Genomic DNA, 121,896 nt, shown 5'->3' on the forward strand with positions numbered 1-121,896 from the left:
AAAAAGCAGCAGCTCAGTCTGGATACACAAGCTATAAGAACATTTGGGATCGGGTGAATAGAGATTTCTGAAGGGTTGTACAGCAGACCTGCAGAAGAGATAAATTTACATACTAGATATTGTGAGTAACGAACTGACTACCCAACAGTCAAGACTACACTTATCTTCATATACACCAGTTACTTACTTTAGTTTCTTTACTCACCATCTCACTCCAATTTTTAGGAGAAAGAGGAGGTTCTTTGATATCTGTATACCTGGCGTGAGATTAAGAAACAACAGATCAAATGTTGGTCTGACCAGTTTATTACAAATCTTAATTAGGGAGATAGGGAAGGATGGTGATTATTATGAATTAGGCTAATGGGGAAGGTAAGGGTGAGTGATAGAAAAGATAGGAAAGACGGAAGAATTGCATAAAGTGGGGACAGTCACCACCAGATCCAGCAGCAGTCCTGTTGCATGCTGTTCCAGTGGTCCAAGGCAAAAGCGCAGGGGGAAAGCAGCAGCAGTGTGGCCAGCCTTGGGCAGCAAGCAGGTAGCAGGAAGAAGTGGCTGGGAAAGTCCAGGAGGGAGCAGCAGGTGGCAGGCCAAGAAGGGAGTCTGTCAGCATGCAGGATCAGCTCATGAGGCTTCTGATGGCATACTCTTTTGTTCTTCAGCATGCAGGCATCATGTCACAAGGAATCTATTGTCAGAAACCTTTCGGGGGAGAGCAGCAGCAGCATGGCCGGGCTTAGGCAGCAAGCAGTTAGAGTGCAGAGCAAGTCCAGGAAGGAGAGAGGCAGGTTGTGAGGCTTCTCATGTCAGAATCTCCTCTTCTTCTTCATGAGGAATCTGTTGCCAGAAGCCTAATCTCATGGTTATAAGTTCCTTATTTATCCTTCTTCTGCCAACATGGCCTTCCTGGGTGCTTGGGTAAAAGTCATGTGCAGCAGCTCCTGAGAGGGCCATCTTCCTTGAGATAAGCCCACACAAAAGACTGCTTCCTGGCCATTTATCTGAGGCTTCTCTCATTGCCCCTGGCATTGTCCATCTGTGTCCCTAAGGAAAAGGGTTTTGCAACCTTTGCCCAGGACTTGTCCATCTGTGTTCTCCAGACAAAGGATTTCTCAACCCTGGTCAAGAACTTGCTTGCACTTGCTCATCTGCAAGACAATGGCATAAAAGAATAATCTCTTACACTCACTCCATTTCTGTTCATCTTAATATTCGTATACACCATTTGCAGTCAAATTGCCAGGTTTGCTTTTTCTCCTCTGTTGTCCTCTATTGCTCCAAAGCATTTGTATCCCAGTAGAAGTCACCGTCGTTGCCTTCTTTTGCTGCTTTAAAAGCTTAGACATATCGACACAAGTCCATTTGTAAACCAAGTAGTAGTTTATGTGACAAGGCTTCCACGCTGTACATCAAGCAGTTCCTCTAAGTGACAGATCCAGCACCAACACAGCGGCATATCACCTGGCACCTGTATAAATTGGTGAAGGAAGATACAAGTACGTTATGGAGCATGATATTGAGGAAGCTAAATGATTTATGTGTATGTGCACAATTACCTGCATTAGTTGTATGGATAAACCAATGTAAGATTAAATCATTTGTAGTTGTATTCTGATCACTGGTTGTCAGCAGGAACTTGAATTTAATCTTTTCCTTGCAAGGATACTCTAGAAGTTTGTTTCTTGTTTTTTTTTTTTTACCATGACTCCAACAGAGCATGTAATCCATTAGTGCTGGGAAATAATTATTAGTGCTTGTGACAGCCATAATTCATACATTCTGTTAGGTTCCCAAACAGCTTCTCTAGACATCCTGTTTACTCAGTAAACATATCATAAATAAATATTTATGTTCATACACTGCTTCTCTGACATTTATTCAACAGAAAAACATTTGAAATACCAGAAATTAAATAGAAAAGAAGAGGGATGTATGACTACACAAGACCAAGGACCGGTAACTTGACATACTCTCTCAACCACGGTAATGTTCTGCCTGTGATGATAAAAACTAAACCCTTGTCACTGAACCTGAAAGGAATAGAATGCACAACCCTAAATTTGTACTCTATGTGCAAAATACCTCTTAGAGCTTCTTGGAACTAACTAGCTATTGGTAATTTCACTTCTTAAAGTCAATATAGTAAATCTGACATTGTTCAACTATTTGGCATAGCTTGCATTCCTGCCTGGCACAGTGCTGGTTATATGTGTAAATTCTGTGATCTAATTTAGTCCGTTGTGTTTGTTTTCTTCCTTTTTCACTGGAGTTTGATCATTTTCCGCACAGCTTTCTCATTTTCCTTGCTAATGCTCCAACTCATGATGTCATGGTATCTTTTTTTTGTTGTTGTTGCCATTTGAGATCTAGCCTTTCCATTTCCCTCTGGTACTGAGGAGTGTAAACAACAGGTCCTATCACCAGGATCTTCTGGAACCCACAGCAGTGAAAGCAGCTGACTATAGCAGCAAATTTCAAGGAGAGGCAAAAAAAAATAGAGTAGAACAATGATGTAGAGAAGATAACACAACCCAATCAATGGCAATCACCAGGAAGAGTAAAAATATAAAAGCTGTAGGGGAGTGGTAGGAAAAATTCCATCTGTGCACAAAGGACGTGCCTTTGTGTTGCACTAGTTTTCTTTTGTTTACAAAACATAGGGGAACTGTTAGGTCACAGCTTGAACTTGTGTTTGAGCACCTGATGAAGGGGTGTGACTGCTTTAGGTGTAAAGGCAAATTGTTTGCACCTTTGCTCCCCACATGACCAGAGGGGATGGACCCAGGGAGAAGCCAGCCTGGGCTCATATAAGGGTCAGCTGTTAGAGGAAGAGAATCTCTTGGGCTTCAGCTGTTTCCTGTGTTCTATATCTCCAGGGTTTTCCTTCAACTGTTGGGTGAGGTGGGTTTTTTTTGTTTTTGTTTTTTGTTTGTTTTTGTTTTTTTTTTGATGGGGGGGGGGGGGGGGGGGGGGTATAACTATTGGTCTACCTTTGAATACCTGATATCACCAAGAACACGATAAAAGCAATTTTGTTTCTTCGTAAGCAGGACATAAGCTTATTTTTAATGTTAAGCTCTATTAATTAGACTTGCAAAACAAGAGTATTCATTAAATAGGTTTCTATAGCTACCTGTTTTTAACCCTTTATTTTGGCTGCCATTGCCATATATCTGGCTCAGAAAAGGAAGATCAAATAGTGCATCATCTGAACACAGTTTGAGTGGGATAAAGGTCATGTTTTGAAACTGTTCTAGAAATGCATGCTCTGCTTCATTTTAAACCTAAACCAATTCTGAGGCCAGATCTTTAAAGGTCAAAATAATCCTGATTTTTTCAGATTATGCCTTTTTAAATGGGTACTGAGAAATGACAAACAAGGGGTGACTTATGAGTTATGCTATGTCCTAATGCAGGTAGTAGCTGAGGCATGAAGTACTTTCAGAAGCTGATCCTGAGTGCCTAAATGGAATCGTTGTTCCATCTATGAGTTCTGTTATCTAAAGATAACTATAATTAAGCTTATTGCCCATTCCATGGAGCTAAGTCCCATTTGTTAAAGCCCTGAACCTGCTCAGTGATGATGCACTTAAATAATGCTTCTGAAAAGTGGACTCCTGATGTTTTTATAGATATGAAGACCCTATGTTATCCACATGTGGAGGGGAAAAAAAAAATCAGTGTGATTAATTACAAAAGAGAGAGATAAGCAGTAATGGAAAAGAGGGAAGGTTTTAATCTTCAGCTTCTTCACAATCTGATTTCTTTGGCACACTGATCAAAATAGATTATTCTTCTATATCAAGTAAAATATCACTTTCTCTCAGGAGGAATGCTGTATTGACTGAGATGTATCACTCTACTTCAATGACATCACAGACAGGAATCCTCATTGCTATATGAATTTGATGTTACTGAATGAAATCCAGTGAAATGTATTGAGAATAGCAGTACCTCAGTATGTTTCGCTATTAGAGAATGGGTCCTATATACACCCATATCCATATACATGCAGGATGAGATCTGAAGTGGTTTCAACTAGGTCTATTTACTATTCCACTCATAAGCCTGAGCTTTAATGGTTTTGAATATATTGTTCAGTTTTAGTTGTAGCTTTGCAAGATATTTCAGCAATTAGAGCTAAATGCTGTATTAAATTTGCTTGCCTTCCTTGGAAATATTCTGATATTGGTATTTGTAGGAGACTCTATGCAATTAACTCTTATTTTCTTGAAAATCCCAGTGGGTACATATCTGCATATTCTGGTACTTCAGTAACTGTATGAGCCTGTATAATAATTGAATTTTATTAAGTTGAAGGAACTTGATTTGGGTAGACTATGAGTCTCAAGTGCTCAGCATGAATCACTAATAACTTTTATTAGTTGACTAGATGTTACATTCTTTTCTGTCTTCCAGCCCAGGTTTATAAAATTGAAAGATTGGAAGTGGGTACTGCTGAAACGATATCAACTAGTATGTTACAATCCTTTAGCAGATTTCACTGTGAATTACTGGGGAAGATTAATGTTATGCATATTCACTTATGTAAGAGGTAACTAGTAAGTCCCTGCAATAGTTACAAAAGAAGATATTTACACATTATGATAGTTGTGAATATTGGTTCTGGATCCTCGTAAATGTCTTCTATTTGTTGAATTAAGCTAAACTTACTCTGGTCTAGTATCTAAAAGGTTCTTCTGCAAAAACTTTTCCAGTACTTGGGAGTAACAAAATGAGACTGAATAAGGAGGAGTTACCAATCTTGATTCTCCAATTATAGGGTAACCAGAGCTGGATTTCAAGAGCATCTTCATGGTGTTTATAGTTAACTGGCCAGCTGAGATCTCTGGAGCATTACAAATGATAAACACAGCATGAAATGGTTTTAATTGGCATATTCTTTTACTTAAACGTATTCAGTTAGATGTGAACATGACAGAGTTTCTAAGACACACTGTTTAACTGTAGGTTTGTAGGTTGTAGAAATTGTAGGTTTGGCATTAAATTTTAGTCACAAATAGTGAGAAACTAGGAGGCCATGTTTTTCTGTAACAATTCTTGATGTCCATGGATATGTTGTGTTGCACAGTTTAGTAATTATGCGTGTTTTGTTAAATGCCTGACTCAGTCTTAGTTTTATTTTATTTTTTCCAGATAAAATCTGATGTCTTTACTTTTCAACAAATTTTGAGTCATTTCTTTGACTAAATGTTTCAGTTAGAGAATTATGCTGTCGTTTTCACAATTCTGATAGATTATCTTCTTGCAAGAATTGATTTTTAGAAAGCAGCTTGATATTTTACTGATTTTTATGTATTTGTTTAGATCTCACTTTGTGGAGAACCACACTCACTCTCTGTGGAAAACCAACAAAACAAAAACCTGGAAATAGAATAATTTCTTTAGTTTTCTGTTAAGAGGCTTATAATAACTACTGTCACTTTGAGTCCTATGAGAAAATACATATTTCCAAATCTTCAAGAGCCTTAACAGCCTGAAATTCTACACTTTTCTAAGATTTGGAACAAAAATAATACTGTGCTAATACTTGGAATGTGTAAATAGAAATGAGGCACTTAGTGATAGTTCTATCAGTCTGTTTTTGTTCCTAAGAAAAATAGTGGAGTGGTTCAATATGGGCATAGTTTAGTCAAGGGAGGTCATAAAAAAATAAGTAAACGAAAGAAAATTACAAGTTTTATTATACCAGTGGATGGCAATTGTAAGTATATGGAGATTGCTTTGAAAGTAATGCTTCCTATTTATTTCTCTTGAAACTGTAACAGATATAAAGAGCAAATAACGCTATCAGATAGGGAAAAATTCTCAGCTGCAAAACATAATTTTTCAACATAATTACTACTAGTAACTATGCATTTTTACCAGGAATGAACAAGAGCCTGCATGCCGTGCTTGTAGAAATATGTGTGGCTGTCAAGAATGTGGCTTGTCTTTAACGTTGTTGTCACTGCTGAAACGCACCACGTGCTTCCTCTCTGTGCTCACATCCACTGTTTAGCCTCCATCAATGTTCAACAAGAGTCACTGAATGTCAATGGCTGCAATTCTGCATTTTTTTTTTTCACATTGAGGAATTCAGTTCCACACTGTTGCTTCATCCACACTTCTATGTCAGATGCCATTTGACAAACTGCCCCTCTTTTGCCATCTGTCACATGGTGTGCACTGTTACACGAAGTGTAACAATATTTGTGGGAAAGATCCACTTCTACTGCTGTACCACCAACATCTGCCTCTGATGTCATGGGCCAACATAATAAAATGGGAGGCATTACGTTTGGAGTTTCTCGTATTTCAATTTTAGGGAGATATTTTATTAAACTAATTTGGTCTGTTAAATACTGAAAACATTTAATTCGTTAAAATTGATGGGTTTACTGTTTTCTTTTAAGATATGTTTGTAGATCATCACCTCTGGAAAAGTAGATGATTATCACCTCTTCTGGAAGGACTAGACCTTGATCTTAAAGAGGTAAGCATTTCTACTTCTGAACTGATAGAACAGAGATATTACTAATTAACTGTGCAACTGAAATCAGTGGTGTAGTGAATTCCAAGCTAAGAGTGAGCTAAACTGTCTGGGAAAGTTGCAGAACGGGAGTAGTATGAAAAGGAGATGGATAGATTGGATGGATAGACAGGGGGGGAAAAAAGGCAATTATGTTGAAGTACTGCTGGAGAAACTCTATTAGACTGCCACATCAAAACCCCATCGCCCACTCCAAATGTTGAAATCTCTGAGTTGCTTCCTCTCCCTTCCCGTGGGCTGGGGAGCTCAGACATGATTCCTGGTTCTGCTGGGTGGTCTAAGCTCCCTGAGCTGACATGGCAGCCTGGACGGTCAGCAAGCACTGGACCAGGTGTCTGGCTGGCCTCTGGCATCACATCGACAAAAAAAAGTCCGTTGCCCTCTCCTTGCTAAACTTTCTCCTTCATCTGAGGATTTGTTTATTTCCAAGGAGAATGAAGGGCGTTTTCTGAAGTTATGCTTTACAGATCTTTTTCTTAACTGTATTTTTCATGTGAATTCCACTGTAGGTTTAAAATATGTTTCAGTGAATTTTGGAGAAAAGGAGACAAAAGTATAAAAGATATTCAGTCTGCATTTAGCAATGAAGTGGCTGCAATACAGATGTTGTGCTTACTTTCAAGTCACAGTGCAAGGAAAGAATCTTTAGTAAAAACTTACAGAAAAATTCACAAGGGTGATTAAAAGACTGTAAAATAAATACTTCCATCAAGCTTTAGGAAGAGATTCATTAGGACATGCAATATTATCACAAAGTAATATTACCTATCAGTATTTGATAATATTGGCTTAAATACTTCTGGCAATAAACATTTTCAAAAGCAGAAGGTGGTATAAAAAAAACTTCTGAGGATGAAAGAGAGATATTCAGAAATATGAAAAATGCTGATAAAGAGATTACAACTGTTGAGAGATTCCTTTAAGTTATAGTCATGTTTTAATTTATATCTTTTTACCTTTGTACACTCAGTCTTTATATATACAGTCATAGAAACGCAGAGAAGGACTTATTTAGGTTGGCAAAGGCCTTCAGGATCACCAAGTACAACCACCGACCTGAACTACTGAGTCCTGTCACTAGACCTTGTGCAGTGGGAGCTCTGATGTCTGCTCCGTTTTAGACCCTGAAAATAGTCATCGGAAAACAGCAGGTAACTATTCAGTTGAATTTCTTGAATGACTCATTTGGCAAAATGGATGAATATAAATTTCATGAATAAGCTATCCACCTGCACAGCAGTCATATTTATTCTGAAGTTGTATGGGCCAATTCACTAACTTTAATAACTTGTTTTCTAATATCCTCCAAGTTGTTCTCTAAATCTCAAAGGAATTTAAGTCTAACAGTTCTTAATATGGTAGGGGTGAAATAGAATAATTTTGATTGGTAAATGAATTACCTTATATCACTGTAGAAAATAGCACTTAGCCACTTAGGCAATACCAAGCATATGCAAATAATGATCTTAAATTCTGTTCTGCAGCAGTCTGAATCCAATAAACTGCATAAGGTGCAAAATTGTAGAGAGCTGAATTTGTATGAGTGGGCTGAAGGTTCTTCTATTAGTTACCAGTATACCACTACCTATTCTTTCCACTCCACTTTAGGAGAGTGCCAGCCATCACAGATTGAGTGCATCTTTGCTTTCTCACACATCACATGACAACATGCATTGCACTTCAGGCTGCTCTGTAAAAAGTCTGTTTCCACCAAGTTTAATTTTTGTTCCAAAGGCAGGCATGCAAACTCTCTTAGCGGAGATGTTAAAATTTCCCTAGCAAACCCTGCTCATCCGAACACCAGTACACGTAAATTGAAAATTAACCTGCATTAAATATTTGAGTGCATTTCTTAGTGTTAGTAACTCATATTCTACCTTTAATCCTTAGGTTATAATAAAAAGGGATTCTTTTTAAATCACGAGGAAATTATAATTAATAATAACTGGAAATGCTAGATGACTGAAGGGGAGAAAATATTCCGCATTCTACTGGAAGATATACTCCCACTCCTGACCATTGCTGCAAAAAAAAACATGCCAAATGGCATAGAAGACATGCGTTTTGCTAGGATTTTCTCTTTAAAATATTTGGTTAAGTAGAAACGCTTGTGGGTGTTTATGTCAGGAAAAATGTATAACTTGGATAGCTGCACAACCTGAATTTAATTTCCTTGGCTTTGAAAATTCCATGCCAGAAATATTAATTATATAATAATATCATATAAATGAGTGAAACATTCCATCAAAAACATTTCTTCAACAGAAATTTCAGATAGAAGAGAATTGCAACATTTGTATGCATTAGAAGTTGTCTACCATGGCTTTATGAAGAAAGAGTTGAAAATACAAGAAACTTGACACCAGAGTTCTTTTCTAAGCAAACAATTTAAAATGTATTTCTTAAAGTATTTCTTTACTAGTTGCTCAAGTTTACTCATATCTCTACTTACTTGCAGTTATTCCTATATGTTTAAGTAATGCTTCCAGATTGCATCCATTTTAAACTTTCTCACTGTAAATTCAAAAGTAATTGTTTTCAGTCTAATGGCAAACTTTTGAAACGGAAGATTATCTACATTATCTTCAGTAACAGTACTTTTGTCATTAATCTATTTGTCAAACTACATAAAAGTTTTTATGTCGTTTAAAAAACAGCTTTTTAAAGCTTGAGAACTTTATTTACTGAAGCTTTAGGATATGATTCAAGCCTGATGTGATGCAGAGCCATACTTTCTACTTGTCTATAAGGGACCAGGGTTCACAAACCTAAACTCAAGTTTCCTATTAGGCAGACATACACTGTGATATTCCTGTTCCTATCATCTAGGAGTGAAACCCACTTACAAATAAGTTGTTGATTGTCTTAGTTTCACTTCCAAATAACAAAAGAGCGAAGAGCTGAAGTCTGCTCTTTGGATTTGGTTAGTCAGTAGACTAACCAAAATTTAAGTACGTGTTATAGTATTGCATGGGGAAAAAAAAAGTGCAATAGTCTTTGTCATTAAATACCTCATTAAAAGTCATATTTTCTGGTGGATAGGAAAATAATTAAAAAAAAAAATAAAAAAAAAGGAATAAATGAAGAAGTCATGGTCACTGTAGATTGGTTTACCAGAGTTATTTGAAACATGTTCAGAGAAAATAGCGTTGCCAAAAGAGAAGCTGTTTTATTGGCAATAGTCTTATGATCTTACATTGTTAGCATCGCTCTACAGTACGGGTCTATTTCATCCATTGTGCTTCACCAGAAATCTGTCTGATAAAGCAATTATCCAGAGAAAGTGAACTTCATGTGCAGCTGCACTGTTTCAGTACAGATAGAAACTTGCTGTACTCAGGTAATTTCTGTCCTTAATTCCATCATCTCCCACACAGGTTTTAGGAGACCACTCAGTCCAGTAATGATGTTTTGGCATAATATGATGAGTGGGGCCCTTACAGCAACATTTTTGCAGTATGTGTGTAATGTGTTTTTTTCACAATTTAAAAATAACAGCAAATGCTGATAATCTGTACCTCATTTTTTTTAATCACTAATTTATTTTACAAGTATGATTGCTGAAGCATACATATGCATATTCAGTATAAACAGAGATAGTTGAATGCATCTGCCAATATACATATATATTAATTGTTGTAATAATGTGGTAAATTAGTAAAAATTCGATTTAAAAGAAAGAAATATACAAAAATATTTAAAATGCTTGTGCCAGAACAAAATGACCTGCCAAAAAAGCTTAGTCTCACAGCAAGTGAAAAGTAAATTTCTTCTGAATTTTGTGTTGTCACTGGATCAATATTAATGCTTGCTGACTAAAAATTATTTTTCCTATCCTAAGTAATGCCATTACAACAAAATTTTCTATTGCATTTGTAAAACATTAATAGCAAGTTGGTAATTTTCCAAGCTTTTCTGATCATTTATAAAAGAACATATGATCAACCTTTGTACTGAACTAATCAGAAATTCATAATATAAATGATTAGATTTTAATAAGTTCATTCAACAATCTATTTCTGAAGTTTGTTACAGATAATCTGTTGCTATATTAATGTAGCCTAGCAATAATTAACATTCAGCTTTCTGGCACTAATCACCGGAACCATGGATTCCTAGCATTTAAGGCAGCCCTTAGAAATAATGCGATAAAGCACTCAAGAGCGTTCAACCAATTAATGTGCTTGGATGAGTGAGCTTTCCAAGCCATTCAATTTTAAAAGCAAGTGCCTCACATCATGGAATTTTCTCCATGTGGAATTCCCTAGAATTCTGTCCCACTAAATGATGGAGAAGAAAACTGTAATCAGGATGTGTTAAACTGAGAGGATATTCTGCTGATCAAAGACAATGGCTGCTGCTCCTAACAGTCAAAATGTCTCAGAGAAAGAGTATAGCTCTTGCTGTGAGTCTTTCTTTCTACGTGTTGATTACCATTAAGATGCCAACAAATGTAATGTGTAGATACTATCATTAGGCGGCAAGCCTTACTAATCTTTGAGTGCTTTGTGATGTGAAGGGACTTTCAAAACTTTAATTATACAATTATATATTACCTTTGTGTGAGGTGGAGTGGAAGATGCTTATGCTATCTTGCTTTCCTTATTTTTTCTTTAAGAGGGTCAGAATTTCCTGAAATGTCACGTTCTTCCAAAAAATTACTGTAAAATATTCATGTTTCGTTGAGAAAAATATCCATAAGACTTAGGGATAAAAATGAAATGTGACAAGATGCAAAGAGGAAAGAAAATTGCTGTTGGTTTCATGCAGTAAATACATGAATATGTTTTTTCAGTGTCAGTTAAATTTGCTCAATTTTTTCTATGAAAATCTATTTTTTCAAAATCTTGATGCTAAGCACAACCTCCAAATGATAATATTTCTATACTAAAGCAGATTTTACTGTCTGACTTTATGACTGTCTCTACTGATTTATAAACTTGCTCTCTTTTAAACACTGACTGTATTGATATAAAATTAAGAAAATATTTTGCTATGTATTTAAATTCTAGGAAGTGCATAATACTAAGTAGAAAGTCTAGATTAAAATGGTATTTTTGATTTTTTTTTTTATAAGATACTCAAAATAATTAATCTAGATTTAAAATTTTCTTTTTTTTCTAACATATTTGAAAATCATTAATCTGCACTTGTATTACAGGACCAATTTTTCCTATTCCTGATTAAAAGCGAATGAATAGTTTTAATGTAGATGATGAAACATCTTTGTTTATGCTTTGTATTGTTTTCTTAAAAATATTTATGTATGTATAAGCTGCTTAGATAGTGTTTATTCTAATTTTTGTATGAAATGCTTTGCAAGATGCTTTTTACAATGAAATTGATGTATGCGAAAAATGTTGACTTTCTTATATGTTTTAGTGTTTCTTAATTCTTTCTGTTCATTTATAGGATTCATGAAACTTTCCTGTTGTTCCTTTAAGAGTTCAGAAAGCATGAGGTCATATTCATATGAGCTTCTGATCCTCAACTGAAATGTAGCTATATATCATAAATTTCTAATCTGCAAGGCCACATTCATCTCACTATATCCAGAATTTACTCTCGTGTCCCAGATGCAGAATTCTTGGCTTTATCAGATGTTGGAGCAAGATTTGGGTCTCATTAAGTTCCACTCATTCTCACATACATTCACTGTCATTAAAAAAATAAAAAAAAAAAGGGGGGAGGGTATTTGCAGGGGATAGGAGTTGATGAATAGGAAAACTTACATCTGGAAACTTACATCTAAACACAGCCTATAAGCCTATATGTCCACTTGTGGCATATAGTATATCAAGGGGAAAAAGGAGAGAGCAACACTGTAGGAAAGAGCAGAATGCCTCTTTTGCACTCAGTGACTGATTGGGCACTGGTGGTTTTCACTCTGATCACTTTGACTGCAACTGATGTGAGATAACTCCAAATATTTTCTTAAAGATAATGTAGTTGTGAAAGAAATGCCTGAATGGAGTGAGAATATAAGATGCTGACATACAATAGACCTCTTGCCTTTTCAGAGGTAAGTTTAGTGATGGGAAGATAGGAAAGGTTACTTTCAGCTCCTGAAAACTGCAGTCTCCGTTAACCATAATACAAGAAGCTATCTGAGATCTAGGATGTCAAGAAAAATTTGTAGCATGTTTTCTCCTCTCCTGGTACTGAATCTCTGAAGAAGCCATCATACAACAGAAGGTAGGCAACCATGTGAAGAAACACATTTTTTCTTTTTAAGAAAAAAAGAGCTTCCTTCCAAATATTACAGAAAAAATACATTAGGGCATTCATAATGCTAAATTTCTATTTCATCACTAATTCTATCTACCTGAAAGACATTGAGCACGCACCACCTCATTCCAATAGTATTCCTACCTGGATTCCTGGAGGTATATCAGTCCTCTTGCCTTCCACATGATCCGTTTAGCAAGCCTGTTTCTGCATCTGATAATAGCCCTGAATGGCATAAGACATATTATTTTTCAAAAATATTTTCAGTATATGTCTTGTAGACCAGAAGGAGCATGTGGTACAAGGCTTATTCAGCTACTGACATTGTTTTGATTAATTTCTGTCCCTTTTTTCTCTTTTGCACAAGAGCACACACATGGATCTGCTTTCCTACTTTAACCATCCCAATCAAAGCAATCCCTTTGATCAGCAACACAAATTACAGTACATTGCATATTCTACAATTGAAAAGTCCAGTGTGCACTGTAGTTTGATATCCAAAGGGCATGTAAAATATTTCGAGTACAGATGAAAAGGAATGTTGTTTTTTGGCTGATTGGTAGTCTGGTGCTGTAGCATATTACTCCTCTACGTCTTTGGCTAATGTGGCTTCTGTAAACAGGCTGACTCATTGAGCTCCTGTAGGAAAACTCAACCTTTTTTTCCACATTAGTTTCATTTGTTGGCTACTTAGAAATCTATCTTTATTTTCTTTATTTTCTAAATCACAAAATGGCTGTCGAGAAATTAAAATATGAACCCATACAAGGAACAAAGGAAGCCTTCATTGTGTCTTGGGTTACAGAACCTCATTTCTCGTTCCACTAGTTGCTTCTAGAGGCTTTCATTGCTGTGGTGCTTAAGACAGAGATGTAGACATCCTCACAATCTAGCACTAATCCCTCTGGTGAGACAGGGAAGTTATGCTGTTTCCTTCACAGATGGGAAATCTGAGGATGTAAAGTGTAAGATCAGCATGAAGCTTCTTTTAGCTCTTTTTCTCTCTATGAGGTGTGCTGTGCTATGCAGGGGTGCCATATTAACTCCTGTTTGGAACTCTAATTACTGATGTATCTGCAAGCCAGTTTTTCACTGCCCTGGAGCTGTTCAAGGCCAGGCTGAATGGGGCCTTGATCTGCCTCCTCTAAAGGGAGGCGTTTCTGCCTATGGCAGAGGGATTGGAACTAGATGAACTTAATGATCCCTACCAACACAAACTATTCCGTGATTCTATAAGTTCATTCCTACTCAGCTGTCAAGTAGCAATTAATCCTTTCGTGGGTCTTCTGAAAATCAAGGAAATGGTTCTCATATTCTGTTCAGTTTTCTCCCAGTCATTTGAAGCTTCCTTTTATGCTGGTATTTTGTATTTTAATTATCATTTGGTGAGGATTTTTGGCTTTAACTTTCTGTTTGTGTTTAATAATCCTGTGCTTTATTTCTCTTTCTCTTTCACACATTTTAAACTTTACAGTCACAGATGGTCCCCTCATACATAAAGTTAAACACAGAAAACAGTCTACTTGAATAAAGGACATATATAATTGTTTGCAGGATCAGGGCTCAGTGAGCACATCATAAATCCAAGCAGGCACTTGCCAATGGAACCTGATGGGCAGTCACATAAGTTGGCACATAAGGAGCCCTCAGAAACTCCCTTCTTACTTCTTGGGAGTTGTTCCACATCCCAAGGCACACACCTGTTTCCTTTAAAAAAAAAATAAAAAGAAAACAGACATTACTTCCTATGTTTGTATTTCTCATACTGGGCTGGAGAGTGAATTCAGAGGCACAAATGACAGAAGCCAGATACACAGAGGTTATTTTAGTCGTGGGCATCAGCATGCAAAGCAAGACTGGACACTGACTCTCAGAATTAAATACTTTCCTTTTCTTTTCCCAGGAAACAAACAGGACAGGAAAAAATGGCCACAAATTGTGCCAGAGTAGATTTAGATTATACATAAGGAAGAAGTTCTTCTCTCAGAGCATAGTCAGGCACTGGAATGGCCTGCCTAGGGAGGTGGTGGAGTTGCCGTCCCTGGTGTCTGGATGAGGAGCTACAAGATATGGTTTAGTGCTTGTGGTAGCAATGGTAGCGGGAGGGCAGTTGGACTAGATCATCTTGTAGTTCCTTTCCAACTTTATGATTCTATGATTGTTGGGGTACTTAAAAGAGAATAAATAGGGAAATAATACTGTCAGTGTAAATACTTTTGGAGTTGTTGTTTCATTCATCTGGGAAGGATTAGGATAAAACACAGCACAAAAAAAGGCCTAACGCTTTTTCTTTTTTTTTTCTGTTTTCCTAATCTGTTTCTAACCCTTGAGCTCTTACATGGGGCCTGCTGGCACATCTGAATGCCATTGCCTGGTTAGCTTTAGGAGTGTGATTTCATGAGGGCACTGAGGTTCACAGAGACCTTGCATACTGGCAGCAGGATGTGTCCTTATTGGGCTTTATATTTGCTCATGATTGAGGAATAAACAACTGTGAAGATAAAATGTCGGCATATTCACCTTTTACTGAACATATTTTCATGTTTCACCAAGCCTTCATAAGCATTTTGGTACAGAAACAGCTCTGTTTATTGGAGGTGCTTGTTCTCCAAGCTCTTGGGACTGTGCCCAGTTGCAATCACAGCAGTGTTATTGCAGTTCCTTCCTGTCCCTTTGATGTAGCATTCGCTTTTTAAATTCCTGCTGCTTTCACTCATTTTTCTCTGTGTGCTTTTTGGCTGAGTTTCTGAAGGTACTGGGCCTCTGTTAGGGACAAAGCTTTAACAGGGAGGGCATGTTTCTCCCACCTCACTTTTTCACTAACTCTTAAATGGCTGATTAATTTATTAGCATGCACAACCTCTGGATGCACAGTGTGGACTATATCTCATACAGTCTCCCATATTTAATGCTTAAATAAATCAACTTTAATAAGACAGTGAACTTTTTTTTTCCCACCTTCTCTGCTTTCTCCCCTCAAATTGCTGCAGGAGTTTAAGGAGTTGACTGCTGTAGAGGAGGGATTTGGTGCCTTGCAGGACCAAGCTACTAAATGTCAAATACCTTGCAGCAAATACCGTAAAAATACAACTATTAGCAAAACTGTAGGGAATATTCATATTCAGTTTCATGGTCCAAGGAGAAAAAGATGTGAATGGCAAACCTGACACCAGCACTGAACTTACATGGGTGATTCAAAACTCTTTGACTTATTTCATCCAATGCAGTCATCGTGATTTGTTTTTTAAAAATATTTTATTGTAAAGTTTCAGAGTTTGCACAGGGATGTTAAGATCATTACCATGTCAGAGAACAATTGGCATTTCTCCATAGAAGGAGGGAGGATAAGGGTAGAAAAAAATGATCTTAAAAGGATATCAGATCTATTATTTTTCTCCTAAAGTTACCATAGTTAAATTTAGCTGAAGATGTACTCTAGACCTGCTCTAAGTACCATATTTTGATACATGTTTTTCTTTTAAGCCATATTTTTTTCTCTTTTTTTTTCATAAATACAATATATAGGAACTTGGGATTTCAAAATTTAATTGAAACTTATTGAAAACTAAGTAGAATTGAAGGAAAGGTGTAAAAGTTGTGGTGTAATGGACTGAATATGCCTCTTGATCTGAGGTGTGTTCTTCAGCAAGCAACTTACCTTCAAGGTTTGTAAAATGGAAACAGCACTAATTTCCTTGCATTTTATCCTATAAGGTCCTATTCCACATTCTTACTTCAGTCAGGTCCAGCAAGAGGAATATCAAAGTTCATTTCAGGAAAGACTGGACAAATTTTGCCCTCAAATCTTATGCATTTCTGTGAGAGGAGGAAGGTGGCACAAGACGCATCATTAGTCTGTCCTTTATATTCATGCTGAGCTAATCATCATAGTATCAGAGCACTTTCTCTAATTAAGGTGTAAACAAAGAATATAGATGTCTGTCATGAAATTTCCTTTCTGTTCCTCTCCCACAGAGAAAAGATATGTGAATGATACGTGGGAAGGATGTTGTGATATTCACATAAAAAAGTAAAGCAGACAGTCTATTGGGAAAGAAAAGGTTAAATAAATTAGCTTTATAGTTGCACTGTAAAAGCTTCTGGTTTGTTGACACACTGTTCCTTCAGACAGATTTTTCAAACCTTACACACGATTTTTATTCACTGAACTTTCAGGAATGAACACTGGAGTCTAAATGAGATAAGATGTGCAAATGTCAGTGAAAAGTATCATTAATATATGCAGAAGAGGAAAAAAATGGTTATGAAGGACATCTTTGAAAAAAATTGTATTATTTACTAGGATTTATAGCAATAATATTTTTCATTAAGGACAAGTAATAATCAATAATGGATTGGGGGGACACTGGAGCATCAGTTAATTTTTTTGGTCATCAATACAAACACAAATCCTAGCAATTGTGATTCTTGTTATTCGTCCCAGTACTTACACTTGCACATTCTAAGGTCCAAATCTTCTGCAGATGTAAATTTCTCTAAGTCTTCTGATTTCAAAATCCCAGTGCTGGAGTGGAGGAGGGACACAACTAAATAATATATTTGTTTGGGAATGTTGTTAAGAAAATGCTCAGGTTGATAGATGTTAAGCCACTTTAGATATATTCCTCAATGTTTTTCTCCTCTACTTCTTTCTTTCTTATTTTGAAAAATTGTTTCACTCCTACAGTTGCATTTATTGTATGTTGGTCATGTTGCTATTCTCCTAAATTGGATGTTCTCAACTGTTCCCTTGTTATTTACTTTGAAATGCAAACCTCATTTCCAATTTTGACACAATAGCTCTCTATAGCAAAGGTGAAGGGAGCTTTTAGTGGATAAGGAATGAAAGACTGGAGTAACTTAATGGCAAAATTACTACTGTGCTTTCCATATAAATGTTATTTAAAAATCATATCCAATAGCTGTTGTTCTGCTATCAGGATTTTCTGGTATTACTCAACATTTGGACTTGGGATCACAGCATATTGATAGATGGGCCAGGTAATTAAAAACTTCCCTGCCATTTTCTGCATGCACAAGCAGAGTATCTGGTGCTGCAGATTTGCTGCATAGACAAATGCTATTCTAGCTACCAGCATCACCAGAAAAGTTAGACGCGCCTCCTTGCATTAACTTGCAAAATAGTATGTGGCCTATCAGCCTGTAAAAGATGCCATCAAGCAAGATCAAGCTTGTTCGTAGCTGAGGAGATGGTACTCATCAAAGAACAGAAGAGCCTTGGAATGCAGCTCAACTTCCAACTTGAATAGATCTTACTGTGCTCTCAGGAGAAAAAGCATAATGAAAACTGGGCTTTCCCAGTTCCAGTGGGCTAAACTGCAACTTCATCTATTCTGCTGTGAGCCAGAAATTTGCTCGATGAGCACCTTTGAAAATGAAGTTTTGTTAGCTTGTATAATTTTAAGGAGAGCTTTACCCAAGATTTTAATTTGTAAAGGGCTACTAAAAGAATGGCCTGATCACTTGTGTGAGTCATTTATATCATCTTTCTCAGATCACGTCATCTTCTACTGAAGGATTTATACAAAAAAGATATATTTTCAAATTTCCACCTACAGGATCTGAAATGTCCTGCAAACTCTGTCCTTATGCAAATTATAATAGTCCAGCTGCTCAATCAATTATATTAAAATTGGTGTGAGCTTTTTGAATTCATAGCATTGCAACTGAAATACAACTTTAAACAATTTTTTTAAAAAATGATGAATGAGTTGGTGGCCAATTTAACATGTTACGAGAAGGCTGGCCTTTCCAAAACTCACGAGCAAACTATTACCTTTTCTGTAAAAATTAGAGGCTTGATGTATCTCAGTTGAGAAAAATGAGTCATTTCTGAAAAGTGATTTCGTTTAACATTGGTAACCTTGTCTACCTGCCTCTGACAACACATGGATCATAAGCATTGCCTGAATCTTGTACATAGCAATTGGTTAGCATAAAAGAGTTTATTTAAGATACTTTGATGTTACTTCATTTTAAGCCCTTTGATTTTGATTCATAAAGTAGTTTCTAGGAATTCTTTGTAGTTTTCCTTAGTGTGATTAAATTTCCAGATGCTTTCCCACCACTACAGCTCTGATTATATCTGAGAAACAGACCTTTTTGGTTAGAGAGTGCAATTTTTAAACATTCATTTTTCAGACTAAGCTTGCTGTTCAAGTTCTGGTCTGCTGCTTTCTGGATTGTGACAGGCATTAAAAAACTCTTGAAACAATGATATCATTCTTCTCAAAAAGACTCTGTTTCATCTTGTTTATTGGGCCCTAGTATTTTACAAGGTAATATTAGTTACAAGCCATTTACTGAATTATGAGGCTTTGGACAGGTTTAGCTAACATGCAACTAATCTTAAAAAGCTGGGCTTTTAAATACGCAGTTATTATGTTGTTCATAATGCTACCTTTCTTAGTTTTGAGACAAACTAATCTTGACAAGGTGTTGTGTTTCATGGAGGGAAAGGAAAAGAAACTGATGGGTAGATTATGAGTTCACATGAACATAAATTTCCTTAAGATTGTCACTTATCTTTTATTATGTAGTATCATCAAACTGAAATGACCACTGAAATGTGTTAAGTAGAATAACTCAGGACTTACAGTAGTGTACCCTAGGGTCTATTCTAGCCAACAGTTTCAAAAGGGAAAGAAGCTTTTGGCTGATTTTATTTCAAGCGCTCACTGTGGTTTCTCCAGAACAAAGAGTACCAGTTCACATTTCTCTGTACAATATTATTGTAGCTGTGTTTATGGACTGTATCTTTCAGACCATGCAATATTAAATGATATGACATCAACAATGGTGGGCAATTTCCCTTTAGTGACATAGACATATGTTGTACTTCAGAAAATAAAGACAAGAGTCTTGCTTGAAAGAGCGGATGGCAATTTAACACAAAAGCTACAGAAGAAGATAATAAATATAGGAAAAATTTTGAGGGGGAGACTAAGGATGGTGAGCTTAGGTGACTGCCTCGGTATAATTTGAGAATTGCTTTACCATGTTTAAATAAATTTAGACTAATCTAAAAGTCTTCAAATAAATAAAGGCTAATCTAGGAGTCTACTCAGAGAAGTGAATTTTGACAGGTACATAATCACCATATACGAATAGTAGCTACACACAGCATCTCAGATTCCAGTCGTGCTCAGCCCATTAAATCACACTGCCTAGCTGAGTGACAAATTCACAGATCTTAAAATTTGTACTGATGGCACAATTGTGGCATACTCAAATATTAACGTTTTCCATTGTGAAAAAAAAAAAAGCAGAAATTTTCCTCTTATTCTCTTCTAAATGAACTGTAAGTTTAGGATGTGAGGTTGCCCTACAAATGTAGAATGGAAACAGAAAGCAAAGGAGCCAACTTCCACACTTTTCTGCTCGGTCCTGACGCAGCTGTCATGGCCGAAATGCCTGAATAGGGTTGTTGATACACCTGTGATTCAGGACTTGGCTACATTTAAAATCATACATAGTTAAAATAAATTACCACCACTCTCTCTTGTTAGTTAGACTGTAGGAGCCATAAAGTCAGAAAACAGTAAAACTGTGAGAGATAATAGCAGAAACAAAAAACTAAGCAAGTCCAAATGGAGCTATAAAAGAGCCATTTTGCACCAAACAGCATATTTTCAAGTCAGTGTTTTGCAAATCATCAGACCTGCACAGACTTTCTTTTCCCTGTCTCAAAGCCTCAGTGGCTTTTCTGAACTGGGACTAATGCAACCTACATCTGTGAGTGGAGCTTATGTACATCCATGCTTCTCAGCCTGGGGATGCTTCAAAAAGGACTTCAAGGAAAAGGAAGATCCTACAAACCCGGACACCTGCAAATGAGAAAAGGAACAGAAATGGGGAAATGCAAGCTAGCAAGAGAATTCAGAATTTATGCTGAGAATTTATGTTGATTCTGAGCTGAGTGTAGTAACATTGTACAGGCAGCCACTGGAGTGTTATCAGAAATTTTCAGATGATGTATCTGGTAGGGGGTTGAGCAGCACTGTAATAAAGAAGTGGAAGTCGCAGACATCCTCATCTCCCATTGTTTGTATCCAGCTACTTGTTTGCAGAAATTATTTGTAGATGAGCTTATCAGACAAAGAACGAAGTTTACGTTTCTATTTATTATCCATTTGAAAATAGATACAGAAAAATAATTTGTTGCAGAATATTTGAGGCATCTTTCACAAAGAAAATTTAGCCACTCTTTGAGACATCTGCTACTGATTACCTACCTCAGTCACCCTGTGTTTCTACTCTGTGACTACATACAAGCTTCATTTCAGAAAGTTTCTGTTTATTACATTGCAAAGAGGAATAGCAAATACCAACAAGAGAATAGTGCTGTCTACATGCAAATATAAATGCTGGTGGAGAGACTAGACATCCTCCAAACAGGAGTGTGTTTGTGAATGCTGAGTAATTAGCCATGCCAAATGGCATCACCAAAAGATTTCCCCACCTGAAGTGCTCTGAGTGGCACAGGTAAAGTTCTGACACCAGAGAGGGAGTACTCTGCTTCCATCTGTTGGCTAACGAGAGGAAAGGCAGCCAGCTCAAATTTGATTTTCATCCAGAGGAACAGATGTCTCAGAGGACAGCTGTGCTATGGCAGGCAGGGGGAACAGGCAAAGGCAATCTGTTCACATCAGCTTCTCTCACAGTGTCCCTACCACTGCCTTGAGACTCACCACTACCACAGGTACCTGTGAACTGTACAGCTTGTAGAGATGATCCAAGAAAAAGAATCCTAGAATCACAGAATGGCTTGGAAGGGACCTTAAAGCTCATCTAATTCTAACCCCATTGTCCCCCACCAGATCAGGCTTCCGAAGGCGTCATCCAACCTGACCCTGAATGCCTCCAGGGATGGGGCATCCACAGCTTCTCTGGGCAAAAGAGGAAAAAGGTATCTAGTTTGTGGTGAGGAATCTATCCAAATAGCTATCACATGCTGATTTCTAGACAAGAAAATCCAACTTTGAGGGCATTCTTCAATATGAAATGACAAACAGTGAAACAAGAATACTGATGTGTTCTCTCTGGGGTTTGTGATGCTGACAGCCAAAGTCAACAAGATCAGCAGGAAAAGAATCAAAGTTGAGTTGCTATTGGTGGGCTGTGGTGCAGCCATGGGTCTCAAACATGCAGAACTACCTTCCTGTCCAAGACCTCTGCATATGCATTGGGTCTGTAGAAATATACAAACCATGAAGACCAGCCTGTGCTGATGTTTCCTGAGGCAGGAAACTTGGGCTTTGGGCTGAGTTAGTAAATTCCTGCAAGATGTAGTGGGGATGGATGAGAAGGCCACATTTAAGTTAAGCAACTTTACAAGAGACAGTATCACCCTCTATTTCCAGATACATGATAGTACTTTTCTTGGTTGGTTTTATTTGAAAAAAAGTTCTCCCCAGTCTTCTCAGGAACTCTGAGAATGTGTCTCTAATTCCAGCTCTGGTTGATGATAAGAACTCTAAAGGAGTACTATGTATGCTAGAAAAGAAATGAACAAATTTAATTACTGGACACAACATTAACTTTATCATCTTCTATTATATACATTGCTTCAACCTTATGATGTGTAACAGATACTATACAGACCTATCCATGAAATAAAATACTCAGTTTTATTCTAGCACTTTTACTTCATTCTATATTCATGTATATATTGCCACCTAAAACATTTACCTATTTGAAGATTTCTGCTTACATTCACTCATATCACTCATATTTTCTGGTTTCAAATGCGTGGAGGATTTAAGTCTAACAATAGTTTTTTTTATCTTTTTTTTTTAATAATTTCCAAAGTACAAACACATATAATTGCTGTTGTGTTATGATGTGGAGGGACTGTTTTTTCACCAAATGTTAGTTGCACTCTTACCTTTTACTTCATTTTAATTATAATTTCCATGGAATTATGAAATAAACTAAGTAAAAACAATGTACAAAGCAGAAGTCTTTGTGCTTTCATTTTACTTAATTAAGATATATGAAATTATAAACTATGTACAGCACAACTGAAAGCACAAATTCTCATTTGAGAAAAAAATGAAATATTTTTAATACTTCTCAACCTCTTAATTATGGAATTATCTTAAATTGTATATTTAAGTCTCACATACTATTTGTTCAAAGAATTTCTTGACTCAGGATAAAATTATAAAGTTTGATTCTCTCTTTTCATTGATACAAAACAAAGGTTTAGGATTACATCACAATAGAGGAACACAGTCGGTGGATCAGCAAGCCAAGTAAGAATCAGTACTTAATGAGCTGTGCCTTCTTGATCTTGACGATCAACTTTGCACCTATCAAAACTCATAACTCTGGGCTTAACATTTGCTAAAAACAGATAGATTCAAAATAGTATATAACTCTTGCCACCCAAGTGTTATTTCTTGGGAGATAAAGTGACTTTGTGACTATTAGCATTAAAAAAATTACTTACTGTCTCTTGGTCCTTTCTGTTCACTTCCCTTTAAAAAGCAGAACTGTTTCACCGTAAACTGCTCAGATCATTTGATTACTGATATAAATCTCTATCTCCCACTTCTGTGCAAAGCAACCTTTTAAAATCCATTCACTCTAGCACATGCAGAAGGGGGATAAAATGCATTTTTCTCAAGGAATAGCGCAAGGAGTCTTTGTCTAGCTTGTAATGGAGGAATATATTTGGTGAAGGGGCCACCATGACAGGTCATGCCCACAGGAAGCGATCTAAGACACGAGAGCTGTAGTTCAGTCGGGTTTCTTCGGTTCAGTGCCAGTGACATTTTTTTTCCCATTTGAGTCAACAGACTTTAGGGGCTTGGTGGCTGTTGGCACATAATACCAGCCTTTGAAATACTGATTGCTCAGCCAAAGTTAACAGAAACAGCTGCAAAACAAGATGTCATTATCTCTGGGTTTTGCACGGAGAGCTACAAGTGCACTGCCATCTGCAAAGAGCGGTTCTTTAATAAGGGGAATTCTGAAGCCTTTGTTTCTGTATACGAAAAGACAAATTATAGGCATTGCTTGGGGAAATCTGGAACTGGACTCTCAAAAACAGGCTCCAAGTTTGTTCCGTTTATTACTGCTGCAAAAATGAATCTAACACTAAAATGCTGCAGTTCTACCCACCTTTGCAATCCATCTTTTATCCAAACAATCAACTTCTTCAACTTAGGTGCTTGTGGCAAGAAGGAGAACTGGGACTATTTAATTCTTTGAACTTGAATAGTATCAAAAAGCATTAGAAACCATGGTGGTGGTGGTTCATGGCTGTAAAAAATCATGGTGTTGCATGGGCATGCATAAGAAAGATCCAAGGTAGTATTTTGCATGTGGCAATCCATAAATATCCAGTCACCTCTGTCATTACAACGCATTTTTCCAGTTCATTGCCTAGCTAACAGGACCCATGTAAGCTGTTGTAATACTGCTTTTTACAGAGAAAAAAAATATATACTATCAGAGGCTCTGACACATTTTAAATAATACATTTTGTGTCACATTGAACCTATGCTGAGGAAATGAAATAAGGTCATGAATTTCTGATTAATTTTAAGCTTTGAATAATGATTTAATTACAGCCAGTGATTTTTCTTAAGTTGAAGAGGTGCAGAGACTACAGAATGTAATCTTGAAGAGTTCACAACCATGACAAATAATAAATATTCTGTATTGTACAGGTAAAACATGAAATTCACTGAAGGTATACTGTCAACCAATAATCATCAGGATTTCCATTAAAGTAATAAGAGTCTTGATGTCAAGGATCACAAAGCTGGTGTATTTTACTAACTTTATACTTTTTATTTACATGCAAACTTTGTACTAGAAAGCCTTCTTGTGTACACAGTGTTCTACAATTTTAGAAGTTCTTCTATAATGCACTGCTCCACTCATCCCATTTGTCTAAAAAGTCAGTGACAATTCACTGGAAAATCAACAACAGATTTTAAATAAAAAAGCAGTGAATAGATGGTAATTGGAAAATTGTTTGGGTTAAGAAATGCAAAGAAGCATGCAACTAGAGACAGGAGCTAGGGAGAAAAAATAGACAGGCCTGGAAAAAAAAGTCACTGAACACATGGGTCTACAATAGGCACAAGGATTAGCCAGTGGTCTGAACAGAGCGGCTGAACAGCTTTTGAAGTTAAGTGTTTTCATAAACAGGAGTTTAAAGAACAACAAGGAATGGGTTCAGGGCAGGAAACTATAGCAAATTGGAATGGCTATGGAGAATATATTAAAAGAGTTACAGAAAGCTGAAGTCTTTTATTCATTTAAATAATTGAAACATGGGTTTTCTAATATGAAATTTTAAAATTGAGATACTTATTTTTTTCTGGTATGTGGATAAAATTATTTCATTTATTTATATGCATTACTCACTCACCCTTTAGGTTGAGTTTCTGAATTTCCTATGAATGAAAATCTATAGGAGAAGACACCTGCTTTGAATTGAAAGAATTTGAAAGAATTTCATAGCTTTTGTCAGAACAAAACTGTTGTCCCAACATTAAGCAGGCTCTGAAGGCTTACCACCTTCAATATGAAGTCAACAAGCTTCAGTATATGAGCTGTAAGTTAAACAAGGCTCAGGAATATTTCCTAAAAACGTGGCTTTTCTGAACAGTGTTTCCTAGCACTGGGCAGCACATCTATCTGTGATGCTCTGAATTTTTGACAGCAAGGCATGCTCTTTTCTGAATGTCTCCCAGGGTCTGTATTCTCTTCAGCCCACAGCAGAAGAGGCTGAAGGGCCTACAGCTTCTCTCAGGGCAGTGCTGAGCTCTGCTCTCTGTGACAGCAACAGGACTGGAGGGAATGGCATGGAGCTGTGTCAGGGGAGGGACGGCTGGGGGTAAGGGAAAGGGTTCTTCACCAGAGGGAGTGGGCATGGAACAGGCTGCCCAGAGCAGTGCGCATGTCCCTAAGTGCCAGAGTTCAAGAAGTCTTTGACACCACCCTCAGATTTGGATTTTGGATGGTCCTATGTGGAGCCAGGAGATAGACTCAATAATCATTATGGATCCCTTTCACCTTGGGATATTCTATGATTTTTTCTGAAAGATCAGAAAACCAAATCTACATTTGCTATATTCTAGACAGGTGGGATAACCTACTTTGACCTGGGGTGTGAACTGCCTAAAGTTCACACTAAACTTTCGTTTAACTCTCTGTGAACAGTGAAGATGAGTTAGAAGCACATTCAAAACATTTAACACTTCCTAATTCTTATTATTTTTTTTTTTAAAAAGAAGACTCTTCACAGCACTACTTCTAAGAAAACAGAATGTGAGAAAAATTTCCACAAACACTTCCAAATTGCCATTCACTTGGTTGTTTATTGTCAAGTTACACCAACATCCTTATATGGAGTGGTCTGATTATCCAAGGGCAAGACTCTATGTGCAGGCAGAATTTTATCAAGACAATTGGCACAGTTGGGAAAAAAAAATCAGGCCCTAAAGGTCTTCTTCAAGCAATAAACAAAAACTTAAAAGCAAAACTAAATATCCATTGCTCTTACTTCTGTTATTTTTAATTGGCTGAACAACTCAAGAGAAGGCTGTAGATAGACCAGGCACAGAGGGGTCTATTTGCCAGGAGACAAGCTATGAGCACCTGTAAGCTACAGAAGAGACAGAATGAAAAAAATTAACTCTGGGAACTTAAAGAGATGGAAACATAAGGTAAGTGTCTTCACTTAACAAACTTAACCACCTTTGGTATCAAGCGGAGTTATCCCTTCCAGTTCTTGGACCTCACTACCATGAGAATCAGGATAGAAGCAAATAGAAGTGATGGTTTCCCTTCTGGACTGCTCCCAGTCCTTCTAATTTCAGCCCTACCATACATGCAGTTCTGGGCTCAGGTCTTGAAGCAATCTGTTTTGAGATCTCGATGGGATACACATTTGTCTAGATCAGTGCTGTAAAGAGAATTAATAGGGGTTGACAGCAAGGTGTGTTACCACCTTAATCCATCCCTTAGCCTTCCTGTAGCACCTTGCAAGATTGCTTTGGCCAGGTGGTAAACGCAGCAATGCATTATCTCTTGAGATATTAACATTTCTGGATTTGTATCGTGATTTGACAGGATCCAGATGCCAAATAAAAACCCAATGCTGTTGCCTTGAGGCGTATCAGGCTCCAGATTTCTAAGGCGTAGAAGGGAGGCTAAATCACGCTGTTGAGCAAAAATTTGGTAAGCTGATTTTGGAAAGCCAGGAAAAAAATAAGTGGCAATGTCTGGCAGGATTCGGGATTTGCAGCCGGATTTTCACAACAACCTGCTCTTGATTCGTGCGGTCGCCACTGACAGATCCATGCCGGTTCTTTAATCAGGCGTTGTGCTTCAGGTGCCTGACATCCAAAAGTTACTCAGGCACTACAGCGCTGCATTCTTCTCGCCTATACTACAAGACTTGGACAGCATTCTATAAACCTCTGTCCATATTTGTTTTTCCCCCTGTTTGGACACATCAACCGTGGGACAAGAGCTAAGACTGAGCGGGAGCGCAGAGGGACCGGGCCGTGACTCACCCTCCGGGGCCGAGCGGGGAAACTCCCGCTGCCGCCGGGCTGCGGTGGCAGAGCGCATGTGCGGAGGTTCCCAGCCTCCGCTCCTCGCACCCTCCCCTGCCTGCCTGCCTCTCTCCCGCCCTTCCTCCCTCCAGCCGCCCTCCTCCCCGCCCGCCGCCGTCTCCGCTCCGTGCCGGCTGTGGGTGCTGAAGTTGGGCGGATGGCAACAGCCCTGCTCCGCTAGAGACGAATCGCCGCAGCCCTTCTCGGGATCGCTGAGCGCCAACTGCACGCAGCCGGGCGGGGGTGGGTAAGGCGCTCCGCTTGTGTTTGAGCCCGCACCGCGTTGAAATGGCATCAAAATGTCTGCTTTGGAGTGATGCGCGGAGCGGGGGGAAAAGAAAAAAGAGGAAAGAAAAGAAAACAAGACAACAAAACGCGGGGGGGGGGGAGTTAATAGGAAGAGAAGGGAGGGAGGCGAGAGAGAGGGAGGGAAAGAGGATGGATGGAGGGCGGCGGAGTGCAGCCGAAAATGCGTTCAGCGAGGGGACCGGCTGTATGTCAGTGTGAGTGTGCGTATGTGTGTGCAACAACGGGCGGCTGCAGCGCTGAGGCTGCAAGGTGGTGTTTGTGTGTGTGTGCGTGTGTGTGCGCGGCTCCGTGCCCGCGGTGCACAAAGGGGTGGGGAACCGTACCCGCCGGCTCTGCCCGCTCCATCCTCCGCAGCCCCCTGCCTGTGTCCGGGGTGCCGCGGGGATCTGCCGGGCGATGCCGCGGGGATGCGCCGCGCCGGGCGATGCCGCCCAGTCCCGGGCGGGGGGAGCGGGCCGCCCCCGGGAAAGCCGTGGGCACGCGCTGGCGGGGTGACAGCCGCCGGCTCGCGGTGAGGCAGCGCTCCTCCTGCCTTTCCTCTTGCTTGACCTTCCCTCTTGTAAAGCGGGTCTACTTGGCGGGAGGAGGGAGGGGAAGGAGGGAATGATTATTTCTGTTAGTGCAATTAATATTTCAATCCGAGGAGCCGGTGTGAGGCTGCTCTGAACACAAGAGCTTGCTTTCCTACCCCTCCTCCCCAGTCTCGCACTGGGGAGCCCCCGCCGCCGCCCTTCGGGGCCGCACCGCCCTCCGCGGCACCCGGGCGGCACCCGCCGCCCCCGCCCGCTCTGCCCTGCGGCATCGCCATCCGCCGGCCCCGGCCTCCTTCCTCCCCGGGAAATGTCGGAGGGCGGGGGCGGCACGGCGGCAGGAGCAGGTGGCGGGCGCGGCCGGCGGGGCAGGAGCTGCTCCCGGTGCTGGCACCGGCACAGCGCACGGCGGCGCGGGGCTTCCCTGCGCCCGGGGAAACACCGGCTGCCGGCGGGGCGGGGGATGCTGCCGCCCTTCTAGCCGCCGAAAGCTGCTGTGTGCTGCTGCTGCCGCTGCTCCCGCGGCTCCTCACTTCTCCCCGGGATGAAAGCACCCGCAGTTAAGAAGGCTGAGGTTACCTCGCTTGCTCGTCTGTCAAGGCTGTGTTGCACAATTCATAGCTGCCTCTTGTTGATTCCTAGGGAAACCCTACCCACACTGCCTGACTGAGAACTGTCAGAGGCATTTAGGATTTTCAATATTTGGGGTCCTTGATTCTGTATCACTGATGCATGGTATAGGTTTGCAGCTTTTGCAAAATGGATGAAATCTCAAACACCCTGCTAGGTAAATGTTAATGAGCTGTATATCGTTTGGCAATGCTATTGTAGGTAACAGGTGATAAATAGCTTTCCACAAATGTAATATATACATGCATTGCAAATTTTGGGAGTTCTTTAAAGGAAAATAATCCCCATTCAAATCAGTGGATGCGAGTGTCACCGTCCTTACGTAAATCACTGGAGAATCTTCCTGAGTCCCAAGCCAGTTAGGCAAACAAATTATTTGACCTTTATAAAGAGATGGTATTACACACTGTTATCCCCGTTATCAAATATTTATTTTAATTTGATTCTGTACTCATAATAAGCAGAGTCCTAATAAAAGATGCACATGCTCCACCCCAGTAAGTTTGCATAGCTGAAGGCTATGAGAGGTGCAAGTATTTACCTCTGTAAAATACGTGAGAGTCAGACAGTGAATGCCTTTCTCAATCAAGGCCTTAGATCCTTCCAAGTAGCCAAAATAGGAAAATAATTTGATTAAAAGCGTACGATCAAATGAATTGCAGTAGTGAGTTGGACATTCAGTCCAATATCCTGGCTCTGACTGTGGTCATTAGCAGATACCGAAGGGAGAAAAGCATAAGAAACAGAACTGGTATGCAGTGGTTCTTTTTCCTACTATGCTTTCAAGTTCAAGCAAACTGTAGTGCAGGGATTTCTTAAACTGGAGCTTGCTTCCAGGCCGTCATATTTAATAAGCCCCTGACTTTCTCTACTCCCTTTTCTTAATCCATTTATACTTTGGTCTCAACCACATTCTGTGGCAGTGTGCGCCACAATTGAATTATGATTTGTGTGAAAAAGTACTTCCTTTTGTTTGCCATGAACCTGCCGTCAGATAATTTCATTAGGTGCTCCTTAGCCTTCATATGTGACAAAGGCACGCCCTGTGCCTGAGCAGGTGCTGGCAGTGTCCTCACAGCAGTGCAGGTCCTGCACTGGCAGTTTGGGTCCCTTCACTTTGTCTAAAACTAATTGAGAAGAGCTGCCTGGGACTCTAAGGCCATCTCAAACCCTTGGTCTTTCTGTTGAAATATATAGACAAGAATAGTCTTTCTTCTTATTCCAGGTGGACATTTACAAACAAAAAATTGTCCCAAACCCATGAACTCATTTCAAAGAGGCACTGAAAAGCAGTCTGCTGAAAATTAACTCCCTCACTATCGATTGAAAACGAAGTCTGATTAACAGCAAAAATTTCCATCCTAATCGTCTCTCCTTACCATGAACAGAAGATAAAATGTTTTATTTTCAAACTACAGCATTTTTCAAGAAGTATATACTGAACATAAAATGGAAGCTGCATGTGAAGGGATATGTATCCATGAACTCTGCACACTGGGATTAGCATCACTAGTAATTCCTTTTTATAAAGTTCATTTTATGTGAGTGTGTGTATTGAACGGTGGGCATAGTTTCAAAAGTAAAGTTTAAATCTCCCATAAAGTTGAATTGATTTGGAACAGTTGGATTGATGTGGCACAAGGATTGCTTCTGAGGTTGAATCATGCCTGGGGAGCATCGGTATTGATGAAATTGTTGTAGTAGAGAGTTTCCCTGACCTCACTGCCAGGCCACACTTGAGTCCATCACAAGAGTAATATAAGAGACTAGAGAGTTACAGAAGCACAACTTGGACCCAAAGATCCAGAAACCAGCCATGGGCACAACTTGGAACAATCCACAGCAAACTGTGGTCAGGTGGAGAACAGTAGAAACACATAATTTGAGAAATCTTTCACGAGCAAAAACAAAAACAAAAAACACTGGTGGCCTCAGGTGCTGTAATCCCAACAGTTTGAAGGAAGAAGGGACCAGGTGGCATTGTTACAAAGACAGTATAGAAGGGATGTCAGTCTGACTCTAGCCAATCTTAAATGATGTATGAGAATGGTTTTCCACTAATAAATGGCGTATAGGTGTTTGTACCTTTATGCATGCATATATAAGCAGCAAACATATATATGTATATAAACTTTCTATCGTTAAAAAATGCATAAGCTTGAAAAAAGATTGCAGCAAGATTAACGAGATTAGACCTTTTTCTACTCCTGTATTGAGTGAATGAAACCACTTTCTTGTATGCTTCACACACGTCTTTAAAAACTTAGCATATGGGGATTCCTGTGGGTACTCACAAGGTCTAGTATATAAAGATGTATCAGCTCTTACAGAGGTATTGGTTGCAGTTCCATTAGCTCTCTTCTGATCACATCTCCATGCTGTCAGCTATGGATTTATTTTGCACTCATACCAGTGTCTCAAGTTTGGTGTTCTTAATGAAAAATACATCCTCACCGTATTTTGTAGCGCTTGCTCTGTGAATATATAAAAAATTCTCCAAGAACATAAAATTAATGTGACAATTAGCTTGGCTTAAAATTAGTTGAAAATGAAATTTAGCATTTCTATTGACCTCTTGTTTGTCCTAAGTAGTCCTGGTAATGAAATAATGTGATCAGACTTTCCATATTGTTAATTAATTAAAAGCTTGTGCATAGGGTATAAAAACAAATGAATAGATTAAGTCGTAATTAAGTTTATCTATTTATGGTTATAGCTAATGGCTATAATGATGCAGGCTGTAAGCAGGCCTGTGTGAGTGGCTTTGCAGGCTCCTGAGGGGTGCTACCCCTCTCCCAAGGTATGGAGCCTGTCAGCTCTGCACTGCAGCAGGTGCTGCCAAGTGGGACTGAGCCATGGGGCTGTGTGAAAGCCAATCCCATGGGCAGGCTATTGCTTCAGAGACCTCTTGCCTGATAAAAGTGGGTGTCTCTACCTGAAGTTGAATATCTGCTTTCAGAAGGTTTCCCTTGGCACTGCTGCTGCTTCTAATGTGCACAGAGGAAGCAGCCATGCAGTGTAACTGTGGCAGGGACCTACGAGAACACTTAAAGTACACAACCAATGATCTCATGGTCTGGACTGCTGCTCCTGCCCAACCACCACAAACCCAGGCCGTGGCTAACAGGGGTCCCCTAAGCCAAAGCAGGGGCTGGGCATGCTGTTGTGCTTCAGCATCTTTGCACTGCTCTGGTGATGCAAAATAGATGAAAATCCAATTTAAATGACTGATGTGCTTTGAGTAATTTGTGCTCTTCTACTATATTAATTAATCTCAGCTTAATTTTTTTTAAATGTAGGATAAATCAAAGTGACACAAACTGATTTAATACTGAATCTATAATATCTTTACATTTTTAGTGCTAGCTTTGTCTTTAGTCTCCTTGTTTATAAAATGTGGGTGAAATGCTTCATATTTTTCATACAATCTCAATTTTCATACATTATTTATTTTGTAAGCAAATGGCAATGAGTTCTTAGAAATCATAAAATTTCTGGACAAAATGTATGTAGGGAATTTGCAGGTAGGGAAGTGGAATAGAAATAAAATGTTAAGAAAATCTTAAATCCTAACGCCAAGCATTAGATACTGCAAATTACACTTAAAGACACTCAGACATTTTAAAGATGACTGCTGCATAATCCTCCATACAGAAATACAAAATAACTTGCCTAGTTTCATCAGTGAGAAAGAAAGTAAATTAGAGAGTGATGCATTAACAAAGCTATGCAGCTTCTGCTACCAAAGCAGCTTCCTGTAAAGAAAAGCCTGCCTCGTGTTTGCTGAAATATAAGGGAGTACTCACAAGCTAGACGACACTATAGAGCCCCAACTCTGTATGTGCTGCCTGGGAGAGAACGAAACTAAGAAAATACAGTCTGTGAGAAGAGACTACTACTCTATCATGGCTTCCTGCTTTAACAGTCAGTTGAATATGCCACTTTGCTTTGTAATTTTAGCTCAGTGCAAGTCCAAGCAAGACTTTCTGTTAGTCTGTTTTGGGAAGGTCGAATATCATTTGGGCTGTTTTGCTGTGTTATGTTTTGCTATGTTATGCTTTACTGTGATGTGGTATGCTGTAACAACGTCTTTGTTTATCAGCAGCTCCTGACAGTTGCAGTAAAATAATCCCTTGTGTTCATAGATAAAGTAATTAGACCACAGGAATCACAGATGAAGGCTGTCAGGTTATCCTTAGCACAACATTCTTACGCCTATTACAATTCAGACAGCTTTGAAATGAGAGAGCTCAAAATGCAGGGCACTCCATGAGGCAAGAGTTCTGCCAGTTGTAGATGCATTATGGCTAAGGCAAAGAGCTTAAGTCCTTGTGTTGCTCACAGTACCAACCAGTGTCACAGTATACACAATGATCTCCAAAAAGCCTAAATAAGAGGGAAATATGCAAAATATATTTTAATAGTGTGGTTATTATACAATGAGAGTGATGTTCTGAAATTAGAAATTTGGCAGTCAATCTACTTTATTATGGTGCTCTTACCCAGTACTGCAAGCAGCTCCCAGTCTCCATCGTTCATACTGCACCACACCTTTGGGTGGTGTAAATGAGCCTCTCTCGATTGTTTGCATTGTATGAAAATCAAGAGCAGTGAGTAATAACTTCCTTTACAAGGGCTTCACAAGAAGCCCCAATTTAATGAACGTAGGTGGGAAGTGTGTTCCTGATTACTCAGTATCCAAAAGGTAGCTTTGTTTCCAAGTCTTAATGTCTTAAGAAATGAAAAAAGCTCTAAAATATTAATGAGATTCTTTCACGGCTTTCAAGATGAGTTTGAGAAGAGAGGAGTGAGATGTGTAACCTATTTTTTTTGTCATTCATTTACAGTGGCTTAAAAGTATACCCATGAACTATTTTCATGCTTAGCTTTACTTCATTGGAATGCAGTTGTCATATAATGATCTGATAGTCTAACTCATTTGACTTGATGTATCTCATAATCTGGTAACAAGTGTTTAATTTGTACTGTTTTTTTTTTCACTGTTGTATTTATTGTGTTCAAAGATTTTTATCAACTCTTACAGTCTCATACAATGTGAAAAAAATGATAGCAATATTCAGATCTTAGCTGCATGACAAGCATCATGCTGACCAGTTTCAGATTCAGTATCTGATTAGTACATATGTAAAAATGGTTCATAGAGCTACTATAAAAAAGTCAAGACAGTACTGGTGGAGTGAGGGTATAGAAAAGAATAAACGGAACACCTTTGCCCAGTGAATGTAGCAACTTCATAAATTAGAAAGTTATGAATATAGCAGCTTTGAGTGATCAGCACCTTTACAATTAGGCATTGGTCAGTGATTTAGTATACAAAGATTGACTGTAAAGAAGTCTGACTGTTTATGGGATTTGTTCTGTGCTCTGTCTGCAAAAAAACCATCCTGTATCAAATATCTGTCTTAAAGTGCATGTCTGTACTGCAAATAGCAGTGTAGGGCAGAGAGATCTGACATAAGTTGAACACTGGAAAAATCTAGTTAAAGCAGCACTTGTATCCTGTGTAAGAAAATGTCCTTATTTTACCTCTACTATCTGCATGTTATCTCACATCCTGCAGCGCTCAGAAACTGAAAAATCCACTCCTGAACTTTTTTATTTTTAAAACAAAATGACTCCTCAGAGCATTTACCATGAAATATGTTTCATACTCTTTCAGCCATTGTCTTAGCTCTTCTTCAACCTGCCTCAATTGATCAATATCCCTCTTCATCTGAGGACTTCCCAACTGTGTTTCAGGAGCAGTCAGTGAAAAATACTGTAGTAACGCGGCTTTCACATGGCAAAGATTTCAGTTTTTTATAGGTAAGGAAGAGCAGCTCTTCTGGGTACAGGACTGCATTTAGCACTTCTTTTACTTGCCATAACTTTCAATTCTTGTTAGATTCCCAAGTTATGACCCTGCAAAAGCAAACAAAACAAAACAAACAAACAAAAACCAACAAGAAAAACAGAAGTTTGAGCTTGTGCACCTGAACCTGACCTGACCTTCTATGTATGGCATGGTTAGAGTGGTCCCAGATCCAGAGACTGTTCCCAATAAAATGCCTGAATGAAGCTGTCCTGTTATTCAGATCAGGGCAGCCTAATTACAGGAATATAACTAAATTGTTGATTTAGCCTCTAAGCCAGAGAAGAAGCCCTGGAATTGCTTAGCTTTCCAAAATACATATATCACATCTTTTCAGGATAAAACTTCCAGCCTCTGGCTTTGGCCTGCAGCCTATCTTCTCTGGTTTACATTAGATTCAACCAAAGTAAACTCCTGTTTGCTGTGACTTAGTTACAAATGGGTCTAGATCACCTTAAGTTGATGATTTGTCCTTGTTGGCCTGCATTACTCCTTCAATATTTGCCTACAAACGTCATCATTAGCAATTTGTATAGTTCCTTCTGTTTTGTTCATAATTTGGGGAAGGTAGTCAAGTTGCATATAAGAATGTATTTCTGAAGTATCCAATTAGAAACACACCTTTTGCACACACCATTTTTAATTTCTGTCCAAGATTTTTCAGTTTTTAGTGCATATAATTTTTACCAAGTTCATTTTCATTACATTTATTCTACAATCATAGTGTTATGTAAACTAACAGAAGTCAACTAGTTTATGTTGAAAATGTAGGCATCAACTTCAGCCATCAAATTGGTAACCCTATGTAAAATACTAATATAAATACATTTCATTAATCTAGAACATATCTATGTAGCCTCATAGACTATATTTACCATAGCTCATATAGAATGCTTTTAATTATATGAAGTTTGCTCTAGTCCCTCAAATTAATATTACTATCAATATTCTACCAAATCTGTGGGATGTGGTGGGCATGGTTTTATATTCAATATTCATTTCTTTCAAACATATCACAGGGAAGAATTCTTCAAGCATATTCAGTAAAAAAGTGTAAAGTTTGGGAAAGGAGAGAAAGGGGACTGGCTCATATCTGTGCATGATATAATGGAAAAGTTAGATATACTTTCTGTAATTGAATTCTGATGAGCTTTTTTCTTGACTGGACTTATAATGCTCAGACCTGGGTTCATATAATTTGTAAGAGCAGGTGACATTTCAGAATTTTTTAACAAAATAGAGTTCAGAAATCTCCAAAAAGTAAAAGAGAGTTCTATCCTTCATATCATGATCTTGAGAATCTAGACAATCTAATGAACTCTGAGAACGTATATAGAACACATCATGAAAAGGCTGTCCTTACTAAGGAAGTGTTTTAAAATAATAGTCTCATCATGTCATTTTTTTTTTCTGCAAGCTTATTGTTGTAAGATCCGTGTTGCTTCTGCATTATAGGACATAGTAAGCAGCACTGCTATTTCATGGAAAAGAAATACAAATGGCAATTAATTAAGTGATTCCTCAGGATGATACAGTAAAATACTGGCAGATGCAGAAATTGAATATAAAAGGAAAAATTAGTTTTCTTGTTAATTTAAAGAGTCAAAATTTAACACCAAGAATCTTGACTCACACTTCACATGACGGCTTTACTTTTACCAAAGTAATGCGGGTATGTAAAATATCAGGGAGAGCTTAAGCTACAGAAAATCTCCTGGACAAAACTGGAAATTTGCATTTGACTCAGAAGTTAGTCTTTCTAATCAAATGACCAGACCAAAGACTATGTATTTCCATCCTGTATCATTACACTGATGCTTTGCATGTGTAACCTGATTATCAGCGCTAAAAGCATTAGTTACGGCCCTATTAGAAAAACATCCTTCAATAGGAAGCATAGGTTTGAAAGGTTGAGCAATGTAGCCCTATATCTTGTAAATGAGAAAGAGAAAAGGGAAACATAACATGATACTTCTTGCACAAATCTTCTGATATTTGGTTCATCAGTTCTTTTTTGTTTTGATTTTGTTTAGTTGGTTTGTTGTTTGTGGGTTTTTTTGTTTTGTTTTGTTTTGGTTTAATTTTATTTTATTTTATCATTTTGTGTGTGTGTGATCCATTAAACTTATAGCTTTGTCTTAGATAACTCTCCATACACAGAGCGTATGGGAAATACTGAATCACGGACTGAACCTCTGATAGACCACCTGAGGCGAGCAGTGAGTCAGCCCTGGGAGCACAGGTGAAAGTAGTTCACCTGTACTAGTGGAAGGGAAGGAGCCTGGCTCCACCTCTCTTAGACTCCCATTTAAGAGCTGACTACCACTAGGGAAGGTTCTCTTTTGGAGATCAATCCTCTTGAAGTCTTCTCAGTGAGCCTAGGACAACGGTAATCTTTCTGTCCATTCTTCTTTAGCGTGGTAACCTGTTTAGCCTAACTTTCTTGTATGTTTCTTAATTATAACATTCACTGATTATGCATAGAGTCAGTGAGATAATACCTGTTCTAGCTTTGTTAAGTGAAATAGGAAATAATTTTATACACTTACCTGCTGGTAGCTTTTCTGATAAAAGATCCTGTGTGATCATGGTTATAATGCACACCATTTATTTTATTTTTTATTGCTCATAACAGGAGGGCTGAGAGTGAATTAACTAGTCAACTCATGGTTAATTCTATTAAAAAATGCACAATACGTTTTCTAATCCTAAATTACTCTCAACATTAACAACAGTGTAGGTTCTTCAACTTGATCAAATCTTGGCTTAGGTGAGATGCTTTAATCAATCTATATCAGCATATGTATTTTTAATTTAGCTTCAAATATTTTGAATAAATTGCCTTGCGCTGAGTGCAGAACACATCCATGGATAGTGGCATAAGTCAGTTTTTCCAAGATGTTTGCTGTGGAGTATTCTGATAGCCCAAGTAAATATAAAGTAGTTTATTTGTTAATGAAAAGAAATAAGTTACTCCATGCCCCTTTAAAGATGGGGAAGGAGGGGGGAAGTTTCATTGAATTCATGTAAAAATGATTTAAAATGATTTTAATATAGGAAGACTACACTTGTTTGAGAGAGTAACTTCTTGCAGACTGAGCTGTAGCTGGAATTCGGTTGGTGTAAGAGTTTTAAGAGTCCAGATACTTCAATTGCTGTTAACATATAAGGCATTTTTCCATTAACTTTAATGGAGTTCTGTGTCAGAAACTTTTCTTACATGCAACGCTGTCAGTCATTTCAAACATGCGAAGAGCTGTTAAGTAGAAACTATTCTGCTGGGCAGTGAGATCATATGCAGCAAAGGGACTGAATACTGGAGACATCCTGATTTTGACCTTATGCTGTGAGATATTAACTGGAATCACCTGAAGACAGCATTTGATGTTTTAAAATGAAGCTAGAAGTATTAATACAGTAAACTTTTTCTTTTAAATATGTTAGACCTCAATCCACGTAGGTAAGAGACTGCTTTAAATTGTGCTAGAGTCTTATCCTCTGAGGTGAAGAGCATATACAGCAGGGTGCCAAGGAAATCGACTGCTATTGAACCAGACTGGAAGCATGTGCTTGGCAGCTCTCTGGTTTAGGCTGCTTTTTATTAGTATGGCCAATTCCAGCAGGTGGCTTAAGAATAGTTAAAGGAGCACTGGAAAATAAGAGCAGAGACTGGAGGGAATGCCTTGGCTAATTGCATCCAAATCCCCAGCTGCTTCCAACCACCAGTTCTTACCTTTTTGTTCTTTTTTCAGGATCAATTTAATGTTAGAAGCAGGAAGGGTTTTATGTCTATTCTTATTCTAAGAGTGTTCCAGATATCCACTTGATAACCTTTTTCTTCTTTCCTGTTGTATTTATCCAAAGACAGCTTATTCCCCATTTGTTCCTTTGCAGTCATCCATGTTAAACTGGTCTCCCACCCTTCCATTTGTCCACCTGACATAATCATCTTCCTCCCCTTTAATATTTATGTCCTTATATTGCTTTTAAGATCAAGTAGACCACAAGATGGAGGGAATCCTCAGAATGTGAAATCTCTGTATTTTGTGAAGGAGGAAGACTCAAATGCAATGAGAACAGTTCTCCTTCCATTCATGGAAAAACCTCCTCCAGCCTTTTCTCCTCCTGATTTTTATCTATGGAGTTCAGTGTAGTAGGAATGTGATAGACTGTATGACTACTCCATAAACATCCGCTCACTCTTTTATTTAAAGGCGATCCCATGGAAGGTACAGCTAACATCAGAAGGAAGCTTAGAATTGTGTCACTTGAGTTTCAGCACTGGCACAGAGCCTTCCTTGCTGTGAATAATGGCCTGCGCTTTGGCCACAGTAACAGTATGCAGTGCTATACATTTGGGGCTGAGTGGCTGGATGACTGTGAATAGGGAAGGGACCTGGGGGTGTTGGTTGATGCTCGGCTGAACATGAGCCAACAGCATGTCCATGTCATCCTGGTCTGCATTAGAAATGGTGTGGCCAGCAGGAGTAGGGAGGTCAGCATCCCCATGTACTCAGCACTGGTGAGACTGCACCTTGAATATTGCGTTCAGTTTTGGGCCCCTCACTACAAGAAAGACATTGAGGCCCTGGAATGTGCCCAGAGAAGGGCAATGGAGCTGTTGAGGGGTCTGGAGTACAGGCCTTACGAAGAGCAGCTGAGGGAGCTGGGATTGTTTAGTCTGAAGAAGAGGAGGCTCAGAGGAGTCCTTATTGTGCTCTATAACTTCCTGAAGGGAGGTTGTGATGAGGAGGGGTTTGGCCCCTTCTCCCAGGAAACAAACAGGACAGGAGAAAATGGCCACATGTTGTGCCAGAGGAGATTTAGGTTAGGCATAAGAAGGAACTTTTTCTCTGAGAGTGGTCAGACACTGGGATGGTCTGCCCAGGGAGGTTTAGTAAATTATGGTAGCAATGGTTATGGGAGGATGGTTGGATTAGATGATCTTGTAGGTCCTCTCCAAACTTGTGATTCTGTGATTCTAAGAGTTGTCTTTACACCTAAGCAAAGGTTTGAACTGAGAGTAAGCATGACATTTCCTTTATTCTGCTTACTGTAGTTTAGCTGAGTACTGAGAAATACTCAGCTCTGTCTTAGGGCAGGGACCTCACTGCAAAATGAGATTTGGCCAGGCTTAAACTTATGAAGGCTGAACAATGATCAAATGTCTGATGTGATTAACAGGCACCAATGCCTTCAGCAAATGCAATTATAACTCAGCCTCAGTTTATTTTTAATAGTTTTTTAAAAAAAATTGTATTGTTCAAACAAACACTAAAGCCTTTCAGAAATCATCTAAATTTGGCTTCTAGACTGTTTCAGACTTTGAATGTTTTTCACTGCTTCTGAGTAATGCTCAAGGTTGGTGCTATTAACACATTTGAAAACACTTTCATCCACATCTCCTTCCTAAGATGTTGCATGGGTGCCAAAGTAAAGGGCATGCGTCGTGAGTATTATCTACATGTGTCAGAAGAGAGCTACCCCAAGGTTGCAGATACGCACACACAATTTGTTAAAGGCCAGTCTGGAAGTTAGGCATCCTAAATAAATATTTGGAGACAGCGCTGTGTTGGTCTCAGTGATCAAGCAATGAGCACTGATCTTTTGTGTGTCCGGTGACTGTCTACTCCATGAGGCTCAGTGGCTGAGCCTGCCAGGCCCTCTTCTACAGGAAAAAAAATCTAGTCTTGTTCTCAACACAGTGATGTGAATGGAACATGGGATCCTCTCACCCATACAACTGAGTGGAACACTTGATTTTTGTCCCCTCATAAGCAAAGCTTCTTAAAGGCGAAAGTAAGCCACCACAGCACCTGTTTATTCTGTCTACAAATATAATCTGCAACTTCCCAAAATCAAAAGTCAGGTGTGAACTTGTACAAAATATTGTCGTCAGAAATATCTAATCTTTGTCAATCTCTATCCAGAAGTCATCAGTCATAGTATAATTATAACAACAATGTTGTAAGTTAGGATGAAGATGGGAAAACAAAATTCAGGAAGTTTTGAGACCTTTTGATTGTCTTTGAGAAGTGTCCATAACCTCTTCGAAGTAGTAATGGGAATGGTAAGATTAGAAGTAGATCTGTAGAGACATGATGATCAGTGGCCAGAGATAGTTGCTGACAATTAAAGTAGTCATATACTTTTTTTTTTTTTAAGGTGTTTGATGCTCCTGCATCCTGAAAAATGAAATTAAAAGTATTTTCAACAAAAATATCACACAATCACAGAATGGCCTGGGTTGGAAGGGACCTCAAGGATCATGAATCTCCAACCCTCCCCCCCACAACGTGCAGGGCCACCAACCTCCCCATTTAACACTAGACCAAGTTGCCCAGGGCCCCATCCAGTCTGGCCTTGAACACCTCCAGGGGTGGGGCATTCACAACCTCCCTGGGCAGCCTGTTCTAGCTCACCACTCTTGTAGTAAAGACCTTCCCCCTGACGTTCAACCTAAATCTTCCCTCCCTCAACTTAAAACCATTTTTCCTTGTCCTGCTCCTATCTACCCTTTCAAAGAATTGACTTCCTTCCTGTTTATAGTCTCTTAGGTACTGAAAGGCTGCAATGAGGTCACCCTGCAGCCTTCTTTTCCCCAGGCTGAACAAGCCCATCTCGCTCAGTCTGTCTTCATATATCATAGTGCTTTCCCACAAGTCTATTCCAGTGAGAAGACGTGTTATTCCAAATCAATAACTGCAAGGTTAACCTATCAGTGTTTTGAATATAGAACAATGGGCATGAACATAGGCCACCAGCCTAGCAGAAAAATCTGCAAAACTTACTTTATGACGAAACATGTGGAATGAAATAGAGTTAAATTGAATTGTCCACAAAACTACAAAATAATTTTCTTTCTGGAAGAGGAAGTGCTTGAATCAACTTCAGATAAACAGAAGTTTATCCTATTCAATAAGTGGAATTAAACTTCTATTGAGATGCTAACTACTGTTATGTTGTCTGGCGTACAGCCCTTTATATGATCTGAAAAACTTCTTATTCCACAGTCTCACACATCCACTGAGAACCTTTTGCCTCTGGGTCTCCAGCTGTTTCTCTGCCTGCGTCTTAAGGCAAGAACTTGAAAAGCAGGAAAACTAATTATTGATATAGACAGTCTACTGAAAGATTTAGGCTGTATGTATACTTTTGAACTGTCTATCCGGGTTTTCCAGGTAAAGAAACAATTCAAGAGTGGAAATAATCTGCAGAACCTGAGAGATTGACAAAATGTTAGAAGAAATGCAGAGGTGGCTATGTTGATGCAAAAGCATGGAATAGGAGAGTAAAGAAGTAAAAGTAAAGAGCATAAAGCTGGGAGGACAATAGTAAAGCTGAGTGTGAAGAAAAGACCTTTTGCTATAGAGATAGGAAGGAGAGATTTCAGATTTCTGGAAAAAATGAAATATTTCGACAGATGAAATGATGGAGAGAGGAATCAGTGATTTAAGTTTAAAAGGTTGGAAACAGAATGATTTGAAAGATTATGGTACAGAACAAACTGGAAAATCTGGAGAGGGATTAAAGACAGTTTCTTTTATCCAATGAACTAAATTAACCAATGCAATCTCAAGGAGAAGGTCATAGGTAGATGAGAGGCTGAACAGAGCAAGATCTCACCAACAATAAGCCGACTACATAGATAACAGTGTAGACATAAGGCAGTAGAGAAACATACTGTAGGGAAAAGAAAAGCAATATTAAAGAATGCTGATAAAAGATGCTGAATAATTTTATAGTGAATACTGGGGGGAATGGAAGGAACTTATTATAGTCACTTCTTAACATAAAAACTGATCCCTAATATTTTTTTTATTATCAGAAGTGGTTTCTAGCACCTGAGGAGTACGGTGTCTATAACAAGGTGTTTATTCTGCCTGAATACTAGTTAAGTTATTGAAGTTTTGATTTTAAAAGTAGCTTAAAACATGATATTTTTCTTTAACTGAATTATAATGGCACTATCAACAAGACCAGAATCAACCAACCAGACAAAAAAGGTTTAGTTTTCCTTTGCCATCTGCAACTAAAGTTTCTTACTGAGTCACTCAAAACTTTGTACTGTTAAACTAGATCAGAACCAACAAATAGATAACATTTCTATAACCTAGCTTCCTTTCTAATCCACATTCAAATTAAGACATCCCACACTCAAATTAATACTTCTTTGTATAAAGAAGGGCAAATATATTCCTCTTGAAGGGAAAGAAAATCAAGTTTTTCATAGCTAAACTACATCTGGATCTGAAGATCTACCCAAGAAAAGAAAGAATACAGACAGCTTTTGATAGTAGTAAATGGTCATGCCTATATTTGCTTTATGTGCAGAATCTACTGAAGACTTTTCTCATCCAAGGCATACTTTATTTCTATTACAGGACTAAGGTATTAAGAAAAAAAAAGGTACTACTGAGCCAACTGCAAGTCTTCCAAAGATTTTATCACTGTTTTTTGGAGTTAATTCAAAATTTAATCATATCCTAATCAATACCTTTAAAATTTCAAAACTGATTTTGTTTAATTGTACTACTACAAAAAAGCACACTGTCCACCATCCAAAATTTCCTTAATATTTTTTTCCTCATCAATTCTGTTTATGGAAGATGCATAACTATCGTACTATAACGTAACTATTGGCAGCACTGTTTTCCAAAAGTACCAGTTCTCTGGTAAACAGAAAGATACTAGCTTTTTCACTAATCTCTGAACTCACGCTGTGGTGTAAATCTAAGATCACCAGTTTTGGAGGGGTTAGAGGCATTACTGATTGTTACTCTTTTTATGGAAAGGTAAACATAATTTTTAGATGAAAGAGAATTTAATGTATTAAATGATTTCACTTAGAACATTCCCTACATTTCCATTTCACATTCAGCCTTCCAGGATGAGGTATGTATAAATTGAATTGGCATGATACAGAAATAGCCAAGGAAGAGTTTATCTTCTACACTCAAGCTGGGATTGCAGTAGCAAGTAAGTACCTTGGCCACAAGCTGCTATAGACAATAGGAATCCGAACTAGGATTTACTTGACTTCCAGTCCTCTACGTTCAAGAATCCTCAACATCTAATTGCCCATACATCCAAATTTCCCAAGTCATGTTCCTCAGATGCCTATTACTCTGCTTACATACCTGAAACTGCTCCCAGTTGTCACTACCAGCTTTTATCAGAACAAGTTTTCTACTTGAGATCTCAGAGCTGGCTCAGTCCAGGAGACATGCTGAAAATGTACTTCTCCTAAATCGCCTGAGCTGAGCTCACGAAACACAGGAGACAAATCAGCTGTCACTCCAAGATATGACTAGGATCCTTCTTCAGCTATAAGTAGGTTTTGCAGTTGTTTAATCCCTGCTGCTCTCACCAGAACTGCTGCCATTTTCTCCATCTTTCTTTCATGAAACAACTGCAGGATGAGCAGCTTTGGCTGGATGTGAGATGCCTCAGTTACACATTGTGTGAATCTCAGTTCAGACCTTCCCAGAGACAAGAAGACCCTGCTTTAATCATCAGTACTGTGTTCGAAAAATATTTAAAGGGAAGGTTACTGTCTGCTATTTCTGTTGATGCTATGCTGCTTTTCAAAACAAAGAAGCAAACAAAAAACCTCCCCCACCACCCAAAAAAAAAAAACAACCCAAAAAAAAAAAACAACCCAAAAAAATACACCTTGAACCCATCAAACAATTAAACAGCCATTATCCAGAGAGGCAGCAGAATACCCGATACTACAGCTGTCACCTGACAGCAGGAGTATCTTGGTTTCTGCCATGTTCTGAAGAGAATGATGGAGCTACATTATTTAATATTTCTGATATTGAGTGAAAGCAAGAAAGCACATCCACCATTTCATTTTTCAAAGCGTAACTTGGTCCTTCATGTGTTTTTAAAAGAGATGACTCAGAGTCCTAAATCTAGGAGAGGGCTATGCCTGAAAATCTCGGTCATTCTACAGTTCAGCCTGGATTTCTCAGTCCCAGGAAGGGACAGGTTAAAGAATCCTCTTGGTCACACATCATCCACTCCTGGTGCTGCTGCTTAAGCCAGTTCAATCCAGAACTGGTGCTTCTGTCTCCCTGCCATATGTGAATCAGTCCAGAGAACTAATGCAGCTGACAACTGTAGAGTTAGTTTCCTGCTGCAGCAGCTACTATATGGCTTAACATATTATAGAAATACATCATCAGAAATCAGGACTCTGAGGACTGGTGGTTTAGCTTTGACTGGCTGAAGCTGCCAAGAGGGTGTTATACCTTCAATGATTCATCTGAGGTGTCTAAGTCTTCTAATGTATTGCAGAGGTAATTCACACAGCGCTCTTTCCTTCCTGGAGGCAGAAACACCTCTAAAAGCAAGGTGCTCATTGTGACTTTGTAGCCACAGTTCTGTGATCTGGTATTTGCAAGCCAGATATGCAGGCCAGCTCTGCAGGACCTAGTAGTCCCCACAGTGTGTTAGAAACAAAAGGAAGCATTGATTTGGTTTTCTCATTTCCTCATCATGGTAAAAATTCCAGAAGTGTGTGATTTATCATTTTTGATGTTTTTTTGTTTGTTTGTTTCTTTGTTTTGTTTTGTTCTGGCATTCTGGTTGGGCCTCAGTTTTAGCTTTAGGAATTATTCTTATGTTTAGTCCTCTTTGTTATCTTACAAAAAATGTGATCACATGCAGTAGGACTAACATATCATAATATGTTATGTATATAATAATAATGTTGTAGTATGTTGTAATATGTATAATAACATACAATCAATAAATAAATGAATAGCTGAAAAAGGTTGTTTTAACTTTTGAGCTGTTGTTCAAAACCATTGAATTCTGAAGTCTATTGAAGTCCATTCCTGGGACAAAGACTAAACCTACAGTAAATTTACGTGCAACAAATACCATGAAAAGTTCTCTTGAAAGACCTGCACCTGAGTGGGTGTTCAACCTGACTAGACATCCTAAAATATACTTATTCTTACATAGAAGTTTTACATTTGTGTGTTTTTTTTAAGCTTCTTAGTAGAAAAGCCATTTTAACCCTACACCATATTTTTGTTCTCTTCTGGGAGCTATCAGACAATTTTGAAAATGTTCTTTAGTGGAAAAAAAACATTTATTTTTAGCCTGTCATGTAAGTTCCCCTAGTCTGTGAAATTACTGATATGACAGGAGGCCACACATGAGAGTGAAAATGTTGTGATTGTAGGACTGAAACTAATAATGTACAATGTTATTTGTAATTGCATCCAGGATTTCTTAAATACAGACAGATCCACTATTATGACACTGTAGTTTAGTGAAATGCAAATCACAAAGTTTTACTAGTTATTTTTTTTTCTCTGGTTATCTACATTTCTGATGTAACTCTCATTATCATCTCATCTCAGAATCTTAATACTCTATGTCAAGTCCTAGCTAAACTATTTAATAAAAAATGAAAAACTCCTTTCTGTTCACCCAACAGTCAATCTTATAACTTACGTTGTTATATCCAGATGTAGAAAGCAAAGTTTAGTGCCAACCTGTGCAAAAACGGGTCTTGCTTTTGCATCTTTTGCATCCCCTAGTTGTATTCCTGCAGACAGTTATTTCCACTTTGATGGCATCTATGCAGAAGTAAGAAGTCTGGAGTCACTTGATTCAAACTGGAAAGATTTTAAAGTCATAAATTTGTTTCATGACATTGAAAAAATGTTTTATGCAAGAAGAACTGAAGTACATTATTTCAGAACCTCTAACTTCCGTTGAAGGAAGTAACTTACTAGAATTCAGATGGTAAGCAACAATTCAGGCTTCTTCAGTTTTAGGATAGCCCTCAGGTACTGGATCATGCTTCTCTATATTGTTGGCTCTCTCTGATCAAGTTGGCATGGTAGGATTTTGGGATATGAGAGCAGAGAAGATGAGCACTGAATGACAAATAAAGAATCAGTGTGGTCTGTTAGAGGAATACAATGGCTTACACAAAGGGAACACTTAAAACCAAATTGCAGTAAGGAGCAGGTTTTTGTGCTGAATTAAATTTTCATTATCTTGATTGCATCTGGTGCACAGAACTTCAGTTGAAGAGCATGCAAATAACTTTGTATGAGACTAAGAGACTGACCAACTTTTTAAAGCCTCCCACAAAATTGACACAAAAGCACCAAACCAGGAATAAATGAATAAATGGGGAAGCAACATTCCTATCTATTGCTTCAGTAACTTAGATGGGAAAGGACACACCATTAAAAGAGAAAAGGTTATAAAAGCATGTTACTAGACCACTAAGTTTGCCTTGTATGTTGCTGTAAAAGCTAGGAATCATCAGGTTGAGTGTTCTGAAAGCTTCCCTATTCAGCAGGACACAAAAAAACAATTCCTACATTTTGTTATGAGTCAAGCCAGCAAGATGTTTTTAATGGGCTTTCAGGCTTGATTTTTGAAATATCATAGTGTCACTTATGGTAAAACTAGAACAAATAATAGCATCTGTCTTGAATGTAGCCATCTCCACCCCATTACACCATAGCAATGCCATTAGAAGTGTACCAGCTTTCCTGTACTGTCTCTATTAAGTTATCTTCCAATCTGATAGCATTCTTACCAGGAAAATTTGCCAAGCACATCTAAAGAATGATTAACTGTTTATATTGTATTTCAACTTTATCAACTAGCGCAGTTTCTAGTTATTGTTGTTTCAAATATCACATAAAAAATGATTTATTTGCCCCATTTCATAAAAACAGCCTCTATACCTGAGGGAGGGCCATCCTTGTTCTATATATAGGTTAGTATAATAGCTAATTTTAGTTGGAAGTTTATGGATTGGTTGCTGTAGTACAGAGAAAACCAGTTTTTCAAGAAGCTATGGTATATGAGGCTTACTTGGATTACTATGTTGGATTACTTTTTGTCAGAATATGCAGTTTGAAAGTGTTTTGTTGATACCTGTCCTAAAGCAAACATGCCACGGTGATCAGTATCAGCTGCTGCTGAAGAAAATGTGCTGGGAAGCAACAGCGTACACCGTTTAGAGTCAAATGGACATCACTGAATCTTTCATATTATTTGGGTAACAGAATCTGACTTGGTGCTGAAACCACAGTATTACCTTCTTGGCTGTTGCTTAGCCTCTATAAATTCACTTGATCTAGTAGACTTCTGGAGTTAAGCTACTAGATAGCAATGGCTACAGCAGGAGACCAGACTGAGATTATTCCTGAAACCTGAGGTCAGTTAAAACTGCATATCTTCTCACTGACTCAAACTGCAGTTGTCTGCCACAATGATAAAGCATAACCCATTTTATTTTTGCCAAGTGGCTATGAATTGTCACTAGAGCTCTGGAGTAGACCTCTCTGTGGCAGAAACATAAGCACCTACTGAATTACAGTGAAGTAGCGTAAAGGAGGATGGAGTAAAGGAAGCAGGTGGAAAGCAAGCAGAAAATGCTGAGACAGCTGGCAGAACCACCTCTGAAAAGGAAAACAAGGTGAACACCTGCAAGCTCCTGCATCATGGCACATGTCATCTTCTTGAGTAAGGACTGTAAGCTATCCTCTGTATTTGCTCGGGAGTAATCCTGACTCATTTAGGAAAGAGTGTATCTAAGCTTGAGTTCTGATAGAAAAAAAAGTCACTTTGCATCTGCTTACATTGCAGTTCTCAGTATCTTCTTGATTATCAGAAAAATAAAGCATAAGTCTGAGTCCTACATTATTCCTTCATTCTTCATCTGAATAAAAAAGCAGGGGTTACCTATTCCAAAATAAGAACTTTGACTTTAACTCTCCCACCATGATAATAATGATAATAATTATTATTATTACAGAAGCAATTTGACAGTATCTAGTATCAAATGTGTGTAATCCTTATTGGAGAAATTTGGGCAAGTCAATAACCTTGTGCTTGAATCCTCTCTCAGGATTTTACTGTATAACTGGAGGGAAGAAAAAAAAAAAGATAAAGATAAAGATTGTCAACAAAAAGAAAACAACTGCCTTCTGCATTTGCTTTCACATTTATGTGACAAGTTGTAGGATACCAAAACTCATCTTGCTTTCAGCGTTATTTGGAAATCTGATAAATGTCTCAACCCTGAGATGCTGATGAAAGCTCTGTACAAGTGTGAAATGATGGTTTGTAGTGCTTAAAGCTACTTTTTAACAAATTTCATTATTAAAATGATTAGCCTTTGATGTATGCTGTAGCTACTGTTTAAATTCCACTTCCCTAACAGCTCATGTAAAGCTTACAGCTCACTATTCAATTTCTTGTTTTATAGTACCAGTTTATACAGTATTTCAAGTATAATAGTAAAGGGAAAGAAAAGAATAGATATATTTATGATTCAACACTGCTAGAAAGCACCTGTCTCGTGAAACAGGTACTGAGAAATCTCTCAGTCTTTGCAGCAGTGACTGCATAACACTCAGTTTTGCATCTCTTTTGTCTAGACAGGAATCCTTCCAGACAGGTCATGTGCTGAGATGTAATCAGGACTAAATAATTTACTGTAATATTCAGTAAACTTGATTGTGGTCACTCTTCTGTAGCCAAGGACAGGAGTAATCATATGGTTATTTATGGTTCTCACATAGATTTATTTTCACATAGGTGTATGTAGAACCTCAGAGAAATAAATACCTGAAGAATTTTTTTTTTTAAAGATGCAAACCAATAAAAAGTCTCATAGACTGTTTGCCGAGATCACTGGAAAATGACTGTCAGTATAATCTTGACATTAAAGCAAAACTAGGAATAACAGTTTGTGTCAGCTTTGAACTTTACTGACTGACACATAGACTCCTCTGCTTGTACTAACTGCTGATGTACTGTTAGCCAGTAAATCTTGCGCCTCAGCCTCTTTTACTGCTAGATACAAAGTGCATTTCCTAAACAAGTCTAATCTCATACAAGAGCAAGCAGCAATATGCTAGTCAAACATATATTTCCCATTGATATGTGATTTATCCATCATTTTCTTCTTGAAAATTAAAATTGAGATCAATGCTAATGTCTGTCCATTTGTTATGGCATTTTTGTAGACATCTAGAGAGTTTCATGCTAATGATTGGCCATCTCCTTCTGGACAAAACCAAATGACAATATGACTTCCTCCAACTTTTCTTGGACATCCTTATGACTTTAGAGACTATCAGGTTTAAGCTCAAGCCACATTTACCTTCCTGAGCTCTACCTCTATAAATGAAGCAATCCTGAAAGGAGAGCAAAAATCATGTTAAAAAGTATGATTGATTCTCTTCATGGCAGATGAATGGAGAAAAAGGGAGAAAAGATGTAACATCCTTTGTCACACAGCTCCTTTCCCACAAGATAATATCACTTCAGTAGCATTATAATTCTCTGTGTACTGCATGACTGTTTGAAGGGAGAATTAGGTTAGATGTCAGGAATAAATTATTTACTCAGAGTGGTAAAGCACTGGCAGTGCTGCCCAGAGAAGCTGTAGGTGCCCAGTCTCTGGAGGTGTTCAAGGCCAGGCTGGATGGGGCCCTAGGCAGCCTGAGCTGGTGGGTGGCAGCCCTACCCACAGTAAGGGGGATTGGAAATAGATGATCTTTGAGTTCGCTTCCAACCCAAGCCATTCCATGATTCTATGACACTGCCTGACTATTCAATACTACATGACTGAGGAAAGCTCTGGCTTTCCTTCATTTTGAGTAAAGGATTCCTTTCTCCCAGACCAATGGTGTGCTTGTCTGCTGGAGTACTCAAAAAGGGATGAGCCAATCCAGTCGGGTAGCCCAGATGTTTGTAACAGCAGAGATTAAATTGTTTGAGTGTCTAAATATTATTTTTCTTCTTCTCATTATGAGAAACATAGAATAACTAACTAACTTCTTAGCTAACATGTATTTGCTAGGAAAGAGTACAGCCCAGTGCCTTTGTGTCTACTCGTTGCCATTGAAGTATAATTGTTTACAGTGGAAAAGCTTTGGTAATCTAAAAAGCTTTTGTTAGTATCTATATTATGTTAAATACATAACATGAGGGAACACTGTTTTCTGTTGTAAAATAACTATGCATACCCCATGGAATAAATAGCAATCAGTTAATTAGAGACAAATTTAAGGTATTTGTTCATGTCATAAAAATCAAGATTAAGCACAAGAAATATTCTAGATTTATTCTCTAAAATTAGGTTGCTGTGGCATGTAGGATTTTTTTTTTATTGTTGTTTATTTGTTTCCAAGTAACCATTTAAAAATTCTATAACTTTAGTTCTGATTTCTCCTCTCAATTGTTTTCCTATTTTAATCACACCACAGCAGTTTTCCTTATTCATGTGGAAGCACTCAGGTTTTTTTTCAGCTTGACTGCTGAGAGTATGACTTTTAAACCTATAAAATTAGTGGTTTAGATGCAAGTGGAAAATTGGTATTATCATAAAAAGACTGTATTCCACTTTTAACTCGCAGTGTCTCTAAGACCTAGGTGACACAGTGTCCTGAAAAGCTCCAGCCTAGAAGAGACAGGAACGCTCTTCCCATCTCCTGAGCTTTAACATTTTCCAAAATGTTTCTGTCCTGAATAGCTGAAAAATCTGCTCAGATGTAGCATTCCTTCCTGGGTAGAAAATCTGGAAATTTGTTAGGATTAATGAAAACTGATTTTTTAGAATCTTTTTATTCCAGTTCCGAATATAAAATACCACTACTTCAGTGAGGTATGTTGGCAACTTCCAAACTCTATTTCAAATAAGATTTTTTTTAAAGAGGACATCTGTCAAAACCAATTGCTTCAACAGTCAGTTTTGTTTTTGACAAATATGATCTTTTCTATTTGAAAAATTCTGACCAAGTCTATTCCGGAATGACATGGGAATTGGCTATCAGTTGGGCACTGTGCAGAAGAAATATGATATTTGCACTACCCAAGCAAGCTGTTACTGAAGGCATAAAATTAAGGTGATGTTGTATAAGGCAGTTTCTTTCCCAGAAAAAAATCTTGTAAGCGCATAAAGCGTTACTGATTTTGTTTGTTGTGACAGCATGGGGAACTAGCATAGCCAAATCGGGATTGCTTCATGCCCTGACTGTGGAAAGCATCTGCACTTATTAATATGTCCTCTACAGGACAGCAGTATATATCAACATGCATAGTGTCAGTGGCCAAAAATTTGGAATTTTACAAGAAAAGGGAGTCATCAGCATCTCATTCTCATGAAAAAGAAAAAGACATATTAAAAAAAATAAAAAATAGATTTCCCTTTACTCGTGGAATGTTCTTACTGATAATAGCATCCAGTAAGCAAGTTAAATTCTGCTAACTGCAGGACTACAGAAAATTATCTAAGCATACACAGTCACATCTTCCTGTTCCTGTTGTAATGCCTTAACAGAATAATTTTGCCAGTTATAAATCAGCCTTCCCTATGAAGCTTCACATTCTTAGGCTAAATTTTCAGGAAAATAACACAGGTGCTCTTTGCTGCTACTGTACCTCCCACCACCCTTGCTACTGCCACAGCTGCCTCACTAGAAGAGGAGGTGGAAAGGTGCAGAGACAGCAGCAGTGCTTGCAGCAGGAGCTCCACTTGTGGAGGTGGAAGAGGTACAGTGATAAGAGCAGAGCAAAGGAATCTCGTACAGGTAGGATGAGCAGGAAGTTCTGTGGTCCTAGGGTGCAAAAATGAGATGGCTAAGAGATTTCAAAACCTTTTCACCAATAAATCTTTTTTTTTTTTTTCTTCTAACACAGATGGGGACAAATGCAGCCTCCTTCTTCAAATCCAGCTTTCTAGCCACAGCCGTACAGGGGCAGATATAATTAATCTTTTCCTTATGCACTTGAGAGTGCGTTGAGTTACTTTCATTCTCAACTTCGCCCCTTGTTCCCTATGGGGAATTTATTCACTGCTACTTGCTTTGAACATCCTAATCAATATGTTTCAAGAGAATCTGAATAAATTATGTTTGGAAATTGTGGTGAATAATTCTTTATTTTAAAGAAATCAAACTATAATTGAGAGGGAATGCACTATGTGTAATACTGACTCAGAACTGAAAAAATGGAGAGTACCCACAGATACTTAACTCACTAAAGCAGTCCAATCTTTAATGGGAAGGTTTTGGATCAGGAAAACAAAAACATGGTAGGTACTCAAGCTTTTAGCACAGTGGAAGCTCTTCTTCCAACCGCAACAGTAATAATTGTCTACTTTGCTTGGATCTCACATTAAATTCTGTTCTTGTCAAGAGGACAAGAGATCACTGTCTCTCTCAAAATATAAATGATAATACTTTTCTGACTTCAGATCAAAAAGAGAACATGAATATCACTGTTACAAGAATCCCCTGTAACTCCCATAATTAATTAAAATTCTTTCATCTTGTTTGTATGTGTACCATTAGAAATGGGGAGGGGAAGAGAAGGGAAGGCAGAACACTGGGACTGTAGCAACAATAAATGACTTGACCCGGGTCCAGCACAATTCACTAACAGCCTACCAAAATGCTGACTGAAATGAAGACTGCAGCCTCAAGTAGCTGAATGAGAAGTGGGTAGGCTCTGAGAAGGGGTCTTCAAGGGTGCAGTAGTGCCTGTACAGAGCTGCTGACATTCCTGATTTATGCAGGAAGACTCAGGCTGACTGGCACTGCAGCAGAGGAAGAACACTTGCAAGAAAGTCCATGGAGTGTTTACATTTACCACTGACCAAGGAGCTCCAAATTTGGCCTATTGCTACTAACGTGACAAATAATAGTTTCAATATAGAAAATTAAAAGTGTTGTGAGTAGAAAAGGACTTGATCCAGCAAAATTACTCTTCTGGATTGATTAGTGTAATGCTGAGTCATGGCCTGAAAGTGATTGAGCACCTGGTGGAAGGCAGGGCTGACCCAGGGGAGCCCAGATGCATGCAGTGCACCTGAGTGATAAGAAGGGGTGGAGCCAGGATCCCACCCCTCATTTAAGGGTCAGCATTGGAGGTAAGAGCATCTCTTGCTAGAGATCCTTGCCTGCCTCGGATATTCTGAAGGTAAGCAGTCTTTTTTCCTTTGTTTTTGTATCTACAGCTGCTGCATTTGGGCTTGTTCTCATTTTCTGCTGCCTAGGATTGTGCTACTCTGCTGTTATTTCTGTACTTTCCATCCTGTTATAGCATAACAATTAGAATTTGATAAGCCTGTAAGGTTGGTAGGAGTGTCAGTGAACTTTTTCAACTCCTTTGGCTCTAGAACAGGCATTAACTTGAGCAAAGGAAAAAGAAAAAGAGAGAATATTCACAGAGTGGAGATCTGTAGTATTTAAATAATTTCATTTCAAATTGTTGAAGTAACTCTACAAAACTTTTGAACTGGTATTCAAAAGTACTAAAGCATTATTTGAACAACTCTGACCAAAGCATTTCAGACACTTGTTGCAGAAAAGTGGCTCTATACTGCACCAGGATATCCTCTACCTGCTGTTTCCTATGATGTGCTTTCACTGTTGAAACCTTAGTGATACATTACGTGATTTAGATAGAAAGGAGAAAATAGTGTATCATAGGAGATAAATCTAGCAAATACTCCCAGGATTTGGAAAACTGATGAATCGTGACATCAGTGGTGGAGACGTCCTAATGTTGAACTGAAAAGTTGGAAAAGGGGGAGGGTACTCCAACCAGGAGGTTAGAGCAAAACCAGCAAAATCTTTCCACTGCTACCATGCCCCTTAGTAACCTATAATACTGCAAAAAATGTAGTTTTTCCAGTGATCACAGGGAAGTTTGATTATTCTTTGGCAGAATCAGGTTAAATGTTATTTGCTAACCTGCAGCAAGGCGTAAGTACTATTTGTGTGGAGTCTTTAGCATTTTTTCAGTTATACGACTAAAAAATACCCTCAATTTGTCTACCTGCTATCATCACTAGCATTTTGTTTGTGTCTTATTTGCTGGGAAATAAATGCAGTTGCAGTTATGAATCATACCAAGTAATTCACAAGTGATTCAGATCACTGCAGGTTATTTGGAAGTTTTATTTGCAGATAAGCCTGTAGGATACCTGACAGCTTTGTGAGAGACCAAACTACTAGTACAGAATGCTGAGCTACATCACCTATGCATTTTTCCCAAGCTGTTTTTTGTACAGCTCAATTAGTTATGTTGGAGCAAGTAGTATCAATGGAGTATTCAGCTTCTGAGTCTTCATAGCTTTCATTAGCTAGCTGCATTCAGTTAATCTGTAATGATTAATCAACTTGAATAAAGCTCCTGGAAACAGTCCCCTAACCACTTCCTGTTTGTGTCTCATTAAAACTCTGTCTTTATATGATAGGGAATGGTGGCAGATGTGTTTACATGCAAATAGAAAAAAGAACTCTCCCTTGTTGCCATATTTCTCTCCCAGTAAGAACTGCTTATGGAGTTAGCCCCTACAGGAGAAGCTCATTCTGAACATCATCATTAGGGGGACTCTCACATGTTCATAACAGTGGCTACATGGGAGATGCTTACCACAACAAGATCATGGTTCAAAGCGTACTAGGTGCAACGAGGATCATTCCCCTAGCTTTAGAGGAAAGAAGGTGGAGATCATCCTCCACTGGGAACCAAAGTTCTCTCTGGAAATGGGGAAGGCTTCTGAAGAAGATTCAGATATGCTTTCCTTTTGGCAGGAATTGAAGCTATCCGAAAAGAAGTCAGGCAGGAGCATTCATGTTTCAGGAAGTAGACAACACTGAAAAATCTGGCATTCTTGTTATTCTTGCTAACTTGAGCAGAGATGGTTAACCACAAGGCTGTGTTGAAAGTGTGGGAAATACACAGAAATGAGCCTTGGAAACAGTGTGCTTTTGAGCAAGGTATTGCATATGCAAGTGAAGGTGGAGCTTTTGTCTGGTTGAACTACTAAAGACAATTTTGGGTAGGTTTGTTTTAATATTAAAGTAAACTTGGACTGCTGTTTGAGGCAAAATTCTTGGCCCACTAAAGTATCAGAATTAACTTTGCAGTATGATTGTTGATATGCAAAGGAAGTGCCCCTACCTGAAGTTCTAAATGAGAAATAGGAATTTGATACTGTAGACAGTGAAGAAAAATATAAAATGCATTTTAAATGTAGACTAGAAGCATTCAAAATTAATATGCAGTAGTGTACAAGTAATGCAGATGTGGTTGCCTAGTATGGAAAAAATGAAGGAGCTGTGTTAGAATATGCTGTTAGGGAGAATATGCAAACATCAAGGAAAAAATGATGAATGCAAGGTGACAATCTGACTGAGTGCATAGGAGATAGTTTGCTATCAGTCCTGGACAGTGCTGGAATAAAAGATGACCAGGTTATTAGCTGCAAATATATGGAATCTCAGCTGTCAGTTGAATGCTGATGTCACACTAGTGTAGTGCTAGAAGTACCTCAGAAGGAGAAGCAGCAGACAGTAATGCATAACTAGGAAACAGGGTTTGCATGTTGGCCATTTCCTCTGTTAAAAGACAACTAAACAATGAACAGAAAAGGTGATACTCGCAATACAGCTGGGGAAAACTGTTCCTGTTAGAGCTATCATCACTCATACTTTTTCTTGTACATCAGCTATCCTTCCTTCAGAAGAGGCTCCAGGTGGAGTTCCAGAGACCTCTGCCACAGAGGGTTCTGAGGGTGCCACACTGGCTGCATCACCCCCATTAATTTCCATATCCATAAATTCTTCTGGGCACTGTATGGTAGTTCTTCTCCACCAGTTGTCTCCAAATATAATTGAGTAACTCTGCTGGGATTTATCATTCTTCTTGCCTATAATGTGTTATGAAGCCACTTCAAGAGGTGTTTGTTACAACAAGCAAGGACTAGGAGATTGGCATTAGGCATGCTGACATATGTCAAATGTGCTAAGAGGAAAAGCTGAGCTTTGTCTTTCCAGTTCTCCATTTACTGAATATGCCAAAACTGCAAAAGTCATAAGTCAAAAATAAAACAACATGAAAGCATCTTTAGTTTGAGAGCTCTTGAAACTAAGCAGTGTTCTCTCTTATTGAGAAATGTTGTCTTACGTGTCCCTGTGTGAAGTCTCTGTTCTTAGTTATCATTGCACTTAGTTGCATGTCTCCTGTCAAGAAGTACATTGTAGAGATCTGAGGCTACACAATTGTGTTGAAAATTCATCTTTTGCCTCAAAGAATATTTTCATTTATTTGGCTGGAACAAACAGTGTTTTTTTGCTTAGTAAAAAAGTTAAAATGTCAAAAGAATCTGATTCACATCTTGCAACCTTAGAAACCATCCTCCCAAAACAACTTTGTGTCTAATACTAAAAATGTAGGTAGGTTTCCAGTAATTAAAATTAATTCCAGAGTTTCCCAGCACTCTTGCGCATATCTTTTAAATAATGGAAACAGTATCTAGCCCTCTAATTACTCTAGATATAACTTTTTTATGATTCAGACAGGAAACAAGTAGATTTCACTGTCTAGAGGAAATACAGTTCTTTATGCAATGCGCTCTCATTTATTTAAACACTGTGCTACATGTGATGAAAAGGTGCTAAGGAACTTCTCTCATGGAATCTATAGTCTAGCAGTAAAAACAGGAGGGCATCAAATAGTCTGCGCTGCCAGTGAGCATGGAGTTGGTAGGAAGAGGAGTGATATACCAGACACTGCGTCAAGCTTTGTTTAGACATCTGTGAAGACAGCGTTCCAAGAGATGTCATCTGTTGATCTTTCGGGTGCTATTTATCCAAATCAAATAATTGCACTCTACCTCTTTGCATACTCAAGTGCAAAAGGTATTTGAGTGTCTTACTGTACGGTAACATAGTTGATGATTGTAAATCAGATAATGCTAAGCAAAAGATTAGAGTTTCTACATATTCAAATTTGGCTAGATGTGACACCTTCATACCAAAATTTGTATGTTCCCAGAGATTAGAAAGGTTTCAAGTTTTCACAGCATGTTTTTTTTGTCCCATCCATTTGAGAATTAGGATTATTAATTTTTAATAATGGCGTGATAACTAGACTTGGGTTATGGTAAATCATGAAGGTTATAATAAATCATGAAAGCAGAGTAGCTTCAAGTTTAAATTTTCTAAAAATAAGGCGTTACATATCTTGTATACAACACATTTGTGAAGTTCCCTTATAAGTGGCCTTCAGAAGGGTTTTCTGGCTTTTTTTTTTTTTTTTTTTGCTCTTTTCTATGCAGCAAATGATTTGCAATTCTTTTTCTCTTCTTCAGCTTTGAAACAAATGCAATAGCGTCGCAGCATTTCCTTATCACACACTGCTTCAAGAATAGCATCATACTCTGAGAGGGGAGAAAAAATATCTTCTGGAAAATTACTTACTCTTGGTGCATGAATTCCAAATTCAAGTATCTTTTTCCAAGAGGGAAAATAGTGGATTCTTTCTAGATAAACCTATGTTTAGCATTTGTACAGATGCTAAAATAGTAAACTAAAAAAAAAAAAAATCTATATTATTGTTGTTTTTCTTCTGAAATAATATGAATATTGTCCATACTGCACTAGCTATCAAATTCTACAGGAAGGCATAATTTATTCTTTTCTGTTGGCAAACATGGAATAACCTGGGTAGCTTGTTATGAAAATTTGTTTACTAGTATGGTTGGAAATCTGTAGTTTTTAAAACTGGTGTTTAAAAAGTGACCATAGGAAGATAAATGATGGGTGAGTAAATCATAATTGCTTTTGTTTTCTTTGTTTGTACTTCCGTATATTCCTTCTGGCACACAGCACGCTAACTTACTCCCCATACTAGCTTCAGAATGTCTCAAGCTCCCTCAGTCTGGTATTTTGTGAATCTCTGAATTTAGAGATACCTGTTCAAATGTTAGGCCTTCTGTGTATCGTTCAGACATTTATGCTGTACCGTTCCATCACACCACTGTGATTAGGAAGAGTGATTGTGCTACAAGGGTCCACTATCTGACATTGTAATGTACCAGCAGCCACATCAGTTTGTGGTGGTAGGAAAGTGAATTTAAGGGAATGGGGAAACCCATCCTCCCAGATAAGCTAGCAAGTCAGAAGTTAACGGGGACTAAGGCAGTTAAGGCAAGTGCTCAAGCAATGAGACATTCAGAGGAGCTTGTCTTTTTCTATTTGTGAATCCTTCCAGCAAGGAAACGGATTAAACAAGTATGCAAATAAAAAAAATAAATTTAAAAAAAAAAAAAAAGCTTGAAGAGCTTCATTACTGTGAAAGTCACCATTGTGTTCTTTTTTGCTGTCAGGAAAAATTGGAAGGAAGCAGCTTCAGGGCTGTGACTGGTGGTTTCCACTGCCCAGAGATGTGTAAAAATGTGGAGTGTGCCTCAGCTTTTCCATGAGATCCAAGCAGAGCTTTTACATTTTTGACCAAAGTAAATGTTGTTGCTGAAATGTTTGTTTTGTTGACATATACATAGCTCAGGACACATGGAAATTGAAAGCTGTGCATCTATTTTTGTGTACCTCCATGCAAATACCAAAAAAGTCTCCCATACAAATACTGGTGCTTTTCAAGTCAAATAGTTGATACTGCTCTAATTTTTTTGCTCCAAAGTGGTTCTAACCCAAGATTTAGTGAAATAAACCCATGCTTTCTGTCAGATTTGTTCATTTTTCTCTCCATTTACCCATTGCCCTCAGCTCCCTTTTTTACTTCAGGCTGTTTGTTTGTTTGTTTGTCTGTTTTTGTGTTGTATTTGCTGACTGCCCACCAAGAACAGAAAGGGAGAAAAGAACTCTGACTGCTCCCATGCTTGTGGCTGTGAGCTGGGGAGTGCATCTGTTTCAGAGATTTGGAGTAACCCTGAGGAAGTCTGAGGACACAGTGCTTGCTGCAGATTTGGCACATTCACAAACTGCTGTTTAATGAGGAAAAGACACTTTATAAGTGGGAAATCCTTGCATGTGATGCTGCATGTAGGACACAAAACTTGGAAGCAGCAGATGGTAAAGTGAGAGTCACTAGGAGGAATGTGTGACTAACAGCAAGGGAAAGCATCATCCAACACAGAGCAAGATAGACCAGCAGAAATGCAGGAGTTCAGGCAAGAAGCCTTCTCCAAGTATGGAAGTAAAAGCTTCTTCTCTGGAAAGAGATAAAGAAACTTTGTTGTATTTTTTGTGGGGAGAAAGAAAAGCAGATGGAAAGGGTCTAAGGCATCTATATTAGGAATAATGCCTGAAACATAAAAAGCTGATACTCAGCATTAAGAAAAAAAAAAAAAAATCATAAGGTCTGTTTATTTTGCTTTCAGCCTAATATCTGGGCTCACAGGGAGCTGATACATTGCAAGACAAGACTGGCGTAAGAACTTGTAATCTCAAAAATTACCATGGTTCTTATATGATTCCCTAATTTAAAAACACACAATTTATAGAACATCTGATTACAATTTGTAGTGAAGATTTGGCTGACAATGGTAAGTTTCTTCCTAGAGCTTCAATCTAAAAAATTAATGGCAACAGAATCATTCAGAAAAAAATCAATGTCTTCCTAAATTGAGGATTAGTTATATGTATAAAAGCATAAAAATTAAGATGTATTTAGCATGTTGCAACCAATCTTGAAGGAAGTCTAGTAAAAAAACCGTATTTTTAATGATATGAATGACTGTTAGTCCATATCCCAAAAATGAGTCAGCTATCTAGAATATACTCAGGTAAGGCTGTGATTATGATTTTGTTCTTAGCAAAGCACTCTTATCATATGCAGTGACATTGCACTGATGGTGTATAACCAATCCTAGTACCAGTAAGCACAAATTATCTTTATCTAGACAGTCACAAAACAGCAGAAAGATCTTGTCAGCTGGAAAGGTAACTAAGAGATTGGCAGATGACAAGGAAGGGATGGAAGGAGATCCCTTCTATGTCATGCTGAATCATTCCTTGTACCTTATCAGATTCTAATTATAGACCCATCTTTTTCGATATATAAAGACCTGCCTATGACAGTCAAACACATAATGAAAGGCTTGACGTGACAGAGATGTAATTATAATAATGCTGAGGAATAGTAGTGCCAAAAATCTGAGCCTGTTGTGCAAGTGAGCAGATAGTTACCCACACCAAGGGCTAGAAACCAAAAGCCCAAGCTTCCAGGGACTGCAGCTACAGACTTGGGATGGTGGTGGGGCACACTATAGAGTAATACTAGACAGATACAGCAGGTACTCTTAAAACAGAATTAACAGCTAAGGAAGAAGTCAGAAGAGAGAAGTTTGCTGTCTAGAGGAACAAGAAAGGTAAACGAGCAGAGAAAATAGCAAGGTGGAATCAAGGACTGCTAATAGCACAATGCAATGAGAGAGTCAAGTCTTTAAACTTAGTTCTATGAATCTAAATACCAGTGTGGTAAGAAAAAGCACATCCCCTGCTGTGAGCAGAAACTGGTTTCCTCTCCCTTTCTCTAGTCAGCAAGCATTAGCACCAATCAGAGGAGCACACATTCTAGAAGCTTGCTGCTGTTCAATGAAAGCGTAGCTTGGAGGGAGGTTGGGATTGGAAGAGGCACAGGAGCTAATGTGTATATGCACAACCCAAGCACTACTTTTTTGAGGGTAAATATGTCAACAACCTACCCCTGCTTTTCTTATTGGCAGATACTTGCTGCAGCAGGATCTTATTAAGCCTATCTATAGTGTGCACTTGCATTAAACTCCCGCTGTTCCCAGCCATCCAGAAGGATGCTAGATGCCTAAACCTGTTGCTCCTTCCTGCCACCTTCTGTTCCCTTCCTCTTTTTCTGCTATGCTAACAAAAACCTCTTTCTCTGTCACACTAATCTCTTGAATGTTTTTATTTTACTTTTTTCTTTTGTACTTTTGATGATGTGATGTGAGGAAAGGAGGGTTGAAACACAGAAGGATCCAGTTAGAGGATATCTCAGAAGTCAGTCAGCAAGCCTAAAGTCAGCATGATGACCAAGTCATGTTATTACAGGAGACCTACTTTACAGAAGCCTCCTTGAGGCTACTTCTGTCTAAAGTTGAAACTTCTATTTCTGGAAGGAATTTGGGGGGGTGGGGGGGGGGGGGGGGGGAGGGAAGGAAAGTACTTGTATGAGGATGCAAATGTTCATTTTACAGTGAAGAATGATGATTTTCTTCATTTCAGAGACTAGAACCATGTCCGAAATGGTTTCATAAAATCCATTTTCACTCTAAAGCCATTTTTCTAATGCCTTCTTTGTTTTTCAGTTCATAGTAGCATGTGCATTATAAATGAAATTTGTGTGCATTTATTTGATTAAATGCTGCATCATTTATGTACAGTTGCTGCTGTTTCTTGCCTGTGGAAATTTACCAGTGTGGTCTTAAGTGCAGAAAATGAAGTTCACCAGCATTGAAGCTTGTTGGATAATTTCCTTGCACATACGAATATTTTTCCTCCTACAGTTGCTACAAATTCTACTGACCCTATAACTTTTCTTGTTTTTTTTTTTTTTTTTTTTTTTTCTCCACTGAAACTTTACAAAATCTGTGCAATTGATATCACCAAAAATGACTTCTGGCTTTCCATACAGAAAATTGGCTTTAAGCACAGATAAACTCATTTAGAAACCAGAACCCTAATGCTTGCAGTAAAGCTGTTTGTGTTCTCTAGTGTATCATAGTGTCCTTTTATGATGAATGTCATGGACTTTAACAAGCATCTATTTAATTTTTTAGCAACAAAGAAAGTAATTATTTTCTCTCTGAGGAGAATATCTTTGCATCTTTCAAAAGCGTGGTGGCTTCATGTGTCTTAAGTCAACTGGCATGGTTGCATCTACAATCAATAGGTAGATATATGGCGTAATAGGAGATTCTTAATAGCATAATAGGAGATTCATTTTTGAGATGTTAAAAACAATACATTAAAAAAAAAAAATTAAAGCTTTCCTGATGAGTTTTCTTTTTCCTTTTTATGGAATCTTTCTGAAGGCTGTAGAGTGCTCTTAATCGTTTTTTGGTCATAATTTTGCTACAGCTCTTTAAAAAGTCCATACAGGCATCTCAAACTTTTTGATAATGTATATTACTGTCAGACTTAATTTTTTGTTTCTTAGCAGTAACATCTGATTCAGAAGTACAATTGCATATCTAGTTGATGAGTATTGTAGAAATTTCAGTTGGGCCTCCTAAGTTACTAAGTTCACCACAAAAATAACAAAAAGAACTCTCAGAAATCCTTTATGAGCACACAAGATGCCTAGAAAAGTCATAAAAAGAGTATTACAGTATGCAAGGAGAAGATTTCAAAATGTTAGCCAAAATTGCAGTTTTAAGTTAAATGAATGTTCATAGAGCAGTGCTCTATTCTAGTGACATGTTTAGTGTCTTTTTAGAACTTAGTCTTGGTGCAAAATATCGTTTGTTTTTTTTTTTTTTTTTAAAGAACATGGGAAAGCAAGTCTGTTAAAATTTGGAGTTATATTTCAAAGTTCTGACACATCTGCTGTTAAACAGAATGGTTTCTAGAAATCAACTTTGATCTTTCTTTATGAAATGCTTATTCTTCACAACAGAAATATTTAAAACTTTCCATATTGCTGTAATTAATTTAAATTTTACAAGTAAGATACGTTCAGAGTAATTAAGGTGCAATTAAGTTTCCATTGTTACCAGTAGTTTCTAATACTCTTTAATGGACTATAGATACACTGAAATAAGTAAATGGAGCCCAAGGTAACTCAATTACATTGCTTCTTCTGGTAACCTTATTTTACTCTATTACTTTACATTTATTTATTTGTGAAATACTGAGTGGTTGTCAAGATCCAGTGCCACAGCAGAGAATGTATCTGTGTTAAGGTATCTCAGATAGAGAACAAATGTCACTGCTTCACGAAGCATGTATAGGTAGTCAGTAGCACTTCAAAAGATAACTTTCTGCTGTCTTGATTTCACTATTCACTCAGTATTGCCAGGAGCACGTGGAAATCTTCATAGCTCACGGACATTTGATAAGATCTTTGAATAGTACCCCTTAGACACTCCCTTAAATGAATGAAGAGAGCACAGATAAAAGATTGAGTGTGAACAGTCTTTATATTTTGTGTAACAACATAAGCATCTGTGAAGATCAGTAGAGTTGTATCTGGGGCACGTATCCACTGGTATAAGGTCTGAATTTATCTGAGCAACACAGATGATGTTTTGGTTCCTTAACTGGAAAAGTTAAAAGAAGCAAAGCAATGTAGAAGAGCTGATGTGCCAGATCACCTAAGAAAAGTATGTTAAGAGCTAAGTTTCTTGCCTGCAGACTAATTTACTCTCTATATCCTTGTAATTAACTGCTCCTTTCTGAGGTGAGGCGATTTTATTCTTTTATTGCAGAAGTTTGACAAAAGACAGATTGTTTTAACAAATTCTGCTCCATTTCTGTCCTGAAAACTAAGCTACTATGTGTCCTACCTGCAACAAAAGACATAATGTTACTTGCCTGCTGTACAGACATAGCGCATTTATCTGCACCCTCATGTGGTATTCCTTTTTCAAAACAGACATTAGGGTATAGCTTGAGAAGATATGATTAAAAAAAATAATAATAATAATCAGTCCCTAATGGAATTGCAAGAGGTTTCTATGACTTTCCAGAACCTGAGCTGTTCCAGTGAATGCTGTTTCAATCCTGAGAGGGGAACAGAAAAGGTTACAGAAGGGTCGTGTACGTAGGAAAGTTACAATACTAGCAGATAGAGCTGGATGGGGCAGTGCCAATAGTAAAGTTCAGATAATTTGAAGGGCAGTAATGTCAGGCTTTTGAGGACACCAAACAAACAAATGTTCTTCTTTCATTAGATGATGGATATCAACAGAGCCACTCTAATGATGCTGCCTGTGCTTTGTGCTGCATCTAGTATCTTGGGATTTTCCCAGGAAACCATTTTAAAACCTAAGTATAAAGAGATGGAGAGACAGAGAGGTGGAAACAGAAGAAAAAAAACAGGTGGAATTCAGAAATTACCTTCTTTTCATTTACTAAAGGCAGTGTATAGAATTTTACTGCACTCAGTATTCAGTGGGACTTCCCAGTTAAAAATGTAATAAACAAAAGTTTTTTGTCAATTTTTTGAGCTATCTTCCCAAGTTACACATTATTCTGTGCACAAGGGAATATCTCTAATAATTACTCCTGAGTACCCACAGGAATAAATGTTAATTACACCACCTAAACACAAAAATAGATCCTTGTGCCATCAGTTCCACAACTGACAGGAAGCCTTACTCGAAATTTCTAGGTTGTGTGTGTTTTTTTTGTTGGTGTTGTTTTGTGGGTTGTTTTTGTTTTTTGTTTTTTTTTTTTTTTTTTAGTTTTCATATTCCTCTTGCACTGCGATATTGAGGGTGCACAGAGAGCTGTAGGGACTTTCTTACTTTGAAGTTTATATGAGCTACCTGTCTCATAACAAGTATAATAAGCGTTTGCTGTAACCTTGAGTTACTTTCCTCAGCTGAAGAGTAGAGGCAGCAGATGTTGTGTGAAATGAAATCCTCCATGACTACGGTGTTGCTCTGAGGGACATAATATCCACTCATCCCCAAGAGAATAAATCAGTCAAGCAAAATGGAATACTGCTGTGATTTCTGATCAGCATAAATGGACATCGTAACACTACTAATACACCATGCCACCAAACAGGCTAAGAACCAGGTGCAAAATTGGCAGAAGAATCTTGAACCTGTGTTGTGATGGTCTGAGAAATCACAAAGATTATCAAGGAGAAATACTGCCTCTACTAGATAAAGGTCCATCTTCACCACTAGGCAATATTGCCAAGCTAGAGAAGAATGAAAATTTTGAAAAACATAAAAAGCAAACTGATATCTTGGTGACCTATATGTAATTTGTACCATTGTCCTAGAAGATCTGGTTAATATCTGGTCACAGTATTCTTTGTACTTTTGTACTAAATTTGGAATTGTTTTCATTAAAATAGTTTGTTTCATCAGACTGACTTGCTGAATTAAAGATTCTAAATGTATTTGTCATACCTTGGAACAAGGCACCAAATAGAAATCCTGTGTCTGTGATTCAGTTCCTGAATATATTCAAGAATTAAGATATTCCTGCTTCTGCATCATAAATAATCTTAACAGAATCAAATACAGTCTGGCATAGATGATATCTGATATTTGGAAATGCAACATGAAACCTAAATATTATGAAACTAAAGTTTCCGCTCAGCCTACTTCATCCGCAGTAAATATGTTTATTGTTTTGCACCATGGGGTGGAATTTTCACATTCCTGATAGCTTTAGATTAGAAGCTTTCCAAAAAGATGTAATGCTAGTTATAGCAAAGGGCTGATATGTGGTCAGGAACAGGATGCTTCATGGCTCATACTCGGAGGATAGCAAGGTAAGCAGTACCACTCTAATGACCAGCTAGCCTGTGCTCTGAGCATCCTTGGAGAACACCATGTGTCCAGAAATCCTTTGCACTGAAGGTCCATGATTCCTCACAGCACCATGTAGTGCCAGACTTGCAAGACTCTGTGAAGGTTGGTTATGCAATCAATGGTAGAAGTTGCTGGGCAAGGCTGAGGACATGGACCACCCCTGTGAAAACACAATTCTCCCTCTGCCCCAAGATATGCCTGGCAAGGTGTGTTGAGAATTACAGTTGTGGGTTCTATGTTTATGCAGCTGAATATCTCCTATCTGTTCCATTTGATGATCTGGATTAATTTTAAAATGTGTCTGCAGTTTTATCCCATTCATCAAGTGCCTGCACGAGTGCTGCTGCCTGCACCCTCAGGTGAGGAAATGAGAGACTGTGGGCTCTGCAGAAGCAAAGGCAGAGGGTCATCTATCTCAGCAGCAGCTTGTGCTATGTTAAAGTTATTTTAAAAGTACTGCAAAGTCACAATTGTCATCAATATGTCTGAATGGATTACCTTTATCCTGCCACCTTGTATTTATAATGAAGCAGGTTTTAGCCATTTTTCAGCAATGGTAATAGTACTTTTTATATATCTTGCTAAAAATGTGTAATAAATCACAATAATCTCCCTGGTTTCTGAAACTTATACGTCTTTGTGATTATATAGTAATGTTGTGAGAACCTCTGTCTTACAAGAAGCAAATGTTCCCTGTGAAAATATCTGGCTTTAATTCCTTTACCCATAGTTATTGCGCCTACTGAATTAAGTACTACTCACAGCATGGCACAGCTATCTATGAAATAAATTAAATGCATCATGCATAGTCAGCAGAAGTTCAGCACTGCAATTTAAAGAAAGTGGCTTTATGCTATCCTTATCTAATTTATGCTTTGTGCTGCAGTACTTCTCCTTTGCTTCCTAACTACTGTAGAAATACAGGTGTTCTTCCAGTTGTGTCTAAGTATCTCATGTTAACAAAATGCAACAGATAGAAAAACAGGATTTTTTAAAATGTATTTTCAATCTTTAGTAATTCAGGAACAGTAATAAATAACATCAATAACCTAAGTAGGTAGTGAATTCTGGAAGTATATCTGAATGGTAGAAGTGCTGGGGTTTTCGTTCCACTTAAATAAAAACCATGTTGTGTGAAACAAATATAAACTGATTGTTCACTGTTTAGTTTAACTAAAACACTGTAGGAATGACTCATCTTTTCAATATATGCTGAAATGTTAGCTGCACAAGAAGTTGAAATGAGCACCAAACCTAAGTTATGTAGCACGGGTTCAAGTTCTAAGGCTTAATGTTTTTTGCTACAAGCCATGTAGATGCAAACCCTCACAGCTGCTGTTTGAATGCATGTAGAAGGAGTACAGATGTACTGCTGTATGATATACCCCAGTGCCAAATTAACTTGAGCCCACCTTTCCTCAACACTCCTGGCTGCTGCAGAATGCCCATGGGTAGGAGCAGAGCATATGCTGCTGACACCATGTCCTCTCCTAACCACATTTGCTTAAAACTGAGCTGCTTCCTACAGAAAAAAATGTTTTTTTTCTTTTTTCAAAGACAGAAGTACTACATTTATTCTAATTTGCATTTGCTTGTAGTAACTGTTACTCTGGGAAAGCAACAGTTGTAGAAAGATGTGAACCATTTAGAACAACACTGGCATCTAAACTTTCCAAAGTAACATAACCTGGCAGTGGATATTCTAGCTTAGTGATGCATGGAATACTACTTCCAGCTGTATAGTGCAGGTCACTGGAAAGAAAATTACCTTGGCCTAATGAAATCTGGGAAAGACCAGCAATGAGCAAAAGCAAATCTTCTGACACCAGAAATAGTGCCAAAGCTGGCAGAGTATATTGGAAATACATATTTATTTTTCCTTTTATTTACAGAAAATAATTCTCAAGTAGCAAACCTCTCAGACATGTTGTAATCTTGGCTCATTATTAACAGACAGTCATTGCTGCCCATGTCAATTTCATTGGTCTGTCATAGACCAGTGAAGCCCATACTGACTTTAATTAATTAATTTTAAAAAAAAATCACTTTCTAACTCACGTTTAAAGTGAATAACCATCTTGCCAAAATTTTAGTACCATGGAAAAAGCTCTGATATTCATATTGTAATGAACAGCTCAGACTCTAGCAAGTGCTACCCAAGCTGTGTAACTTGGTGTTCAGCAGAGTGTAGCAGTTATTTTAGTCCATCTGAAGTGATAAGAACAGATGTGATTGAAAGGCACAGTAGCATAAGCTTATCACTGAAATGTGGTCTTCTGGAAACTGCTTTTCTGACAGAACTATGACCTGGATAGCAGAGTTGATGCTCACATGCTTCTGTTACCACAAGCTGTGAGAATGAATAAAATTAGAGGATATTATAGAAATGTGAATGTACTTTATGACGGTCTATAGTAATTCTGTACATCTCTTATGTCTGTGTTCTTATAGCCGCTTGGGCACTGAAGTAGCTGAAATGAGAAAGAGGCAGCAGACACAAAATGAAGGAACATCAGCTGTGTCTCAAGCACCTGGAAACCAAAGGCCCAACAACACATGTTGCTTTTGTTGGTGCTGTTGCTGCAGCTGTTCATGGTATGTCCTGTAGTATATTTGGTTCCGTATCCACAACAGGTAAACAATGAGGATGGCAAGTGCCAAGAACTGGGAGCATGCAAACTTTTGGGAGAGGATTGCTGCCAAGAGGCACAATTCAACATTTTACACAAACACACACAAAAAACCCACATTAAATCATTCCCTAATTTGGCTGGACATCTTGTGAGGGGGAAGAGGAGAGAATAGTAAATTCAAGCTGTATTTACCCTACGTAAATCATTCTAAATGATAAAAAATCCATTAAAAAGCTAATATATGTGAGACTTCATACTGAATATTTTATATTTTGCATTCAAAATATGCAAGTTTTTTTTTTCTAACTTTATTTTCTGCTATTCCTTTTTTATATTGTAGTTCTCTGCATTCAGGAGGGAAAAAGGGAGGCCTGCATTACCAGTTAGTTGTTAAATAATTTATAATTTGGAAATTTGGAATCACAGGATTTAAATTCTACTTCTACCAGTGACTGGTATGTCAAAATTTTAGTGGAAAAAAAGGCTCAGGAATTATGTTTGCTTGTCTATTGCTGAACAAAGAATTGGTCAAAGTCAAAGAATTAAACACAGTTTAAGAAATAGCCTTAAATTCTCAGTATCTTGAGAGACATCAAGTCTTTACTTCTTACTGTTGTGAACATTTAATGTTGACAGATAAATTAATTCACTTGCACTGCTGCTCAGGGCCTGTGCATCCTATTACCTATGCAATTCAGTCTCTTTGGAGTGACCATTCCTCTGTGTATCTATATTATTTTCACTTGAAACAGCCCTCTTCCTCTAATATAAAATCAGAGCCTATTTGCTCCCAGTACATTTACATTTACAACATGTACAAGTAGATATTTGGAACAAAGATGAGCAAATACTCATGCTTTCGTCAAGATATTTTGTTGTGTGTTAATTCCATACAGCAAAAAGGTAGAAGTGCTTTAATGGAAAGAAAAGGAAGAATGTTTTGCTTCTGTTGTTTTCTGCTTTGTGTTAAGTTTAGCTGTACTGTTACAGACCAAAAGTCCATTGAGCTCAGCATCTTACCTCAAGAAGTGACCCAAGGAGGCTAGATGGGAAGGGTAAAAGAAGTGAACATCCACCTCCTTGTCCTTATCCCAGCAAAGCTCACAACTTCTGGGAATCAACAACTTAACGACTTCGTAACCCGGAAGTTTTATAGCCCTTGATGAATTATCCTTCATTAATTTTTTCTAACTATGTTCTGAAGTGACTTCCTGAACTTGCCTAAAATTTTGGCATTTCAGGTTTTCCTTACCAATATATTCTACTTTTGACCTGTGCTCTGTATCATCAGTTAATTCCTTTTTTTTTTTTTTTTTTTTCTACTATGAGAATCTACTATGAGATAATTTCATTTGATTCTTCTTTGCTATGATTCTGAGGAACAGGAAATAATTTTATTCCTAATGATCATTTTTTAAAATGTTCTGTTGTATCCCCTTTCATCTATCTTTTCTTCCATAGTCTTATCTATAATCTGTGGTACAGAAATTGACCCAGTTCTTTATACTTATCTATTTGCTGTCTATCCACCTACCTCATGTCTTTCTGTGTACATTTCCTATTCTACTGTCTCCCATTTGACGTGTGACCAGAATTTTTGCAGTAGTGTAGATATGAGTACAAAAAATGCTTTTGCTGTAACACAGCAATTTTTTGTTTGCTCTAGTTTTTTTATTATTCCTAACATCTTGTTTGCTTTTTAAACATCCCTAAAATTACACTTTCATAGAATCATCCATCATGACTGCAAAATCCCTTTATAGAATAGAAATAGAATTCAACCTTGTGCATGTATAGCTAGGGTTGGATTTTGCCTTACATACTGGAACACGAAAGATCGTAAAAGTATGTCTAATTTTAAAATTTATAAACATTTGGTTATATTTTTTAAGCATGCTACAACTCAAGAACCCTTATTTGACAAATATACTGTTTTGAAGCTTTCATGAGTTCTGTTACCCTTGAACTGCCTCTGCTACTGGGAATGCAATACCATTAAATATTTGAATGGATTATGCATACTAACCCTAAGAGCGTTTATTGCTTTAAAATATAGGATGTCCTTTCAGCTGCTTTGGTAACTGTTTCTGCTGTTGATATCCTATCTTTCAGGAGTTTAGGGGGAGTTGAGTGCTAGTTTGCTGTTGGGTTGGTTGGTTTGGTTTTGATAACATACATTAGTTTGAAAATGCAGAAATCCTGTCAATTTAAACTAATTTTCTGGATTAAGTCAAAACAATTAGTCAAATTGGATAATGACATTGCTTTTATTTTCTAAAATCAAAAAGATAAAATAGATAATGTCTTTCCCAATTCTGTCTACTATGATTCTATAGAGTAAACCCCAGAAGAGGGGAGACAGGACAAAACTTTGAAAAAGGCAATATGAAATGTTTCAGAATCAGAGTTAAAGCAAATTGGTTCTAGTTCCAAATTTGTTTGGTAAATGTGAACAATCCAGGTGGTGTACAGATTACTGTTCTTTCTCCATCAACTTGCCTTAATAAAATAGAAAAAAATACAAAATAAACTTTGCTAGTCATTCATTATACAGGTGATTCTCGGTAGGTAATTCACCACAGTCACAATATAAGAAGTTTAATCAATCATTGTAACAGCTTCTCTGGACCTATTGTAATTACTTGCTTTCTCTAGTTCCACAAGTATTTTGAGTAACCTGAATTTCTCTGGATACCAGTTTGGAAGTGTAGCTGAGTTCATTAATGGTGATGATAATGCCCTTGCTGTCAATATCAAGATAAGAAGGCTTTTCTTCTGTTTTTCCTTCAGCTTCTTTGACTGTGGACAACTCTTATATCAATATTCTTCAGTGCTTCAACTTCCTCACTATTCACAGAAAGGGAGGCGGTTTATAGCAAGAATCATTCACTTATATCTATTTGAAAAGTTAGTCCAACAGTTTGTATCTCCATACAAATCACTGCAATTCTAAAAGTGTCTTCTGTAAATCATGTGATGTTTGTTTCCTTTTTTTCCCTACCCTGTGTTAAAATCAGAATAGACATTAAGTCTTCTGTTTGCATAACAGTATAGGCAAATGTTGGCACCTTTGTTTGAGGAAATAATACCTTGCCTAATAGAGCAAGCAACTTTCAGCACATCTTTTTATAAACAGTTTCCTCTCATAATTCCTTCTTAAAGGTAACAAGCAATTGGAGCACATTACCATTATTGTTTGTTAGCCCCACAGGCAACTGAAACTTGCCCTTCCTTCCTTCCCTCCAAGTGGGTTGGGAAGAGAATTGGAAAGGTGAAAGGGATAAAATTTGTGGGTTAATTGCAGTTTAATAAGTAAAGCAAAGCTGCTTACACAAGCAAAGTAAAACAAGGAATTCATTCACTCCTTCCCATGGACAGGCAGATGCTCAGTCATTTCCAGAAAAGCAGGGCTCATCATGCATAACAGCAGAAAGATGAACATCTCCCTTCTTCCTTCTTTCCCCCAGTTTCATTGCCATATGACATCATATGTAATGCGATACCATTTTGGTCATTTGGGGTCAGCTGTCATGGCTGGATCTCCTCCCAACTTATTGTGCACCCACAGCTTACTTGCTGGTGTGACAGTTCAAGAAACAGAGAAGACCTTGACCTTGCTAGTGTAAGCACTGTTCAACAACAACTAAAATTTTTGTGTGTTTTCAACACGGTTCTGTCCACAAATCCTGAACACAGCAACATACCAGATACTTTGAAGATAACCAGCTCCATCTTAGATAGACCTAGTAAATCCATTGTCACAGATAATTGTCAGTAGAATAAGTTGCTCCATTTATAGAGCAGGTCTGATCATTAAGGTTTGCTTACATTGGCCAGATGGAGATAAGCAGACTCTTTAAGATGGCATTTAATTGTTATAGGCATGGTCAGAATGTTGCTCAACTAGATTAAGCTTTGAGCTGGTACCTTAGTGTCAGTAGCTAAGGTACATCCTTAATGGAGATAGTACAGTGTTTATAAAGTCATCAACAAGTAAAGGTTATCCAATCAATTGAGGCAATCAATTCCCTCTGGAGGTCCTCCTGTAACGCATTTCTCTCTGTTGATGAGATGTAGACTTTAGGTGTTCGCTTCAGAAAGGCTGCCTCATTAAAGCATCGAGAATTTTAGTACAAATCTCACCCTGTGTCTTAAACCCTACAAAACACCATTCCCATAAAGAAGAAAAGATTTCTTCACTAGGCATAATTGATTTAGGTAGTTTAAGAGTGGCAAAATTTGCCATAGCTCTCCTAGAAGGACTGTATAATTTCCTCAACTGCACTGTCTCCAGAGAGCTAAACTATTAGTATTTAGTGCTATGGATTTGGTATTTAGTGCTATGGACTGCTTTGAGCTCAGCCCACTGAATGAAGGGTGGAAGCCCATTATTTCACCCTCTTTAGTGATTTGCCAGTTCTCAGAAACTCAAGGCACTAAAATGGGGACATTGTGTATTTTTATTTTGCTCCCTCTTTTGTTTCTCACCTAGACAAGGAAATACAGCTGTTTGTCCTCTTCGTTTCATAAGGTGCTCGATGAATTTCAAAGCTTTGAAACACTCTAATGCCTGGTAATCTCTCTCTTCTTTCACCACACGCAGGAAGGTTCAGGAGATGTCCAGCATCTGCCCTGCAAGAGACTTTTTCAATGCAGGAGCCTGGGAACATCAAAAAGCTTCCTTGGAATAAGTGAAGCTTATCACACAACCATACCTGGTTCTGTAGCTTGTTTCAAAGGTCTGAGCTGCAAAGTCTTTTCCTTAAAAGGAGCCATTAAAGCAGTTGCTGAGGGCTCTTGTGGAAGAGGTGCTCATATGCCTAACAGTCTCTGAGTTGTGCCCGCAGAAAAGTTATGGCTGCCATTTGACTTCTTGTGACCCTTTTGTAACTGGTTTCCCACACACGAGATCTCAAAGAAGATAGGGTATTTGCCAGCTTGGAAGAAAACAGGAGTTACTGTTGGCTAGAAACCTTCCCCTTCTAGCTCTTAAAACTTGCCCATAACTTCTGTGGGTTAGATCTGAAACTTCTTCCTGAAGGCTTTGCTACAGAAACATTTTTCTTTATTAAAGGGAACATTTTCCTTGCATGGGTTTAGTAGTTGACTTAGAACTACAAAAAGATATTTGTCACTTATGCCATGAATGCAAGGTGGCAGATACAGTTTTAAGGACTTATTTTAAATTATATTAATATATTTTTTTCTCTGTGGGGTTCAATGTTTTCTTCCTTCCAACTAATAGATAGCATGAATGGTACTCTAAGTAAAATAAAATAAATGAATAAATGAATAAAATCCTTCACACCTCTAGTACTTTGAGATGAATAATAGATTTCCAGCATGTTCAGCATTTAGTTTGCTATTGAAAAATTAAGTCTAAGCTTTGCATGACTCTATACAAGGTAATCCTTGGGGTTATAGTTGTTGCTGCTTCATTTTGTTCAACTATGGTAGAAAGACTGGAGGGGAAGGAAATAAAAGCAAACAACAACAGCAACAAAAACTCCCGGTAATGCATTAAATTATACCCACATGTTCTGAAAGATGTGGAAAACAAAATCCATATTCTGCTTCTGTCTGCAGCAGTTTTATGCTAGGAGCAAACTGGAGGGGGTGGGAGGGACGTGACGGGCTGGTACACCAAGGCTTCGGGGTTTTGTTTAAGCTTTTAGCAAGGAAAAAAAAAAAAATCTTTGAAGCAAAAAGCACTCATTTTGAAGAACATTTTTTTCTTTTTTTTTTCTTTTTTTTTTAATGTATCTAATTTTTAAATTCTTCTTTTCCTCCCTGAATGCATAGGCTAACATATCTCAAACAGATGTACTCTACTCTCTGCATTCTATTTTCTTTTTTTTTTTTCCAAAACATCAGAGCTGAGAAAAGCAAATGTGTAAAGGTGCACTGGGAATTAGTGTACGCTGCAGAACATGAGAGTGTAGATTACTGCACTCTATTTTGCTGAAACAGGTGTCACCTTTTAAAGTATTTAACAGAAAAAAAATGTTTCACTCTAAGTGTTTTTATTCTTTCAGATATTCCAGGACTTCCTTCAGTTTTTATAATTTGTGGTTGCAGAGGTAAAAAATGAAAACATTCCCCTTCTCTCATGGAGTATAATTTATCTTGAGGGATAGTGGGCTTAACTTGCTTGGGAACTTGTGCCTTGCGCCTCTATGGACAGCCTAGCTTGCTTTGCCCCAGGTTATCACATTGCAGTGGGCAGCACTGGTGCTTCCTGAGGATAAAAGCACTAGGTTTCCTGACAGGTAGAATTTAACGCTGGAAAAAATCCATTACATAACCTGTCACACACAGTATAAAACAATATTTTAGAAAACTGGTTTTAAATCACCTTGTCTTTAAGTCCACTGATCCTGAGTAGCAAGGCCATGAGAGAAAGCTGCCCTGCAGACATTTCTTTTGTCGCAGGAATGCACCACGGGGTGAGCTTGGGGCAAAGACTTAAATGCGTAGTGCTCAGAAATGAGCCTCTCAGTGATCCCTCAGCTACTTTAAAATAAGAAATCTAAATTCTTAGCATTTGGAAAAACAAGCAGAAGACACTCTAAAAATAAATAGCTTGTCAAGTGTTCTTTTCATACTTTTGTAGACTATGTTAGTAAGTAAAGCATTTCTTTTCTCTTTAAAGCAAAAGAAAGAGATGATCTCTAGAGCTAAAACATCAGGGAGGAGAATCCTGTATTCCTAAAGAGTATGATATTTAATAGGCTCTCTCTTCTTTATAATTGAGACAGGGCCCTTCCTGCAACTCTGTGAAGCGGATGCGAAATGATACTGTTTGAAAGAGGGGAGCGTTTTTCTTCTACATCAATAATGCCACAAAGTGCAGACATATGACAGAGGGGTTTTCAGGTATGCTAACGGCAGCAAATTTCTCCAATACATTTTTTTCCTGCATCCACTTCTAGAGAGTAACATTCCTCTGCAAGAAATCAAAAGACCAGCAGCAAACAAAAAAGACAGCAGAAATAAAATTTACAAAGTAGAATTGAATGTAAAATCATCTAAAGGAGGTTAAAAATTCAGCAGTAAAATCTCATGAGAACCTGCCTCTGTCACTTTGGAGCCCTGTTCTAAAATGCCCAAGTTTGTCTTATCTCCCCTAGTCAAAAAGTAGTCTAGAAATCCCTATTTTTCAATACCATCCATTGTCTTTTGTCTTTCTGTGTGTTCTTCTCAGTCCCCTGACATCTACCTCCAAAGACCACTGCAGAATGCCTTGTGCAGCTCTGGACCAGTCAGTGGCTCACAGCAAAAAGAAGTCTCATAGGTCACTTGCTACAGAGGTGCAGAATCATTGCCGTGATGAGACACATAAAGTAAATCTGAGTCAAGAACTTCTATAGGATAAAGCATTAAGCTACACACTGCATGTATTTTGGCAAATGTTTGCAAAGGGATAGTCACTAAGATGCTGCTGGTCTACTATAAAATCATAGCGGAAGCATAAAGATATGTAAGGCATCACACTGAAGTTCAGCACATAAAAATTATTCTAAATTAGTTTTCAGTCAGGAACCCTGGTTTGAAAAAACCTTTACCATCATAACTGAGTCTAACTCCATGTGATAAGAGTTTCTATTTTCAAAGGTATTATGTTCCTCACCATTACAAAATAGAAGTCTAATCTGAGGAACAGAGCTGTAGCTTATCATGGCTCTCAAGCCAGTGATAGAATTCTCATTAACATCAAAACCAGTACTGGGCTCTCTTCAACAAGCACCACAGTGTCAGGATTAGATTCTTAATATTTTAAACTGTGAAGTTTATTTCATATTGAGAAATAGAGGCTCAAGTATTTAGTAGCATTTTACCCGTCTGTGCTAACACAAGCGGGTTAGAGAAGGAGTAGAACATAACCATAATATATTAGTAACTTTTTAATAAATTTCTCCAACTTCACAAACCAAATGCATATATTTTCATGTATAATACTGCTAAGATTATTCAAAAAGCAGAGTCTAACTGCATATAAATAGTCCTATTTCATGAAAATAATTCTGCAAAGAAAATTGGAATGCAAGAAAAAAAAAATCAGAACCACAATCTTCCTAACTGAAGAATAAATACATGCTCAGAAGGGATTTGGGATTACACAAGGCTCATTTTAATTCAGCCATACATAAGATGCTGACAGTAGCTCCTTAGAAGGAGAACGCAGACTAAATCTAGTTAACTTTAGAAAATGATCTTGATTTTGTCCTGGCACAGAGTGCAGGGTGTATTCAGGGACACCTGCTATGAGGAGAATAGGGGGAGAGGAGGCAGTGGCTGAATCACCATCAGTGGGCTACAGCAATTTGATGAGTCCTTTGAGGCTCTTTCAGAGATGGATAGCTTCAGAACATCAGCATCTTGGCTCTCCCTTGCCACTCATACCCATTTCCCACCTGCCTGAGCCCAAATGCTGTTCACCCTGATAATGTCTGCAGATTGTGAGCTGAAGGAGGATTCATAATGTCAGGACAGATTTTCTGTCACTAATACATAGCTTGACTGTTGCTGTGGGGAAAAAAAAAAAAAAAAAAAAAGAAAGAAAAAAAGAAAAAGAAAAATAAGAAAAGAAAAAACAACCCATAATAAAGACAAGAGTGCTGAGGATGCTTGAGTCCAGTTTGTGCTACAGTTTGAATGATTTTCAGCTGTTAGGAGTTTGGAGCTTTTGACATCTCCCCAGATGGGGATCAGTCTTCTTTCCTTTCATTCTCGCTCTTGTTTTTCCCTTTCTTGAAAACTGGACAATAATGTATTTACTCAAGAAGGCATTAACTTAGGAGTCTATGGAAAACAGAAATGAAGATGTGGATCAAAATGGGTCTGACATCAAAATCTGAGCTCAACTGAGGCATGTTCATAGACGGTGTCATTTTAAAGGATCAAAAGTGACCTTGCAAATTCTCAGAACTTCTATCATCATGCAGTGTAAGAGGGACTTGAATATTTAAATGCAGAACAACAACAACAAAATCTTACTTAAATTAAAAACACTGGCTGCATCTGTGTTAGCAAACTAAAGGAGGCCAGCATCTAGTAGGAATCCAGGCAATCATATGGTACTGTTAAACTGTTAAAAGTTGTTAACTCCCTGGTGAAGTTTTGGCACAGTTTCAGCCACCTGTCACAGGTGCAGAAACCAACCCTGTTTTGGGTATAGGCTTTATGGACTAGAGACAAGGGGTGCCAGTGAGCTTCAGGGCCAGAAAACTTTCCCAGCCCAGGAAGAATAAATGCAGTCTGCAGTTTCAAGCTGAAAGAGGAAAAAAATAGGCTACTTAAATCTGTTAGTAGCAAAACTTCCATCTTCTGAAGGCTTATTTTTTAACCATGTATCATTCCAAATCGGTTTAAAATGTCAGTTAAAACAGGAATAAATGCCTAGTGCTTTTAAGGGAAAAAATGAGAGAATGTATTATGGAAATAAGGTTGCACCCCTAGCAGATAACACTTACATGATGGAGATCCTCTCAGTAGAAAGTGGGTCAGATATTCATTATGGGAGGCAGAAAGGCAAGATGAGAATCTTCTCTAGTCATTCACGATAGCTCCATACCACGCATATACCATGCATATTGGTCTAGATGGCAACTCCAATTTTGCTGAAGGAGCTGATTTACGGCCTGATACCAGCAAGTGCTGAGCATGTGCTTTGGAGTCTTCATAGATATCTTCAATTCCTTTTGATATCCATGTTGAAAGTGCTTTACAGCTCGTGGCCTTGTCTAACAACATTTGAAAACCATCTGTTAATGCCCATGCTAGGATGTTAAATGGAAGATCTCTATCTTACTTGGCCCAAGTTAATTTCATCTGATAAAGTGTTCATAAACATCATGGTAGGAATTATGCTTTCCGAACATGTAAAGCCCTCTTTAAATGAGGAACTTCGCAACACCTTTTAAAAGGTATGAATTTAGTATGAATGCTCCCATGTATCTTCTCCCATTTGAAAATGAACACTAAATCTTCAATTCTTGACTGTTTCTGCTATTCTCATTTCTTTAAGAACAATCAAAACTGCTGTGGAAATCAAGACTCCATAGGTCCATTTATCTCAATAAACTGAGACAATTAGGCTTGCTTGCTATAGGATTGGAGGTCTTTTATTCATCCAGTTACATTTTCAAATAATATATGTAATTTCTATTTCTTCAAACACTAGGCAACTGTCACTTTTAATTTTCGTAAATATATGAAGGAATTGCTTGCAAAATAGCTGTAGCCAAGAGTACAGATAATGTAGATTCACTAGTAATTGGATATATCTATTGTACAGGACAGAATGTGAATGGTAATCTTATTCAGAAGGAAGGAAAGAAACTGACAGCCAAGCTAGTGATCTGTTGGGTGACCTGACAAGAAAAATACAAGCTGATGTTGAATTCAGCCTAAAGCTGAAACTAGCCCTACCGTAACAAAACAAACCAGAGTAATTCCATTACGAATCAGTGGCAAGATAACTTATTCATATTATAGCAAAGTATTTCCTACCTATACAGAAAATACATTCTGTAAGTGAGACAAAAAAAAAAAAAAAAAAAATAAAAAGAATTAACCTAGATGAGACTCAAAATTTCCAAAAGATGTAATACCTTCTGGTGTGGCTATCATTATGAAAAAGTAATCTAGCCTCCTTGCAGTGGAATCTAACATAGCATATTTTTCTTACAGATTTTCAGAAGAACAAAATACTTCTGAGAAAAAAATAGCAAGTTTAGGAAAGTCAGACTGCTCTAAGTGACCAGTTCTTTCCTCTCTTGACAGTAACAGTGAAAGTCTAAGTTTGAGGGAGATACTGTCCTTTATTTCCGGAGTTCAAGTACAGTGCACGCTGGTAGATTCCATCTGCTTTTGGATGCCTGCTGAGCTGCAGTGTCTGTAGCCAGGTAGATTAAATCAGTCACACAAGGAGAGAGGAGAAAAGCAAGTTCAGCAAGCCTTGGCTTTCTGAAAGGCTGTCCATTAAAAGGACAAGTCTACTTTCACATGCCCTTTAGCCTTCATTTACTCTCACTGGCCTTGAGAACATTTCCCTCTTCCATCCAGAAAAAATAAGACATTCCAAAATGTAAATATTGTTACATTTTTTTACATAGCCACTAAGTATATTTTCAGTTGCAGTCTTTCTGTAAATGCAATTCTAATAAATGTGATGTTTTTGGCACTGGTGGTCATGCTTGGAGTGCAGTGCTCAGTTCTTGGCTTCCCAGTGCAAGAGAGACATAGAGCTGCTGGAGAGAGTCCAGTGAAGGACCACTGAAATGATTATAGGACTGGAGCATCTTTTCTCCGAGGGAAAGCTGAGGGAGTAGGGGCTGTGCACAAAGACCTAAAGGGAGGGTACAAAAAAGACGGAGACAGGATCTTTTCAGTGGTATCCATGCAAGCAGAAGAGGCAATGGGAACAAACTGGAATACAGGAAATTCCAGCCAAACACCAGGAAACACTTCCTTACTGTGCAGACGGTGGAGCACTGGGACATGCTGGCTAGAGAAGCTGTGCTTTCTCCTCCTTGGAGATCTCCAAACTCTGCCTGGACATGGCCCCGGTCACCCTGCTCTGGGTGTCCCTTCTTGAGCAGGGGTTGGGTCATGTCCCAGCCAGCCTCAGCCAGTCTGTGATATTTTGATTTTGGCTTGAGTGGGCAAAAACTAATCCCAGATTTTGAATGTTTGCAAAACATTTGTTGTTGTGGATATATATATATACATATATATATATATATATATATATATATGTGGGTATCTCAGGAGAATGTCCCTTCTGCTAAGGTTCATTTCTCCACTGCTAAGCTGCTTCTTCACATTTTCTAAAAGAGGAAAGTCAGTTGAAAAATTGCATCAGTGATCAAATTGCAGATATCTGTCTGTGATGGAAGATACATCAACACTTGAATTATTGATTCTACAAGGCCTTGCTTTCAAATTCTTCTTTGGGTTCAAAAGGAAAATGCAGAATTTGGACAAATTTGAAAGCTTGTCTGCCAAATTTACAGAGTTCAACTTTTATGGAAAATACAGCAGGATGATATAGCTCATGGCATTGAAAAGAGTCTGTTAGTCCAGCTGTCCCTTAAGAAGAGAAGAGATTACTGTATTATAGATCTGTTCCATTTAAAATCGTTAAATATGTTAGAGAGTAGAGTAGAACACTGCAGATTTGTTAAAACCTTCTTTATGCTTTACTGAGCCCCTGTGACTTACTTTAGCTTAGCATTCATATTTCAGTAAGGATAATTTACTTTCACAGAGGCATGTGGGATGCAATTTAATAACTTTATATAATGATTTTACATAAACTCAAAAATCTTGTCCAAGACTTCTCATTAACAAAGAGATTATTATACTCTTAAGCACTAGATCACTTGGGTTTAATTCTGCTTTTACTTGGGCTGAGGAGTAGTACAACACAAATAAGAATATCCGAACAGAGCTAAATGCCTTAACTGATCAGAGTCTAATACAGTGAGATGATCCAGATAGTTTAAACATTAATTTTCTCTGATCTCATTTTTCTATTATGGTTTGTAGTCACATCTGTAATGACTTTGACCAATTACCCTGAATCCAGCACAATATTAAGGAGCCACTGCTTTTGAAAAGCAAATAGCAATTCAGCCTGCTCTCCCCCACATTCGAAGCATGTCAGAAACGTACAATCTCAGATAAACAGAGAAGTTTCTTATTTATCAGGAGGAAGTCAATGGTTCTGAATTACAGTAGGATTAATTTTATCATCATCCTATGAACAAAATAATCTGCAGACCTTAGTTCAGATTTTCACAATGAAGAAAGGTAAGACCCCCCGAGCTGCCTTAATCTGCCATGTTTTTAAAGTGTTTTTTTAAACTCTCACATTTCTCATAGGACTAGAAGCTAGCTCTTCACACAGAAAAGTCCAAAGTGCAAATGCAGCAGTATGGAACAAGTACAGAAGAATTGTCAGCAATTCCTTATCACATCTTCATTACTGCTGCAGTGTAGGTGTTAGAAACACTGCAACAAACAGAACAACATACTAGAGTGTGTAGGCACAGGATTTTTTGACCACATCTGTTTACTCCTGTCTCCACATTTCACAGCTATACATACCATCAGTGCCACTCATCTAGTTCAGGTAAGTAACAGTATTAAAAAGGAAAAAAAGATCAGAAAAAAATTAGGTTTTGTTGTGTTTCGGAATTTTGATGCTTTAAGATATTGCTCTTCAAGCTTCTCTCCACATTGCTTAGCATAAACATGATTCTGAATGAAAGGTGAAAAAGTATTTGCAGGAGAGATAATAAACTAATAAATCTGAAGTATTTTGAAGTTAAGAGTTGTACCTTCTGGATTTTCTGGTTAATTGTTTTCTTACTAGAAAATAACTTATAATCAGAAATCTTACTGGGGAGAACATCTGCTATGACAGAATGTAACTTTTTGAGTTTTTTAAAGTTAAGCTATTTAATAAAGCTAAGCACAATATTTCATTTAAATATATCTTGGATCTCATTACCTGGAAATAAATACAAACAGTTAAAATAACAGTTACTAACAATGAATGAAACCAAAACTATAGGTTGTTTTACTGCATAATCAGAGCATTGATTTTAAAAGCATCGAACAAATCACAAAATTTGAGGAGTCTGAAATTTTTTCAGAAACACCGTTCTGTGGTGTTTAAAATTGAATTAAACACCGTTCTGGTGTTTAAAATTGAATTCAGAACTCTAAGTGTCTTTGACTGTCAAATTTGTATCCAACACAAACTTGGTTGCAGTCATCTGCTTTCTCTACCACATCACAGCAGAAAGGTCTGTGAAATAACTTCTGTACTCATTAGCAAAAATCAGAGCAGGAAATTTCCACCTTACGCTCCCCATTGGCCTACAGGATTTACAGTATGCAGAAAGATTCATATGGGAGCCACAAGACTGCCTGCATTTACAATTACTGGATCTTGAGCACTCAGCTTTTCAGTTGAAAGGACATTCACAGCACATGTAAGTGCTCAACTGTCTGTTACACATTGTTTCTCAGCTCTGTGCTCTTCAAAAAAAGAGATGGGAAAAGGGGAAAATTCTGAAGTACACCACATTACAGTGCAGAAAACTGAATTGAAAAGAAATAATACCACCAAGGAAAACTGGAAAGGGAGAAATTGAATGTGTCCCAGCCATTGGAAGAAACAAAGTGTCTGTTTTTATTATCTGTCTCATTTTTATTTTACCTTTTGTGATCTAGGAGAAAAAAAAAAAAATCAGAAGCCAGTTATCATCTAGTTATCATTGTGGCTTTTATGGTTGCAGGTCAGAGTGATGTGATCACAGAAAAAGCTGACCACGTGAGCTGGAAGGTTTATGAGTACACATTCTTTCCACCTTCTGAAGCTTTAAAATACTGGAGGATTTTTAGCTGCAACATAAAATCTCCAGGATGCTAAACTTGCAAATACTTGCTTTATTTAAAAACAGAAGAGGCCAAAACAGAATGTTTGCATTTTTTTTCTTACATGAAGTAAACCTTGCAGACATTTCTTTAATACATTTTTTAGCTGAGTCCAAGGTGGACTCCAGGTTTGTTTCCTTTTTTTTTTTTTTTCTTGTAGAAACAATTTGGATTATAAATGTCTCTTGCACCATTTTTTCACGTAGCGCAAATGTTACTCTGGCACTTAGGAAACTTAGCACCACAGGTACCTGGACCTTTTGAAATGACATTCTAGTTTCAGTGGACGCTTCCAAGTAGGCTGATTATAGCCTTATAGCCTTATGGTAATTATTGGCTTTTCCCCAGCAGGCATCCTTCCTATGACAGTCTACTAAATATACTCTCCATCATTTAGTTTTAAACATGAGACAGTTCACTGCCTTCAAGAGGGATGTAGCTATTTTTACACTAGGATTCTAACATGTTTTCAACAAAATTTTATATCCTGTATTTCTTCACTGAATTCAGTGAAGATCTGTTAATCTTACTAAAGAATTAGAATGGACAAAAACTGTACGACAAATGCATTATTTTATTTTATTTTTTAATCTGTTTCACCTTTGCAACGAAGATGATGATGTTCTGTTGAATCAGATAAGGTCAGATTCTGATCACCTTAAGTAAGTGATTCCCAAAGCTCTTGACTGCTATTTCCCCTTCAAAGATTCTCACAGGCAACCAATGAAAATATATTGAAATACCAAATTTGCAGTTTTTACTGGTTCACATCTTTCAGTGAGCTAAATATTCATAACTTACGCTGACCTTGTCACCAGGATCTCTGCTCTAGACCACCACAAAAGCCAGACTTTAACACTACTAATTTGGTGAAGCTTGCTCTGCACTTATAAGATTTGCATATATTAAAATTACATCAATCTAAGTGATTTAGTCTGTCTTTCTATTCTTATTGACAAAGTTGGATATTAGGAAAAAATTCTTTTCAGAAAAATCAGTGAAGTATTGGAACAGGCTGAGCAGGCAATTGGTGAAGTTACTGTCCCTGGAGATGTTCAATGAAAAGGGGTAAATGTCACAGTGAGTGAGATGATCTTCTCATAAGAATCTGCAATATGTGGTTTTGAAGCCTGATGCATCCCCTTTCTCTCTATTACAGCCAGTAGCACACAAGATATAATGTAACCTGAGCCTATGAAAATATCTACTGCAAGACTTCACTTCTTCATAAAAAACAGTACTCTAGTTGAAGTTTTTTTCTTATTCATTTATTGTAACAAAAATGAACCCTTGGAAGTATCCTTCACTCAGCTAGCAATTAAAAAAAAAAGTTATCTTTGGATGATATTGCTCAGGTAAAATTTCTATTTGATGGATGCCTATTTTTACAACATTAGATGTGAGATAGAAGATAGCATTACTGACTAGACTCTGCCTAAGTAATTTTGAGATTGACATAGCTGTATTGTTCTTTACAAATGGATCATGAAGGTATTGCTGTTATTTCTCATCATTATTAATGTATACAATATAGCAAATTCACACTCTGGTCATAAGCACAGCCATGCCTTCAATGCCTTCAGGCTTCAGTTTCCATCTACTAGAAAAACAAGGTGTCAGAAAGAAAAAATTCTGTTTCATAAAGAAATTAAAGAGTGCCAGTATAGTTGTCTGCTTTAGTGCTACACAGCATCACAGGGCAACATCTACCTCTGACTTCCACTGGATCATGCTGCAGCACAGAATCACACAGAATCACAGAATTGTAGGAGTTGGAAGGGACCTCCAGAGATCATCGAGTGCAACCCCCTGCCAAAGCAGGTTCCCTACATCAGGTCGCACAGGTAGGCATCCAGGCAAGATGAATATCTTCAGAGAAGGAGACTCCACAACCGCCCTGGGCAGCCTGTTCCAGTGCTCCGTCACCCTCACCATAAAGAAGTTCTTGCACACATTTGTGCAGGACTTCCTATGCTCCAGCACATGAACAGAGCTGTGCAAACAGCTGATTTTTCAGTGACCAAAGTATTGAACCAAAGTGTTGTAGAAAGTCTGATCAAGGTGATGCACAACCAAAAATGACAGGAGATACCAGTCTGAACTTCTTCTCCATCTAAATTAAAAATAGGAAAAATATGTTTCTGTTCATATAACATATTTTATGTCAGATGCTTATAATAGAAGTAAAGGAATCAAAGATCTGGAGATGAAGCTAAAAAATTCAGCAAAAGAATAAACTAAAAACTTCAACAAACAACTAGGAATTGAACAAAGATCTCTTGAATAGCAACTCAATAGCCTACCACAACATCCCAGTTTGATTTCTACTGCATGTCTTCATGGCAGCACAGTAAAGGCTACTAAGGGTATGGGCTTTCATCGTGACAGTGTTTTCAGTGCCAGAAAAGTTTTGGTTCATTAGTTTGTTGCAAAAATGTTGTGATAATATACTGCATATGATGCATATAATGAGTAAATAGTAACTGTTGGTAGCCATACACATCTAATATCAGTCTTAGCATCTGTCACTATGGAAGTTTTCTTGCCATAACAGCAATTTCACTGATTCACTAGATATAGGCACTAATGTGTGCCACACTGAGCTTTGGGAAGCAATGAAGAATTATTAATATACTAGATACACAGTAAATGGAAGATGAGGTCCAGCATCTAAATAATTCTTAGTTTCCTATTGACAGTAGAGGTAAGTGCAGCAGCAGGGAAGCTAGGCAACTTTTAATGTTCTACCCATGGATGGAAATGCCTTGAGGACAGGTAATGAGATCTTTGCTTTTAGCTTGGCTTTTATTACTTACCATACATCAATGGGCTCATGATTTAGTGAAATAATTATTCAACAGAACAACTGTTCAATTGCTGAACATGAATATGAACAGGTGAATAATCCCAATAGTTTAACCTTATATGTGGTTATGTTTTCAATTTGTATACTTCTTCAAACTGTCTCTGTTCAAAAACATTTTTACTTACAAAGTTTCTAAAGTAGCACAATACAAAGGCACTGACTTCAAACAGAAATTACTCATAATGATACATCTGCAGAAGTTAAAACATCTACTGCTTTTTATAAAAGTCAGGAACCCAAGATATATTTGAAAGCTACATAAAGATCAGGTCACCTGGGCTTGCTGAAATACTTCTTACCACACTCTCCAGAGCAATAAAACAAGCATAAAATTGGGTAAAAGACACCTTCCAAAGGAACAGAAAACAAACCATTGCTTGTGGTTTCTACTTATTCTCTTCCTTTAGACATCTCAAATTTTTACTTTTTAAGGCCTCATTAGTTTTGTTTTAGTTTTATCATGGACATTTTAGGTCTCTAAATTCTAAAGATATCTGTTGGATGTACTATAAATAATAACAGACACCATGTAAGTTATTTTAAAACAGATGTGTTAAAATAACTAAAACACCTCCCTTTTATTTGACTACTTTTTTTATAAGATAAATCAACTATTTCCTCTTCTTAAATCCTTAAATATCCAAGATCATTTTTTAATCTCTATCCTGTTACTTTTAATATTTAGTTGCTATGCTAGACAGCGTAATTCTTCTGCTATAGTCAGCTAGCTTCCATGATGGAACTGTGTGTGAAGGATATGCAGAGTGCCTTTCCCACTGAGGACTGCTTGAATTCCACAGGGGAATGTGAGCAGATGGGCTATTTTCAACTGAAGATAGCAACTTAGCAAATAACAATGCCATGTTGTCATTTTGATGTGAAAGGTAGCAGTGTGTTACTGTGATTAGTATTATTTAAGGGCTGCTTTCAAGTTAGCTTTACAGTCAAAAATGTGTAAATATTTAATTTTTTTTTCTAAGCAAACACAAACCAGTTCCTTGAGTGGAAACAGAACATGTCTGAATTGAATGTACTACTGAGTTAAAATGATGGTTTCTTTCACAGGAAAAACATATCAAAAGAAATGTATCCGATGGAACTCCAGTCTTGACAGATGTAGATAAATAGGAATTAAAATACAGGACTAGTGGTTGTCACTGGAAACATAACTCAGAATTTAGTCCGTGGTGTGTTATAAATTTAGCACAGTTTTAACTACAATACCTGAATCTGAAAAATTGCTCCAACCAAATATAACACCTCTTTAGAGTCTTCCCTGTTTCACAGCACTGTCTAACCAACCTTTGGCCTTCAGTGTAAATGCTGAGATAAAGGAATCAGATCCACTTACCAGAAAACTGTATTATGCATTCTGGACCCACTATCTGAACTTTTTACCAACATGTAACCCTACAGACAATCCAGATGCACGAGACTGTTCCATTACTCCTGTGATAAAAAGTACAATGAGGTCAACGTGGATTTCCTGTCTATTTATCTATTTTTCTTTCTTGTTTGCCACTCACTACTTGTCTTCCCCTTTCATCCACCCATATTGGTTTTCCAGTTTTTTGCAGAGATTCTGCATGAGCACAACAATCAGCATCTGACCCCAGACATCAAATTAAATTAGGAGGGTAGATTTACTGCTCTCACATGAGTCACATTCTACTTCCAGTAAGACTCTGCATCCAAACCTTGAGATAAGTCTACTGTGCAGTAGCAACAATCGTCTCAGCGCAGTTTAGCTGCTGTTTATGTGATAGGAGAAAGAAAACAGGCAGCCACTTCTAAGACTCGAGTAAACACCCTGTTACATTCCCAAAGAACACAAGCTGTTTCCTGCTTCCTTCCACTGTCTCTCTTTTCCAGGGACTAAAGGACTGACAGTTCTTCCAACCCAGCAGAAAACACAAATGAGGCTCTACTGGAGACTGCAAAGGAGGGAGGGAGAGCAGCTTTGTGACTTCTCTGCTTCTCTCTCAGCCCTACTTTGTGCTCCACCGAGACACAAAGTGAACCCTAAGCAGTTACATGTCTGGACTTAAAGATTACAAGACAGAAAGTAAATGGCTCCTTTTACTCTCCTTCTATATATGGAACTCCCATCGCTTTCCATGGGTGCTCCCTTTATAGACAGACAAACATCAGGTCAGAGGAGATCGAAGAGCTTTTTACCTGCCAATCCCAGAGTTCAGGATGTGTTGTTTCTCCTGCAGCGGTTGATGACATCCTAAAACCTTAGCAGCACTGGAGCTGCATTCCTACGCTGTAACAGGGGAAGCAGGACCAAAGGCCTGAACTAAGGTCTTGGCAGGTAAGTGGAGGAACAGCAAGCATCAAACAGCTTTATTTAGAAGTTTACATCTTTGTAATGTTTAAGTCTTAATATGTGCTCTGCTTTACCTGGGAGCTTAAACTGGCAATTTTCAAAAAGTAGTTGAGATCACCCATTAACTCTGCCAGATGCTTGAAAACATATTGATAAAACTCAGAAATGCAAAGGTAATAGAAGAAAAGTCATTTGTACTAAAAATGTCCCAAAGTTGGGATTTTTTAGAACTGAGTACAAATTACTCTGATTAATGCAGGAGGGAAAGCTTTACAGTATCAGCATACTTTTGCATATCTCTGCTTAGAATGATTGAGAGCATCACTGTATGATAGAACCTAGATATTAAAAATTAGAGCATCCTTGGGTATGAGAGGGAGGATTTTTTTTGCTTGGCTGCTTGTTTTCTCTCAATTGAACACCTGGGGAATACCCAGTTAAGGGAAGTTACCTTCTTACTACTTTCCACTTCTTAAGCTTTATTATTGGAACCACGGTTCCTATATGAATACGTAAGTTATTCAAAATGCACATTATTTCAGTAATCATTAGGGACTGTATTTTTTCTCTGTCAGTACCATGGTATAGAATACACATAGAGAGCATTCATAGAAAAGTGATGCAAATTACCAGCTCAAAGTCGGCAACAACAAAACAAGAAACACCTCATATTAAGGAAGTCTCTCTTCTTGTAAGATTTGCTTCTAATAACATGAGGGCAACAGAAGCCTTTCATTTGAAAGGACGGAAACTTTTATATTTTGGAATGAAAAAGAAATTTGAATTAGATGAAATTGTAAGGAAATGCCACATGTTAAGTTCTGTATCCAAGCCATCTACTGACTCCATATCCAAGAGACAAAAAAGGACTTCATAAAGAACGGGTGGAATAGCAATATCTCATCAGTTCAGATATTCTTATCCCCCTTATCCTTATTGTTACTAACATTATTCACGATTTACTAAGTAAACTCACTCCAAACATGATCTCTGACTTTTTGTCCAACTTTCAGTGGATAAACTGTCAGTTTAAAAAAAAATCATACATTCTAATAACACATGTTAATTAATATCCACCATTATTACAGGAAAAAATTGTTGTCGAAAAATTTCTCTCCAAAAGTTGGGTATAAATTTTAGGGGTAAGAGTGAAAAATTACACATGAAATATGTTTATAGCTTTTGAAAGTTTGCAGTATTGTAGTCGTTGTTTTAAACTAACATTCTCTAGACAAAATAAAGTGTTGTACTACATTGCAGCCTCACTGTTAGGAATGAAGATAGAGGAGACAATGCAGGAAGGCCAACACATACAACCAAAATGGAAAGCATCCAAGTTATTGAAGAATGGTAAGTTGCTGAAACTTTGTTCAGTTAATTTTTTTTTAATTTACCTGTAACTAATTTGCCTGTTTTTTTTAGACTTCTAAAATGATTCAAAATCTTTTTACATTATCATGTAATGCTAACAGTGCCTTACTGACTGTTTCATGAGTACAAAGCAATGGAGAGAAACAGAAGATGCGTGAAGACAGTTAAATTGATCCATGGGCCTCTGCTGTTTGAGGAATCGTTTTCTTCTACTTACCCAGTCAAGAAGGAAAAATAACTTGGGCAAAAGTGTATTTTACAGTCAGAATTTTTAACATGCTTAATTTTTGTACATCAGCTTGGTTTATGGTTTTACATGAATTGTCTAAGGAAACACACATCTTGAGAGACAGGCGTACATATTCTGAAAGTCTGAGCTTCTGTTTCTGTTTGAAGGTTGTGCAAATATTTGTTGTGTTGGGAAAAAAGCTGAACTTGTGGCTTTAAGTTCTTTAATCCCATAAAAAGTAAATTAAAACTTAATTCAGGAGGATATGATTGAATTTAAAAGCAACACAAACAAAATATCTCAGTACCGCAATTGTTTTTCATGTTTTGAAAGGATAAATTAAAAAACTTCCACAAAATACAAAAGCACTATAGACTTCTCCCCTTACTGACAGAGAACATGTAGCGAACTGACTTGACAGATTTTTTTTTTCTTTATATGAGAATGTCTTAATTGTTTATATCCTCCAGTTGTTTTATGCTGAACTTTAGTGCAGTTGAGCACCCTGGAATTCAGGTCACCTGCAAAGAATTTACAGAAGCACTCCATCATGATGAATCTGTTTACTTCATGACATTCCCTGCTGGGATTAAATGTTTCGCAGATTTTAACGCTGCAGCTTTGTAGCTTTGCTATGCAAAGGAAGTACAAAGCTTAGTGAAAGAGCTCACTAATGGTCCAGATCTTGAATTCTGGGGAGTTTATCAACATCATTGTTGGTGTTAGGCAGAAGAAAGGAAGACTGAATGGTCTGTCAGTGGAATATTAAGAGTGCAGGGGTGTGGCTTCACATGAAGAAGTCGTGGTTAATTCAAAGCTGTGAATTAACAGCTCCCTGCCTTCAGAGATTCGCTTTCTGTGCTGTCCTTCTGCTCCCTCCTCTTCTGCCTGCCCACCACTAACTGTACCCCAGCTGATACTTATCTGAGCTGATTCAGCTCAAAAGAAAGAGGTGGAGGTAGCAGGTAAAGAGATCGTTTAGGTAAAAATTAATCCTAAATTATTTAATTCACCTCGACCATGTTATAAAACTGCATCTTGCATAACTTAAGGTACTGGAGAAACCAGCAACTCTAGATCATAACATAGGCCAGCTGAATTTAGTCTATGGCAATAGACTAAATAGTCCCATCTACTGCTAGTGAAACTTATATGAACTTATTAGGTAAAATTCAAACAAGGGCCAAGTATAATCTCAGCAGTGCAGCTGCTCACAGATCCACTTCAAAGGCTTTGGGGGTAAAGAGATGTGTTTATACCTTATTTTGTCTATACCAGCTCTTAAGCTAGTAGGTTCTGCAGAAACTGCCAGTTTTTGTTGCAAAAAATGGAGGTGTGAGCAGAAGGGTGCAAGGACTGCAGAATGGACCTTGTCCTGTCCTCAGGGTCCCATTTTATATGATGTACTCCAGTTGTAACTGACTGGCGCTGCTCTCAGGACACATCAGGCCTGTTCTGTGTGTCATGGCTATACCTGAGCAGCAGGTGAGAGAATATCCATAGGTTTAAATATCCTATCTCAGTGCTAACCTCTTCTTTCATGTACCTAGGAACAAGGAACATTTAGGCACTGCCCTGGTGCATTGTTTAGGCTGCCTTTCATGTCTAACTAATTTAAGACTTCAACAAAGGAGTTTTCTCCTATTTCCCAAGATCAAGATAAGCTATTTAGACATAAATGAGACTTAGTTTATCAAATTGGAGATTCTGCATGATTCTCTTTTTAAGCTAATCTAGTTGTATACCACAGGGCTGTTATTCACAAATCTCCTCAGGAAACTGGCATTTTGGAGGGGGAACGGGAAATCAGTTTATAATGAAATGATATACCTTACAGATGTTTTACATCTTAATTGATGAAACTCGAACAAAATGGCCTTATTCTGTATTTTTTCGTATATTTTTATATTCATCCAACTGCAGTAAAGATATTTTCCAAACTGATAACTAGGCAACATGGATTGCTTGCCAGCTCCACCCTTTCCAGCAGGTTCATTTCACTTTCCTCAGAGAGAGGACTTTTCACCATAAAATCTGCATGTTTATACTTTTTTGTTTTGATGTTTAGTTTAAATGTTAAATCCTTTCTCATTTATTAGATCTTTTAGTCTGCCAAAAAAGTGTCATAAATAGCTTCCTGACATCCACTCTGTCTTGCGTGCAGACTATCAGTTGAAAAATGAACTTAAAATTATATGGACAAATGTCACTTATTGTGCAACATGATTACAAAGACAGTGTTAACAGCAGACTGTAAAATTCTTGTGTTGTATTCTATCAGGAAGGGGAGGATGAGCACTCAGAGTTAAGTGTGAAACCATGCTTAGCTGTTGTTAAGTAACTTGAGTATGACCTTCTCAGACTTTTCATTTGTACCTTATGGATTGGTGGCAAAGACTGGTCTTCTGTTCATTCACTCATCCTGTGCATCCGCTGTTATGAGCTGTAAATAGCCTCCTTCAGAAAATGGGAATAAGGATTTTTTCCCATTTCTTCTCTCTCCAGTTTTGCCAGAAACATCCATCACATCTTGTGCCAGTAAATCATCATTCAGGTCAATAGCACCAGAGAGAAGCTTAGCAACCCTTAGGTACAAGCACAGAGAAATATGCTAATTTAAAAGCTCTCTGAATTACTATTTTGTTGGCCTTCATTAGTATGCTCCTGACTGCCAAGAACCTTTTGTTTTTCCCGTCTTTGCTGAACCAAATTGTGTGGCAGGCAGAGATTGGCCAAATCTTATCAGAAGCAGGCAGAGACATGAGGTGTCCCTCAAGCCTGGCAGGACAGAGAACCTACTGTCAGCTGTCTGAATTCACATCTCCTTTAACTGCAGGGCAGGAATTCACTTCTGTCACTGGATTTTTCTTTAGTCTGATGGTGAACACAAGTAGAAAACTTGCAGAAAGCCAAGTGCATGTCTCTTAATATTAAACACATTTAGTGGGCTATTGAGATAATGAATGAGCAAGTGAAGAGTGAACAAATTTCTCCTGTCACTGCTGAAGCCTTGTTGATTCTGGTTTTCACTTTGGACTGAAGTGCAGCAGAAAGGATAAATTTTGGACAAATGTATGAAAACACTGTTACAAAAATAGAAACATATTTGTAATGATATTTTGCTTTTGCAGCCAAAACCCTACTGCAGATGAAATTTTGTCTTGGGCTCAGAATTTTGACAAGATGATGAAAACACCAGCTGGGAGGAACCTTTTTAGAGAGTTTCTTCGAACAGAGTATAGTGAAGAGAACCTGCTTTTCTGGCTTGCATGTGAAGATCTAAAGAAGGAACAGAACAAGAAAGTTATTGAAGAAAAAGCAAGACTTATATATGAAGATTACATTTCTATACTTTCACCAAAAGAGGTAAAGCCGTAAATGTTTGATTGGCTTCTCCTATTCCAGAGCAGACATGCTAAATCTGGATTGCCAGAAAGGGTTGAAAAGTCTGCCTGATCTGTCAGATGAGAGCAATTCTCAGTATAGGAGATTAAATGAGAAAGAGAGGGATGGAACATGTGCTGACATAAGGACCGAGCTGTTTAGAATCACTGGCCACAACTCCTCAAAGCTCTCTGTACAAAAGGAATGAAAGGGAAATTCCAGAAACAGAAGGGTGAGAAACAGGAAAGCTTCTTTAGTAATGCAGCTTGCCTGCCAAAGACACGAAGTACATCATGAAAATGGATTTCTGGAGAAATGACGCCAAAATATTCAGCAACATATGACAAATAAAATAATATTTAACATGGTATTTAAATCATGGAATAGATTCACAATTAGTGTCCTGTACAACACAGGGGGATTTAAGTCAGAATAATAACAGATTTATCTGGTGCAACAGCTGTCTGGGGAAAGAAGCAAAATTTGCTTTGGTTATTCCTAGATACAATCAAATAGTCTAAGAATTGTGATCACAGATTTCCTCTAATGAAAAGTGTGATAATATCCAGGAAATTATAAAGTTTTCTTCAGTCCTCCAACTGAAATGATTTTCAAATGGAGTGGAGTAAAAGCATCAAATCACAGTTTGGAACAGACAAATATATAGATATACAAAAGACAGATAAATAAATATGCAGGCATTGTAGAAGAGTTTCTTAGGCTATGTCACGTTTAGCAACTCTTCTTTGTTTCTGTGTGTGTTAATTTATGCTTACTTGTGGACCTTGCTTGCTACATTTTACCTTTGTACTGTTTTTAGTAATAATTTGCAATTTCATCCTTCTGAAGGAAACCCACAGCCATTTAAAACTCCCTTACATTCTCTGTGAAATAGTGTATGTTTTAACTTTGAAGTGAGATAACTGTGAGTACAGCAAGCTACTGTATTTCTGACAGTATATATGTGTATCTAGTATACACGTATTTACTATATGCCCTGTTGTCTTCCAAAGCCAATAGGAACCAGCAGCTAAGACTAAAAAACTCTTTTTGGACTTAGGATTTAAGAAAACTGCTCACAAACTTCATTCCCTGTACACGCAAGGATGTCATCAACCCAACTGCTCCTGCCCCTACTGGAAACCATATGAGGCAAATGAGAACAGTTTGCAATGCTTTAGATCAGAATGGGAGCTTTAAAGTTCTCAGTCATTCCAGCATCCTATTCCAGATGAAACTTTGGCATAGGAGCTGAAATATTCAGCCTTGTTCAGTGATGAAATCACTGAGGCAGGATATGCTAAACAAATACCTTGTACACATCTATGTACCAAAGAGATAACTTTAATAATTGCAATTAGTATTGCCATATGGCTTTAGTGAGTCACTGAAAAACTACAATGTGAATTAAGAGATCCATAATTAATTTGTTTCATTCTATAATGGCAATTAATTTTTACAGTATTCAATAGCAAAGAAACACCACTATCCTGCCAAATGTGAGCTTTCTTGTCCGAGCCATTTTGCTTGGTAATGAGGAATCAATTGGCTAGCCTCATGAACTGGTCTCGCTAAGATATGTGCCTGCATGTGCATGTCAGAGGGAAGCAATTGCTTAAATCTTAATGTGTATTTTCCTCATAATCAAGTTTAAATCATAGTAGCTTAGCTCATCCTTGCTCAGTATTTCTATAGTAGGTGTTCTATTGTTTTACCTAGATGAGAAAACCCTTGCTGGTTCCAGTGCTGGTCCCTGCTATAGCCATTCTGCTTAATCCAGAAAGCACTAATTTTATTGTTTGCAGAGCATTTTCTTACTACATTTTTTTTACTAGAGCTTAGTAAGCTGTATATCCACTCCAACTTCTAAATGATAATCTAAAATCATCTGTGCATTCTTCCCAAGCATAATATGCCATTTTCTGACTAGGAAATTAAATTAGAAGTTAAAACTGAAACTTTCTAACAACTTCAGTGTGGATACATGACAACCTGTAAGTATAAATTCCCAGACGAAAAGAAGAGCAAATCTGAAATATCTAATATTAATGGGGAGATTAATTAAAAAAAAAAAAAAAAAAAATCTGGCTAACTTGTGAGTTATAAGTGTAGCAAATGAAAAAAAAATGGAAAAAAAATAGTCTGTGACACATTCAGAGGAGAATGCTGAATAGGAAGCTTCTACATATTGAAGCACTACTGATCAGAAAAAACAACAACATTTCAGCTCTCCAGAAAAGGGTCATTCAACATTCCTTTTGAGAAATATGTAAAAAGTAAAACGTGTCAATGTATAATAACTTATTTTGGGAAATCCAGGTTACTGCAGAACTTTATTTAGTAGCACTGTATTGTTAAATAGAGGTATTTCATCTTACAGCTATTAAGATGAATGCAAAGACCACGTCAAAACTGAAATAAAGTCAATCATCTGAGTTTGAAATCACGTGTGTGCATTTTAGAACAGTGGCTCTGAAAGTCAGAATATACCTTGAATAAAGCAATGAACCTGACATGTTCAACGAACCATATGAAATAAAGAGATTTATACTACCTTTCCAACATTACTATATAATATCCATCTGTTCTCATCTTCTTCAGGTTAGTCTTGACTCCCGGGTGAGAGAAGTGATCAACAGAAACTTGCTGGATCCCAGTCCTCATATGTATGAAGATGCCCAACTCCAGATATACACCTTAATGCATAGAGACTCTTTCCCAAGGTTCTTGAACTCTCAAATTTATAAGTCTCTTGTTGAAAGTATTACAGGCTCTACTTCTGAAACTTAGTTTTAATTTTAATTTTAAAATAAAATAACTTGATCTTTTCGGGGGTGGGCGGGACAGAAGAAAAGTAGTTTATTAACATCTGGAGCTGGGTTCCTGGAGAACTACACTTTAGCTCTACTCAGGCTACTGTGAAGAAAACAAATACATACTATGGTCTCTGTCTACGTTTTTACCAAGGTCCTCCTTGCCTGAAATAGCATGGGAGGCAAACAACAGATTTGCCAAAATACATTTGTTTCACAACCCTTTCACCCAACTGCAGTCAAGATTGCAATGATGTATTTGTAGTTTTATGAACAGTCTCCTTGTGTATCCTCACACTGCATGTGCAAGGTAAAACTGCTTCACTTACCACTTAGTTGTTGCAATATTTAATCCAATAACGTAAATTATATCTGTATTTAAGAACTTTTTTGTGCAATACAGTCTAATGGTACATAGAAACAACTGCAGCAAACCAGAAAGAGGCTTGCATTTTTTAACATCACTAACTGAAAAAAGCCAATTTTTAAGGTGTAGCATTACTCAACATGCTCTACTGAGTACAATACACTGACTTTTCGAAGCCAATATTTCTGTATAGAAAAAGAAAGAGCTATTTATCACTGTTTATTTAAAATAAATCACATGGAGGATTCCTCTGGTTGTTCACTGCCAAAACTGTGGCATTTTCATTACAGAGTTTGCAATGTCAAAAAAAAAAAAAAAAAAAAAAAAAAAAGCACAAACCACTAAAAGGGATCCGTATCTGGGTGACACAATCTATGCGCTGATATTGTTTAATTGTTAAAAGAACAAAGATTTTCAATGTACATTTCAGATGTCAGATACTGTAATTGATTTATTAAAGACTGGCTATCCAGTTCTAACACTGTTGTATAATGTTATGTACTTCAGCAAAAAAAAAAAAAAAAGAAAAAAGAAAAAAGAAAACAAAAAGAACAAACACAGAAAGCTTGATAATTTAGTTTTTTTTTTTTAATAAAGAAATTTAATAAAAAATTGCCTACATGTAGCATTTTAGAGCATTTTAGAACATTTTGATGAATTGCATTTGTCCTGTAAGATTCTTTTTTTCTTTCTTTCTTTTTTTTTTTTTTAAGGCTAAATCCAGTCAAAAAATGTTTTTAAGCAAAGTAATGTTTTACAAGGTGGTCGGTTAAAGAAGACTTAGCTTCTGGCCTCATTGATTTTCCTTGAGAACAAGGAGTTTGGAATATAATATTAAACCAAATTTCAAGGGCTCCTAAATCTGCAGTTCTTACCCAAGCAAAATGCCTACTGAAACTCAATGGGTATCTTTCCTGGGTAGAGAGTCCTGTATTGAGCCCTAAATGAGAGCTAATGCAGCGCAGTTCTCCAATCACTTTTCTGCTATGGTGGTTTTAGTGTTTGCTTGGCCTTTTTATCCAAAAATGTCCAATTTTAGGATGCATTTTGATGTTTAAAGAGAGAGTGACTTGGAACTTAAAAAAACCAACATCGTCATACCTACCATATATGAGACAAATGAGTGTTCACATCCCTCACAAACTGCTAAAGATAAACCATGAGATTGTTTTGAACGCTAGTTAAATATATATATGTATGTATGTTTGTATATATATATATTTAACACTGTCAGCTCTGGTCTTGTACTAATACTTTAGAGGCAAGGTTCTTCTCACTTTCCTAGGACTAAACACAACATACTCCCATTGCTTTTGATGGGTCCAAAAGGTCTTACAGTTGTGTAACTAAGTGGAATCTAGCCCCAGCAAACTTGGCTCCAACCAGCAAGCTACTCCTTGGTGCCAGCTCTTGCTGAAATCGCTGCTACCGAGGCTGCTCTGGCTCTACACAGTAGCTGGTAGGAAACAGGTGTTAGTTTATTTCCTGGGGCTTATTTTTTCCTTTATTTTACTACCTCTCTCTCTCTCTCTTTTTTTTCCTCTTAATTTATTGAACATGCTTCAAATAGCAAGTTGGGGAATTTTTTAGTCATTCTTTTTACTTGAAACCTGTGTACTTTTTTTGGATATATAAGAACAATTTAACAAACTGTTTCTTAAACTCATTTGGTTTTGTAATTTATATAGAATTCAGGAGATGATTAAAAGGGCTATTCTCTATTCCCTATGCAACTATTTTAACTGTTGTAGTGTTTGACAGAATGGGATCTAAAAAAAAAAAATCTACAAAGTGGAAAACAAATCTGTTTACAGTGGCGTTGCTGACTATCCTACCATATTCAGCACTTTTAAATATTGTTATTTATGAAAAATGTAGTTTAAAATGCAAGACAAAGTATTTATAAATGTTTCTTTTAATAAATAACTGTTTTGTCTGAAAGTGTTATTGTGTTATGACAACTTTATTCATGTTGGTTAGTTACTTACCATTATGAATAAAATATTCAATTATTATACTGATAGAGTAATAGCTATGATGTTTACAAATCCTGAGGGGGGAGAAGTCAGTGAGAAAGGACTGCCTCCTTCTACTGTGAAATACTGTTAGAAGAATGATTTTTTCTGGCTTTTTTTCTTAACTGGAATTTAACTATGGTCCTACATATGTCTAGTATCATTTAATACCAGTTATATTTACTATGATACTAAACATATACAGCATCATATATGTATATACTTACATAGTGTAATTTCAAGTTGGTTGGTGTTTGAGGCACAAACATTTGGTTCACACATCTAAACAATGTGTAAGACAAAACTGCATGCAAAAGCCTTTACGAATGTAGACTTACATATTCTTAATGTTACTATTTGATGGTGACCTGCTAGTCATAATCTATCTTTATAAGATATTTCACATAGGGTAGAAGTTCTTGTCAGAAAAGACAAGTCATCCTTTCAAGGACATTTTTAAAGCTAACTGTGTGGGCCCTAAAATATTACCTGGATTTCTAGCTAAAGGTTCCAAAACCTGTATTTGGAAACTGTTACATCATTTTGACAAATATTACACCAGTCTTCAGTGTAATACTGCAATGAAATCACGTTCAAAATTTCTTGTCTTAAATCCTCTATTTGGAGGGGTTTATAAACTGAACATAACTTGTATGAAGTTTCTTTCTTGGAGCAAATGCTCATATTAAAATGATTAATAGACATTTCATCTATCAGTTTGGGTTTCCCAAAATTTTATGAAAAAATGAATATAGTCCGAATGGACAACAACTTGTGCCATAACATGATCTCATTGCCTGTCATGCAGTTCTTTGAACACAAAATGTAAAACAGTCAAGCTATTAAACTGATTAATTGTGCATGCAGTGTACAATACACTTTGAAAAACTGCCTAAATACACTTATTCTATAGCCTGGAATAAAATAAGTATGTATTTAACTTGTATTTCAGTTTTTCATGAGAATGTATATAGCACTATGGAATGTGAGTTATGTTTTTTGTCATTTTTGTCTGGTGTTCGAGCTTTTCTGTCAAGCAGAGCACAATGCCAGATAGACACAAATAAGCAGAGCATGTGGGTACACTCGTAAGACCCTCAGGTTTTGAAGATACTTGAGTATATGTTGTATTTTGCACACATTCAACTTAGTGATGTGCATCTGAGCTGAAAGTGGTTTGAAATGCCCAGGATAAAATAAAACCACAGAAAACACCAAAAGTATCTAAGTTAGCTTGAAGACACATATGTATGGAAGAGACCTCAGTGTCCGCTGGCCAGACCAGGCAGGGCAGAATGCCCTGGAAATGCGTCCACACTGTCTCAGACTCATCCAAGCATCAGTGGAACCCACAAAACCCTTCACAGCACCACAGAATCAGTGACTCACAGAGAGTTGATAGAAATCACACATTAATTATATCCTGTTTTAAATTAAAAGTATGCAGAAGTGTCTGCTAGGCTGTGATCTAAACCAACAATCTACAGTAGACCTTCATCAAGGTCATCAAATAAATGGGGTTCGAACTGTCATTTGATGCCAGACTTGCATCAGTAGTGAACACAACAACCATTTGCCTGTGAATAGTATATAAAAGAAGTGAGAAGGCCTTTGTAAGTAGCTGGCTGGTCTTACTGCATTAAGGAGCAAGAAGTTTCCATACTCAAACTATTGCTGCAAAAGCCCTTTATGTGTCTTCCACACATTGCTTTGAATCATGTTTAACTATCAACTCCAAAACACTGCTCTGTTTGTAGAAGCACCCCTTTGGAGCAGCTTGGGATACAGCTGCAGCTGCCCAGCCCTGTTCACCTCTGTCCTGAGCACACATTGCAGAGATGAAACCTCAGTCCTCCCGGCGCATCTCAGACCTCAGGGCTTTGGCAGCAGGTGTGTCTTTTGCAATACAAAAGAACAATGCAGCAGTGGCACCAACGTGAGCTAGAAAAAGGATTACATGAATTGCACTTTTGGGAAACAACTACTCTCATGTTATGCCAAGAGTCAGGTTTTGCCCCTTCCTTTATCCATAACCTGTCACTCAGTGGAATTACATCTTTCCCATTTAAAATAGGGACACAATCCACCTGTTACAGCTTGGGGCGCTGCATGGGTGGGTGGCAATCGTTTGCAGTCACTGAGACCCACAATAACCAGGCTGCACTATGCACCACTGCCCAGCTTACTTCCACATTTACTTCAAGTAAGTTAATTCTACACTACTGTCATAACTTTTGTCATAGAGCTTTATTCAAAGTGGTGCATTAACACTGATGACCATGACGATTTATTCATGTACAACAATGCGGTTATTGCTATCCCACCAGGGTAGTTCACTTGTGAAGTATGGTTATGTCCTTCTGTTAAGACACAAACAAGAATGGAAGAATGGCAAAGATGTGACTTTGACATCCGGAACATAAACTACTGCCTAATAAAGTTTTATGCCAGTTGCATATTTTTACAATAACCTATATTATTCTTCAGTACACTTTCCGAGCTCAGCTCAACGCCACCCAGCCCCCACTGCACGCACTGTCAGCGCCGGCCAATCAGAGAGCACCGCCCCCCTCCACGAGACGAAGAGAGCCGAAACCCTTCGTTCGTTTCCGCCACGGGAGCCCCAATGGCTGATATCGGGGCCGAGCCTCTTCGGCAGCTTCCGGAAACCCGGAAGGGAAACAGCCGAGCGCCTTCGGTTACCTCCGGCGCGATGGGCTGCCGAAAGAAGAGCTGAGTGCATGGAGCAGTCCTCAGCCGGTATGGGACTATTCTCGCGAGCTCTCTGCGCGGCCCGAAGCTGCCGGGCAATCGCACTGCCTGCCTGCAACTACCAAGCTGTGTCCGGCAGGGGCAGCGCGGCGGCAATACGTCCGCAACAGCCGCGGCGTGGGCTGAGCGCCCGGCCTCGCTTAGACGAACTGTTTGCCATCCCTTCCTTAAGCCGCCTCCTAGAGGCGCGGGTGCAGGGCGAGGCCGGAACGGAGCTGGCGGCGCGGATCCAGCGGCTGCATGACAAGGAACGGGAGCTGCGAGACACGCGGGAGCTGGCACTACAAGGTGAGGCGCATCGAAAGGCCTGTGCCCGGTCCCGCCTCAGGCCGCCGCGACGGGAGGGGAGGGCAGAGCAGAGATCTGCATGGGCGGGGCGTGCTGGAGTCCATGAGGCCTTGTGGGCGGTGCGGGGTGTAATTTGCATAACCCGACGTGATTGGGTGGTCTCCCGGAGGGGGCGGGTGCAGGCGAATGAATGGCACTGCCGACCTGTAAGGATATCGGCTGCGCATGCGTGGGATGCGTGCCGTTCCGCGGGGGCGCGCTCGGGGCTGCACAGTAGCGCTAAAAGCTCTCGTTGCTTTGGCTGGAGGAGATGTCAAACGTTGTTCGAAAGGAAAATGTTTTTCCTTTTTTCTCTCCAGTTCATTCTCTTCCGACGTGGAGTGAAAAAAAGAGAAGTGCTTCAGTTGGAAAAGTTATTAGTTGGCCCAAAGTTGTTAGTTTCTGTTATGTGGAAATAGAGTGAAGGATTTTTGTCTCCCTTCTGAACCCTTCCTTTCAACCTGATGTTGATCTTAAGCAAAGTGACCATAAGGGTTTGGTCGGTCACTGTGAGCACTTTTGCAGCTCATCCTTAAAAATATTTCTATGTAATAGGATCATAGAATATGCAAAATTGAAAGGGCCCCATGTGGATCGTATAATCGTCATAGAATAGCCTGGGTTGAAAAGGACCACGATGAACATCTAGTTTCAACTCCCCTGCTATGTGCAGGGTTGCCAACCACCAGACCAGGCTGCCCAGAGCCACATCCAGCCTGGCCTTGAATGCCTCCAGGGATGGGGCATCCCCATCCTCCTTGGGCAACCTGTTCCAGTGCATCACCACCCTCTCTGTAAAAAACTTCCTCCTAATATCTAACCTAAACCTCCCATCTTAGTTTAAAACCATTCCCCCTTTTCCTATCACTGCCCAAGGATCATCGATTCCAACTCTTGGCTCCACACAGGGCCACCCAAAAATCAGACCGTATGTCTCTTAAGTGATTTTAGAGCTTATTTTACATTTCTATATTAAAATATGCAATTGTGCTATGAAATAGGTTTGTTCTTCACAATTACTTAGTGAATATCTGATTCTGTTGGCCTTAATGCTAGACCTTGATCAGACAGTAGTCAGTCTAAAATAAAGAAGTAGATGGATGCAGGTGATCAATTTAATGTGTTTAAGGTATCACAGTTCATCAGCCACTCAGCCATGTGTGCTTCTTGCCAGCTGTAAATAAAGCATACTTTTTATTGAAACCAATTTACACATGCTTTTTTTCTTTTCCTTCCCTTTTTGCAGAAGTGATTTGGAAAAAAATAATCCCCAGATGTTGAATGTGATCTTTAAAGACAACAGAAGTTATTTTAAAATGTAGTTAATTGCTAACATGAATCACAGTACTGAAAAGGTGTGTATTTGCTGTGAGGGTACCTCCCAGACTCAGCTGTGCACAAAGAGATGGTGGCTGGCATCTTTTGTTTTGGTCTTGTGCCATTGACTATGCAGTTCTGTCCTTGTGTTCCACGCCCTTTCATTATGTATGTAATTTACTCCTTTTGGAGGGTTTATTTTGTTTTCTTTTGGGCAAGTGAGCTGAATTACTACAGGTCAGAGGTGATTTAAGCTGTATTTTGTTTAAGTCTGAAATTTGATAGTGACCAGAGAGTGGGAGGAAGGGACATCTTAACATATTTAAACAGTAGCACAGGAAAATAAGTCTAACTGTAAATTATGAGTGTTGATCAGTCAAGTATCATCTTAAAATTACAAGTTCCTCTTATGTGAGAACTCTTGAATATTTATGTCTTTCAGCAGTGTGTTAGAAATTCTGCAGTTGCCTTACAGTAACTTCTTACAGATAGAGTTCTTGAAGTTACTGCTACTGATGTGCAATTTTTACACACAGAGTCCTTTTAATGAAATGTTAATCGTGGGACTCTACACTTTGATCCTTGATGTCCCTATCACAGTGAAATACAGGAGGGTGTTCCCCAGGATCCTGGGGTGACTGAGGTTGGAAGGCCCGTCAGGGAATGGCTCAGCCCACTGCCCAGAGCAGTCACACATAGCCCAGGGCCATGTCCAGTTTGGGTCTGGCTGTCTGCAGGGGTGAGACCCCTGAACATCCCTGGGCAGCCTTCTCCATATTTTGGCCACCATTACAGTAAATTATGTTTTCTTTCTTATGCCGAAGTGGGATTGCTTGTGTTTCAGGTGTAGAAACTTCACTGGAACAATTCTTGTTCCAGTGAACGCTGTTTGTCATTGTTCTAGATTGTAACATTAATCACATGTTCTGACAGATTTGATGTGATTTTGTTTATTTTGTAGAGTAAGTTCTTCAGATGGTTATTTTTCAGAAGGTTTTCTGAGAGTGCCACTGGTTTAAGTCTGAGGATTAACCATACTCAAATATTCCAGATGAAAGTGAAGATCTGCGGAAACTTGCAGAAAGGGAAATCGTTTCCTGTGAAGAAGAGATCGCTGAACTGAAACGTCAGGTTAGATTGCCTCTGAAAGCTTGTTGTTTCCTTGCTATTCCTAAGTTAAGAAAGCCAAGTTGTCCTCTCATTAAATAAGATATGTATGATGAACTCTTCTCCTTTCCCCCCTCCTGACCTCTGCCATCTGTACTCCTCAACCAGTGTCTGTTACCTGAAGAAAATGGAAAATGCAGATTGCATATAGATAGTCTGTGGCTGAATTTTTTTTGTCAGTTCATCCTGATAGGTGGGTGCTGTAGTTTGTCTCTTCTGGTTGTACCTTTGTGGGTGTTCAGCTTGTTATTGGTTAGGAACTTTCAACTTGCGTGATGTGGTTTTGAAAAAAATAGTGTAATACTATGTAACTGCTTTAGACTGCTACCTTGTATAGGTTCTACATAGTATCTATGGGTATTTGTATCAAATAGTTACCTTTATGTAAACTGCTAACATGTTCCTAATGCTACTGGCAAACTAGAAGCTGGCTGGCTGTTAGTTGAAATAGACTGTAACTCACATTCTTTATTCCTTTGGCAGCAATGGAACAGTCATATTATTATAAATATCTATAAAAAATAGATATGTATTTATTAGTAGACATTTATGATATATGCTAAAAGAATAAAGGGAAAGCTGAAGTAGAAAGAGACATCACCTAGTACTAGTAAAGAAGGATGATTGAAAATTATTTATAAGTCATACAGAGTTTTAATCAATGCTTCAGAACTATTATATAGTTTTTGGTTCTAATATTCTGGTATATCTTTATCCAACAGATCAATAAAGCCATCTCACCTTTAAATAAATAAAAATAATATAGCTGAATTGGTGTTGAAATGTAATCCAGAGCATCTTCTTAGTTCTGAAGTTGATATTGGTTTAAAGAGGAATCTAATGAGAATGGAGAAGTTTTGTTTTCTTGCAAGAATCATTATATATCCTATGGTGTGCAACTGGTGCAGTGCTTCTAATTGATGAAAAGTTCTATGAAGTTTTGTGGGTCTTGAAATAAATCTTTTGTTTCTGCAAACAGACCCAGGGAGGCTTTTGGCAATGCAGCATCCTCCCCTCCCAGTTCCTGTGTATTAATTCAAGGGTTGTCAAAGCAGATTCTGGAGAGTCTGTGAGTTAATGCAGGAGAATGCAGAGTAGATAAATTATTGCATGGCATTTTATACAATATCAGTTCTGGATTGAAGGGGGAGATCTTAGATGAGTGTTTTTGCATTCACAGATAGTATTGCTTTTGATTCCTTCAGAAGAAACAAACAGTGGTCTTGTCATGGAAGTAACTGCGGGAGTTGGAGGACAAGAAGCGATGCTGTTCACTTCAGAGATATTTGATATGTATCGACGATACGCTGCCTATAAAAAGTGGAAATTTGAAATACTAGAATATTTTCCCAGTGAAATAGGTCAGTATCTTACCAAAAAAAAAAAAAAGGGTAATTGTTTGTAACATTCTACTTTAAGCTGAAAAATTCATTCTTATGCCATATGAATTTCCTGACTACAGGAAACAAATTTCTGGGAAATTACATTTAGAAGCAGAGATTGAATGTCTGGGTACAATTTTCTTCAGCTTCTGTATTTGAGAGTGATATCCCACTTGAGAAGCGCTATTAAAATAATAACATACTAAAAAAAAAAATTCTTTCAGTAGTTTCAAAAAAACAGAAATGAAACTAAGGGCTTGCAGATAAGAAATTCAGAAGGTCATGCTGTTATGTTTTAGTTTTATATAACCTGTGTTTGTAAAAAGAAATTGAGGATTGTACAGGGAAAGGAGATGTTTGGATATAGCTCATGTAACAGCTAATGGATACACAAAGTGAGGGAGTTGCTGAAACTTTGAGAGGAGAACTAAAACATATGATCACCTAAAAAAGCCTTTGAGTAAAATTTAACTTATCAGTTTTTCACCTTATTGATGCTAGTGAAAAGAGGTGCCTTTATAAAAATAAATAGCATAAAATAAAGAGCAACTTGTAGCTGAATGCAAGAAGATTAGAAACTGTTGTATTTGGTGATGGAGCTGTTAAGTTGATTCTCTGCATCTCTGGGAGCAGTGTGTTTACAGAAAGAGAGCATGGTAGGTTTACATAACAAACAGAGGCAGGACATTAATTTACTGATTGTACCAGCTGGTGTGTAAATTTGTTTCACAAAAATCAGGCTGCTGTCTCTACATGACTTTTCTGCACTGACACTTCCATGATTGCTGAAAGCCTCATTACCAAGTTAATTCAGCAGACAAACTACATACGTAAATTAATCAGTTTTCAGGTGATCCAGTACAACAGAGGGAAAGAGAAATAATCATGGAGAGAGTGGAAGCAGAAAAATGTGACTTCATGTCCTTCCAGCAGTCGAAGGTTCAGTGAGCTCAGGTTAACTGCAGTCTGAAATATGATGGTGTGCATGAGTGGTGGTAGGGACCACATTTTGACAGATAGCTAGTCTCAGTTCTCAGCAGGCTGGACCTGCTAAGTCTGTGTTGACAGATCTGCAGCCTTGCTGTTATGTATAGTGTGGTAAGTAAAGCCAGTGTATTTTGGTAACCTATATTTTGCTGTGGCAGTAATGTGTATTTTACAGTGGGAATGGATTGATAGTTGGGTGCTCACACATTTTGCATCTAGTACTTGAAACTATGTGTATTTTCATCAGTATCTTTTTTTCTTTTTTATAGCTACAAACAGTTCATAGTTATAATTATGTTTTTATTAACTCTTCTGATAGATAGGTATTGATAAAAAGTAACGAACAACATGAAAAATAATCATATAAAATTTTTGTTTTAATTGAGGAAAGAAAAACAAGGAAAACAGCTTGCTTGAGAAACGTTGAAGATGTAGTCCATAGACTTACTGTGATGGTTTTTTTCTGTATCCATTACATGTTGAGGTTCTCAAATACTACTCAAAAGAATTTGATACAGTTACTGGAAGTGGCTCTCAAAACTGGATCTTTACATAAACTTACAATTGGTGTCAGTTTTCTGCTATAGTTGAAGTATTGTATGTGTACATGGCTCATAAACAACCTTTTATGTATGTATAAAAAATTTAACTGGATTCTGTTAGAAGAACTTGACTGTCCTTTACTTGATATATTGTGTGAGAATGTATGTTTTGGAGTTCTCTTGCATTTTTGATGTAATCCTACTCAAGCATCAAAATGATAAATATGTAGTTTTAAGAAATAAACAACAGTGATGCCTCAGTATGCTTGAAATGTAATAACATGTAGCCAATATTGTTTACACTTCTACAACTGTTTTTTATTTAAGGTGGCCTAAGACATGCAGTTGCCAGTATAGCAGGCCTTGATGCTTACAAGTACATGAAATTTGAAGGAGGAGTGCATCGTGTTCAACGCGTGCCAAAGACAGAAAAACAAGGGCGCATTCATACCAGCACAATGACTGTTGCAATATTACCCCAACCCACTGAGGTAACATTTATTTTTAGTATAACAGGTATTACCATAAGCAATGCTTTTACTTGCCATATTGCTTGTACCAAAGTCTTTTCTGTCTGTCTAGTTGTTCTCTCTTAATTATGATTTTGCTTTTTGATCTAGAAGTTTTAAGTTGTATTTGATTGCTTATTTTTCCCTAAGGGAATAAAATAAATAATTTCTATATTTCATCATAATTGTTATCTCAAACTCACTGGCAGTTTACTTCACTGTCACTTGAAAATATACTGTAACTGTGCCTTGCATGTTCAGTGGACGCAGTGGCAAAAGACTTATTTAGTTTAGAGAGGACATAGATATTTGTTTTAGCATCCCTCTTACTTATTTTTATAGTATCCTCATTTTCCCCTTCCAAATTGCATAAGTGACAATTCATCCTTAGCAAATTTGCTTGGTTTTAAATAACTGGCTAATAATTAAAACTTTGGATGTTCGTCCTAGCAAACTGCCAAAATATTTTATTCCTTCTTCTTGTCCCTAAGCTGTTTCATTACTTCCTCCCAGAGATCACCACCCCATTCCAGAGCCAACAAAGTCAGTATGTTCTCTTTTATGTGAAACCAATCTAGTCAAGTTCAAATACTGTTTAACTTGTCTGAGGGAGAGTGCAGAACTTTCAGAAGAAGGAGATTAGTGCTCATGGATGGTTATCTTTGATTTCCCTGCTTTTTATAAGTGGATCTGAGCTACCACTCAAACTTTAGGAAAAAAAAATTTGTTTGATCTTGCCTGAATATGTTTTATAAAATAAACCAATTGTGCATATTTGACTTCTTTTCTTTTTGTCTCCCATGACAGATGGAGCTGAAAATTAATCCAAAAGATTTGCGAATAGAAACGAAGAGAGCTAGTGGAGCTGGAGGGCAGCATGTCAATACCACAGACAGTGCTGTTCGGATAGTTCATATTCCAACAGGTGCTTCAGTTTTCCTTACTATAAGAACTACACTGTAAAAATACGGTCATAATTTCCTTTGTACTATGTTATTTGAAAGAACAGTTTCAAACCTGGGTAACTGAAGAGCAAAGTTTTTGTGTTATTTTTGCGTGTGCAGAAAATCTCTATAACGTTGTAAAGGCAGGTGTCTTGTGCTTACCCTTATTTGTAATAGTTAAGGCCTTAGTAGGTAAGCTGTCAGTTTTTCCATTAAGTGTGACACTCATGAAGTATTAAAATCAATTTATAAAAAAAGTTTTATATTAAGCTTTCAACTAACGGAAAAGAAATTGAAAAACAGAAGTTAAAATCTTAGGATGTACTTTTTCTTGACTGTTCTCTGAAAGAGAGGTTGGTCTTTTTCCTTATTGAGTAAGTAAGTTTTAAGTGTCATCCGTTGCAGAGTGTGCTTGGGTTGCCAGCCTCCATTTGTCTTCTGGCTCCTTTCCTATGGATTGCAGACATAATTACAACACCCATCCCCAGGGCTCAGGTTAGGAAATGTAAGAGGGATAAGATACACCCTCAAATGCTACCTGATGTCAGCTATCATATCTTTTATTGCTGTTTCTAAGCTTTTAACCTCATTTTGAGCAATCCACAACATCTGCCTTTGACTTTCATTGCTTTTTAACTTTTCCTCTTCTCCTCCACAAACATTAGTCAGGCTTTACAGCCTCAGGGTAATCCTGAGTACACTTTATCTTTGCATATCCAGTTTTTTGCCACCCATTTCTTTGCATTTATTGAATACATAAATCCACTCTACACTTGTTGCGTCACCTCAGTAAAGTGGAGGGTAAATAGTGAAGATAATAGAATTACACTTAAGACACAGTGATGAAAAAGTACTCAGATTAGAAAAATTTTGTATTGTTTTGTTTTTTTCCAAATGTGCAGACAAAAAGCAGCAAATGGTCTTAGCTTTTGCTGAAGGCAGTTATTAGGTTTTTTTTTTTTAATAAAAATATTAAAATGTATTGCAATTGTTTTTTGTGTTTATGTGCTAGGAGTAGTGCATAGGGTATTTGTGGGGTTTTCTTTTTTTTTTTTTTTTTTTTTTTGCATTTCACTTAATCTGAAATTTTCTTATTTATCTTCATAATCTCTCTTGCTTTTCAAGTATTCTTTCACTTTCAATTTCTGTCATCCTAACTCCATTTACAAGTCTTCACTGTGACCCCAAAAGTTGTTCTTAAAGTTTGCTTTAAGACAACAAAACTTGTATTTCATACATTAATGCTAAGTAATTATGTATCAGTGTACTGTAATCTTACCAGAGTTACTTATAGCATTTCCAAATAGAAACTTAGGTTGTACCATCTTCTTCCTGCGTTTATTTTTCCTGCTCTTTTCTTAGGTTGTTCATTTACTGTCTTAACTTGAATTGTATATTTTTTAGAAGAGACCATACTTTTTTTTTGTATGTTCTGTATAGCCACTATCTAGTGTACATTCCTGCTGTTTTACTGCTAAATTTCCTAGAACTGTGGTAAAAAAAAAATATAGATATCTTTAGAAGTTTATCACTTATTTCATTGTTCAATATACCAAAATAAATTTATTTTCTTCTGCCATAAAGCTCAAAACACAACTCAGCCTGCAGTTAGCAGTTCTGTCCCCAAAGTATCATCAGACATGAAGGAGCCTGGACTTTCACCTTCCTTGTCCAAATACACTTTTTTTTTCCTCATAATAAAAATCTCTAGAAATTGCAAACTCTTTTTTATATGTTCCAGTTTAGTGTTAATTCTCATTATGTTTTTGGCAGGGGTCACATCTGAATGTCAGCAAGAAAGATCTCAAATTAGAAACAAAGAGAAGGCTATGCAAATGCTTTGTGCTAAACTGTACAACATCAAACTAGAAGAAGAAACCAGAAAGAGAAACAGTGTTCGAAAGATTCAAGTAAGTTTCATTTTGTGAAGATTTAATTCTATATGAGCATACGTTCTTGGGGGTTAACTCCTGTGTTCTTTCACATGTTTAAGTGCAATTAGTGTGACTACCGATCTAGTCCAAGCACTACATAACAGATACTATGTATTTATAAGAAAGAGAAAAATTTCATTTTAAATGCTTAATCGGTATTTCACTCTTCCTACAAGAAGGCTTTTAATCAGTGTTGTAAACTTGATTCTTCTTGTTTGATAGATTGGAACTAAAGGAAGATCGGAGAAGATCAGAACATACAACTTTCCACAGGACCGGATTACTGACCACAGGATAAGCAGATCAGTGCATCATACAGAGTGCTTCATGTTAGGGGAAGAAATGCTAGATGAAATGATACAAACTCTGAAGGAATATGCTGATTATGAATCTTTAATGGAAATTATTTCAGGACATGAAAAATGAATCTTGCACTTTGTCAAGCCATGTCTACAGGTAGAGATACTCGCCTGCAAAAGAACTCCTTGGAGCACTATTCAGACAACAGAACTGCTTTTCAGATAATGAAAGCTGGTTTCCTCGTGGCTGATAAACAGTATTCTTACTTGTTGAGTAAAACACCTTGTTGCTGCTGCAGTGTGCTTAAAGTAAATTTGACTGGGCCAGATGTAACTGCAGTTTTTAACTTCTCCACTGAGAAGATACTGATACACCACTCTCAAAAGGTATGCATTAAAAATGAGTTTTTTTCTAGTTCCAAGTCTTGTTCAAACAATAATTTCAATGTCACCACAGTGTCAAATAGCTTAGTCAAGATAACAAAAAAAAAATCCTATTTTGTTTAGTAATACAAAGAAAGTGATAAATGAACACACTACTAATCTGCAGATTTGTTAATGACTTATATGCGGTATGGGAGAGGGAGTTCTTGTAAATCAAGCAGAAGGAATTGTATAGGAAGATTCCTTGTTCCAGCAAGAGTTCTAGAAGAAAACTCACTAGTTTTGTGAATTCTTTTTAAAAAGGATGTTTCTGTTCTTGTGTCAGAACAAAAAAAACCAACAACAAAATAGTGTGGCTGTCTTGAAGGCTGATACAATTTCAGTCTCTATTTCTATACAGTTTATTGTTTTTAATTGGATCTGCACTTTACTGATTTTTTTTTTTTCCTCTCAAGTTTACATAATATGAGTGACTGCTCACTGTTTTAAACTGTTCAGTTTAACAGCGTCTTAAAACATTTGTTCAAAGCATAAGAACTGCCTTTTTCATGTACTAACATAGGTACAAATTCCCATCTGAGGTTAAATAAGACTACATTTTATAATCTTAAGTATTTGTGATAATACAAAACTCCATGCTACGTTAGCCCATCATTCATTGTAGATATGTGTGTATACACACACAGAATGTATTCAAAGTACCAGTAAATAAGAAGTGAAAACCTAAGCAAAATATGACCTTGAATACAGTTGTTTACTTTGAGACTTATTAGCATAAGAAATTAGAGTAAGAAAGAAGTAAATGCAGGAGTTTGCTACAGTTAGCTTATAGAAACATGGCTAAGCATGCTATATAAAATTTAACAAGGAATGAAAAACCAAAATTATCAGTTTATCATATCAAAGAATAGCTTAAGTTGGAGGGGACCTTAAAGATTGTCTAGCTCCAACCCCCTGTCATGGCAGTGTTGCCAGCCACTAGACCAGGCCGCCCAAGGTCCCATCCCACCTGCCCTTGAACCCCTCCAAAGATGGAGCATCCAGAACCTCTCTGGGCAGCCCATTCCAGCTTGTCACCATCCTCTGAGTAAATAAACTTCTTCCTAACATCTAACCTAAATGAACCTTCATTCATTCCTTCTTGTCCTATCACTGTCAGACCATATAAAATGTCAGTCCATGTCCTGCTTGTAAGCTTTCTTCAAGTACTGGAAAGCCACAGTAAGATCTTCCCAAGCCTACTCCAAGCTAAACAAGCTCAACTCCCTTGACCTTTCTTCATAAGAGAGGTGCTCCAGCCCTTTTTTGTCTTCGTGGCCTCCTCTGGACCTGCTCTGACAGTTCCACATCCCTACTGTGCTCCGCAGTACTCCAGATGGAGCCTCACAAAGGCAGAGTAGAGGGAGACAATCACTGCTCTTCGCCTGCTGGCCATCCCTCTTTTGATGCAACCACCTTTCTGAGCTCCAAGAGCACACTGCTGTCTCATGTACAGCTTTTTGTCCATCAGAATCCCCAAATCCTCCACTGAGCTGCTTTTGAGTTTGTCTCCCAGTCTGTTCTCATATCTGGGATTGCCTCAACCCAAGCAAAACAACTTGCACTTGGCTTTGTTGAACCTCATCAGATTCTTGAGTGCCTGCTTTTTTTGCTTGTCCAAGTCCCTTTGGATGGTGTCCCTCCCTTCTATTGTTTGAACTGTGCCACTCAGCATGCTATCATCAGTGAACTTGCTGAGAGTACACTCAATCCCACTGTGTTGTTCATTTCATTTTAAGATTGCAGTTTGAATGGATGTATTTCAGAAACAAGTATCGACTCTATCAGCTTTGTTTTCTAGCAAACGTAGCATGGTAAGAAAGACCAAGTTCCAAATATTTAAATTAAAGGGGTTGTATATATTACCTTAAGATGTTGACGTGCCTGTGTATGTTAGGTGAGGTACACATTTCCTGTTGATAAGTGTGAAACCTTACCTATGTCTAGATTTACCAGCAGATCTGCTGGTACACTCTTTGTATTTAAAATATTTAGAGATTGATGGGATCAGCATCTAAGACTGAAGTCTTTATTCCTACCACATCAATGCTGCAAACAGAGCCATTACTGCACTCCTCCTGATTTAAAGCCAGGTTCTATTCTACCAGATGATGAAAGGAGTGTGAGATTCCTTCTCTCTTAGCATTGTATTTTTCTAGGTGCATAAGGGACATCAGCCTGGCTTAGCTCTGGGACTAATGCATGAACCCCATGAATGTTAGTTAAGGTCTTTGCCGCCATAAGGTTTCCTTTCATATCCCGTGTGGGGCCTTGTTGGTCCAGCCCTGCCAGGCCCACAATCTCCCTGCTTTTTTCTGTCTCCTAAGCAGATTCTGGGTGCTTCATTGCTTGGCCAGGGGCTAGCGTGAGAAAAGTCAGGAAACCAGGGACCCTGTGATTCTGGCAGGCGGCTGACTGGCATCTAAAAATGAACACACCTGAGTACTGTACAGGGTGTGCTTATAACATAGTGTAGGGATCTCTCTGGTCTGCCAGTACAGACTTTATGCCATAAAGGTTTGAAGTCTCTTTTATGTGCTGTATTAGTTTTAATGCAAGATTTGTATGTAGGTTGCTCCGAAAGTTATGCCTCCTGTTTATTTCCAGGGCAACTACGACAGATGCAAAGTACACAATGACAATATTTGATAGAGCAATTTCTGAACTACAAACAGTTTTTCAACGTAGTCACCGCCATTAACTGTGCACATTTGGCAGCAGCGAACAGAAGCCTGCATGCTGCATTTTTAAAAGTCATCAGCAGAGGCTGACCCGCTGTTGCCGCTGCTGAAACACACCCCTCAACTGTGCTCACATCCACTGGTTGATGGCTATCAATGTTCAGCAAGCATCATTGAATGTCAGTGGGTGCTATTTTTTTCTGGGTGCCATGGAGGCATTACTTGAGGAGTAGCCCCCGTAGTCTCACTGCATGTGTGGCCTTCCTGAGCTGTGAGATGCACTGCAAGGGTGGTGGGATACCTTCTTACTTCCAGTCTGTTCTCAGGATGCCAACAACTACTAGTGCCCATTATACTTAAAAAGAAATCCTCCTCCCTGTGTCAGCGGTGGGGAAGAGAGGTGATGAGGTGTGCAGTCCATGCAACACGTTCTTCCCTGGGCTCTTGTTCACTGATGATGAATTCATACCGTATGCATGCAGAGAGATGCTGTGACTGTCCCATACACATCCACTTGAAAATGAATGGAGATGGAGGAAGGCGGCAGTAGCATTCAGACGCATCACAGCATTGCTGTAGCGACTCGTTCTTTTAAACAAGCAGTAGGAGACCCTCCACGCGGGCAGGGCGGGGGAGGAGCGCAGCAGCGCCCGGAAGCAGGGTCTGCTCGCACAGACAGGGCGATACGCGTCTCCCGCGCTGCCGGGACCGAGGGGCGAGCGCGGCCGGGCGGGAGATGCTCGCGGCCACACCTCCGCGGAGCGCGCGCGCGCCACCGCCCGACCACTCTTCTCTCTCCCCGCCTGCCGAGGAGGGAAAATGGGAAGGCGGCCAGCTCCGCTCGCCGCGCCTCGGATTGGCCCCCGCCTCCTGCCCTCCTCCCCATTGGCCGCTTGGCCGGAACCGGCGGCGTCCGATTGGCTGGCGCTCTTTTGGTACCAAATTCAAAGTTTTTAAAAGTACCCGGCAAGGGCGGCCGCGCACTTTCAGCTTGCGGGACGCGGCGGCTGCAGCGCTGCAGGTGAGCGCCGGCTGCGCCGCGCCGTGCCGTGCGGGGATGCTCGGGGCGGGGTGGCGCCGGACTCGGAGCTGCACGGAGAGTTCGGCGGTGCGAACTCCTGGGCAGCGAGGACGGATGGGGCGGTGGGGTGGGGAGCACCGGCCGAAATGCGCGGGGATGAGTCAGGGGCACTGGGAATGGGGGTTCTTGAGCCTTGCCTGCTCTCTCCCTACCGACGGCGCTGCGATGGGATAGCGATGAATGGGACGCTCCGGTCCTTCTGCCGCGCCGCATGCGGGACGCTGCCTGCCCCAAGCCCGCCTCTCTGGGACCGGGCTGTGTCGTGTGGCGGGGCGCCCATCCCAGCGGCGGGCAGCGCCGCTTCTGTCTCCCTTCCGCCCGCGGGGCCGCGCCGTCGATGGGAGGCATCCGCCGCCGCCTCGTTACCACCATCTGGGAGGGGAAAGCAACTGGTTAGGGGAAAGCGCGGTTCCCTGCCCCCGGGTCCTTGACCCCAGCCGAACGGGAGCCGCTTGCTGACAGCGCGGGCTGTGGGCCCGGTTCTGGGGTTCCGGTACTCGTTGTGGGGGAAGGGGTGAGGAAGCCGCGTATCCTGCCTCTGGCTTTAGTTGTACAAAGGCAGAGGTGGATTCGTTCCATATTTCCTCGGCACGTAGGTACGGAGGAGTGGGCTTTTCTCCGAAGTGCATTGAAGGAGCTCCATTTTCTTTATAGTTTTTGTCAATCTGTTGAAATTACCTGAATTCCCTAAATTAAACATCAGCTCGGATGGAGGAGCCTGTCTTTCATAACAATTCCGAAGCATAAGGGAAATGCTTTCCCCGCAGGTTTGGGCAGCAGTGCTGGCTCCCCGTGCCCATCCCCCCGCAGTCTCGGCACGGAAGAGCCCCGCACTTGGCGGGCGGGAGGGAGCGGGCAGCGCGGGCCCCATTTCCTCCAGCACTCACCAGTCCCCGCGCCTCTGCCTCTCACCCGCCAAAACCACGCCTGTAACCTTACTTCACCTTGAGCACTACTACTGCCCCCACGCCTCCACGTGGTCTGGCTCATTTCTGCTGTGCCCTTCGCCCCCTTCCCTTCCCAAAATTGCGTGGTGCCTGCCTGCATCAGTAGCATTGCCTCTGGCCTTGGGGTGCCAGTCTTTTGGGCAGCCCTGGGCTGGCTCTGCTCCTTACTGGGCCACTGTGCTGTCTCTTATGGCCTTCAGAGCTGCTGCTACCAAGGAGCAAGTGTCTCCATCATATCATTGCGCAATGGCAGGAATGGGAGACACTGGTGCGTAAAACCAGTAGAATGATGGCAGGGTAAATCATTCTCTGTCACTGTTCCCTCGTTCCACCTATATTGCAGCATCAAGCTCTAGCTTTGAGTGGTTGATCAAGCTTTTAGTTCCACTCATTGTATGTGCTTTAGGCTCTAGAGTGTTAGTTGGATTTAAGCTAAATTCACTCTTCCCAGAGACGGCAACAGAAAGACTTTGTGATGCAGTTTAGGATGTACACTAATATGTTCCCTTTTATTACCTGCAGAATACAAACAGAGCAATGAAATCGAACCTTAATCACTCTTTCAAAATGAAATGTGATTTCGATCGAACGGCTCTTCATGGTGGGTTCACACCTGTAAAATCTGCAGAGAAAACAAAACCAGAAGAACCCTGTCCTTTGAAATCTGGGGAGAAGCTTTACAGAAGCTGTGATGAAACGCATCAGAAAATACTGAGTGAACTGTACCATGCAGCCCCCAGAAATCTAGATCCTGAAGATGAAGGAAAGCCTGTACATAACAAAGAAAACAAACATGTAACCCAAAGATTTGATGAAGGGGTCTATGAAATGGAGGCACTGGAAAATAGTAAACTTAATGAGGACAGTGGTTATTCCTCTATGTTAAGTAGCCAATACAGTGATGCAACAGAACAAGAGGACAGCCTGCCCTTGGCTGGAAATCTCTGTAGCACACCACAGCACTGCCTTGAGAAGAATGAGTTCCAAGTACAGTTGTCCAAGAAGACTTTGTTACCTGTAAGCCATTATGAAGAAATGATTTGCTCAACTTTGAAAAAAAGTGGTAAAAGAAATCTCAAATCTTGGACTGATTTTGACAGAATTGTTTTCAGGGAACATTTTGAACTTCGTAATTTAATTGGAAAGAAAATGGGATTAGATAGAATAGACGTTCTTGCTGAACTCTTCCAAAAGAACCTGAAGCATATATTAGCAAGCATCTTAAGACATCTTGGTGAGATGGACTTAATAAAGTAAGTATATCAATCTTGGTATTTCATTGGGAAAGTAAACTACCTATTCTCACATAACACATGTATTGTCTGGCAAAGTTACAGAGATTAGTGTGAGAGTTATTAGAAGTACTTGGAAGACAATGCAGTCAGTCATTAGCCACAGCAAGCATGGGTTCGTTCGCAAAGGGAGCCTGGGGGACTTAAAGGCAGCTCAAGTGCTTAAAGTAGGGAGACCAATGTTTTATACAGCCTGATAGTGACAGGACAAAGGGAAATGGCTTTAAGCTAAAAGAGGGGAGGTTGAGCCTAGTGCTTGGAAGACATTTTGTATTCAGAGGGCAGTGAGGCCCTGGCACAGGCTGCATGGAGAGATGGTAGGTGTCCGGTCCCTGGAGCCCTTCAAGGTCAGATTGGATGGGACTCCAGGCAGCGTGATCCAGTGGATGGCAGTCCTGCCCATGGCAGAGGGATTGAAACTAGATTATCTTTAAGATCCCTTCCATTTCATTAATTCAAGAATTGTTGTATTTGTAGACAGTATGTCTTCCTAGAAAGACAAGACAATTATTGTTGACGTTTCCCATTTGTGTATGGAAAAAATAAATGTATGGATAGTTATCCCTGCTATTAAATAATGAGTTTTCCAGCTTTCTTAGAAGGTAATTGGTCTGTTCGTATTGTCATTACAGTTTTGCCAAAGTCAGCGCAACATGGAAGAAGATTTTGCAAGAAGATAAATGGGGTTTCCAAATGTATAGTAAAGCTTTGGATAACCTTTCTGTAAGTTTCTGCACTTAGAGGATATTTTAAACATAAAACAGTGGTGTGTCTTTGTTATTCCAGGAATCTTCCCAGACTTAAGCAATCAAAGAGATTCTTAGATTGGAAAGAGTTTCACTGGTGTGCTGGAGTTTGTGCTGTTAGGATGCCTTGTTATCTCACGTATTGATGGTCACTTCTCTGGTAGTGTATAAACTGTTTTTGCAGCCCAAGGGGTATTGGCTGAGAAAATTGCCCCAAGAGATGTGGCTGTTCTTCCACAAGTCCTGTTTAGAGAAGAAAGGAGTGTTGGTTCCAGCACCACTCACTAGGAGCCTCCATAGAGGCTTACTGCTTTAGCATCCCCACTGATTCAGGAAAGAGGGACTCAGAGATGCTCATTTTCAAGCAACAGTCTGAAGTGGTCAACCACACATAACAAAAACAAACAAACCTTTTTCCACTACTTTGAGCTACTATCATTGTATATTTTTTGGATGAAACAATAGATACAAGACCTAGTTATGGAACTATACAGAACTATATCTATCACTCTATCAAGGCAGAACTCTTCCAGAACACCAGAAGCATTTTGTGTTTTTCCCTGAGAGGTGAAAAGATAGTAAAACAAGGCTTGGTGTCTGCCACAGTATGAGGTAGTCAACTACGCTGAGCTTTTGGTAGTATTTATTGACGCCAGCCTGTTGTAGATGAACAGTTGGACACCTCTGATAGAAACATTTATCCCACAAAGCTTGATTTTCCCCCTACCATTGTACCTTTTTCTTTAAAAAAAAAAAATCGAAAACATAACAACAAATAGAAATGCAAACAAAATCAGAAGAAGGGAGGAGTTTACTTTTCAGAAAGAAAATGTAAAAGCATTCCCGTTCTCTGCAAATATGTGGAAATATTGCTTTGTGCTTTAAAACACTGCAGTACCTAAATTGAATTTTCTGCTTAAATATTTATGATGTATTAATAAGAAAGTAAACTGTAAAGTTTTTGATTTCTATTAAATGAAAAGTTGATTTATAGCCTATAAACAGTTACCAGATACATCTCTTAAATGTTTCTTTTGTTTTCTCTTTGTTAGAGTGGCACTAAGACGTCAGAACATGCTGCAACAAGGGAGTACGTTCTCTACCGAGCGGCTTTAGCTTCAGTTCAGAAAGCAACCCCACCAAACAGCCTGAGTAAAAAAGGCAACAGATCCAAAGCGTCTAAAAATTACAGCAGGCTCATGGAGTTCTCTGAGGTAACTGGGAGTTTTTGTTCAACTTGTAAAGCATCTCCAACTTGAAGTGCTTGTAACTGCCCTGTTCCTGGATGTATTTAAGGTCAGGCTGGATGTGGCTCTGGGAAGCCTGATCTGGTGGTTGGTGGCCCTGTCTGTGGCAAGGGGGTTGAAACTAGATGATCATGGTCCTTTTCAACCCGGGCTGTGCTATGACTGTTAGCTGCCCAATTTTGCTTTTTGAACCTATTTAAAGACGGTAACAGAAACAAAATGGAGAACATTAATACACTGGGATGTTTTACATCACTTTTTTCCTCCCTGTAATTAGTATCATCAAAATGGCTCAATGGTTTGGTTTTTGGTTTTTTTTTTGGCTTCAGTATTGGCCTCCATTGGTCATAAGTGTAGTCATTTCCTTTTATTTCCCATGGGTTTATAATGAATCACGTTTTCAAATTATGCAATCCAAGACAATCTGTCAATTTTACTTCATTTCCAGTGGGCAATTTCTTGTTTCAAACACTAAGCAACCAGTTCATTTTTTGAAAAGTGAAATGAATACTTTCAGTAGGATTCAGAATTTTTTTTTCTTTTTGAAGTTAGCTAAAAATCACTATTCTCAGATGAGGTTTGGAGGTTTCAGAACTTGGATTTGGGCTGCTTTTCTTACAGCTTTGCGTTTAGTCTTACTGTCCTTCAAGCTGAAATAATGAAAATCTGCATATTTCTCATCCTGTCCAAAGTACCTGAAGACTGTCCAGTCTCCCATAAAAATCTGGTGCAACCAGAATTAAACTTAGTATGTGTGTAATTTCTTTCTCTAGAGTGAGAGCAATCATGATTTATTTTGTGGCACATTAATGATGTTGGGGAATGTTTGCAGTGTGTGTTTACCCTCCGTTTATGACTTTATGTATTTTTTCCATTAGGCAGCCAAGACCTTGAAAAACACTGAAAGCTTCAAAGTCTGCAATCGCTGTGGCTCACCTGCAAAGTACGACTCCTATCTGCAAAGAGCAATGTGCAATCGTGAAAGTTGTGGCTTTGACTTCTGTACAAAATGCATGTGCAGCTACCACAGCTCCAGTGACTGTATGACTGGCAAACCAGTGAAATCAAGCTTTAAGCTGGGAACCCTCCCTGGGACTAAGAAAAGCAAGCAGAATCTGCGTCGATTGTGATCCATCCTGACATGTATATTGTCAGATGTGCCACAAAGGGTTTTTAGGACATTAATCCTTCCATGAAGAAAACCAAACCAAAGCATGCTTTCTGCTATTGTGCTATTTGTTAAAAAAAAAAAAAGGTTAATTTTATAATTCCCTTGTGCTATTTGGTCATTTCTGCATTCCTAGGAGTTTTCAGAAATAACTATTTTGAAGTGTCTTAATTTCAAATTTAAAAGAAAACTCTGGATGTGGGTTCTAATAACATTTTAAATATTGTCCCTGATGACTTCTGTCCTCAGTGTTTGAAGACTTCCAAACTTCCTCACCCAAGTACTGAATTTAAAAAAAATGGTTTTGGCAAGTTATCTTCCTAGCCCAGTATGAGCCATTCTTGAATTGTTAACAGGAGGAAGCCTAAACTGTGTTTTATTTAAATACTTACTCTTGTTCTTCCAGATTTTTAACAACACTTCTAGTGAAAATGTCAGATGAGGTGAGTGAAGTCTCTTTTAAAATAAAATTGTATAGGACTCGAAATTTTATTAGTTTTTCAAGGTTTTCCCTGAGTTTTAAACTGTGAATGTTAATAATACCATATTCTTTGATGGCTTGCATTACTTGAATCTTAAATTTTCTTTTCCTTCCTTCATTCAGGATCTACAGATGTTTTGTTAGAAATGTGGTGAAACACTTTATTTTTTATTTTTGAAAAAAAAAAAAAAAGGGAAGTACTGTGTCTTGGCAATACTGCTAAAAAAATACTGCCAGTTTATTTCAAAATAATAAGATGCATTTTAGTATTTGTATATATTTGTAAATAAGTTAAATATTTTTTTGTCTTGTAAATGTGAAAATAAATGACAGTTTTCCACAAGTTGATTAGTAACTCTGGACTTCTTGTTTTGCATCTTAAACCGTAATTTTTCATGCTCATTTTTCATCACTGCTAGTAATATTTCCTAAAAATACTGATTTTACAAGTCAAATCTCCTGGTTTTGTGTAAAACCTACTGAATCCCTTTCTCTCTTCCTGCCTCCTTACTGAAGGGCCCTTGTAACTGCTACTATTTTTCTGATCTAATACACTGTAGCAGATTTTCAATTGACTGAATCTGTTGTGCTGTTGCAGGGTGGTGACAACTGGAGTAGGTTGCCCAAGGAGGTTGCGGATGCCCCATCCCTGGAGGCATTCAGGGACAGGCTGGATGTGGCTCTGGGCAGCCTGGTCTGGTGGTTGGTGACCCTACACATAGCAGGGGGGTTAAAACTGGGTATCTTTGAGGTCCTTTTCAACCCAGGCCATTGTGATTCATCCTGTAATCTACCTTGTTGCTAGTAAACTCATTCTAACCATTCCACAGCAAAGGAATGCAGGCTTTCAAGAAAGCACTGATTGACTGATTGGTTGATGGAAATGACTGCTGTTTTCTCTTGCTTGTTTTTTAGTTAGCAAGCAAACAACTGACTGGGATAGCAGCATAGTGTCCTACTTGAGCTTCTGGTTTAACCGCAATCAAATATTGCAGTTGAGCCCTCCTGCACTTGAGTTTTTCATTTCTGGCAGCTGGGGTAGAAATAGGCAGAATTCTTTAATTTCTGTGTTTTTGTGGTAAACTTAATCTCCTAACCTAAATCTGGGACTTATCCTAGGAGTTTGAGTGACTTGTGTCA

The 121,896-nt window shown here is 38.3% G+C and overlaps 3 protein-coding genes and 1 long non-coding RNA gene across 10 annotated transcripts; all 4 read left to right on the forward strand.

Annotated features, from left to right (window-relative positions):
* Positions 1 to 2,823: 2,823 nt before the first annotated feature.
* On the forward strand, positions 2,824 to 11,764 carry LOC125689101 (uncharacterized). 2 transcript variants are annotated; one of them, XR_007375040.1, is made up of 4 exons: positions 2,824 to 2,901; positions 6,417 to 6,496; positions 7,524 to 7,704; positions 8,444 to 11,764. It is a non-coding gene; the product is annotated as an uncharacterized LOC125689101 (long non-coding RNA). The 2 variants fall into 2 exon arrangements; XR_007375039.1 differs by having other exon boundaries at positions 8,819 to 11,764.
* Positions 11,765 to 27,450: 15,686 nt separating this feature from the next.
* Positions 27,451 to 99,422, forward strand: RGS17 (regulator of G protein signaling 17). 3 transcript variants are annotated; one of them, XM_048935447.1, is made up of 5 exons: positions 27,451 to 27,631; positions 68,501 to 68,644; positions 89,592 to 89,681; positions 93,063 to 93,297; positions 95,917 to 99,422. In XM_048935447.1, the coding sequence occupies exons 2-5, from the start codon at positions 68,526 to 68,528 to the stop codon at positions 96,103 to 96,105; spliced, it is 633 nt and encodes a 210-aa protein (XP_048791404.1). In that variant the 5' UTR covers positions 27,451 to 27,631; positions 68,501 to 68,525; the 3' UTR covers positions 96,106 to 99,422. The 3 variants fall into 3 exon arrangements, with proteins under 3 accessions (XP_048791404.1, XP_048791403.1, XP_048791405.1); XM_048935446.1 differs by having other exon boundaries at positions 27,451 to 27,627; XM_048935448.1 differs by having other exon boundaries at positions 27,451 to 27,627; positions 89,604 to 89,681.
* A 1,517-nt stretch (positions 99,423 to 100,939) lies between these two features.
* On the forward strand, positions 100,940 to 110,819 carry MTRF1L (mitochondrial translation release factor 1 like). Of its 4 annotated transcripts, none has more exons than XM_048935443.1 (8): positions 101,193 to 101,270; positions 101,455 to 101,570; positions 103,888 to 104,057; positions 105,299 to 105,454; positions 107,332 to 107,495; positions 108,321 to 108,438; positions 110,231 to 110,367; positions 110,614 to 110,819. In XM_048935443.1, exons 4-8 carry the CDS (start codon positions 105,322 to 105,324, stop codon positions 110,815 to 110,817), a joined length of 756 nt encoding a protein of 251 aa, XP_048791400.1. In that variant the 5' UTR covers positions 101,193 to 101,270; positions 101,455 to 101,570; positions 103,888 to 104,057; positions 105,299 to 105,321; the 3' UTR covers positions 110,818 to 110,819. The 4 variants fall into 4 exon arrangements, with proteins under 4 accessions (XP_048791398.1, XP_048791400.1, XP_048791401.1 ...); XM_048935444.1 differs by having other exon boundaries at positions 103,978 to 104,057; XM_048935442.1 differs by having other exon boundaries at positions 101,194 to 101,270; positions 105,274 to 105,454.
* Positions 110,820 to 110,837: 18 nt separating this feature from the next.
* On the forward strand, positions 110,838 to 121,104 carry FBXO5 (F-box protein 5). The gene is made up of 5 exons (XM_048935445.1): positions 110,838 to 111,077; positions 116,345 to 117,075; positions 117,747 to 117,837; positions 118,913 to 119,074; positions 119,986 to 121,104. Exons 1-5 carry the CDS (start codon positions 110,838 to 110,840, stop codon positions 120,235 to 120,237), a joined length of 1,476 nt encoding a protein of 491 aa, XP_048791402.1. The 3' UTR covers positions 120,238 to 121,104.
* The last annotated feature ends 792 nt before the right edge of the window (positions 121,105 to 121,896 follow it).

The sequence above is a fragment of the Lagopus muta genome, chromosome 2, assembly GCF_023343835.1.
Source record: "Lagopus muta isolate bLagMut1 chromosome 2, bLagMut1 primary, whole genome shotgun sequence".
Classification (NCBI taxonomy): Eukaryota; Metazoa; Chordata; class Aves; order Galliformes; family Phasianidae; genus Lagopus; species Lagopus muta.

Excerpts from the sequence above, each read along its gene's own strand:
- MTRF1L (XM_048935441.1), top strand. The coding sequence starts at position 100,955 with ATGCCAGTTGCATATTTTTACAATAACCTATATTATTCTTCAGTACAC. Across the intron at positions 104,058-105,273 it reads TCGCTGAACTGAAACGTCAG|ATAGTATTGCTTTTGATTCC; the intron begins GTTAGATTGCCT and ends TTGCATTCACAG. Across the intron at positions 107,496-108,320 it reads TATTACCCCAACCCACTGAG|ATGGAGCTGAAAATTAATCC; the intron begins GTAACATTTATT and ends CTCCCATGACAG.
- RGS17 (XM_048935447.1), top strand. The coding sequence starts at position 68,526 with ATGAGAAAGAGGCAGCAGACACAAAATGAAGGAACATCAGCTGTGTCT. Across the intron at positions 68,645-89,591 it reads TGTTGCTGCAGCTGTTCATG|CCTCACTGTTAGGAATGAAG; the intron begins GTATGTCCTGTA and ends ACTACATTGCAG. Across the intron at positions 89,682-93,062 it reads ATCCAAGTTATTGAAGAATG|CCAAAACCCTACTGCAGATG; the intron begins GTAAGTTGCTGA and ends TTGCTTTTGCAG.
- FBXO5 (XM_048935445.1), top strand. The coding sequence starts at position 110,838 with ATGTCTACAGGTAGAGATACTCGCCTGCAAAAGAACTCCTTGGAGCAC. Across the intron at positions 111,078-116,344 it reads TGATACACCACTCTCAAAAG|AATACAAACAGAGCAATGAA; the intron begins GTATGCATTAAA and ends TATTACCTGCAG. Across the intron at positions 117,838-118,912 it reads AAGCTTTGGATAACCTTTCT|AGTGGCACTAAGACGTCAGA; the intron begins GTAAGTTTCTGC and ends TCTCTTTGTTAG.